Raw genomic sequence first — 134,164 nt, forward strand, 5'->3', positions numbered from 1 at the left:
ATTATACAATATTGACAATAAAGTTGTAATATATTCTAATTGACCCATGTCAAATTTCAGGGGAGCAAAGATAACATGAGCATTGTGCTGGTTGTGTTTCCTGCTGCACCAAAGCCAGATCCCGAAGCTCAGCGTGCTGACCGTGAACTTGATGAAACACTTCGACAAAGGCTCACAGGTTGTTATCACTCACTATTGCATGCGTGCCAAGCACCAAAAAAACGTACAGATGGACAAACTGACGAACATAACAATGCTAGTAATCCTAATGCATGATAAAACTACAGTCTTTCATTAGTGCAAATATGGTGTGCCATAAACAAGTAGGGATATATTATATTGAAGTTGTAGATTTTGTGATATTATTTCATTCTAGATGGCAGGCTGTGGTCTATGCTATCTCAATTAAAACAATTTTTCAAAATAGAAAAGGATTTCAGAGTTTTTAAATCAACTTTTTCCTAAAAAGTCACCTGAAAGTGAAACCTTAAAAGTATGTTCTCGAAATAAAGCGTCTGATGTTGGTGGGTTTGTTCAGCAGCCATTGTAAGTGGCAGCAACATCTCTTTTGTTGCTTATAGATGCCTCTTTATAACTATTAAAAAAAAATCAAACATGTAGTTAGTAGTAAGTATATGAAGGTGTAATGTAAACTTTTTTTAAAGATGTTATATTAGGTAGACAATTTCTACCTTATACTTTTTTTTGCCTTAACATAGCAGCTAAATTAGCCTATTATTAGAATAGAGAGACCACAGCCTTAATCTGAACAGATTGGTATTATATTAAGCAGGGATTAGTCTAGAAAAATAGCTAATATTAGTCTTATAACATAAAACTCCCTTTACTGTGAGTTATGACCAAGAGTTATGTATTCAGTTCTTACATACTTCCTTACCAGTGTAAACCAGTAAGACCCAATTTGATATTTACAAAAAGCATTACTAAAACTGTAAAATTTAAAAAGAATACAAATGAACTTCTTTTAGACATTTCCTTAGTATATATTAGATTAGATTTATAAAAAGGAAAAGTTAATCTTAATTTTTCATATCTTATACTTTCATCTTTTCTCCCTATTCTGAAACTATTGCAATAAGAGAATTATTATGTTATGGTAGGGAAAATCTTAGTACAAAATATAAGAACCATCGATTGCATTTTAGGCAATATTTTTCATAAATATTGTAGGACTATTTATTTTACATAATCAGTGGAACTAAATAGTACATAGAGAACTGTTTACAGTACACATAGGTATAGGATACATTTTAGAACATAAATAAGTCAATATAAGTATCAAAGAATTTTACATAATACATATCCTAGAAACACCATTTTACCATCTATTTATCTCGTCTTAAACTAATTGTTTCTGGCAAATAAGTGCTGTGTGTCAAAAATGCCTTAATATTTAGGTAAGCGTATATAAGGGTAATTTCCTTATACTTAAAATAGCATGGTTAAAAAAATATCAATACTAAATGTTACACTTGTGCATACAATAATTCAAGGATATAATAATAATGTGTTCACTTTATTAAAGACCATTTTTGTCTAAGAAATTTCGATAACGCTAATGTGATTTTGGAGATAAATCTATAATTATAAATTTTATTTGTGTAAGGATTATGCAATTTTACAGTCCTTATTTGGTACTCTTGTTATCTACGGTTAACAAGAGTTTATATAAGGTGGTGCAATTAAAAATTTCTTGTAGTTTAAGTAGGCGTAATATATAGCTACGTGTTCCGTAAATACGTAGCGTAGTCTTGTCAATTATTTAATCTCGAGTAGCTTTTTCTCTGTCATTGTTAACATTAGTTAATCCAACTCATATAATATATAGTGGAAGCTCGAAAAATACTAGGCATATAGATTCATACCAGCGATTCAATCTTATTTGCATCCACATCCGATTAGAAAATACTATGTTGTTTGTAGCTGTATGCTTTATAACCTACTTAGTTACGCGTCAGAGCCGATTTACCATTATCTCATACTTAAATAAGATTATTCTGAGGTTTCATCCATGCCGTAATAAAAGTGCCAAATCATTTGATAGCATCAATGTATGCTGATTTTCATTGACATGGTCATGATATATGGCCACGACATACACACATCCCTACCGCTTTTCTGTAGCTTAACTAACATTTCGTAGAGGATTATTCGTAAATTAAGATTCGGTTTAATCAGAATTCGCTGATTATAAAATGATACGAAAATATTGCCGGGCTTTTTCTAACGGTTATAGCTAGTTATTAATTACGCAGTTATATATATCATTTTCTTTTGTTTTTCCTATTGTGTTAGCGTTAATAAATGATCGCATGTCTTGGCTTATTGTGGAAACCTTGCATGATTCTCAAGCGTTTGATAAGTTTCCATTCGATATTTATTCAGAATATTTAGGGACGCACTTATTAATTGAAACACTTTATAATGATTCAATTACGCTCGAGCGTGTTATTGCACCTTTTTTTTTCTAGTACGCTCTAATAAAGACGAATGATTAAGTAAATAAATATATTAAGTGTTGTGTTTGTCATATTCGGTTTATGTTTGTTCATTTAGCATATATATATACCAGCTATTAAATAATTACTACCTAGCAAAAATCATTATAATAAATATGTAGTATACAGTCACTTTAAATACATGCATTAGAATTAACATATTTACAGATAATTAATTGAATAAAGTATATATTTTTGATGTTTATTAAAAGCTTATGTTTATGTTTTGTTGTTTTGATATTAATGATATTTTTCTATAATATCTACAATATTCACGTAATGTTACCACATACATATAAGAAATACCAACGAAATATATTTTTGTTATCTGTTATGTTTATACATAGATCTATTTTATTGATTAGAATCTATTGTATTTTTAAAATGAGTTATATTTTGTTTAGATTTTGACGAATAGATAATATATATATATATTGCTATATTCCCGTATAGCAGTATATTAAAAACATATTTTTAGTGTTTATATCACTTAAATTCGATACAATTTTTAACTATTTCTATATTAGAAATTTCTCATTTTATTCATCTAATTAAATCAGTATATCGAGATCTCTCAGGTACATTTAGAGATAAGTACAAACTAATGTATTCATAAAAAATGTGATTCGTATTGTCTTCACGTATACTTTAATACTCTATTGAAAATTTTATGTAATTTTAATCCAATTAAATATTTGAAAATGAACGGAGCGTTTCATTGCTTTGGTCCTTGCCCCCTTTTATAAATTTATTGAAATTGGCGGGGAATTAACATCGGAGGGTTAAAGCAATGAACGTGTGGTACTTCTCACGTACACCGATGTTCTGTAGTCAAAACACGATGCAACCTAACTAGTTGATTTGTGACGTATGTCATTTATTACCTAACGGCTTATCGATTGCACGTTTAACGATATATTGCAGATTATGTGCGCACGAATGTTATGCATGATGCTTTTTTAAGATAACAAGTGTTCAAGAAATGTACTGAAGTAAAGAAAACAAATAAATTATTTAAAGAACCACACAATACCGGCTTCAAAGTTGTAATGACTCGTGAAAACGTGAGTTGCGAATACACGTTTTTCTTCACCTTGAAACAATGTTTAGCCACAGACTTAGATTTGACCTTCACTCTGTACGGTTTAAGTTATGTTTAATCTTACTCGTAATTCTGCTGAAATGAACACGTAAATATAACAGACCTGAAGTCGGATAAAGGGATAGTCCGGTGTGTACAATACATTATATTCGAAATAGTTTATTATTAATAGGAAAACCATAGACATATAACAAAATTTAATTATATACAGCACGACATTAAAAACCTAATATGTCGTTATATCCGATAATATAATATATTCCTATGTACTGTGTGATACTGATGAACAATGATTGAACACTGACAAACGGCGGCGTATTTTATTTTTATGCTCGTTCGTGTGCCGTGTCGCACCTTGGGAGTGCAAATGAATATTACTAAAGAAAGACTATTATTACCACTCTGAACTTTTAAAAAGAGTAAATTTAAAATATTACATTTTTTTTCTTTTTACTAATTAGCAGCCTTAGTACGTCAGCTTTAAGGATATCGCCTTATTTTATTTATAAAAATATACCCAGAATGTTATAGACAAAACGTAATGAACGTATAACCCGCGGCACGAAACTCTAGCGCTGACCGTTATTGCGCAGAAGTAAAAAATAAGGTACCTGAGGGGGGCTAGCGGAATGAAGAGCGTCGATTGGCTCTCCAGTCGCATTTTGTCCCCCGCGCGACAGTACACATGCGCAGCAATCCCCTCCACGTATCGGCCAGCGCTAGACTTACGTGCCGGGGGTTATATGTGTGGGTAAGAACCAGTATTACTCGTAGCGTGTCTGGGGTAGTTCGTTTTTCCTTTTTTAGACGGTACTAACTCTGAGCGACAAACCATTTCTTGGTGTATATTATTACGTATCTAAACCTTTTAATGTTATGTTATTTCACATATTATAGTGATGTTAGTGTTGTTTTTAATTGATCCGATAAATGATTAATACAAAATAACTCTTTATATTGTATTTTCTTAGTGCAATTCAATGATAAATAACACACCACATAAAACAAAATTTAAGCATGTTTTTATAATATTACAGCGTTTATTCAAGCCAACGCCGGTGCAGATGATGAAGACGCCTCCTCGCGTTTCTCGCGAGTTCTGAAACAGTTGGTGGAGGAAAACATCCCAGGCCTACCCCCAGGAGGCGGCCTAGCTGCCAAGTATGTTGAATTGTGAATACTAAAACCGTTGGCTTAGTTGTTGTTTGCTTTATTTTCCTTCATTAAATCTATTTTAATGTCTAATATATCTATTTAATTCATTAACTTTCTTGACCCTCTCATTTTTTGAAATTTACGAAATTTAAATTTATATAATACTAGCAGACCGGCCAAGCGTTGCTGTGGCTTAGGTTTTTGTTATATCACATAGTGGTAAACTATTTAAGGGAAACGGTAGGAGAACACCAGTCATGGGGACCACCATGCTTTTTTGGCGGTTATGGCCGTTGTAGCTTATGTGAAACGTTGGTACTTTCAACACAGCGCCATCTGTTAGAATTGTGACTGTCAAATAATAAACAAATATTTTGCAATAAAATAATATTGCGGGTATAAATTGAGATGTAAACTATCTTTTAAGTTAGATCAAACCGCACACGGTGTGCAAATTTGATTGAAATCGGTTAGGAGTACATAGCGGAAAAACAACGTGACACGTAATTTATAAATATTAAGATTGTTTTAATTCAGGTCCAAGTTAATATTATATTTCATTTAATAATAATTTTTATTTTTAGGCAAGGATTACTGGACAAAATCTACAGGGAGTTCTACCCGGAGCACACTGACAGCTCGGAGACATTCGACTGTCAGACTGAGATCGCCGAGTCTCTGGGTTCAAACTAGGCACCAAATTAGCAACCATTTATTTACATAGCCCGATCTATAACAATATACATTTGCTGGTCAAATTCTATAGTCTTTTCAAATATAAATTTTATACAATTAATTATTTACACTATAACTACTATATTATAAATGTTCTTATCCTTTTAATTAGTTAAAACCTAAAAAATAAATTTATGTTTTGAGATGTAGGTATGTGGTTGCTCTTAGGGTCTAGTGTCTTCTTTACCCGCCAAGATTATAGTTTATGGCATTTGAAATTTGTGTGTTAATTATTGGTTAACTATGCCTATGCCATTTTATGCGTTCCAAATTTGAATATTGGCAACATTTCTTACTGTACATAGAGTTAGACTCCTTTTATGAATGCGGGATTGCTTCTGGTAACCTCAGCTCACCGATCGTTACTTTGGAAATGCTAATTGGTAAGTCGATAGAATTTGTTTTTGTAACTTTAACGATCGCGCTGTCTATGGTACGCTAATATGTATGTTGTCTTAATACTCTTATCAATTATTATCTATGCCGTGGTCGGCCATAGACAATTTTGTGTGCGCTCTTAATCACGACCCCTCCACGGCAATATAAGGAAGAAATTACTTGACTAATTTGTGCTGCACAAAGTTGAAATCCCCCAAAATAATATTCAATATGACAGCACACGAGTTTTTTTTCCGATTTGGTGTTTTTTTGTTTTCGTTTCGTAGGTAGTTTTTTGTTAGTAATTTGACTTTCATAATTGTCATAATATTAGATGTAAAATAGAAGCATGAATTATAAATCAATAAAACGGTTTACATATATAAAAGTTGTGAAATTCTTTTATGTTACCTATCAATATACTTATGTCACTTGTATTTTTCAATTAAATGGACTTTAATTTATGTATGTTTAAGGCGATTTACTTAGTTCTTTAAACATCTAAATCATTACTTCAGTCTTTGTGTATTTCTACATTACAATGTCTAAACCACCATAATATAACATAAACTTAACTAAATTACTGTTTTACTTAGAAACATACTTTTCGGCATGGTATTTTAAAAGGCAGGCGAATTGATGATACATGTATCTTTTTATCTGTAAATAAACTAACTACATAGTCAAATCCAAATGTTTCGTATAGTTGTAATTTAGCTTAGTAAAACTCAGAATTGGAACACAATTATAGTATTTTTTTTTTAATCTTTGCTTAAATATCTCTGGTCATGTTGTCTTATTTTGGTGTAAATTGCTTTTGTACTTAGAGGTAACACTTAATACAACCATATCGAATGTGACTAAATTTTTCAATTAAAAATTTCACTAAAGCAAAATATTGTTGATTTTAAACCTTTACAAACCTGTAGATTACTCCCATAGTTATATTTCCTCTTGCGTGTAAATAAAAAATATACTTTTGTACCTGCTCGAGCGGAATATTAGATTCTAAAATGTGAATTAGTGAAAAATGTATATTGTATAATGTACAGCTATCTATTCTTATTTCGCAAATTTTATTAGAATATTTAAAGAAATTGGAATTTAATACTTCTTTCCGATTGGCATCTTTACAATGGATGTTCGTTCACATTTGAAGTAAGAATTGTTTAGGCTGTACAACGTCATGGGATTGTTATACATTTTAAATAATAAATGGTTTTTGTCCCGAGATATGATAAATATCAGTAGCGTTAGGTTCACTGTCCATGCAATGCGCATGCGCATGAATGCTACCCGGGGGCCAGTGAGCTTTGATACTGAGAATTTTGAGGTTTATTTGTTTAATTATAAAACATGTTCATGTCAGGTAGATTTTTTCTTTTATTTTATCTATGCGAAAGTCTGTAGTGTGTCTGGTTGTTTTCTATTTTAATTTCGCTTTCGATCGCAAGTCGATGCGTGTGTCTCGTTATATATTGTAGACGCTTGAACAATAAATAAATACCTGTACGTACCTTTGCGTGGCTTTTTATTTACATAGATGAAATGCTTATATAGTATATGGGAGAAAACAGCCTTTTTAGTGAGTGCGTTGTGGGCGCAGTAGGTATACTCTTTCTTTAAACGACTAGAAGTGGTATCTCCCAAGGAAGACCACAGCTCGCTAGTTCGCAAAAGAAAGAGGCTTGTGATGCGGACCGTAGAAGACTTCTAGCCAGTAAGATGATGCTGATGAAACTTTGAATTCATACGTCTCGTACGATGTTGAAACGAGGCAGGAGATCAACCCAAAGAACTCTTCAGAACAATCTCCATAGTACACTTTGTAGAATAAGCATAGACGCAATGTTTGATTGTTTAACGCAGAGGAGAGAAAATGGAGCTGTTCAGTAATACGTTGGAGATGGAGAATTCGGCAGGGCCTTAGCTGAATTTGGTCAAAGGAAGAAGTTGGTATTTGGGAGCACCGGCCCAGAGATGTGAGCAGTGTTAGGTATATATGAGGTCGTACTTAATCATTTATGAAATATGTTTCTCGCGGTTTTACTGATCCGTTCTCATACAGTGGTACTTGGCCATAGTTTAGTTTTTCAAACCGATATCTCTTATACACTATAATCAAATTATGTAAATATGTGAAGGGGAATCTTGTTGAAAATATAATAATGATACCTGTCATGAAAAACGTGTTGATTTTGATACGAATAAAGGCGGAAACATACTACCAAAACGCGACGCCACACCACGCCATCCGACGCATGTCAGTACTTATCAATCCCATATATTTAATATGGTCAGATGCACATAGACAACACGCCATGTGATCACACGCGGTAACATCCAATCGATTTGGATCGGCGTGTTGTGGATGTTGTGATTATGACGTCATGCGTAAATGCTTTCGAGTTTTTGACACGAATGTCAATTTATATACTTAGATATTTTTGGATTTATTTGGCGAAATGAACAACGAACAATTAATTGAGTTGAGACATGAGATTACCTCAATACAAGGACAAAAACAGGGAGATAGGATGTTGTTAGTTTAATACAAATAACCTACTAATCAATTCAGTTTATTAGAAAAATACAGGGTGGGCCAGAAAGATTTGCGAATTTGAAAAAAATATAATAAAAAAACTAAATACAATACACATACAATTTTTTATTTCAATTAAAATAGACACCTGGGAAATTTATTTCTTAAAAATAAAATCATCCCGGTGTGCACCATTGCGCTGCAAACATTCCTCGAATCTGAACCTCAAATTGGTAAAAACTTGCTGGCACATTGCGCGGGGAATAAAAAAATAAATAAATCAGCTAAATGACTTCTGAATTTGCAAGCGTTTCGTGGTGTCGCGTGTTGGTAATGTGCACGATGGACATCGGGTGTCGACACGACACGTCGCGTCGCGTTTTAGTAGTATGTTTCCGCCTTTAATATTTGTTTATAAATCAGTTTCGGGAATAATGTATTATTTAAATTTAATTAGAATAGAAGCAACGGGAACTTTAAAAAAGTAATGTTTTTTTTTATTTATCTTTTACTTCGCCCTATATCGAGCGTGAGACAATAGTTGCGTGATGTTATATAGCTATCTAACCCAGTAACTGGCTGGTCTCAGCATCAACCAGGAAAATACCGAGTAACTCCAAATGACGACAGCCGTAATTAGCCAAATGATCTTGAGATGAACCAATATAGGAACTGCTCAATTGTGGTATTTGGGTTGCACCGTAAACGTTTACAACAGTAGAGAAGACGAAGAGAATGGACCTGCTGTAGTTAAAAGCCAGCAATCGCCGGGAGGTGGCAGAGGACAGGAAGTGTTGGAAATTTCTAATTTCTTGGAGGCAATGACACTTGGGGTCGCAGAGCCAGCGGAGTGTGTGTGTGAGTGAACACAGACAAAGAATACTTGATATTAGGGCGTTCAATCAAACAAATACATTTTTCGTAGTAAAGATATGCCATAAACGCGTTATTTTTCGTTAACTCTGATATTGTAGTATGAACGACAAAGAAAAAAATTTAATCATTGACACAATAACATTTATTTGCTATAATTTTCTAATGATTTAATAAACTCCTGTCTAGCGACGTAAGTATCATAGGCAAACCATTCTTCAGAAGCATCTGACGCCTCGGGTTTGGAAGGTTTCACTTGCTTATCTCTCCAGTTCTTTGCAAGCTCTCTTGCTTTCTGAAATGCGATATTTTTTAATTAACACTGGAATTTATAAGATCACGGCAAGTCAAATGAGATGCCTGAAAGTTATCGTAGAAGAAAAAATGATAAAATAGTATCCAAATATAAAATAAAACGTGCGTTCTTTACACGCGTTAGAAGTTATACTTCTTTGGCGTAACAAGATAAAAATCTTTTCAAAAATTTTATTCTACGTTTGTAGAAAAATTACACTAACAATAGAAAATACTAAAATGTTGACTATAGCTAATTTCAGGGTGTCGGGTTTTTCGTGACGGTGTGCGCGCGCATCGTAAAAATATAGTCTCATAATTTTTCCCTAACGCGCCAAAAGAAGTATAACTTCAAAAATATTACACTGTCTCCTAAAGCACTGATCTATTTAATCACACAATTTAAAAAAAAAATGAATGAGCAAGTATTAAGATAAATAAATCGCGTCACCTCTTTACGTTTTCTGAATATCAGCTCACGATACTCATGAGCTTTTTGTTTCTCCTTTTCAATCTCAGTAATAGTGCGTCTATACCTGTTTCACAAAAAAATATTTATTAAAAAAAAACTAACTGACACTTCAGCAGCACCCATCGGGGTGATGGATATTATAAAATTTTTTGGTATGTTTAGTTTTTTCTTACACAAATTCTCTAAAACCCGAGGCCCTGCCACGATTTCCAGCGTAAAAATGTTGTTTCTGTTCGGAATGCTAAATAGGGCTGACAAACCAGAAGAAATATGTTACAGGATAATGTATAGTAATTGGTAATTAAAACTCACTTGTGGTAAAGCAGTTTATGGGCCAAGAAGTGAATAGGATTCTTTGGCTGTGCTTTTGCAACATCATGTAATGCGTCGGGCAAAATGTGACCAAAATTGTTCCATAGGTAATTAACAGTTTCTGTATCAAGTTTCTCTGCAGACATCCGAGTAAATTAGTCTAGCCAACAGTTTTATAAATGTTTATGTGAAATAATCATAAAACTAATGTCACCTTTTTTATCAACCGCATTAGATTTCGGCAGTATTTCAAAGTCAAACGGATCTTTTACTTCCATTTTACACTCCTTGTTAGGTCGGTCAGAGTGACCGCAGTCCTTTGTAACTTTAACTCTAACATCGTTCTCTAACTTGTAGAGACTACTACATGGTGCAACTTGGTATAGATTTTCGCCATTTTTTATCGTGTAACGGCCATAAGAGTCGTAAAAATAAAGATCGTTTTCATTTGTTTGTAGCTAAAATTATCAAATGTTTAATTGCGTTCGTAATTATAAAAATTAAATTGTTTTTTATTACGAAATATACATCCTTACGTCAACAAACTCCCCTTTACAGTCAACATGAAACATGTTCAGCCCGTAATCATAGAAGTAAACTTTATGTCCATAGTCGTCCACGTAATATGTACCGATTTGGTCACTATAGAATTTTCGGTCCGGTCCTACAATGATAGTAAACAACAATGTATTTTGGGAGAGCATGTGATTTGATATTTCAAACACGGACCTTTTACGCTGAAGAATGTGAAAAGCGATTTGGCAGCATTGAGCCTCAATTTGTGAAGTCGCTCCAAGCGCTGCCGCACACACAGCTCTAAATTCTCTGAAGATTCATATGTTTTCTCTGGATTCTCTAAAACCCTGTATTTATTATAAACTTTGAGTCATTTATATCATGTACCTATTACATTATAAAACATTTAAAAAGGTAAAAAGTATAGAGTTTGGATATTAGACTACAAATACTTATTTTAAGTTTTTTCGTACTCTATGTAGGTAATTTCAGCAGCTGTCAAATTATCTCTTTCTGCATTTAACTTTTTTATTGTGTCGTAGATAATATTAAATTCTTTAACTTTTTCCCGCCAGTAGGCCACTTCCTCTTTTAGCCGCTCTGTTGGAACATGCTTAGAGTCCTCTATTTTGTCCTTTATAATTGTTATACTCCGTTGAACCTTGAGAAGATTTACAAATATATTCCTGGTGTTAAAAATGAGTTGAGTTTATTTTAGTTATAATATTCCTAAAATAATTAAATTTACACCGACGTACCGTAGCGGTCGGGCCGTTTTAAGCGTTCTATTGCCTGCAGCGGGTTGTTTATGCGTAAAATGTATAATGCTTTTATTTACGTACATTATTTTAAATTCGTAATACTCGCACAGAACAGAGCGGTGTTGGCTTAGTGGTATCAGTGTACGATTGCCTGAGGTCGTGGGAGGAGGTTTAAGCCCCGACTGTGGACCAAAGGACTTTCTGTCTACATAGACAGTGTTATAGGCGCCTATAACACTCGCTCGTAAAGTGAAGGCAAACATCGTGAAGAAACTGCCATGCCTTAGACCCAAAAAGTCGACAGGGTGTCAGACACAGAAGGCTGATAACGTTCTTGCTTATTAAAAACAGATACAGAAATCTGAGGCCCAGGCATAAAAATGTGTAGCGCAATTGTTTTATTAATACCCGCGTTAATGATTTAGAACGTTATTAAAGTTACCTCGGCGATTTCCACCGATGAACGTATATCTTGCCTAAATATAGTCATGTGTTCTTTATTCTTGTCATAAAGTTGATCAAGAAGACTGGTAAGGCTGGCATTGCATTCTTCTTGAATATTGCATAGGTTTGAGCTGACACGTTTGTTAATTTCTTCAAGGCTGACTCGAATTCGTTCAATCTATTACAAGTATAGATTTATAACCATAAGTGTTAATTATCTCGTGAATTTTTATAATTTGATCGTTAACAGTTTTACCTACTATATAATATACCTTAACGTATACAATACATTGTGTGTGTAACTAGCGAGTAGGTACCTAAGCGTTACATTACGCGCCTATTGAAAATACAAGCAATTTTAATTTATACCAGTGACTTTGCCAGGCAACGTGGAAATGACTAGGTAGTTAAGGGTAAGATTCAGAAACGACTCCCGTATTAGATTTGACACACGGGAGTCAAACTTAGTTGTCTTGACTGTGAATCGTATGCTTAGATGCTCTGTTATCAATACAGATTATAAATCAAGAATAATATATTATTGTTCAGAAGTAGGTGGTTAAGGACTCGTTAGCTTAACACCTTTTAGTAACTTAACTCTAACTCTAACTTAGAAGGGTAGGTACGATAATTAAGAAGTAAATACCTACATATTTACCGTGACTAAATTATTCTAAATCACAGTACTAACGTTTCTAGCCAGTGCTAATGCAATATATTCATATGTAAAGGCAAAAATGCTATTTTTATTTTTTAGCGATAGTGAGAAGTGCTCCTTGACAAATTTTTCAACTCTTTCTTGCGTATCGAAGGATTGCAGCTGTTCTCTTAACTGAAATAATTTATCCATAGCAATATTATACATGCGTTCTATTTCTTCATATGTTTGTTTTTCTATAGCTGATTCGATTGGTAGAAAGTTTCTACCGAAATCGACTTGCTTCACTTGGTGTAAGTGAATTGTAAGTTCCATTATATGCAAAAGCTTTTCTTTGTCAATATTATAACAGAGTTTATCTGCTACTCTGATAGACTCGTCCATAACATCGATCCAATGGAAAGAATAACTATTAACAATTTTTTTCAAATCTCCGTAATATGTATGGTAAGACCCATCTTTAAATTCAGTACTGAAAATAAGTTTTATATAATGCTTTAGTTTTGGTACTATGTCTTCATGTAATATAAGATAAACGCTTTCGAGAGTCCATCTTCTTATTTTTTGTAAATAATCCTTGTAAAAATTCATAACTCCAAAAGCCTATAGTGATCCCACAACTGACTGAAAAATTCAAAAAGTCAATTTACATTGTAGTCTTTGATAGGATATGACTCATCAAAATTTATAACATAAACTTTTTGGAGACGATTTAAGAATTAAAATACTCTACGCTACCTTTAACAAGTTTTTCGGGCTGGTTCTCGGGAAGTGTACGAAACTATTACATCACGAGAATATAGACCAAACAAAAAAAAGTGTCTATTACCAGTAGACATTGAATAAATACATTGTACTTGCTGTTAAAATATTATTATGTACTTGAGAAATGTGGTATTGTGTGTGTGTGCACCAGTATGGACAGTATATAGCATCACTTTTAACTTTAAAACATAGAAGGAAAGATCAGAATACATCACCATTGATATTGAATTTTTTTCTCTAAGACAGAGAGGGAAATTGATAAAATGGGAAGAATACATGTGTCTCATAATATATAATAGCTATATCTATGGTTACTGGCAATACAAACTTCTTGATCTCGAGGGCTATGACGAGTCTCGATAAGAAGGAATTAAAATAGGCCATAGGACTATAAATCCGATGTTTTTGAAGATTGAGCCTTAGACAAAACAAAACTTTGTGAGAGACCTCCGACCGAATTGTGAGAAACTTTTGTATCTCGGTTTTTTCAACTTAAAAAATCCCTTGTTATAAAACGGGAACCATACCAACTATTATTTGGTCCTGCGTTGATCCTATATTTTTTTCTTTTATACCTAATGACATAACACACATTTTTATAATTTATATTCATGCTTATGGATTGATATGGCAGATGGAGACTTTGTCACTAGTAAAAGTCTGTTGCATCGCACGCCGCACGGTGAAATCAACACAATTTGGAAAATACGCAGGACCGCTGTTCCCGGTTGCTACAAAAATAAATGCAATACAAGCATTGTAATTATTTTTGTGGATCCCAAACAAAATTAAGTGTAAATTGATTTTATAGTAACAATGAATTAATTAATATTAAATATATGGCCATTTTAGTATAGGGTCTGAACTGAAGTGGGACTCCCGAACTTGGGAGTGAAAGGCAAGCGAGGGATATTTTAGTTTTACACAAATTTAGTGAAGGGTAGCTTCTTGTATTAAAAAAAATGGTGCGTGTACTTATGTACGCGCGTAAGAAGTTATACTTCTTTGGCTTTCTTTATTTTTTTAAAATATTAAATAATTAATAATAAATATTTAGCGTTAATAATTTAACAATATTTAATATTTAGTATATTATTCAATTATTAAATAATATTAATAATTATTATTATTTATTATTTTATTATATTATTAATTCAATTTAATAACTAGGTATGTTTCATAACCTTTTAACTCAGTAACAATAGGTCTTTGTGAAAAAGCATTGCTAACTTTCTTTGAAAAAATAATTAAAACTCCTTTATTTGTTTAAAAGGTACTACAATTAATGTCATTATAGTCATTCAAAATTCTTGGCATAGCTGCTAACGTCACGCATATTCTATTTCTATTTACTTGTAGATTGTCTTATTCTCATCTCGCTCGCGCACGCTCGGCGCCCATACTGATAATTTTGTGTCACGGTGCGCGCGCATCGTAAAATTTCACTCTCATAAATTTTTCATAACGCGCCTAAAGAAGTATAACTTCAAAAATAACAAATGTAAAAGTATTACAATAATTTAATAATATAGATTAATTGACTTTATTGATTAGTAAATTCTGTTGGCAGTAGTGCCAACTTGGGAGTTTTCCCCCCAAATTTAGGGGGGAAGAAAGCACATCGAGGGGGTTTAAAGATTTTTTTTTTCAAGAAAAATGCACGTTTCTATAATTTTTACTGAGCCTCGATCCGAAGCAACAACCTAAACATAAAAAAATAATATTAAAAAAACTATAACACTCCAAGATAGAAATAGCAGCTATTTCATACTACTATATGATTTTAATGCATATTTGAAATCGATACTACAACAAAAACTTAGGGTGTTTTAATCGATATTTGTTGTTGGTTCTAGCGAAAAATTCTGTAGGGGTTGACAACACTGTTGTAGACTTGTAGTCTTTGACATTAGTGTATTATCTTTGATATCAACTTTCAAACTAAAAAAAATTATCGATAATATTCAATATTGATTACTAAATAATATTTTTATCTGATTAGAATATCAGAAATTTGAGACACAATAACTATGGTTTAATATTACAAGTACATTGTTATTCTAATCAAATACGTCTTACTAGAAATTATCATCCACAGGCATTAAACTAGAAAAAAAGTCCTTGTATTTTTCCGGATAAGAAATATAAGTCCAGGTAATTCTTACTTATTTTTCATACATGTGTTTGTTACAATTAAGTTTAACTATATTGTTTATTACATAACAATGTTTCGTTATATGTATTTAAATCTAATAAACATGTTGTATAACCAATGCAGACAACATGCCTGTTTAAAGGTTTCTAGTTTACATTTATGATTCAAAGTTACTTTATTTTTGTAGTAAGATTCTGGAAATGAGCCCATCTATAAATTTGTATTTCGTAATCATTATTGGCATTGTTCCTTTTATATGTAATAGTAAATGATACATTCAGAAATATTTGATATCTGTTAACAGGTTCTTTGTTAATCATGATGCAGTGAGGTCATTCATTTGTTTTAATTCTCCATTTTGGTAAGTTTTATAATGGCAAGATATTTTGAAAACACAACTGTTTTCAACTTTAGTTGGGATCAAGTTGCACTAGGATATTGGAGGAGATATCCTAATCCACAAAGGTATTTTAATATTTATGGTTTCAAACTGTAATATGTTTAATGATTAATCAAAATAATGGTTACTATGAATATATGTATTTTTCAGCTCACATGTTCTATCTGAAGATACTTGGAGTAGATATGTTAAGGATGGATGTCTGTACACTAAAAGATTGTTAACCAAAACTAATAGAGTGCCAAAATGGGGAGAAAGGTAAGATAGATAATTTATGTGATAAAAAAATTTTCTTATAGTAATTATTGGATTGAGTAACTCATTCAAATTCTTACATGTAAGTTTATTGTATCATAAGTCATGTAATGTTATTCTCAGATTTTTATACTAAGTGATAAGCTGGCATTACAAATATAAAGTAACAAATTTAATATACTCATTTTTCAATATATGAATTAGAATATTTCATTTTAAGTAAACTGTCCTTAAAGTTAAGAGTAGTTAGTAATAATACAAAGTTCAATCTGCATATTACACTAACTTCAGTTAACACTTTTTTATTCTAGAAGTTTATTATTTGAAATATTGACTTAGTAAACAAAACTGTAAATTTACATCATTAATATCTCAGCTTTATATTTGATTTTTCACTTTTTGAAAGGTGACTAATAAAAATATTTACTTCTCAGATTTTTTAATGCAAAATCTGTGAAAATTATTGAGGAGAGTATTGTAGATCCTGAAAAGAAAGTTCTCATCACATACACCAGAAATCTAGGCTATACCAAAGTTATGGTCAGTATAATATGTAATACAAAACTCTTAAGTTAACTTACATGTTAATTTTTTAATTACTTTAAAATTAAATTGGATACAGACACTATATGTTCTTTCTCTAGAGTGTGGTTGAAAGGGTGGAATACAGGCCATCAGGTGCTTCTCAAACAGTGGCACTTAGGTCTGCATGGGTTGACTCACAAGTATTTGGGTTCTCTCGTGCAATACGAGCATTTGGAGTTGACCGTTTCCGCAAGAATGCGTCACACATGGTAAGTTGTTGATGCATGTTGATAGAATTTTAATGGGCAAAATATTTGTTTTGCTAAATATTTATTAACTACTTTTGTTGGTCAAAAGTGTTGCACCGGTTCAAAATAATGTTGTGTAAAGTAAAATCAGACTAATTGTACTCATTTAACTATTGTTTTATCTCTTTCTGTCAAATTATATTTACACTGTGAATGATCAAAACTACCTCAATACGTGAGGATGAATTATATCAATGATATTACAATATGACAATGGTGTAGTTAACTGATTGAATTGCACCTTGACACCTTCATTAAAATGGTACAATGTAACTTATTTATGTATCAATAAGGCGGTAGCATTTGTATAGCAAAAATAAGATACCCTTAGTTTAGAAAACTTAGAAGAACTTATCTATTGTATTCAATAAAACATGCAGGTCAATTCCTATGCTCCAGGTATTTATAGAAAATAAGTTAGGTTTAAAGGTCCAAGTCAGTATCTCTTAGTTGTATCTTTTAGTGAGTTGGTATGTGGATGTCACAAGAGTGTTGAATGCAGTATATTCTTTTTATTATTCCAGGTGAATGGTTTCAACTATGTACTAAGCAATATGTTTCCGCGTCAAGTACCACAACACACAGTGACCCATACACTTAAAGAAATGCGTGAAGCAGCTGCAGCAGCAACTGACCGAGCTAAAGCAAACGTTTTGTCCTCTGTTAATAGAACATAACAGGATTAGTGCCGTGAGGCTATATTGGAGTACAAATGACTTGATAGAAATGAATTTGAAGTTATGATTTACTTAGTGTTATAAATCTACATGTCATACAATTATATATATAGAATATACTAAAATATTGAATATAACATTGAAAAAATATTTAAAACTTAACTATGTATATCATACTAATGCAGCCTAATCTTATCTATTTAAAGAAACGGTAATATTCTCAAAATAAAACATACATTGCTCATATGTTTAATTCAGAGAAAAATTATTAGATAAGTAGGTAATAAAAGTGAATGCATGTGAAGATTTTTTGAAAATCATAAAGTTTATTATTTTTTACAAACTAAGGTGCCATCTGGAGGATTAACCTCACATAAACATTATAGTAGGCACTCTTATGTTCCTCCAAAACATGGGCCTTTGGTTTTTTAATAATATAATTTAGTATAAATTTGTAAAGTGAAGATAGATAACATTATATAGTTATGGATTTAACAATGTTTAATACATCTGTCAATCAAGATATGACAATTTATCCTAAATCCTATAATATAAAAGATTATGATTAGTAATAGTTGTAGTTGCCTTATCATTCTATTTGTGTAAATATGTGTAAAAATGGAGTTTATTATTTAGCATAGGAGTAACAAAATGCTTGAAAATCGATGCTTTTATTGAAAGATAATAATTGATACTAAGTATTTACGTTTTCTTATAAATTGATTTTTTCCATTAGGTTGGAAAAATAATTTGTTTGTAAATACATAGCTGAAATTCTCACTGCCTCAAGCAATTGATATTTGTAAGTGTTGAATATATTTTAACAACATTCCATCAGATAAGTAGTAAACAAATTTTTTTCAAAAATTTGTAAGTGTTATGTTAAAAAAACCAGGTCTAATTTATTTTTGAATTATATTCAATGCATTTAAATTGTTTATATTTGTCATTAATTTAAATGATATCATGTTCACAATTAAACAAATTTTATATTGAATACAAAAGCATTGAATATTAATAAATAATAAGCAAGCATTTTCCTGTTTTGTAGTATGTAGTTATATAAATATCAAAAACCAAACTGCTGCATCCTTAGTGGTAACAGGTAATTTTTTAAATTACTTGTAAGAATTAAATCAACAAAATATTATAATCAAATATATGAGCTAAAAGTCACAATTGTATTCTTATTTATTTTGTCATTGCCATGAATCAACTCTTTGTTATGCTAATAATTACAATTAATGCAAAAGCACAGATTTTAATGTGCTATGTGCATTGTCCAAGCATTTTCTGATTGATTCTAATAGGTTATTATTATAATATTATGTATTTAGGTAAATTATTATGTTATGTATTTTTTTATAGGTGAATAGCAACATGCCACATGCATTTTTACACTGACACAGTTGGGATTATGCTTCTACAGGATTACTAACAATGTTGCAACCATCATTATAAATATCAAAACAAACAAATTGAATACATCTTTACTACAACTAACCAGAAATACAATTAATTTTTTACTTGATTTTTATTGCAGCTCGCAACCTAGCACTTCTACTTCTAGCATTTCGTAAGACTTCTTCTTCTGTTGGGATATCAACATGCTTATTTAATTGTTTCCAAGGGGTATCCAAAAAATGATTGATAGTGTCTTGATCTTGTACTAACAAAGGGTTTAGGTATCTCAAAGGAATAGGGTTAGCTGTTTCATTAACAATATTGCCTGCTATATGACGTTTGACAATTGTATCTTCAAGAGAATGAAAACATATTGTAATTAATCTACCATTGAGTTTTAAATAGTATTTAGCTAAGACCATGCCATAATTCAATTCATTAAGTTCATTGTTTACAAATATTCGAAGAGCTTGAAAAACTTTTGTGGCATTTGATTGTGGCCGTTGAAGCTTATCTAAACGATATTCATTAGGGCAACAAGAATCAACTACATCTACTAACTCTTGAGTGGTATCAATGTTTTTAATCATATATCTTGCTTGAATAATTGTTTGTGCAATTTTGGCTGCATTTTTTTCCTCACCATAAACCTTAAAAATTTTGTATAGTTCATTTTCATTGGCCGTGGCTAAAACTTCTCTTGCTGTGATTTGATTAGGATCTCTACCAGCATCCATTCTCATATCTAAAAGGCCATTTTTACTTATGGAAAATCCTCTTTCTCCATTATCTAATTGCATAGATGAACAACCAAAATCAAATAGTATTCCATCTACTGTTGACTGTTTAATTCCTTTTTTTTCTAACAAACTTGGTAATTCACTGAATCTCCCTAAAAGGGGTGTCACTCTATTTGGGAACTTTTCAGCTAATTTAACAGCCTTTTCATAAGCGTTAGGATCTCTGTCTAATGTAATTAATTTACAATTCGATGATTTCAGAATTTTTTTTGAATGACCACCAGCCCCAAATGTCATGTCAATAAAAATTTCATTATTACCAGGTTGAAGGTAATTTAGAACTTCATCTAGCATAACAGGAGTGTGGTCTTTAAATTTCTTGACTTCTGTTGCGAACCGACGATTGTGGATACCCCACTGTTGAAATATAAGTTTGAAAATCATTTTGAATCCTTTTTAAAGATCTTATGAAAGAAACTTTTATTTTCCTCTTTTAAATAATCTAACACTTCATTAGAAAGAATTATATTGCACTCTTCAGTATTTAGACCTGTTGCAGAACTTTGTCTTATTCTCTTGTATTTCTTTTTGTAGTAGTTGTCAGCTAATTTATTTAATGAATTGTACTGCTGATTGCAAAACTCTGAGTTAAGATCCTGTGAATTGGACAATTCAAAGGCTCTCTTAACTGTATCCCGAATCAATTTACCAAGGTCCCTAAACAATAAAGAAATAATGTAATCTTAACTAAGTAGTACCAGTTAGGGAAATACTAGATTTCAATATGTATAGTAATTTCTAAAAATGACAACACACAAAACTTTAATTTCAAAATAGTTACTGATGGAGTAGTCTATTTTTCAGTAGGGATAATATTGTCAACAACAATAGTTAAGTACCAAATAATCGAAACATATTTCACATTAGTTGCTCTAAACACAGAAATAAATAAAAAACAAATTAAATTTTGCTTATCAGATAGTTATTGCAATATTTTTTTAAGACATAATTTGTATCAAACTAATTTTTTACTCCATCGTACTAGAATGTCTCTTTTCCACTCTCTACAAAAAACAGAACAGATCATATTACAGTTATTATAGTAGTTAGTTTTATAATGAAATCTCTTAAAGGAAAACAATACTAACCTATCACCTTTATTGCTGTCCACTGGCCACTTGGCTATTAACCTCGTAAATCTTTTATACTGCGTTGTCATTGCTATACGCCTAGCATCTTTTCCCTTTTATAAATAAATAATTAGTCTTAAACAAATAAAGTTTTCTTTTCTATATTATATATATATTTTTTAATTTATGTAATACAATCAATAATGATAGTATATAAATAGCCTATTTTTCTTAGTTGGTATATACTAACTTGACGGTTGACTGGTTATATGGGAACTGTCAACTGACAACTGTCAGTACTCTGTTGTCATTCATGTGTAAGTTTACATTTCTAATTTCTATTTCTTTTAAAATTGTTTTCATTTATAATTCTAATTGCCTAGGAATATGACAATATACATGAAGCAGAGAATAGTGACTACTAGTAACAAGGCCAGCACCTAAATAATGGGGCAGGTACGCGTAGGATTACGCCGTACGCGTGGAGTAAGGAAGGTAAGAGGCGGGTAACTGAAAATGAACGATGGGAATATTGTCGTCTAACGACAGGAAGGACAGAGGGTTCGCTTGTTGACAGAACAACAAACAACAACCTAGACAATGTCTCGAAAGCACGACCTGAATTTTAACATAAACAGAACCTGCAGATAAATTTTTGAAGATAGTGGCGGCAATGCTGACGTCATAAATTAGCGGGGCATATGCCCCCTTCAGGTGGTGTATCTATTATCGCGCCCTGATGATACAGGGCGATACGGGGGCGGTCCTATACGGCGGCCCATGGACTGCAGCGCGCGAGGAGACATGGGCTCTACTCGCTGCACGCAGCCGAGGTTGGGATCCTGTCAATGTCTAATCTTCACTTGGCCCTGGTGTTGGCCTGTTGTGCGTGGTGGCGGCGAGTCTCCACCTGTTCAACCACTCTGGCAGGAGGTCCAAAGCTTCGCCGCAGAGTGATCCGTCTCAAACGATGTCGCCACGTACGCCGTGTCATCGGCGTAGAGGGCCAGGTTTGATGGGTCGCAGTCTTGACGCTGCCTTTTCCGTCGCGACGAAAAACGTGCGATCGGTGAGAAAGGCGCGGAGCACGGCGACTATACGGCGGGGCAGTGGAGATTCGAGGAGCTTTAGCGCGACTTCAGCCGTCGTGCCAGACACGGTCAAAGGCCTTCGCCGTGTCCAGCATAACGGCGGCGGCCCCCTCTTTTTGTTGAGGGCCAAGGCTGCAGTTAAGAGCACTTTCGTTAGCTGCAGCGTGGTGCTGTGCTTGCCGCGGAAACCAAACTGTACGGGCCTCGGCTACAGGTATAATTGGATTCTCTACAGCCACAGCCTCTACAGCAACAGCCACTCGAACAGTTTCCACTCGCAGATTCGCATATATCGGGAAGGACTCACGATAATAAGATCACCTTGCCCTTTTTTCAGGTCTTTTTCCTCGCGCTTGCTCACTTTGTTCTCACTACTGGGCTGTAAGTAACATTAAAAACAGAAGTTAAAAAGTCAAGAAACATCATTAATTAACTTTTGCCAACTAACTTTTAGAGGACACCTTAGCAAGAAAAATTATGCTTATACCGGCGTGATAGGATATTTTTTGTATTTGTGATATAAACTCAAGGTATTATAATATATTATAATTTATATGTCGCAGCCAACTAGCTTAATCAGCCGTTCAATTAACTGCCTAGCAGTTTAACTAACCGGCGCCGTTCAACTAACGGCCTGAAAGATGTTCAGCTGTACCGTTTGTTACAACTATTAATAAACTGGCTGGCTAATGCTTAGGCCATTCGTACGATAGAGTCATTATTTGGCAGAAATAAAAAAGACATAAAAAATATCTATTTTAAAATTAAATTCCTTAAGTCAAATTCAGGGTTCGATTTAGATAGTTTGTTGTAGTTGATTTATATAGTAGGTGTCTCGTGGGACCTTGATTGGCAGTTATTTCAATCACGACGGACATCTTGTCGTAGATGTAGCGAGCAACTAAATAAAAAGAGAGTGTGGAAGGCTACCATGATTCGTAAATAGTGTTGCTAAATACAGTAGAACCTCGTTAAGTCGAACCTCGATAAGTCAAAAACCTCCAAATCTCGAAAAAATGTTTTGTTCCCTTCCCTTAAAACACCAAAACCTCCATTACTTGAAATCTTGACCCTCTGTTAATCGAAATAATCACCGAGTCCCTCCAAGCCATTTTGGTACATATTTTCACTCTATAACTCGAAAAATTAAATTTGACCTCTGTATCTCGAACATAGGAACGTTTTATTTTACAACCTTTACAACTTGATCATTTGGAATTTATTATCTCTATTGTTCGAACAAAAATAAGTTACCGACTTTAAGAACTTGCCGACAATGTGAGTACACTATTGTTTCTTAGAAAACATTTTAGGAGTATACAATAATAAATTTATGACTCATGGAAACACGTGTCTGCTTGCTTTGTGTCAGGTGTTCAATTTTGATTCCCTTTAAATTTATAAGAATAAACCTCAAACTCTTTATGTCGAATCAAAATCCGCCTAAGTCGAAATCCTCCATAAGTTGAAAACTCTATAACTCGAATTTTTTGCCGTCTCCCTTGATGTTCGACTTATAGAGGTTCTACTGTATGTTTTAAAACTACATATTTTTTAAATAAATATTATTGTTTGTTTTACTACGGTTACGGATCAGGTCTTGACCTGTTCGGTAGTAAAGAATTGTTTGCTTGTATGTTTATTATGTCTAAAAAATATTAAGTAGTGGTGAACAAAAAAGGACTAGTGAGTCAATTTTAATGTAACAAATGCCAACTCTATTCACAATGTATTCATTTCGTAATTTTACCTTGCGGGCTAAACTAATAAAAACTAACGGCTTTATAAGTCGCGGATAACAAACGTCCTGGAGAATAATGTTTGGGATTAGCTTAGCTTTGTGACCGCGGTCAGGGATTTTGAGATTCGTTTAATTGTATTGCACCACCATTATTAGATACCTAATGAAATGCTCGTATTCTATTGTAATCACTCATCACTAGTTTTCATGCTTAATCTTACGATACTAACTTTTTCTTATATATAATGGGGCCAAAAAGGCAGGAGGCTCACATGGTGTTAAGCTATACCGCCGCCCATGGACACATTGCCAGAAGGCTCGCCAGTGCGTTGCCAACCTATTAAGAATTGGTACGCTCTTTTCTTGTAGGGTCATAAGTGGAATTGTATCGTTGAAGATGCAGAGAGACCCCACACCTCTATGCTATCAAGGTCGTCGGCGATTCGAATCGCTCTTCGTTGAATACGGTCTATTGGAAGGAGCAGGTACCAGAGAGCCCACCACGCCCAGAGGTGAGAACAGTACTCCACGTGGAGAAGTAAGAGTGACGCGAATCTGAACGTCATTCGATATCTCAACGCTCATTATTTCGCTTGCTAAGAAGAGTGCCTTTGATGAAAGGTGTAGCGACAAAGGGACATCCCTTTGTGTGTCCTTTAAGTGGACAACGTGCAAACTTCTGTCTGGGTTATATTGGAAAAGATGTAGTCGACCCCAGTACGAGACTCCATGTAAGAGAGTTTCGAGTTTAGACTCCGGACATCTTATTCACCGCACAAAACTCGAATACAATGGTGAATCTATTGCATCGAACGCCGGTTTTCTGTGAGACTGTGTACCATTTGGCTGAAACCAAAGGGGGGGACAAGGTGAGGGTTGACGAATTGCGCAGGTGACGTCACGAAGGTCGTCACGTTCCGACACAATTACGGAAATACTAAACTGACGTAGCTTTTACGTGATTCTAATATTTACCCGAGAGTTCTTGCTTGTTGCTATAATTTATTTATTGTTTTACTCAGTTAGTTACTGACTAGTAGAGTTTCACACTTTCTTATTACTACTATCTGGAGTACGTAGCACATACAAGTCATTTTAGATTCCTTTCCGCTTTTGCCTTAGTTCTGTTTGTATCCGGAACGAATTTTACAATAAGGTAACTAATATATTTCGCGGCCGTGGCTATATTTTAATTCATATTCATAAAGGAGCAACAAATCCGTCAAATCCATGGTATATATGGCTTGATCATATTAAATTCTTTGTTATGTGTCACTTTTATAGCAATTTTGCGCACATATGATATTGGAAACAAAAACAGAGGGAATAAGTAATGCCCTCTATCGCAACAACGCTACATGCCTTGTTACAATAGCATGCGTTATTGCAATTCGCATGTCTTTAGTTTTGTGTCTAGACAACGCGCTTTAAAAGGAAATAGATTACGGAAATGCAAACAGTGACTTATTCTTTGATCTTTAAATTTAATGATATTTTTGCTGATTTTAATATTATTAAGCTATTCTATTGCATTGTAATAAGCTTTATTACCTTATGTTTTAGTATCATCTCCGTAACTTAGGAGATCCGCGATATCTGTTAACGCTTGGCAGGTAAAAATAGTTAATTAATTCTATATTAAATAAAAAAGTGTGTGCGTACTGCGTACAAAGATACTGTATGTCAAAAGTGAAACTTCTTTGGCAAACTAATTTTTAACTCTTGTTCCTATTTATTCAAATCTAAAACTTTAGATTTCCGAGACTTAGAGGGAGGGAAAAAGGAAGATTATTAGGAATTTAATGAATTTAATTGTCACTAAAATGTTAAAACTGTCGAAAATTAACACAAATAATAAAAAAAAAATTATTTATATCTTTGGTAGTGGTACTAAAAATACGTGGCATTTTAATTTACAATTAGTCATTAGAGATTTCAATAAATTATTTGTATAAAATTTAAAGTACTAATATTTCTATAAATAAATAATTATATAAAATGACCCGCCCATCTTCACTTTAGTTGTCGGTATGCTGTTATTTCCATATTATATAAAATGTATACATTTCCTCTAACTATATATAAACTATATATATATATATACAGTCAAACCTGGATAAGCGAGATTTCAAGGGACCACAATCTCATTCTCGCTTATAGAGGTTTCTCACTAACCCGAGTTTCTCGCTAATACAGGTACATGGATAGCGTTTCTCTCTTATAGAGGTATGCAGCAATAACAAGTCACAGTAAGTACGAAGTCCGTCAATTTCGTTTGGGTTTCTGTTTTTGTATTTGAATGTGTTTCTCTAACTCAAAAATTTTGTCGAATATTGCTTGATCAACAACCGCCGTGTATTCAAAGTACTGATGGACTGTCTCCAACGCATTTAAAGCTAGCTTCGTTGGAATGATCTTTATTTTTGTTTCCGGAATCTGTGCCTCGTCTTCACTGTCATTTCCAGCAATACAGGTGTTCACACAATTCTTAACGATATCGTCGTCGGTTTGTTCTCCAGCGGTAGTTACGTCGTCGTCAATTTGAACGAAATCTTCGAAGCTCGCATTAAAATATTGGATTCGTGAGACACAAGCTTAGTCCATTCCTCGTTGCTAGGTCCAACTTCAACATCATTTTCCTCTGGCAGGTCTTGCTCATCTGTACTTTTCTAAAACCCAGCTTTCTTGAAGCAGTTTTTGACTGTAACGTCACTGTCTAAGTACCATGCTTTTCTAGCAAATTTCATGACAAACAGGACGGTACACAGGCACACGTGTCCATTCGAAAAGAATGCGATAAAATAACAACGTTATTTTGTTCCAGGAAATGGAATAGGTAGGTAATATTGACGAGAAAACACTACAAAAACAATGGTAGGAAGTTCCACGAAAGTTAAGAATGAGTCATAAAATAGCAGATGTTAAATTTGTAATTTGTTTTGTCATTTGATGTGTACAATAATATAAATAAATAAAGCCCGACTGTCGCTTATAGAGGTAAAGATAAGTAGCAGTCTCACTTACGGAGGTGCATGAGGGAAAAACGACTCTCTCTTACAGAGGTTTCTGTTTCTCGCTAATAGAGGTTTTGGTAGCTTAAAATGATGGGTCCCGGCTATTACTCTCACTTATAGAGTTTTCTCACTTATCCAGTTCTCACTTACCTAGTTTTGACTGTATATATATAAGTAACTATATATATATAAGTTTTATAGCTATAGCTTCAGGAATTTAATTGGGAAGTAACATAAGTAACCCTCCCTCATGTTAACATTTCCAGTTGCTTCCAAATTAATGACAGGTGTGAATAAAAAAACATTCCCTATGCACTTTCAAAGGGCATGGTTCGCAAGAATCAACGTTTTCTTTCCTTTTTATTATACTTTTATTTTTCTTACCTTATCGCTTACTTTATTTCCATTGCAGAACTTTAGATAACATATCGGAGCATGTCACAACGAAGAAAGCAATGGATCGAGAAGTTGGGGAAATGTTGCCATTAGCAAGATAACGCTAAGGTTCACAAAATGTGAGCCTTTTGTCTGAATTAAGGTACGTTTAAGGTGACTGTTTCTATATGTAAAATACCTTTCCTAGTGGTTAGAAGTTAAGTTATTCAAATATTATTTTAGCTATATTGGATTGGATTCTTTGACAAATTTCAAGTAATTATGTTTACTTCTATTTTGTGTGAAGAATCCATGCTCTACAATTAAGTGCAATTAGAATCTTATCGTGGGCGAGATATTTTGAGTGTGATGAATTAGGACTCATTTTTCTATGTTTCCCCTCTTCAGGGCAGTTATACTAAAATTCATCAAAGCAAATAGCAAACATTGCATTGTCAAAATGTGTGTCTTAACAAGCAATATAACGTTGATAATGATGACGTGCATTCTATAAAACATCGGTAATTGTACCATAGAAAAAACCTTCACAGAAAATAATTATATAAATAAATGTATAATATGATTTTTTCAATCAACATCAGGTATGTAATAGTGAAAATGTCTATGAAAACAGCACCTTACCCCTAGGGCGAGTGGCGCGCGCATTACGCCGCCATTTCTGCCTGCAGTCCGTAACTGTGCGTCGGTCTCGCGCCATGCTTCCGACAACATAACAAAAATTACATAATTTGAATCCCTATATTCGTTTAATTTCAGAAATACCAGTGATTAGTGACTTGAGTGAAGTGTTTCGTTCGTTTTGCGCGGTATATGACGACAGTCGATGGAAAACGTAAGTATAATCTATCTATACCTATCCCGTAGCGTAGTGTATCGTATACCGTAGTCCTGTTTCACAGTGCTACGCTCTCTGTCATTCTAAAAATTTAAAATGACGTTCCTATTTGGTAAGCTTTCATTGACGCCGTGTCAGGGACATGCGTTTTATTGATTTTGTCTTTAATTGCTCTGCTATTACTTAATTAGTTTGGCGTAGAATGTTATTTTATATAGTAATAGATAGCCGCCATTATTTACACTGAAAACTTGTAATATAGATACACGGCAATACCCTTGTGTGACCCTCTTATAACATTTCTATTAAATACGTAACGATCGAATTTTTTAAATATTGTAAAATCCGGAAAATGATCGTTTAACCTTTAAAGTATAAATGTCTTTGTTTCGCAGAATTTGTATCCGTGCATATAAATAAATAGAATATTAAGTTAAGCTGCCTATTTGGAAAATGGCATTTTGACCAGTTCACAATGTAGTTCTTTAATCAATAGATTTACGATTTTAAATACTCGCAACATGTTATATCGAATTAATATTTCAGATCTATATAGTATTGCAGTAAGAACAAGAATTTAGACAAACCTTGTTCTGCTATTTTGTGTAAATTGTAATAGAATTTGGTTTATAGTTGAGTAGTTAGAAATATTAATATAGTTTCAATAATATTATCTTCACTAATAATTTTACATGTAAATAAAACAAAGGATATTTTAGTAACTAGATATATTCAATTACAAGGTTACATATAAGCTTAAATTACGTATTTTTTTTGTATTCGATTATTGATCGAAAAACTTGGTTAATTAAACTAAGGATATATTCAAACTCTACTAGCTATTAGGCGTAGTAATTACCAAAAATAACTTAACCATGTTTACAGCATGTATGTTAAGCAGTGTGCATTAATTTATTTAAATAAGTAGGCAAGCACAGAATAAGTGTCTGTCAAATGTCGAATGTTGGGTACAAGATATGCCGGTTTCCTTCGTCGTACAGACAAAAGCCAGCTATAGCCTACAAATAATGCTCTCGACTTAAGAGTTGAGAATGAAAGTTTAGACACTGATAGAGTCTGGCTACTGAAAGAAGATAACGAAAAAGCGCGGCAAATTCAAAAAAAAATTAGTAAGGTATCCCTAAAAGTTTGCTATATTTTGTGGTTTAAACTTACTTGATACTTGATTTTATTTTATAATTTTTTACATTGATAGTAACGTACATTGATTGTAAAGTAGTAGACATTTCTATGAAATTAAATACTATTACATTATACGTATTTAGTCTTTTACTATTGATACTAAAAATGAACTAGCATTGCATGGAACTAAAACTATATTTATTATAAAACACAACTTTATTCGGAATAATCAAATCCTACGAAAGAAGCTAAATATCCTATCAAATAAAACAAAGTTTAGGCTATTATACCTGTTAAACATTGCCATCCGAAAGTTTTGAAATAATTCAATTATCTTCTTTCATTAGCCAGACTCTAATGTAAAAACAATACTTTACTGCTCTGGTTTGCCACCGTCGTGTAAACTATTTGACGTAGCCAAAGTCGTCAAACGGTTAAAACAATTTGACCGAAAGAAACGAATGAAAAGAGAACCTATATGAATTCTTATAAATTGTGTTTAACATACAATATTAATGGTAAAATACTTATAGTTTTCTAAAGAAATGCTATTTATTGCACTGTATAGCTTAGCATACTTGTGAAGCGCTTGCAATTGAAACAATTCCGCAATTCCTTATAGGAATGGGCGGGCGGTTAGGTTAAATGCTACAATTGAACATTCCTCCTAAAATTTCTCGCTGAAATACATTTCATGCTATTGGAGCATTTCAAACAAATTAAATATGATTATGTCAACTTCGTTCTAGTTGTATCCTTTTCATGAATAAAAATACATTTTATAAGGTAGAAAAATAATTATAAAATAGAACTTTGTATATGTAAATGAATTTATATACATATATTTTTTCCATTATCGTTATTAGTAAGTTTCTTTTAGTTTGCCCTATTAGTGTGAAATATAATCTTCTTTAAGTTAATTTCTTTAGATCTGTTTTTCTTTACATTTAATGAAATGAACTCTATTATATTAAATTGTTCAGGCGTAATTTGGTTCTGTAAAGTTTAGAACGCAGTATTTTACAGTCTATGAGTTGCAGTCTGCACGATAGGAATTTGCGCAATTTTCTGCTTTGACATTAAATGCTTTTCGAAGGTTTTATCTAAAGCATTACCGTTTAATTTATTTTATTTGAAATTAACATATTTTATCACATTCTTAATATCATCCGATGTGTCGATTGCTTCACAGAACTGTTTCGCTGACCAGTATTGCTGTCCATCAAGTCATTGACTTTGACTTTGAAAAAGTCGCGTGATTTTCGAAAATTGGAATTTTACTATTTAAACATTTTTCTTTTGAATCCCACTCATCACTTTCCAGATTCCACCCCATCGCTGCTGGATCACATATTTGTTTCTAGCCCTAGCCTTGTGCATCTACAAATTCCACCGTCCACCAAAAGTGAAACCACAAATTCTAATGCTACGTAATTTTACGGCATATATACAGAAAGTTTATCTGCTGATGCTTCTGGGTTGGATTGGAACTTGGTGTATAATTAGAGAGATGTTCCCATGAAAGTTATCCTTTTTAATTAATTGCTAACGCAGTTGTACGACGTTCATGCCCCCATCGGGGCCGGTAAAAGTAAAACATTTACCTTCTCCGTGGTTAACTGATGACATCAAATTAATCATAGAAGCTAAAAATCATGCTAAAGCAAAGCTGAGGTTGTGTTTCTCCAATGAATGAGAAATACAAAAAAGTTCGTTATCGATGTAATAATTTGTGACGTCATGCTCAGCGACTTCAAATACATAAGTCAGTAGAAAGTGGCGACCCTTCCGATTTATGGAAATTCCTTAAATCGCTTGAAATCGGAAAACAACAACAGCCACTTCCTACTACTTGGAACTTGACCTCCTGAATCAACATTTTACCCGACATCCCACTTTTGATCAAAACAATAAAACTCAAACCCTTGCATCTCTAAACATTTGTCCTTCTACGAATATTCCTTCTATTTCGTTCCAGTCGATTACTGAAAACGAAGTAGGGAGGAGCATCATGTATGTTCTTAAACCATATGCAGTCAGCATTAGTCGGGACATGATCCTTTCAACATAAATTTTCAACACCTTCGTTTCCTCTTGTATATTTCCTAATATCTGGAAAAATGTTATTCCTTTACCTAAAATCACAAACCCAGTATCCTTTTCTGATTTTCGTCCTATTTTCATCCTACCTTTCCTTTACGATAAATAATATGTTCAAGAACGTTTTACTTATCAGCAATTATGTATGTTCCTCAACAAACACACCTAATCCTGTTCAATCCGGTTTTTACGCCCTGGGTACAGTACGGCTGCTGCGATCACTTAAACTATAGATGACATTAGACATGAAAAATTTACAATACTTACCCTATTGACTTTAGTAATGCCTTTAATTCGGTAGACATTGATGTTTTTCTTGCCTTGCTCCGTTTTATAAACATGTATCAGTGGTTAAACTGGTTGAAATGTCCTTTCGCCAGCAACGGATCAAATAATTAACCGAAAGCTTTTATCATGTTTCTGCTGGCCTACCACAGGGTGGTATCCGTTCTCCTCGCCTCTTTTCTCTATTTATAAATTATAATCTCAATTTTCTTCCAACTCTCATCTGTATGCTGATGACCTTCAAATTTACAATACACGGCAAACTTGATTTGGACAAAGTTATCGAATGGAGTAAATAATATAAGTAAATTTATAATAAATAGGTCCATTATCATTGGAAGTGCATCGTATATCATGAGAATAAACTGATCAACTTTACCCCAAATAACTATAGATAATACCATTATGCTCCACTGTTAGGAACCTAGGCATTACTTTCTGGCGGTAGTTTTGATTTCCGTTCCCTTGACAATTTAATTCTTGAAACTTCTACTCATAAAACTGAATTCTATCACTCCTCCTTTACTGTGCAAAGTATCCTGCTATGGAATTCCTTACCTATTGTATCAGACGAGCTCAGTCTTTAAATTTATTTAAAAATCTTCGTTTTGATCATTTTTCTTCTGCCTCGTAATTAGCTACTACTGGTATTATATTAATTGTGACTCAACTCACCCTTGGATTAGCTTTTATTTTTTTTTATACATATTATTATTTTTGATTTTTTGTTTTTTCGTTAGATTTTACTTTATTTTAGTTATAGGTAGTGTTATATGTTATGTTCTTTTTTGTTAATTATTTATGCACTTCTTGTACTTTACCTTCTGTATGTGTTTATTTTTTTATTTTTCCATACTAGGGTTGCCTGGAAGAAATCGCTTGTTAGTGATAAGGCCTTCCGTTGCCTAATAACTTATGTACCTTGCTCTTTAATATGTATGAGAACGACAAACTATACCCAAACGCTGTTAAATTCTCAGTAAACGTTGGTTAATAGTTTATTTTAAAAACTTTGCCTACTCAATATTTAAAGCACGTTTACAATAAATTCCATTTCCCGAATATAACGGGTTTATAATAGTTTGTAAACAAGTCTGGATTACATTCCACAGTGGAATGCGAAGCCGCGAGTTCCAATCGCCCCGACGCTTCAGTTTGTGAACTCCGCTGGAAAATTGCTGAAATAAAACCAGCTTAACTAGGCTTATTCATGGTTCCCTCTTCACGATATTGTTTTTCTAATCCAAACGCATGTTTATGAAACCAATCACTAAATAATATATATTAATAATTTGGTACTCTGCTTCTTTAGCAAACTCTAAAAATCATGTAAACCGAATTTTAAAATGAAATATACGTGATACGCATAATATATATTACTATTTGCATTATTCAGTAGCCATTCGGGGAATTTCAACCCGTGTCAAACCCTATTGTTAATGACGATGGCTATAAATAAATACATTTACGGTTAGTGGTAATTTGCTACTTCTCTTCGGTGTATGGAATGTATTACTTTGACATTTTGTGTTATAAACACACAATGTTTGATTTGTAATAATACGGTTTTATGATTCCAAGCTCTTTCTTAGAGTTTCTTGACTGGCACCAATATAATTGGCTTTGGTTTAGTCGAGTATTTCATAATCTTAATATATATATAAATTACGCGTCACGTTGTTTGTCCGCTATGGACTCCTAAACTACTTAACCGATTTCAATCAAATTTGCACACCGTGTGCAGTTTGATCTAACTTAAAATATAGGATGGCTTACATCTTTATTTAAACCAGCAATATTATTTTATTGCAAATTATATGTTTATTATTTGACAGTCACAATTCTAACAGATGGCGCTGTGTTGAAAGTACCAACGTTTCACATAAGCTTCAATTTAATAGCATAACCACCAAAAAAGCATGGTGGTCCCCATGACTGGTGTTCTCCTACCGTTTCCCTTTAATAGTTTACTACTATGTCACATAACAAAAACCTTAGCCACAGCAACGCCTGGCCGGGTCTGCTAGTTTAGTATATTTTTTAGATAACTTAACGTGCTTTGTGATTGCAAGCCACCATTGGTGAGAAGTACTCGTAACTTTAAGTATTGTTATACGTAAAATATTCCTAAATCAAATAATATAAAAAGTATGAAGTCGAACGCCTCGGATATTTTTTTGTTCCAATCTTGAAAAAAATGTAGATAGTTGTCTAAATTGTAAGCAAGCTCTTCAACGTTTTCACAATTTCAATATTGTATTTTTCACTAAGTTTTTTGATACGAAGCCAAAGAGGTTGCCTAAGGTGTGACTAGGGCCTACTTCCGACGAAGGCACGTTTCTACGGGGTAAAGTAGACACTTCATAGGACTTTGTACTCTCATCATCGCCAAGTACGAGGTTTTTTAAAGGATCACTATTAGGCTTGAATTCCTCAGTATTTTACCCTGAAATTTTAATATAATCTATATTTAGGTATTGCATGAAAATGATAGATGACATTTGGCTCATATTTTTATTTTTATCATCATTTAATTCTATATAACATGCTTAGCGGTATTTTATCATTGCTACTAGACAAACAGAACAGACAGTTTAGCTATTTTTGTATAAGCTTTATAATATTTATCAGAGATTTCATGAAATTGTCTTTGCAACACAACTTAAAGGTAAATTTAACTTGTTAAACATTATATAAATATAAACTAAGTGCGATTATATATAATCACTTTAGTTTATAGTTTAATTAAAACGAGCGAGGGTGCAGTATCTGGAAAATTCAAAAACTTTCTAAATATGTCACAGGGAGCTCTCAAAGTTCCTCCAAGTTTGAGGGTATTTCAAAAAAATATAAAAGAAATTTCTACGTTTGATGTTATAATTTTTGTTTGAATAGAGTCTGATTTTATAATAAAGCCCTTTTTACAACGTTGACTTTCATAATAACGAATGACCCCATAATGAACGGCTCATTGATCTAGTGGCTAGTACCCCTGACTGCGAATCCATGGGTCCTACCCCCGGCTGAGACAAACATCGATGTGATGAGCATTTGGTGTTGTGCTTAGGTCTTGGGTGTTTAAATATGTATTTATATGTCTATCTATCTATAATATGCATATGTATATCCGTTGCCTAGTACCCATAACACAAGCTTCACCAGCTTAGCATGGGACTAGGTCAATTGGTGTGAATTGTCAAATAAAATTTATTTTTACATTTAATATGGCAAAATCAAATATGAAAGAAGCATCTTGAATGATTTCTCTATCTGATAGAAAAATACACAGACGGAGGGTTATAGTATAAGTGTGTTCTTTTAATAAAATCGAGATGTAGTATTAGAATATTACCTTATAATACGATGTTCTAGTATGTAAGATGTTGAGCAGCTATGAGATTACATTACGTATGCAAGAGCGTTGTTTAGCCGATTTGCAGTGAATAATGGTCTGACGTGCCGCATCGCTAGATTAATGGTAGCTATGTAAGTCCGTCATTCTATTACTATACTGAATTTATCAGTTTGACTAGTTAAGTTATGATAAAGCTTCAGTATAAAAAGTATTTATAACGTCCATAAACAACAACTTATGTAAGTCTAGAAAATCCGATCAATGAGTAATTGTTTGTTTCTCCAAGGTTCTTTCTGTAAGAAATGTTTTCTTATTTAACTAAAATGTCTGACGTTTTATAGTTAATAGTTGGGTTGTTAATGTGTACTCGGGTAGGTACAGTCACCAAATTATCAAATATTCCAAGGCTCAAGTTGCCATTGTAGAAACTAGACACCGATTTAAGAATAGTAGAGTCTCAGTCTCAGAATTTATTTGAATCTCGAACATGCAGATTAATTAAAAACTTGTCAAATCTGGCGCGAGAGAGTTGGCGCGAACGACTACTTGAAAAATGGACAAAAAGCATGAATCGGCGGGAGGTTGCCAAGTTGTGGAGCTTTGGAGAAACTACCTTCGTTAGTCTAAGTGATTAACTATGAATGAGCTCCGCAAGTGCAGCCTATTTCTGCATACCTTGCGTTAGCCAAATAATGACTTCTTTTTAGGTTAAATTTCGTGAAAAAATGAGAGATAAAATGAGTCTAAAAATAATTAGTCAATTTTAATACTTGGGACTTGGCAGGGTACGGGATTTTCACTGAAAATTTAGAAATAATAACTAAAATATTTGTTTTTATTTACATACAAATTTTAGGAGTCTGTTAAATTTTTAGAAATTTAATTTTTTTAAATTAATATAGGCGTAAAAACGTAAAAAGTAACAGAGTCAGGTATTTGAACACATTCTAAATGAAAATTACGCATGATTAAAGATACCCATTAGATGTTTTCTTAGAGTTAAAGACCCAATATCTTGATAGTAAATGTATTGGTTAATCAACATGGTTGGATAGTGTGTCTGACTTTGTTCACGACTGTATTTTATCATAGGTGAAATATTTTGAGAGGCTAGATTCCAGTAAAACACTACAGTAAGAAGCGTTATCTCGGCCTAGTTTAAAACTTTTGTTGCTTCGAGTGCCTTTTCTCTGAACGTTTACTCCTTACAAATTTTCAGATGGACTTCTTTCCATTCTTTGGATGAGTTCTACCACCGAATGTGTATTGTTCACGTTCGGATATTATAACTGTTACATCAGTACTTTCAAAAATACTTATATATCTATTTTAATAGTTTTGTTTGTCAGTTTATAAACCTCTACATCAATACAATACATATTAGTAGTTATAAACATCAAATCGGCAGAGTTTATTGATCTAAATAACTTGTGACTTCAAAGTGAAGTTAACTTACTAATTATAATAATAAGGTATTTATTTGGGTTTTTAAACACAATGTATACTTATGAACGTCAATAAAGAAATATATATTAAATGCTTCAAATTTTACATTTACTGCCAGTTCTCAAATCAATGGACGAGAAGAACTGGCAATAAACTCTCCGCCACTCTTTTTAATCGCCAAGTTTTTTGATTTACAAAATATTTGTAAGGCTGCAACCATTACACCATGTTCCACATGACATCTTTAAGTAAGAAACTACTAATAAAAAAACAAAGATTTGTCCTCTATCAGCAGTAGGCTTGGTGAAATAGGAGCATGCACATACATTATCGTGGGAACAACACGCAATATTCAATTCCTAGTTACACTTGCATTAATTCTTCCCGATAATCGATATCTTGCTTTAACGTTCCTTTTATTAAAAGTTTAGATCGAATAACACAGCTACAAGAGATCAATAACCTTTTATATCGTCGCTTCGAAGTTGGATATTGGATAAATGGTTTTATTTTTACTCGGTTCTAAAAGTGTGAATTTGAACCCTGTGAAGAACAGTTGAATTTCAGTGACTGTTTATTATGGGGTACAGCCTTGCGATTCTGTAACTCGCTTTTCGAACTCTCACAGCGGTTTTCGCAGCGGCAGTCATTTTACGATTTGGCAGTCTGATAAAAAATAAACTACAAGCTCCCACCTTATCAGAATGCCAAATCGTAAAATGACTGATATACGGCTGATTTGAGCGCGACCGCCGCTGTGAAGACCGCTGTGTGAGTTCGAAAAGTGAGTTACAGAATCGCAAGGCTGATACTGGATCAGAGACTAGTTTTTATCAACAGTTTTAAAACAATCTATTGCATGATGACATTGAATACTTGCTGTAAGAAATTATTTTTTTTAAAGTTATTTTCCATCTATTTCAGGTAATTAAGAAATGAAACGCAAACGGGCGCACTCATCGGGCGTCGCATGATAGCTGCCGCACACACATGTACCTCGCAATCAGAAAGATGCGTTATTTCCTCTTTTGTCTCCTTTCTCTATCCCTTCACATAAACTTCGCGTTCGTTCTCGACAAACAGAATCCATATTCGCAGTTCAGAAAATGGAATGCCGCTCTTAATGGCACATTGGAGCTTGAATTTAAAACGGATCAACCCAACGGTCTACTATTGTATACAGATGACGGCGGCACGTATGACTTTTTCGAATTGAAATTAGTGAATGGTGCGTTAAGGTTGCGATACAATTTGGGTGGTGGTGCGCAAATTATAACTGTTGGAAGCAATTTGAACGATGGACATTGGCATAAAGTTCAGGTTAGTTTAATTGTTTGTCATTAATTTACTTATTCGATACTAAAAATAGTAATAGTCTTCTTAATGCTTACAAAATTACGCCGTAATTAATAATGTATTGAAAAAGAAATTGCGCTAGGTAATGTTTGAGTCTTGCAGTAATGTTTTTATTGCGTTCAAGTTTTCAATGAAGGAAGGATTTCAGTATTATGAATTTCTAACAACTGAGGCTGATAGTATTATTTAGGCTAACTGGTAGTAAACTAAGTTTCTTAATAGATGTATAGCTATTTTTTTTAGTACTTATTAGTCATTTTCATACATGATACAAATTTTCTTAGTAATAATTTTTTTCTGACAGGTCTACTTGTGTTTATTATCTAGCTATTTTTAACTCCCAGGTTGCTAGACGTGACGAACACACCTCTCTAACAGTGGATGGAAGCACGCAGAGCAAAACGTCGAGAGGCAAAGAGTTTAACTTTGGAAAATTCAATAGTAACTCCGATGTCTTCGTTGGCGGTATACCTGCTTCGTAAGTATTTGATTTATTTTTAAGGATTTTTATCGTGAGTTTAAGTATTTTTACAGGATTTTTAAGGACAGCTTTCGCTCCGAATTAAGTTCCTAAGTGAATTCTTGGTATTAATCACGTCTCTTTGTTAATAATTACACTTGACTTTATAACATATTTTTTTTAACTGACTGACGAAATTGTTTTATGACTTAATTGGCCAATTTTACACTTAATTTTATTTTTTATTACCACAAATTATATTTAAGAGAAGAGAAGAAAGATATTAGAGTTACTCAGGGCCATGTGTAAAACCATTTCAGAATCCCTATTAATTGTTTCAAAACGTGAAATTCCGGATCACTTTTCGGATTTTTTTACAGTAGGGTCCGTTAAGTTAAGTTATGATTTGAGAAATTCTTATATCGTATAACTTAATACTATCTTCAATACAGTCAATAAACAACTATAAATAGTATGTCTAACGCAAGGACTCATCAGTACCAATATAGTGGATATTATGAAAACGATACAGGATGTAGATTTTTTCGAATTTTAATAAGAATTAGTAAAAAAAGTCAATTTTCATATAAAAACGCAAAATAAATTATAACTCTGCAGGGGTTGAGCTTAGAGACCTACCGTAGAACAATTTTTTGCAGCTGATGACCTCATCTATCCCCTAGTTGCGTTTGATCCACGACTTTTTGACCACCCTTTATATGATCATATCCTACTCGAATTTAATTATATAAAAGACACTCTATGTTACAAACAAATCAGTCAATTTACAATCATGCTAAAGATCGGTTAGAATATTCTTAAACTGAGTGAACCTGCTACGTCGAGCGTGGTATGTAGACGATATTATCGATTAGGTCATTAGTAATCGTCTGCACCGTTAGATCTCCTTTATATAGTTTGTAAGACTTCGCAAAGGAATCCTATCCGGTACTGGCAATCTTTCCACTATGGCTATAGAAAGTATACGAAATTAGTTTAATAACAATATTATTCAAGTACAAAACGCTTTAACAGACATTTTTTAAGGTTAGGTATATGTAGGTTACGCCATTACACAATCTTCTTTATCGTAGAAGCCTACGCTTTTTCCTGTTCCCGGATGTAGCGGGTAGCTTTAAAAGCTAATCCCTTAATATAGTGATCAAATAAGAATCCAGGTGAGAATGTGCATAATATAACCCTGTAAATTATAATCAATAAAAACTATTTGTGTTACATAAAATACTTTTTGGATGGTAAAATTACTATTGTCTTTGATTAACATAACCTTTACACATTTAAAGGAAAAACTTAATCCGGTAAAAAGTTTTTTCTTTAAATGGTAAAATTACTGTTTTCAATTTTAATATTAAGTCTTTCTTGTTTTTTCTTGTTGCCTTCTCTTTACCTATAGAAAAATAGGCTAGAACAAAAGGCCAGGCAAGAAAACAGTCCCTTCTAATAAAAAAATATGTTGTACTATTCAATACCCCAGCGAAAGTGTAAAAAGTAGTTTGGAAGGCTCGATTTCAAGAAAACAAAAATTATTACGGTTGGATCAGCATTTTGGATCTGCTAACTTTTCCCATCAAAATAACATTATTAATATCAATGCATAATCCTTGATAGTGTTCGCATATTGTGTGGTTTGCTTATCAATTTAAAGTAAGGTAAGTTTTCATTTAAGCTGAAAATAAAATAACTTATAGGCATATGAATATAATATTAAAGTGATTGTGAGATATCAATAGGTGAGCTATCCCATTTCAAGCTAAGTTGTAGAAAAAAAATCTAAAAGATATTTAATAAATACCTGTTTTCTTTGAATGAGCAATGCAACTATATGAAACTGTATTTTGAAATCCACGTATTTTTCCTAAACATACAACTTGAATGAAAACAATTTTTGGTGAAAAAGAAAATGTCTGTAATTTAACATAGTGAAGAGAGAGTATGTAATATTCTTTGATATGTGGTTCACACACATGTACAGTGACACTTTAGTAGATTTATTATGATTTTATTGATAAAAATATAACTTATTAATATAGCATAACTTTACATCAGTAGAGGTGGACCAGTTTGGACTACGCATGCGATTCTTTTTGCTAGATGGACTTTGATACAGTAATATCATACGAAGGCGGTGTAATACATATTTTACTTTTCATTTTTTTTTCTGCTTAAGTTCTCTAACTCACTTCGAATCCGATTTACTCAAGCTAAGACAATATACTGAGCTAACTACAGCGTCCCTGGGGGGAGGGGGGGTAATACACCCCGCTGTCCCGGAATATCAATGACAACGTGCTTGGCATCACCAAACATATCGTTCGAACTGTCGCTATACTCGACAATTGGTAAAAGTTTTGATACTTGATACTTTGTTTGTTAGGTTATGAAAAAAAAAACATGTATTTTTAGAATCCCAAAATTGTTTAACTAGTGTTAATTGAGTACATAGTGTATAATATACCAATATAATTAAGTCTGGTGAGTAAAATATTCATCGGTCAAAACTATGGCTCGGTCAATAATCTCTGGGATCAAATCTAGTTTAAAATACATTTCAAAACTACTTTTTTGGTACTACAAAACATGTGATTCATTTATTAATAGAAATTTTACTATTTGATTATTTGGATTTCATTGATGTTTCCTTTGGATTCTATGAAATTGTATTCATGTGGCCACTATTCATACCAGAAGCATAACGTAGCTTTGAGTAGCAAACAGCCAGTTTTCAGTTTAAAGAATATAATTTATGAATGATCGAAAAATTTATACCAGGTTAAGACTCTTCTGCTTTTCTGACAGAGGGAACGTTTGATTGTTATTCGTAAACAGCATCTCTAGCTCAATCACAAACATGCGACATGATCACTCGTTTCTTTTGACAAATCACACACAAGCAAAGCGCGCCGTCATTTTGTTTTACATTCGGTATGAAATAATTCATGTGGATAAATTTAAAATGATGATTTATTATTGTTAACGCTAAATGTTTATTGGATTATAAACATTTCTACAGCTAGTTAAAATAATATATATAATTACATAATAGCCAAAAACGGAATATATTTTTTTTTGTCAGAATTTAAAGGCTGATCACTAACGTCCCTTTTAGGAAATAAAATATCATGACCTAGATACAGAAATATTAGGTCAAAGGTAGTAGTAGCACCGCTATTTTAGGTTTATTTATTATTATTAACATTATAGTACATTTAAAATAAAATTTACCGAATATAAAATTAATTTAACAAATCAACTATTTCAATGCAACGTAAATAAAGATCTCTTCCAGGCAATTTAAATAATAATTATTATGTGTTTAAAACAGTCACCCAAACATAAATATGCGTTTTATTTAATGAAATAAACTCAAGTTTAATATTTCAAGAGACAAGTTGTACTACTTACAAAAAGTTTCTGAGACAATTTGAGAAATTTATATATCGTAACGACCTCAACATATGTTCGACCCACATTCAGTATACGGGCAATAATCTTGGCTTAGGGAAAAAGTTCTATCAACTATTTATAAAGATAGAATTATAGAAATAATTGTTAAAAATAAAATAATAAATCATCGCAGTTGGAAAATGTTAATGATATTGCATACTAATTAAATATTCATTACGATGGAATATAAAAATCTTGCTACTTAATACCTTAACCATAATACTGTGAGCGACTCTTGGTCCTTACTAGATGCCATCACGGGTGACGCTCTCTCGATCACCAAGATGCCGACATTCACCAGAACCAGGAAGAGCTATGAAAATGGTATTAAAATCGAACTCTTTTATGTGAACGCTCACGTTGCACCGGGATACGAGAGGGCGGATGCCATCGGGAAGACAGGGACGCGAATAGGGTACGACGCGTATCCGCTTCCCTACTTGCAACGATTGACCAGATTCAAGACGTTAGACACCTGGACCTAGTGCTATGTGGGGAGCGAAACAGCCTCACAAAAAGACAAGGCGCCACGCACCTCACATGGCACAGATCCTGACTGGCCACGGGGCTTTTGGACACTCAGATTCAAACTGAAGACAAGCCCGCGTGAGACTGTGACGAAAGAACCGACCAAGGACGAACCGAAGACCGACCGGTGGTTTATTTATTGTCAACTGTCCGACTGTCGTAAGAGCCAGGTGAGATCTGGAGCTCCAGACTGGCATATCCAACATGTTGCTTCACCACGGATTGCAGCTGGAAAAATTCTGCCCTAAAATTGTAAAATATCGGAAAGATAAAGCACAAGAGGTAACGTGGGTCCCGCTGCGGGCTCCAACTTGCACATAAATATCTAAAGGATATTTCCGGATTACATGCCACCCGGTTTCAGCGGGAGACATAAATAAAGCAAGTAAAGTCCCTTTTTTGGAAAGGGGAGATTTGACACTCCCATGCTGTCTAGCTTCTCGGCTATAGATCTGATCTGACCCGCTGATCGCGTGCAAACTTTGTAAGGGTCCTATAAATAAAAAAAACACCATAATACTGCATAAAACTTGTTTACCAACGGAAACTTATTGTTTTTAAGATAATTCAACACGTATTTGGCGTAACCTAAATAAACGGGAAATAAAGAATAAAGCTAACGCTGCCTTGAGCTGTTTCAAATGTTGAATAGTCTCTAATGATGCCTACTGCTGCAGAGAAACCTATATAATGCTTTGCGGTTCTACTTCTACTGATAGAACTAAGTAAATATAAAATAGGTATGATTTATTAGTGTCGGTAAACAAAAGCCAAATTATCTTGGGAATACTCGTTATACACAAGATATTATTATTTAATAGACGTTGTACTATTTACATCTGTAAGAAGTGGTAATGCAACTTGTTAATCGGTAATTCGGTGTGATAATTTAATCCGCGTTTGTCATGTTATTTAGCTTTTGCAAAAATAAGTCGAACATTTATTAAATAAATTTAATAAATCAAATTTTTTGGGATTTTGAACATTCTGACTAACGAAAGGGTTATGCAGTCACATTTATCAGCCGCTGCACTCCACTCAACCTACAGCAGAGAGAAGCACTATTGTCCTCGGCTATCAGCACTTAGTCCTTGATATTGAGATTGGCAGCATTGTCTCTATATTTATTGCGCTTCTGTAATCCCCCCACATACTTTCTTTGTGATATCCTCAAAAGCTGCGGCCTTAATTTCTCAATTCTCTGGTATCTTCGTAAGTGATTGAATTCATCAAGTCTCTCTGAAGGCTTCGATTAATTGTCGTCTAGTAAGAAAGTATCTTTGGGAAAGGGTAAAAAGTCATTTAGAGAAGATCATAAGGGGCATGATGGACGGCTTTTCAGGCTTGTTTCAAACCAAGTATATAATACAAGATATTTCATCGAAAGGAAGATGACAATTCCCCATAATATGCCTTAAATGGTGCTTGGCAGATTTTAATCCCAAATACCACCGAAATGAGAACCGGAGTTAGATGAAATTTAATAAATTGACGCGAAAGCTAATATTTCTCTATACAAATAAAATTTTTGGCCTATGTCAAAAGACATAAAACTGACAGAGGCTGTAATTCTTCATATGAATGAATTCGGAATAGTCTGTTTTTAATTGATGATCACGCTCTGCATTATAAAATCGTTTTCTAGCTAATTCCTAAACAAATTATAGCCAAGTTTGTTTTGCCCAATTTTTTTTGGTGCCCAGCAGCATATGCAGCGTTTTTCAAAGTAGTTATTGCAGTAGCATGTTGCACTGGCCCGAAGATTAAATTGGTAAAGGAAATGTGCAAAGGGGCTGTGACCTATCATCATTTGGACGATTCGTGCAGTAGGTCTTCTAGTTTTAATTATGTATTTTATGTCCAGTATAAAAAAAATTTAACCTTGTCTGTTACAGCTTGTTTGTATCTCCCCCCCACTCTTCTATTAATTTACTCCTTATGTAAGAAATGGGGTATTTGTCATATAAAAAGAGGCGCTTTTAAGCTTTGTCCCCGCTAACAATGCCAATTCGTCTGCTCGCTCATTTCCTGCCATACCTACGTGTGCCTTTATCCAACAAAGACATATGGTTCTCTAGTGTTGTGAAAGTGCCCTTATATTTTTTCTGATTTCTACTACTAAAGGATTAGTAGCGATTTTGGTTATTGCTTCTACAGTCGCCATTAAGTCTGTATATATGTTCAATACCGCTTCTTTATTGCAAATTTAGTATTAGGTATTAGGTTCTTGTCGCGTACGCCAGCGCTAGAAGTTATGCTTGATACATGAACGCCACTACTTCCTTTCAAAATCATCACAATATTATCATTCACGTCATTGTAAAAACTTACAATGACGTAACAACTAAAAACTTCTTTCAAATAAATAAATTATCACAAAGAAAGAAGGTGAAAATTTGTATGCATATAGGGGTTAAAATAATAGCAAATAGTCACCCCTATCATCTCTTAACGGGAAAACGTCGAATTATAAATAATCCTGTATAGGTACACAGTAACAAGTGCAGGTAGAAAAAGAAGAAAGTTTAATAATACGCACTGATATAGTACTTACACTATTATTTCCTGATTTTTTTACCATGCTCGTGTACTGAAGAATGCTTCAAAGAGAAGAGGAGACTCATAAACCCGACAATGCAAAACTAATAAAAACTTCGGCTTGTATAGAACGCCCACGAGACAGCTGGCCAACATCACAAAGAGCTATTGTATTATTTTGCATGTGAGTTTACGAAACTATATTTTGATACACCATCATTGTTTCATTGTCCAATGGCCAAATTTCCTAAATTATTTCCTTCCGTAAAGACGACATTTTTTTTTAATAGCGTGGAACACTCTTTATTAAGCGTTGTTCAATAATTGCAACTGTTTTATATATCTATTCGATTATAAAATAATATTGAGATTATTGATAGATAGAAGATAAAAAGAAGTACAAATTATTTTACAAAAGGTAAATAATAACGGTATTATTAAGGTCCACATTAAAAGGTAAAATACATTTCAATTTTAGATTTAGATTAGAAATTATATTTTAAGAAAATATTTTGCTTAAAGAATTTTACTTTGCTTTCAACGACATTCATTTGTCTGCTCAAGAGAAGAAAATACATATTTTATGAGCACAAATTAAAATAAAGACATATGATGCTTATTTGAATTTCGATTAAATGAAACAACTTGATGATAGGACATGACTATAATCGAATCAGTCCCGAGCCGCATTGTTATCTCAAACTAATTTACCACGCGCTTGCATCTGTTATTGCTATTAAAATCTCTCCATATTTCCCGACGTGTTTTAAAACTTGCATAATTCTGTTTAATTGTAAAAGCTTTGTTTCACAGTTTTTGATCGTTGTACTGGAATAATAGCGAATGTTGTAAAATTTTGATGTATTTTCCGTCTAACTTAGCTTTTGATTTTCGTACAATGTTAAATATTTGTTACAACAGGTATTTAAATAAGATATCATCTGCAATCATAATAATATATTGTATATAATTGAAAATATTTAGTACTAATTTCTTGTTAAATATCAAAACAAAAGCAATACCGTATTATTTGATATGTGCGCGTTTTTAGCTCAGTAATTATTTGGACTCGTTCACTGATTATATTCAACCAGAGGAGAATAAAAAAGCTTAGAGTGCAAGAAATGAGGTCATTAAAAGTTAACGTATGAAAGAAGTATCTGGACTACACCGGTTTTTATTTAAAAATATTATTTCATGTGGTATAAATTATATCATTCACATACGTAACCAAATAAATGTCTTTTTTTAAATAATAATAACGAACATTAGACCTACTCACAAACCATGGCCAACTTCGTACTGTTGCTTTTTCTTATCACGACCCCCACTATTTGTCTCTCAACCTTAAACCTTCTAAACAAAATATACCCACCGTGTTCACATCGTATCAGTAACTTTCGTAGTATTACTGTTTTTTATTATTGTCCCTTTCACTGTATATAAGAGCTATTACGCACTGTCGACTTGTCGCCGGCGAGTCGGTCGATCAAAACATAGGCAACTAGGCAGGAGACCAAGCCGAGCGACAGTATTCCAAGTACATTCATATATATACGACAGTTGCTCGCAGTGTGAATGCTTCCAATTGAAGCCGTGCTCCTATTGGTCGCCAGCGACCGGCAGTCGCTTGTGTGTCGCCACGTCGCGGCGAGTCGCCCAGTCGCTTGGGCGACCGACGACCAAGTGTGTAGACATCTATTTAAACTGTAGAAACTCACAGTCGCCAACAAGTCGACAGTGCGTAGTAGCTCTTAATGTTTTAATTGCTTAGTTTTGTCTAAGCAATTTTATGTCTCGTGTAGTTTTGCACTACTTGCGCTCACCTTATCTCATTTAATTTTCTTCTCACAGTGGTTGCCTGGTAGAGATCGTTACGCTCCGCTCTAGCGATAAGCCTACCAATTGTCGTCCTTTTTATTTAATTATTTAAAATTGTACTATATTTCTGTATTACTTTAAGAAAGTGTAAAGAAATAAATAAATACAATATCAATAAACGTAGAAAATAAAATGCAAGGTAACTAATTTATTTGTGCCAAATCTATCGTGGAATGTTTTGTGCACAAAGTAAAATTTTAACAACACTTCTCTAAATATGAAGGGTGAACGACGTCCTTTATAACATTTATTATTTGAAAAATCAGTTATCCACCTTCGCATTTGAATACAATGGTATTCAAAGCAAAAGGTAAAACGTTGATTTTAAGAACAAAAAATGTGTCGGTTTCTTAGAAGGTTTCTGCTTGAACGTCTCTCAAGAGCTTGTTATCCAATCTAAGTGTTTTCTACTTTGAATTCTTAAAGCTTTCGTTTTAAATCGTATCTAGGTGCAAATACACATATTATATAAAATGAATAAAGTAGCAGTACATATGATTTATATTAAATTGATTTCGTTAGTTAGTCTAGACTATTATATTTACCTGTACATGCTTCAACTTTTATTTTGTTTAATATAGATTCATGAAAGTCGGCACCTCGGCAGTCAGTTAGTTTATAGCGTTTGACGAAGTTCTAATTCCAGATGTAGGTGCATACAATAATAAAAAAAAATACGTGTGGCACTCGGGGACTGCCGCGGTAAAGCTATTGCATAGAATTTTTTATAAACTTATGCAATATAATTATTTATTTATTTTTTGCAGTATTTATTTTTCTTTGATATCAATTCAATCTACCACTCTACCAGACTCAGACTAACACGCCTATCCGATCACGCTAAACGAGTATGTATGCGTTGTCCCGCTCTAACGCGTATTGGCCGTACCTTTATTACGTCATCGTGTGTTAGGTTTATTTCGTTACGGAATTTCTTGATTCGGTCGCCGCGCTCAAAGCCCGCGATAAAATCTATGCAATAGCTTAATAGAGAAAAAGCGCATTCTTCAATTTATACACTTAAATACTATACAAATTAAAGTATTTGGAATTATAATATTCAATATTATATTATAAAGTAATCTGAGTTAAGAGGTCAAGTTAGCACTCCCAATGGATGAGTAACCAAGTTTTGACCTAAATCACAAGGATTATTATAACCTTTAGGCAAGTTTTATTAGTGAAACAGTATAGAAATTAGCTTTTACTATTTTTTTTTATATTTTATGTTATACTTTGTCATTTTCAAAGTTAAAAACTTCCAAATAAATTTTCTACATACTTTATAATATATTTTCCTATACAAACTCTTGTCTATATTGTACTTTATATAAACTCTTTTGTAATGTTGTCTTTGCCGTCTGATCGACGATGTTTAATTTATGTCACTTGACATAATATATGTAAGATATTTTAAATTTTTCATTATATTATTTTAATTTATAAAACCTAGAATATAGGCTTTAAATGTTGTTTCTTTTGTATTCACAGAAAAACGCAGTTGCGCCTTATTTATTCCCAGTATAAGCGATTGATACTATTATATATACTAATATAAATATTTCAGCGTTTTGATAATCATTTAGGTTATTCATATTACAAACATTTATCCTTTGGCATTACTGATACCACGGAAAACCGTTATACATTTATTTTAGTATTTCAATATATAGTTTCCGAACCATTGTTAATTTTAACAAATGTTATGTATACTGTCTTGCGATTCTGTAACTCACTTTTCGAACTCACACAGCGGTTCTCGCAGCGGCGGTCGCGCTCAAATCAGTCGTGAAGCAGTCATTTTATGATTTGGCATTCTGAAGAGGAGGGAGCTTGTAGTTTATTGTTTATTAGAATGCCAAATCGTAAAATTACTGATTTGAGCGCGACCGCCGCTGTGTGAGTTCGAAAAGTGAGTTACAGAATCGCAAGGCTGGTTGTAATAACGTGGGTGTATTTTAAAATAGTAATTCGTCTACATACATAGCAAAGAACGATTTTGCTGTTCGATGCCACTTTTAATTTCAAACCTGTACAAACTGTTATTGGCTGTCTCATAAATAGCGGAAAACTGGAATTTCCAATTGAAAATGTTAAGCGTAGTGGAGGTAAACAGCGTGAAGCGGCTCAATGTTAGCTGTGCGCTTTAAAAACAAACCGCTTATGTAGTAGTAGAAAAATAAGTAATAGTGTTAATAAAGTTCGTTTGTTATTTCACAATATAGAAGCGACCAATCTCTATATATATTAAATTCTCGTGTCACAATGTTCGTTCCCATACTCCTCGGAAACGGCTCGACCGATTCTTATGAATTTTTTTATGCATATTCAGTTAGAGAATCGGCTACTATCTATATTTCAAACCCCTAAGTGATAAGATCAAAATCGGAAAATAAAACATGACCGTGTAAATAACACGTTTCTTGTAGGTTTTCCACCAACTGGGTCGCGGATAGGGGTGTAGCTTTTTTTTAGAAAAAATTAAATGTTGTTTATGATATATTATAAATCACCATTTTGTTTCACGGTCATGCGTGCATGTAGTAATATATTGTTGTGGTTAAATATATGAAACGCTTATGTAAAGAATGAAAAACTTTACAGTTGCGTTTTTTGTGTTAATATATCTTTATAACAAGTAAGTAATTTATATCAAAATGAACTACTAACTAAACTAAAAAATACTATCAAACACTTCAACAAAATATACAGAATCGATGTTGACATCCCTGTTGGTGGTCGCGGTTTATATATATTTATATATATAATACAACCCGTTATTGCATCCCAACCGACAGAAACTTAGATTATCATTTGTTGTATTTGAAGAGAGTATTTATTATGTGATTATTTTGCAATTATCACGAGACCTTATTTTTCCTACTGAAAAATTATTACTATTTTTTCTTACGTATAAGTATGTTTTTGTCGAAACTCAAACAGTTATATTTTAAGAATATAGAACTATGTTAACACGTGCAAATTATTAACATATTTTAAATAATAACATATGAGATTGTAAGAAAAATAAATTAGTTTAAGAGGAGTATCGTTGGTCATAAATATATAGGCCTCATTATTATTTATAGTATGTGCTCAGACGGAGAAAAATTACCAGTGACAGAACTTAAAGGCTACTGCTTGCGATACAGAAAAAGATTCTTTGAATTAACAACTGGGAACGTATAGCAAGCAGCAATATAGCAGTATTGTCGTTTCTAGTAGTAGACATCATCGATATGGCCTTCAGAGACTGATTAAGAGTTCTGACCGCCCTAGGCTATTTTATCAGGATGCGCCCCCGCCAGGTGACAGGTGTATTATGGCCGGTCTAAAAAGTAGTACTTATATTAGTTTTGACTTTGTTTACTAGTGTGAAAATTTTAGCATGGTTCATACTATCTATAAAATTTACAGATCTGCAAGCGAAACAAACGCTGTCCTTTCATTTGCACGACTTGTAAACATTTTTAGCTGACCGTACATAAAGGCCTCACAAATTATACGACCAAAATCATGATAGGCTTCCAAGTTGGAAACCAAATCTATGTCGTACGTATTTGGCCACATTACTCCTATTGGCTTAGTTTCTATGGACAACTTAGTTGTTGTGGCTATTAACCATAGACGTGGTCATCTAGTGTGTGATGTTGCTTCGACTTTAAGTTATTTTTAAAATATTTACACTTCTGTTGTTGTCTTTAAAACAGACGAGAGGTATCAAATAAGTGAAACATTTTGTCAACTGTTAAAAAAATTAAGTACTAAATTATTATTTGCTTATACAAAAGGCATTTTTCTTGCTTTGGCGTTATCAAAATTTTCTACAATTTTTCCAAATTTAATAAGTAGCTTGTAAAAAGTTACTTTTCCGATGGCGGAGTGTGGAGCGCAAGTAACTTTTTACTCTTTTAAGTGCTGAAAAAGACCTTTCGCCGCTGCAGTTGGTCACTCATTGTCAAAAAAATCTTAATATGATCTCCACATTCGGGAGCATATCTGAAATATTAAAACTTTTTATTAACTGCAACAGACCCTTTCGGGTTCTGGCAGAAATATAGGCCTTGGTGTCAGATTTTAAAAGCTGTGCCAAATGGACGCATTCTTCTGCAAAGGGTTCTCCTAAATCATTTAGTTAGTTGTTTTAAGTCCTTTGCTTGTTTTAAGTCCTTTGCTTTACTTCTAATAAATCCACTGTTGTCTAGTTCATACAGTTACCATAAGAAACCAAACGTTGTGTTTACTGTATTATGATTTTTGTATGTGGTCACTTCGCATCTCTTGATTGCCTCTGATTCAAAATTTTTAAACTCTTTTTCGTCACGCAACGTATTAAGATAAGCAATGTCTCATAAAGAGTAACAACGTCTGATAAATCATCAGAACTTGCTTGTAGCTGTGTACTAACGATTTGAAACTTTACGAGCACAGAGTTCCAAAGGTACAACATATTTTGATCTCTTTACTTTGATTTTTTTTCGAGTTTTTGACAAATTTTTAGTACCATCGATACTAAAATTTGCCATCTGTTTGTAGATCCAGTTCACAGTTTATTTAGTGTTTTGTCTCGGTCTAGTTGAAATATGCAGGAGGTGATCCTAGCGAAAACACGATTTCAGTGCGCCCGCACCCCCCTAGATCGTCGCGCCCTAGGCTGCAGCCTAATTAGCCTAAGGGTTAATCAGGCCCTGATGGCCTTTATGAAATGGTTCTATTACATGAAATGCCACGATGTTAAGGGAACAAAAAAAATTGTCCACGATTGTTTAGGCTTCGGTACATTTCGGTTATCAAACTTTGGCCTGTACCTAAACTGTGCGTGTTGGAAATTAAAAGTATATAGAGTTTCCTTACAGGCTACAATCTTTTTATTGTATAATTTGATCAATAATTGATAGCTATATAACGAAGTGAGCCTGAACGTAAAAATGTTATTTTGTTAACTGAAAACTTTGTCTTGTAATCGCCTATCCAAAGTTCTTATTACTAATCTAGATTGGACATTACATAAATTTAAAATGGTTAATGTTTTATTAATCTATTGTGAGAGAACTGAAATGCTATCGTAGCCCGAAAACATATTCAAGAAGCTCCTAAGAGAGTTACCGGTTCTGTTAAATTACAGTAATAAAAATGGAATAGCAGCGTCTCAGGAATCTTAATTGAGTCTTTTTAAATTATTCTCGACGCAAATAAGCCACTTATAGCGATGCGATCAATGAAAATATACAATTCAAAAGGAAATTTTATTTAATTTACATACAATATTTTTGTACATATCAATAGTTTCCGCGATATAGGGATTTATATTGAAAGATTTTTTTTGGATAAAAGTTTTCATACGGATAACTAACTTTTTGAAAGTATTCTTTCTATAGCCAAGGCCCATCGTATAATGAACAATTCTAGTGAAAGAATTTTTCAAATCGGTCCAGTAGTTTTGGAGCCTATTCAATGCAAGCTTACAATCAAATCTTTATAAGTGTAGGCAATAAAGACCGAATAATGCTTGAAGTTTCTTTTAGAACGTAATAAACTTTACTAGGACGCAAATAACCTACTAGGTAGACCGTCTAGACAGGGCCGGTCACTGTATTCCAAAATTGAGGGCGACAAAGTCTTGACTTCAAAGTTATTATAGTAACAATAAAGCCAGTTTTATTTCCAATCATGACAAAAACAAATTACAATATACAGCTTAGATTATTTTACATGTTTACACATTTTTTTTTCTTTTGCTTGTTATCCTATATCCTAGCTACCGTCGATCGGAACCCCTTCACGGGTAAAGGCCTCCTCCAGCTTTTTCCAACTTACTCTGTCTATGGCTCTCTTTCTCCATTCGTTTCGTGCTACCGCTTCTATTTCTTCTATCCACCTTTTTTTTGGGCGACCTCTAATCCATCTTCCTCTTGGTCCTTTCCATACTGTTGTCTTTAGTCAAACATATTATTATGGTATAAGTTATTATTTAACGATTCCATCGACATCAGCGCTACGGAAATTGGGAGAAATGCAACAAAATTACGTAAATAAGTCAATATTTAGTTCGGTATATGAAGTTTCAAAGATTTCTAGAACTATGTTACAAATTAAATAATATGTTATGTTTATGACACAGTTTATTTGGTAAAGTTATTTTTAGGGTCTATTTTAGTCTTAGCCGGCATAATATTAAGTAGATATATTTTCACGTTTATAAAAGTCTGGTACTAAAAGAAAACAAACAATAAACAAAAAGTTTATTCAGAAACGCATTTTCTTATAACTTGAATTACTTTGTTTCAAAAAAAGATGGAGCAATGAATTATAGTGTCATTAATACAATCACCTAAATTTCCTCGACGCGACGGTCTAATCTTCGCGAACTTTTAATATAAATGGAGTAGATAATACTTGGTTGGTTTTAGTATTTATGCATCTGTAATATTTCGTACAAGTCCTTTTTTTGTTTTCGTATCCTTTTAAATGCCTCTTTTTAATGAAAAACTTTTGTTTAATTATGGATTAATTAAAAAGCCTTTATGCTATTCAATTAAAGAGTAGCTGTCCCTACAAACGAGCTTATTTACTTAACGCAGGCTTATTTATTAATCTTGTTATAAGCAACGAAACCTTATTTTAAATTATGGGAAGAAAAAAAACGATAAATATTTCACCATTTCGGCTTAGTGATTGATGGGACAGTAACCCACCCACCTTCCCATGGTCCTTCCGACCTCGCGGTCATCCAGACCAGGTCTCGACCGAATCAATGGGAAATGCGCCGGTGAGTCTATTCGCACTCTGTGCATCGTCACCGTCTCTCTTGACTCCCTGCAAATTTTACGGTATTCTATTATGGTTCTGAAACCTGACAACTTGGAAAAAACGAGATTGCTCTCCTTAATTTCGAGCGGAAGGATTTTCGAAAAATATTTGGCTCTGTTTGCGATGACGGTGTTTGGCGTATTCGCTACAATGATGAACTTTATAGCATCCTTGACGACGCCAACATTGTCCAATTGATAAAATACAACAGGCTCAAGTGGTTGGGACATGCCCACCGAATGGCGGACGACATAACCCCAAGGTCCTTATGGAACTCACGACCCGGTGACGAGAGAACCCGGTAGAATGAGGCTGCGTTGGTGGGATGAAGTTGTCAAGGACCTCGAAACAATAGGGGTTCGAATATATTGCGTACAGTATACCATCGATAGATTGCGTAGTCGAAGTGTACTTGACAAGGCTAGTACTAGGCAAGGTACAAGGCAAAAAAAAAGGCTAAGGCCCCCAAGGGCATTGATGATGATGATGATGATGATTGACGGTCACATGTAAAAAAAAACGGTCACTTACTGTCGCCGCACACGGGCCACATGCCACAGCCACAAACGCCGCCACGAGAAGCTAGAAGCGGCTACAAAGGTAGCTGAAGCGCGCGACAGCTACTTGTGGCCGGTGGTCGACACTTGCGGTCAGTGGCTGCTACTTTTTTTAACCCTTGCCTGCAGTATCATAATGGACTCTGACGAAGAAGGTTTAATTGCGCTACTTTTGATAAAAAGACGTCGTCGTAGAAGACGAAACCGTAGTTATTGGATACACAGAAAGACATTAAATATCCCCTCACCATGACAGGTCGGTAATCGACAACCATTGAACTATACATGATGAAGCATTTGGCCTCAGTGAAAATATGATGAGGCCATATTCTGGAAATTATTTGGAAAATTAAAAATAAAACTATCACTTTTTGAATCCCACATCGCAGGACGGGATTGTATCTCTGATATAAATAATTCTATATCCATATTTATCTACCTATATGAAACACAGACTACGTGCGTGCGTTACCGTCGACTTCAGGTTAACTGAGGTAAGGGAGAGAGGGGCGCGGAATCGCGCGAGTGGCGTGTGGCGGCTTTTTGTGTCGGCGTTTATGGTAGGGGAGCCCACGATGCTAAATGGGGATTTACTCGAGCGTCGTAGAGACCTATTGGGATGCAAAGCTTAGATAAAAAGAAGAAAAAAATGTTATATGATAAATTCCTTTTCATCGGTGGGGGAAGCGGCTATAGATAGTTAAATATGTAAAAAAAAACTGTTGCATGGACATCCTCGAGCGCGTCAGATATTGATAGCATCAATGCCCTACGTATTTTTAATAATGTACGTATGTTAATCTGATCGTTTGCATGACGCGGGTGGTTGTATTTAAGGGTTGAAAATTAAAAAAAAAAAAAATTTATCGAGCGCGTCAGATTTTCTAAGGGAGTGTTAAGTGCACCAAAAAAAGCTCTCATTCACTAATCTGACGATTTCGATGGGACGCAAACCCACAGCCTTTTTCTTAATTTGCAAAAAAAAATCGCAATTTTGAAATACTCAAGCGCGTCAGATTAAGATATATGTGGTTCATCTTTATGTTCTAAACGTACTGTCTCATAATCTGACGATTATCTAGAGGGATTCGCCTGATGTGCCAAAAAAAAAATAGAAAAACGGTTCACCTAAAGGGCCATCCCTGCAACTTCCCGCTAATTCCATTCCTGGGCGCTTAAAATTGATATTTTGAGCTCGCTGAGTTCAAAGAAATAACATTTCTATGCATTTGAGCTCTCCCAGCTCGAAAGTCTGATAGAAGTTTCATAGAACACTATTTTTGGAATTTTCAAACCGCAATAACTTTTGAATGGATCAAGCAATTTTCACGCGGTTGGCGGCATTCGACGCAGTTTTATCATCCTCATAAATAATTTTGCAATTTTAATTGATCGAACCACAAATTTCGGAGTAATCCCGAAAAAACACTTTTTCGGGTTTCTTTCGTGTACGATATCTCTCGAACGAATCAACCGCTTTTGACCAGCTTGGTGGCGATCGACGTGGTTTTTCAAGCTCAAAGGCGGATTAGTTTTTGAAGTTGATCGATAAAGAAACCACTTTAAAAAAAAATATTTCTTATTTTTTTAAGATTTTTCAAAATTTCTCAAAATCTATCGGTCCGAATCGGTTCAAATTCACAAGAAATGTAATTTTGAGGGAAATATTTAGAACGCCGTTTAGTAGATTCCGATCGGTTTAAGGAAATGTAGGCATCACGCAGCTGCACGCATTTAACTTTATCGACGAATTTTTGTTATTTCGGCTTGCGGAAATCGTCAGATTATATATTTTTCATTATTCTTGAATTATTTCCTTCAAAATAAAAAAAAAACTAGCTACGCTCGAGAATGTCGAGATGACGTTTTTTTTTTACAACTTTGTTGCCCTCCCCTTTTTTTCCGTCACTCTCAAATTGTCAGATTAGTGGAATATACACTTTTTAGGATGTAATTAACTCACCCTACCTTAATCTGACGCGCTCGGGAATTTCTGATGGTCAATTTTTTTTTACTAAACTGATCCTGTCTCCTTCACGTGCGGCTTTATATATGGGCCTCATATTTTGTGGAGGTACTTAACCGGGTACAAGGTATCCCCCTATATATTAATCTGCCGCGCTTTAGTAAATCCCGAAATCCCCTCTTGGGCTCCCCTACCATTAGTGGCCGGTGCGAGCCACAAGAAGCAAGCTGCGACGATTTGTAGCGTGTGGCCGCCAACGGCGCCACCGTGTGCGGCGAGTCCATATAAAATGTATGAAAATTACAGGAAAAATGCCAGTGGCGGCGTTTTGTGGTTGTGGCCGGTGGCCCATGTGCGGGGACCCTTAGGTAAAGAACTTGTCTATGCCCTCTGACTCATAGAATGGTCGCGGAACTTGGTATTTTAAAATGATTCCGTAGCTTCACATGCCGTGGTAAATTACTAAATAATATATAGATACAACTTGAAGTCCCTAATAGTCAAAAAGGGATTGTAATTGTCAAATTAATGTCCCATTTCGGAGTGACCTAAATGTCTCGCTGTGTTGTCACGTTGTTGCCTCATTATGCACAAACATTGCCCCGCAATCATTGTCTGACTACATTAAAAGATTTTGTGTCAACACTGCATATTGTTAACAAATAGGTTGAGAGTTTTTTTTTTCATTTTTATTCTACCCTTGGTTAGTAAGCTTTGCTCGATTCACTATTAGAACTATAATAAACAGCTCGAGACTGGCATGGCGGTATCCCGGGATTTGCTATCCGACATGTTGCTCGAGCACAGAACGCAGCTGGATATATTCTGCCGTAAGCTTGTCAAATATGTCACTAAGATAAATATCACGAGAGGTAACGTGGGTCCCAACGGGCAGCCGGCTTCGACTCGCCCATAAATGTTATGAGGATATTTCCGGAATAGTTGTCTAGGTAGAGATAACATAGACCTCCTGTATCAGTTAATAACTAGGCAGTTGCACCGTTGTATTGCCTTTTATATTCCTTATAACCTCATACAGCATCAGTATATTAAGAAAAGATCAATTCGACAGCCATCTTCATGAAAAATCTAAACACAATACAAATAAATAAATAAATAAACGACTTTCAGAAAAGTTTTGGTGTTTTGGGCTGCTAATACTGGTGTATTTCACTGAGGTATGTATCTCTACAAGTCTCAAGTGCGTCCTCACTTGGAGGACTGTTCGTTCCCCCCCTAACTTATTAAAAATACAAAATTTAAGCAAATTCAGAGAGCTAAAAGTAATGAACTAAATTATATCCTACGTACATAGCTAGTCAGTAGCGAAATACCCCTGTAGTATATCCATTTCAATAATGTTAAGATTGTATTTATTTAAGAAAAAAAGGAGAAAGTTAAGAAGAGATAGAGAAGCTGCAAAGGTAGAAAACGCAATATTACTTACTTACAATTAGCTGTACACATCGTAGAGTGCTACGTTTTAAAAAGTTTTTCATAAAAAAAACAATTACATAATATCCTTTTGTAAAAGTATTTTTTTTACTAAATTCTACAATAAAAAAATTCGCCATGATCACGCCACGCCTTTGAACAACCATAAAATGTATGTAACACATCAATATATTCAGAATTAAAAAAAAAAATATTCATAAAAACTATCACAATCAGTCTAAATTTAGTACTTTCATCATTATTTTGAGTATCATTTTGTCTCATCTGTTAAATGTTGACGCTGTTATGGAAAGAGACCAATTAGTACTTTATTGAAAGCGGTGAAATATTTTTTATTAATCAGAGTAAATCTTTACAATGATGGCAATATTGCGGTGTTTGTAATTAGGTATAGAAAAGATAAATATGTCATACCAGTGTTAATTATTTAGAATTAAAAAAATATTGGCCTGTCTCTTTTTTTAAGGTTTAAATGACAAAAAGCCTTTAACATATTAATATAACTATAACTAAATGTTTAAAGAAAACACTTTTTAACCGGATTAAAGTTATGTATTATTATAAGGTTACAATTATTTTACATAATTATAAACTAACCGACGTTTCGCGTGCTTTACAGCGTGCGTGGTCACGGTGACTGAAGACAAAAGGTGTTGAATGTCAAAAGGTATCACAGCTGTAGAAAAAGTTATATTATCTGTATTTATTTCCCCGGACCACCAACGTATCGACTATAATATGGAGGGTTTTGGCAGAAATGGCTCACGGTGTCCTCTATTTTCGCGGATTGTTTATCTTGAGATTTTAATGTGTAAAGGTTATGTCAATAAAAGACAATACTATATAACTAAACGTATTATATTACGCCAGAATTTGCTCAAATATTGAGACTTATTTATAATACCATTTATATTGTTTCTATCAATTTTAATAATTATCATTATTTCCATCTAAGTTATGACTATAAGTTAAATGTATAATATTTACTATACTATAATAAATATTTTTATTTAGTTTGTAGTAGACATAAAATTGTAAAAATACGACATAGAAACTGCGTTTTGTATTGCTTTTTGTGTCGATAGTAATGAAAATACAAGAAAGCTAAGCAATTTATTTAAATTCAATACTAAGTAAATATATGTATATTTAATTAGAGGAATTAGATGCTCATCAAATTCCACAATCTAGGCTTTAGGCTGAGTGATGCCGGTCGGCAAAGATGATCGCTCGCAGTCAAGCCAGGAGCCTACCTAAAGCGGGAACCAGGTCACGCGATCGCTACGGTTGGGGGAGATTGTATGATATATATCGTCTATTGTATACCTCTGATATTGATACTGCGCCGCAGTCGGCCGGCTAAAGCGATTTAGTCGACTCACTGCCGATCTACTGGCTTTATTGCGGATATTTTTCAAAAGTATACTATCATCCTTTCATGTGAAACTGAATTTTGGATATTAAATAAAACTTTATTTATAGGTAAAATATGAACGATAATATTTAAAAAAAAAAGTTCTAAACATACATTTACTAAATCATGTAGAGATATTCAATGATGCTTAATGTACATATTTTTTAAATAATAAAAGTAGTACATTGCCTTGCCATATAATTTCTTTTAATTATAAGTCTATTGTCAGTATACTATTATCTTTTCTTTATGTAATTATACATTTTGATAAAAACTTTTTATTGATAATTTTATTAATTACATACATTTTTACATACCAGTGCTTTACATCAGTCTTTATTAACTACGAAGGGCTACCAAATCAACTAAAAATACTCTTATTTTGATTAAATCTCTGCTTTATTTTAATTTCTAGTACCTAAATAATTTGATTTGATGATTACCAGGTATATTAGAATTTAATAAATTGTATTTGGTATTAGTTATACAAACTTATTTTATATAAAAAATGAAACCACAATGTATTTTTATTGTTTGAAACCTCATTCATACAATATAATCGCCCACAAAGACTGCACTTAGCTTATTGAATCTTTCGCTGTTCAGATAACATGACTTATTTCCGAGGAACATGCCCAAGTTAATTATAATGACGTTTATTCAATTAGGATGAATATCAAATAAAGAAATAGTACCATGTTCGCTATTCTCACATATTTAAGTATTGTAGTTGTGTAAAACGTCCAAGTAATAATATTATCATATAACTTATATCGATGGCAAGTTGGCAAGTTCTCAAGAAATTATCTTGAGATGCCCCAAGCACTCAGAGGGGTCAAAATTAAATTAGAGCAAGCAATACAACTCAAGTTGTTCTTTATCTGGATTTTTGTTTAACAGTATAAAAAATAAGTGATATGTTTAATTATTTCGTTATTTTTTTATTGTTTATGGAGATAGAGATCAGTCTTATTCATGCTTAGTATGTCGTGAAACTCACTTCATAAGTCAGATTTAAAAAGCTTAATTTTTTGGGAGTACTAATTACTTTAAGCCTGATTTAATGAGTATGTAAAAGATAATTGAATAATTACATTTTTTAATCGTATTGGTTTTTTGTATTACATCTCGTAAGTATAAACATAACGAATGTTAATATGGGGAAAATTCTCTAAAAGTAATTATTCGAACAGAAACAGCCTGATCTACGTAAACGTCTAGGGTTTTTTAAATCTTCTAAATTTCGGACTCTCTACCTCTACAAGCATTATTTTTTAGTTACGTATGGTACCATACCTACATATAGACCATTTTCGTGAAAAACAGGCTGTAAATGTCATAAAAGCATCTAATCCGTGTTGGAAAGCAATTTCAAATTACATTGGTGAGTGTGTCAAGTCCAAGATATATTGCCTCTCCTGTTAGAAGAAGACGGCTGATAAATTGTCCGTCCCGCTTGTGTATTTGGCGTGCGGTTGTCTAGTTCTTGTGGATGTTTCTTTGAGAAATGAATTGTGTATGTTTAGTTAATAGTTATACTGTATATTAGTGTGCTGGAATTAAATAGTTGCTGGAAAGCTGAATAGTTGGAAATAAAGAGTTAATCGTTGTAACATCTTTTTACTTGTACCCCGTTTTAGTATTAGTTAGGTTACATATATTTATATTTTAGTTACTAATTAGAATCGCATATCAAATGTTAATAATCACACTTTACACTTGCAGCATTATTTAGTAATTGTATAATATTATATATTGTACAAATGTACAATTAATACAATTATATATATATTGTATAATATTAAACACATATATTGTGTATTTCTCCTAGGGGATGCCGTAGATAAAATGATGGTCGTATTCTCAATAGTAATAATGAATTAACATACTTTTGTATACTTACAATATTATAACAAAAAACAAAACTGAACCGAAAAATTGATTGTCAGAATTTTCAAAAACTTTAATTTGACATGAATTTTCCAGATATAATGCAAAGCTGACAGCCCTGGCTCTTCCATCCGTAATCTTCGAGCCCAAGTTCCGCGGCGCCGTAAGAAACCTGGTCTACTCGGATATTCCTGGTCAGCCACCTAGAAGACAGGAACTTCGACATTCCAGAGACCTAAAAGTAATTACTTAATTTTTTATTTAGATTCACGATTCATTGATATAAATTTGTAACAACATCTCTCTTGCTCCCTTTGACGCGTCTATTCCCTTTATGGTATTTTCGTCATCAGTTGTATGTTGTATGCAGAGCCTATAGAAGAAAGACTTATAAAACAAAAAAAAACTTCAGCGGGTAGCTTCAAAAATGTACTTTATTTTAAGAACTTTGAGTTACTGATGATTTTATTCCTTTTAGCTGGAAATCAATTTAAAACCTCTTTCATGATTTAATTTAGTGTTAGATTTCAATGTAAGTATGAATCTGCTCGATATTTTGGTGCGACCCCTCAAACTCAATTTAGCTGACCTATTTCAATTCGAAGATTTCATGCCCCATTATTGTTCAAGGTTCTAGAATCTTTCGTCTTTCATTTCGAAATAATTGAACTTCACTTCTAGAGAGACAGACATTAACAAATGTAAAAAAATAGCATTTTTTGGTGCTATGTTCTCCCATGTTCATGAAACATAAATTTTCTAACTAAACTATTCTTCTCTTGGATTAATTTTCATCAAAGCTTAAATAATTTAATAACAATTCAAATGTGTATTTATTCAAAACACTTTTAACCCACTTTGAGAGACAAAGAGGGGACGACTGACGTCTAGGACGTCCTTATAATCCGTCACTCCCACTTATTATTGGGAGCAACAATTTTTGCCACGAGTCACGCTACATCCGTAATGTAAGGATATGGCTCAGCCATTACTTGTTCCCGTCCATGGGCGCGCTGAAGGCATCCGTCAGGCTTTAGTGGGTAGGACATTCGCGAGAATAGAAATTTCTGTCGCCTCTCACATTTGAGAGTCCGATCTTTCTACCTTGTGAATACGCGAAGAATGTGCTGACTATCGCATCAACTGCCACTGCACTACTGCCTATACAGACTGCCTACAGATACAGCGGCAACACCGACGTCGACCGACATATAGATCATATCCAATGTGGTTGACTACTACATACTCTTTGCTATGACAGCACTTTTTGGACGTCCTGTAGGCTCGTTTCCTCCCATCCTATAAAAAGAGCAATTGTGTCTGGATGCCACATAATCTCTGGAAGAGCAAAACCTACCTGATATATACGTATACTTACTTTTCCTTGTTTCCGACATACGTCTTTGATATAACAGTAAAATTTTACACACACAGGACAGAGACACATTAAAATTCTATTCTGAACCTTTTACGATACTTTTTAGGCTCAACGCTCCCAAAACACAAATTGGAACTTAATTCTTATCTGTAATAATTATTTGTAGCTGAAAGTGCATATCGCATAGGTCCTTAAATTTGTTTAAGAGAAAATACAAATATTTTTTTTAAAGGATATGATTTTTATTTTTATTTGAATGGCTCAATAAATATTATTTGGTCCCTAAATAATGGTGAAACGTGATACCATTTTTGTAAGTCAGCCGAGTTTCAATTTTGCACGAAAGTAGTCTGTGAATATTGCGTAAAATTAGCCTTTGAGAATTACACGATTCTAAACTCACGATAAATTATGATAATTGTAATGAAACTTATTCTAAAAAATTCTATTAACGTTCATAATGCAGTCGTTACCACTTGAATGTTTCACAAAGTGGCTCAGAAAAAGAAGTTGAAGTCTCAGTATCTATCTGATTTATTCGTGGGACGTGTCACAATTACAGGGACAATTTAATCTGAATATTTTGTACTCTACTTCATATTACGAAATTAATTGTGATATACCTTGCTTGAATTATGGATGTGTTTGTTCATATTAATTGGATGCAAAGCAACATAGCGTGAATTTGAATAGCACTATATATTTTTTTTTTATATATGCATAATAATTTAGCGTCATGTAAAATTGCTAAAACAGTGAGATATGCGATGTGACATATATTTTTAACATAATAACTCGGTAGTTTCTAGCTTCCGCTTAGCTTAATAATAAAACACTGTAATATCAATTTAGAGAATTATTTTCGGATCACCATTTATTTCAATTTAAATCAAATGTACCAAAATAGGGGATATGAAACAGGTCAATATAGTTCTATAATCGGGTACATTTAAAGACTTTCGACTTTCGAATTTCTATTTATTCGATTTTCGAACACCTTTTGCTTATTATATTTATTGTTTACTTATAATATATTCAAATAACATTACAAATATGTACTAATGTCTATATTTTTGATCGTTTAACTTTAAGACATCCAACTTCTACTCGACTTATTACTATACTATAGGTATGTTAGTAACACCATAATTTTAATTAAATTATATCAATTCAAACAAGAAGGTTCACTTGCTTGGGTTAATTTTCAATCGACCTTGTTTAAATAATCGACACAGGGTAGAAGCGTTACGGCACATCGCGTCGGTGCAAGTAATTTTCATACAGCGTAAATTAATTTACAAATTGTATCTTATTAAAATCGTATTATAGTTTTTGGTCACATAAATTTAGTATATTGCGTATAATATGATTAATATAGTTTAAATGTTACTATTTATTAAATTAGTAACATTTAAACGGAAATAAGTCTAGGGGGGCGTCCATAAATTACGTGAGGTGTTTAAGGGGGGGAGGGGGTCGAGTCAAATCTCATTTAATCTTACGTTGGAGAGAGGGGGGGTCTCGGCAAATATCACGCAATTTTTTTTCTAATTAAAAAAAATTAGGAAAACGGTTGACCCTAAAGGCCATCTCTGCAACTTCCCGCTAACTACATACCTAAACGCTCAACATTTCACTTATTTTGTTTTAGTTGTAAATAAAAGCACGAAGCAATTTTTTTTTCTTTTTACAATAACAATCCAACGCGTTTACGTAAGAAACCTACATTGTGAAAAATCTCACGTGAGATTGGGGGATGGGGGAGGGGGTTGAATAAAATCTCACGACATCTCACCAGGGGGGGAGGGAGGTACAGAAAATTTAAAAAAACACCTCACGTAATTTATGGACGCCCCCTAGTCAAATTTTGATAGCAAGCTGTCAAAAAAGGCAGTGAGACATAATCGATTAATGGACATGTTTTTCCCATCGGGGAACTCCAGTGATATTAAATTTTCAACGAGTTCTGAGTGACAAGCCTATAACATAAAGCGTCTGTACAAAAGCTTTTACATGTCGCAACCTCAAGACATTGGAAGAGCTTTAATAAGGTTTAAGCCTTTTAAAAAAATTCTCCGGTATCAAATGTGTGTAGAATAGAAGAAAAAAAGAGGCTATTCCTTAGTTGATTAGATAATAGGTTTGTTGCTATTTCAATCATAGCTCTCATGGTTTGGTTAGGGTAATGATAAAAAATATTTTTTTATTAATATTTTATAACCGTTATATAATCAATTTACTTGACCCCCGCTCCGGGGCAACGTTAAAAGTGACGCGGGGAGTGTGGCGGTCGGTCCGTGTGGTGCAATGTACCCACTAAAACCCAACAGCCCCATCTGTTCGCTATGGACGGGAGGCACGGTAACAGATTTTTTTTAATGTAATAGGAGGCAAACGGGCAGGAGGCTCATCTGATGTTAAGTGATACCGCCGCCCATGGACACTCACACTGCCAGAAGGCTCGCAAGTGCGTTGCCGGCCTTTCAAAAATGGGTACGCTCTTTTCTTGAAGGACGCTAAGTCGAATTGGTTCGGAAATTCGGTGGGCAGCTGGTTCCACATAATGGTGGTGCGCGGCAAAAACTATCTAAAGCGGGCCATAGACGGAACGCATGTTACCCTAGCCTTACCTTTATTCTTCCTACGAGCTTATCATTCCATTATTATTTTATATCAGATTTAGCTTAGCTTAAAGTGACATTTAGGTTAAGTTTTAGCTTTCATTGAAGTTAAATGTCAAGGAAACAGCTATCAGCGTTTCTAGATAATTTATATTTAACTGTAGAGACTTTTTTAAAATGCACGGGACCAGCTCAGTTGACATATTTTTTTCGAGAATGTCATATAGTTTTGCTTTCATATGACGGATATAATGCAAAAAGTCAATGAAGAAATAAAGTAAAAAGGATTTCATTGTTCATGTTACAGTTAAAGACAGACTCGATGTAAACGTTGAACAGCTGACGTTTCGCACCATTTATGTTCAGAACAGATGGAGTGTTGTTATTTCATACGTCCATATAATAAAAGAATATCTAAAATATAAAATCCATATTATAAAAAGGCTAATTTAGGTTTTACACTATTATACATTAAACACTCTTTGCCATTCTTAAAATTCTGTATACGCAGTCAGTTAAATTTGTATAATTGGTCTGTTGCTACAAATAAGCAAGGTTTTACGACGGTATTATGGTATTTATTACGTAATCTCGGTAATCAACTAAATTTATAATTTCTTTCAAATTGTTTGACGCACATAAATAGACCTCTATTAAACTATAACTAAAGTTTGAAAACAAACGTTTTTAAACCATACTATTACGTTCTGTTAAGATTATCTAGTGTATACTAACCAACTTGCCAAATGGGTCGAAAGGCTTCACGAATATAAACATTTTAGGACACGTACTATTTCACAAGTGTGTCACTGGAATGTGTCATTGTATTGAAGACTGTTTATTTTGATTATAGTGTCTAGTCAGACTGTCTGAGATTGACTCATCATTCGTATTATCTATGAAAATATTTCCTACGAATAATAATTTATAGTCATTAAAAACTACTATAAACATATACTACTATAATAAATTTATAAACCAATTTAAAGTAAACTTATCTGTTTTAAGTAATATAAGTTATATAGTTAATAAACTAAAATATAGGAGCACGCACACGATCCTAAGGAATTTCCTAAATAGATAAACTTAATATTGATTTTATTAAGGTATCGATTTGGATAAATTTTATTTGTACTTCTTACTTATAGTTCATTCTTACGACGTTTTTTGAGACCAAATACGTCACACTTGAGATTTTAACAAGCTCCAAAATGGGGAAATTGTCAAATGAAATGTCTAAATAGTTTTTGTATATAAAATAATACTGTAGCAATGTAGTATCGTCAATAAAGCGTAACACCAGCCTACACAACGCCTACGAAATTGTAGCAAAATGACGTGTAGGCTTTCTACGAAGGGTATTCAAAGCGTGGGCGAATGTAAATGGTATTACGAAATTTATTTGTGGAGCGTAATTGGGTTTTCAAATATTCCAATTGAAATGTTAAAACATTACGTAGAAAAAGCAGGTACAAAAATATGGCAATGTGGTCTATATAACTTAATTATTAGTAAGTTTCAATAAGCTTAAGATTTAGTGAAACTTAACGTACTTTAGTTCGGAATAATCGTCACAGGATTGTGATTGGGCGTCAAATAGTTAAATGGATCACGCTATGAAGTAAATTTCGTGCCCTAACATTATTAAGATCTAGTGAACGTGTTATTCAGGCCTTGTGCTATTGGATTATATTAAAATTCAATGACTTTTGTGTAACAAATGTTTAACTTTGTTAATTTATTTATATATATTTACCTCACTTGCGTCTACATACGTTGCAAAAAGGATTTTGTACAATCTATTTTGATAACATATTTGTTACAGTCTTCAAGAATAAATGCTAGCGGTGATGCCTGTGAACGTAGAGATCCATGTCAACATGGAGGGGTTTGCATTAGCACTGACGATGGACCAATTTGCGAGTGTCGTGATGGGGACTACGAAGGGGCCTTTTGTGAGCGAGGTAATTGTAAAGACATACTTTAGCTTTAGACTGGTATTTATTGTATATAAAAAAAAACCATACACACAAACATACATCCATTTAAAACCTTTCGAAATCATTTTAATGAATACTGACCGCATTATATTGTATTGTAAAAACAGTATATTATTTTTATCCAGTATTGCAATATATGAGTATAAAACGAGTAATTAAATAATTAAAATGTTCACTTAAGTATATAATTTTTAAAACTTAATAATATTGTGTATACTGTACGAAATTTCTTATATTAAATAAAGCACTATTCCAAGCATTCGAAAACGATTTAAGTTAATAATAAAAATATAGTCATTATCTGTTAAAGAGTTTCATTTAAATATTAAAACAAATTATTATCATTATTAATATTGTAAATATATATTGCGGTTTTAATGAAAGATGTCATTTGAGCTAAATTTATTTAAAAAGCCGAATCCCTCTAAAAAAGAAAAGCCTCTCAGCATTATTGATAATATAAAAAGTATTTGATTTAAATGTGTATATACTCAATACTATTTAAGAAATTATATAACAAGAAACCTTAGTGAGATAATAATATTTTTTATTGAAATTCAGATTCAGATACTAAAGCAGTAATTAAAGTCGCCCATTAAACATTTCTTCACAGATTACTTTAATAAAGTCTGAAATAAGTCTAGGAAACTTATTTAGGCAATAATAATAGTAAATAACCTTTTACAACAGTCTTTAACAGGACTACTGTTAAGATTATTCCGAATTTTCACTACTGTTTTAGAAAAATGCTAAAAAATAATGAAAAGAGCTCTTTACAACTACGTATAAGGATAAGAACAAAACAATAAAAGCTTTTCTTTTGAAAAAACATGTGTACAATGTTTTCTTTTTATTTCTTAGTTTTTCTTGTTACTTCGCAACTTTAGCTGCGGATTTACATTTCATGTAAGTAGCAAGTTGAAATGGCGCTTGCTTAAAGCCAAGAAAAAGCCCATTCCCCAAACCCAACCCAACAGTCGAAACAATAGAATAACACTGCAAAGTAAAGTAAAAAATCATTTGATCATATAGGTAACACAATGTACACTTATGACTCGTCAATAAAGAAACACATATTAATTCTTCTAATTTTACATTTACAATGAATGTTTTAGATTAAAGTAACAAAGAAAGATAAATCTTTGATTTTATGTTTTCGCATCTTGAGCCTGCCACACAATTCAATCCTTATATTCTGGTTGCCATGATTTATTTCATTTCACAAAGTTAATTCTACGGCAGGTAATTTTGCCTACTCATTACCTGCAGGTGCAGCTCACAGAGTTTCACATGAACATTTTACAAAGTAATTGCGACTTCGTAATGTTGGCACTAATCTTTAATAGATATTTTAAAATGTGCATTTGTTATTTCGCTTAAATTACACATCTGAACTCTCCTACTGTTAAGTTACAGAAGTGTATGAAAATTGTACTATGAGAAAAAATTTAAAATTATATTGTTATATTTTAAAAAGTTATTTTATTAAACAGACTTCAAACAGCGTCTAAAAATAAAAAATAAAGGCAATATTTATGCCCCCATATTATTTATACATTATACATATACAATATACGTACCATATCCCTGCAGGAACGCATGGATATTCATATCCTTCCGTTAAAATAAAGACAAAGGTCACTTAAAGAAAGATTCACTTGCATTGTTGGAACTAAAGATGTGATGGCATAAAACCACGCTACAATTTAGTATCACGTATACTTAAAAGGAAACCTTTTACCTACATTTTCATCTTGAGTTTTAAGATGAAGTTTGATTGTGTAACTAACTTGCAGGAAGGTTTCTATTTGTGTACACAAAATTGATTGAATTAAACCAATACAATAATACTATTTATTTTTCATTAATTCTAACGCATTTATTGAATAATTAAACACGTTTCTGTATGTTCTTTTAAACTAATCGTACAACCAAAGTTGATGCGTAAATATTGTAATTATTGATTTCGGCTTCACTCGCGCAAAAATCTATTCCATCAACTATAACGTTTACTGTAGTTTTAAATCAAACAATACCTTCTCTGTAGTACGTATTCAAAAGAAATGTAATAATCGTTGGAAAAAAATATTAACCCCTAAAGGTCGAGGTCACGAATAGGGTTGTTATAAATGTTGCTTGTCGAGCCCATTCGAATGGAAATAACTGATGGCTGACATTAGTATAGAAAAGCCCTCTAAATAGGTACAATCACCTTTCCAAGGCAAATAATAAGAAAATCTTTGTAAATTTTATAATTTATGTACATACATTGTAGATATATTAGATAGATATTGTAGTGTGGATGGAGACAAAATAAAAAATGAAAAAATATTTTTCCTTTTGTTTTGACTAAAATACTTGCTTCAAATTTCAGTTTGTTTGGAATGAACAGAATTTTGTAGTTGGATTATGTTACGTTGAATTTTAAAAACAAAATTTAAAAATAATGAAAAATACCACAAAAACAGTGAATAGCTTAAATTTTCCAAGTATTCCTCATTCTACCCTTGGCATTTTGCATTCTGCGAAATAGTCATTACTTTCCGAGTTCTACGTACATTCAATATTTGCTTGAACGTATAAAACTTTATATTGGCACTAATAGACGATACGAGGTTATTGTAAGCTAAGTTAATAAATTAATATCTGAGTATAGAACTTCAAATTGAAATTTTATTTAGTCATAGAATTAGGAATACCATTTTTTTACCATGGCGCTTGGAATTGATTGATTTATACACCCAGTAACAACAGATCTGATTAACTTCAGCTCCTGCTAAAGATATTTTCTCATTCTACACAAAATTCAAAAATCATTTAATCATATGGGTAATACATTGTACACTTATGACTTGTCAGTAAAGAAATACATATTAATGCTTCTAATTTTACATTTAGTGCCAGTTCTCAAATCAAGGGCGTAGAACGGAAGAGAAGAACTGGCAATAAACTCTCCGCCACTCTTTTTAATCGCCATGGTTGTTTTTTTTACACAACGTTTACACGTGTACACTATTGTATCAACTACTTGTTTTCGTGTCGTTCTCACAATAATGTAAGTGCTCTTACGCCATGTGAAATGCTGATCCAGGACAATTGTTTTTGAAGTGAAACTTCTATATCGGGGTTGGAAAAAAAATTTGTGTAACATTTTTTCGTTACGCGTCACATTTTTCGGTTACGCGTCACATGTTTCGGTTACGCGTCACATTTGACCGTTACGCGCGTCTTTTTCTTGTCCCTACCAGGGTTGATTCAAAGAGATTCTAAACCATTAATAACAAAAATGTATAATAACGATAACAATGATACTAAAAATTCTATTACAATTTATGAAATTCTGTAATAATCTTAGTGGTAATAAGGTAAAATGAAATAATTGTATTATTTGTATTCAAGTCTGTGATATTAAAAGCCTTTTGTTAAACTTTATCTTATTTAACTTTATTTAACCAATTTCTGTAAAGTTAGTTGCATATAGATAATTTTTCGAAAAATAAGGTCATAAAGAAGTTTCACTTCTAACGTGTGTACACTAGTACACGCACATTTTTTTATATATTTTATTATTATGATCAATATAATGTTTGATGTTGTATAAATAAATGATAGTTTGTCGTTGAAAAATTATTCTAAACTTTTTATACCATTTATTAAATTAAATTTCATGAAATAGCAGCATTGTAACCATTACGTATATAAGGCTCGAATACTGCTCGCCATTTCGATCGGAATCGATTCAGTTTTATTTGAAGGCAATCTAGGCTTCGCCGTGCTTTGCATACTACGAATAGTTAGGATTATCGAGCTTTTTCCACCAAAATGACGATTTTTACTGCATTGGCATACGTGTGTATTCAATTGTTACTTTACTGAGATCAAATACAAATAAAAACAGTTACATTTTACTCGATATCTATATAGCGAGAATGTTACTATTTTGTTGTGTGTAATAAGGAATGAAAAACAATGAAGACTAAGAAACTTAATTAAATATACCACTACTTAAATTTTTAGTTCAAAATGCAAGTTTCTAGTTAATAGTAGTAGTGTAAATAAATATTTTTTAGAACAAATAAAACTTAACATGTTGCGTGTTTCCCCTTTTATAGGAATTATTTTCTCGGTATTTTTTTCATTTACAGGCACTGTTATTTTATCATCAGAGTGATGAGATCGAAATCTTTAAACCATCTGGTAACCAAAGGGCACTTGGATTCCATAAAATATCTTCCGTAATCTATTACACGATCCTTCACAATTTTCTTTTTATGAAGGAAATGGCTAACAGATGTAAATTCTTAACAAATTTGAAACTTATAACTTAAATATAAAAAATGGGCCAAACTTAAATATAAATAAGGTTATAATTATGTATTTTCTAATAAAATTTAGCTATTTTGTTAGAGAAAAAAGCTTTTAAAATCAAACTTGACATTAATCGAAGCGACTGCAGGACAAGTATCCGGGCGTCATGTTCGCGCTATTTCCTGCGACGCCATTACGCGGCCTCGCGGAAACTGCCGGAGTCGAATGATTGGAAGCAAGCGGAAATTTGAATTTCACTCGATGCCTGCATGTTATACGTTTTTTGTGGGAACTAGAATTGGTTACAACAAATCGTCTTAAAAAACTTATACTATAACATCTAGAAAATTCCGGTATCAAATTCACACAATCAAGCTTATTTCATGTGTCTGTCACCGTAAAATTGTAAAAACCGTTAGATTGTAATCTATCTCGCGAGATTGTAAACTGTCGAAAGATTGTCATCTCAACATACTGCTTGCAATTTAACGTATTATTATTCGGTAGTTATATGAAATTGTTGGGAAGTAAAATTAATCTGTAATTGACCAAAGAAGTTTGAATGATAACTAAGTTAGTGTAGTACAATCTACCGAATACCGATAACCGATAACCGATAGATTACAATCTAACGGTTTTTACAATTTTACGTTAACATGTCCAAAATGAACAATTTATAAAACATGTTTTATTCTAAAAACAATGCGTCAAATGACATGCGATTTTTCTGCTAATTGAACTCAAGTTTGTGAAACCGTGGGGAATAATCTAACCAACTATAAATAGTTCTGAGGAGTACATTAACTAATGAGCTAGCGATGACCTATCTCGATATTACCTAAAATATATTCACTTGAATTGTTGCAACCATAGACGTTCTGTACAACGTTCAAGATCCAAACATCTATGTATCTATCTTCTATTTGTTGACACTATAACAATCAAGGTCACCGTATACATTAACTTTAACACATACTAAATGTTTGTAGATACATTAAACATGAATAAAATAAGAGGGCTATGTTTGTGCACGTCAAAGGAAAATTCAATTCGAGTTGCAATATGCATGTTGAAACTGCAAATGATATTAAGTTAGATATTATTAAGGTTTGTTGCAATAGTTGGTCATATTTTAAGTAGCAAAATGTATATTAGTTAACTCAGTTTTCCGTAAATAAATGTCAAATAATTTTCGTTTACATTTTAATGTATTACAAAACGAAAATAACGATAGCAGCATAGTGTTTACCTATTATAATAGTACCATCACGTAAATCACACACCTGCTGTATTAATACTATATTATTCTTAAAATATAGTCTTGATAGACAACTATTTTGTTTTGTATACTTTGTGTAGTCTAATCGTAGTTGTGGGTGAAGATTTATAGTGCGTCCAAAGACTCAATACAATATTACCCTAATTTAAAAATTATAATATATTCATTTATTTATTGACACTTCATTGCAAATACTCCAATTTGATTTAGGATCCTTCAAGAAAAGAGCGTAGCAATTCTTAAAAGGCCGGCAACGCACTCGCGAGCCCTCTGGCATTGAGAGTGTCCATAGGCGGCGGTATCACTTAAAATCAGATGAGCCTCCTGCCCGTTTGTCCCCTGTTCAATAAAACAAAATATACAGAAATATAGTAAAATTAAAATAATTAACTAAAATTAACCAAAACCAATGTAACAAAGCAAAGCAATTACAACATTGAGAAACAAACAGTGAAACCATAATAAAAAAATAACACATGAATGAGAACAAGTGCCCATGAATCACGATATTTTAAGATCAGTTAGTACGAAATTGGGGTTACGATGTGGACAGGTAAGGCTTGTACAGTAAAGATTTAAAGAAAGATAGAGAAGGAGCTAAGTGGTTAGGGACGGGAAGTGAATTCCATAGGCTCACTGTCTTACCATAAAGCATTCGCCAAGAAAGGAAGAGTTATTAGATGAGATTTCAAGGATAAAGTTTTCGGATGGGCGTAGGCTATAGCTCTATGGGCTCCCCTGTGGTCTATGCCTTCGTGAATGTCATCGGCAACTCTGACCAGAGGAGTAGTCATGCTATGTCGGGGTCGAAACCTAGACTGAAGTGGATTAAGTATGCAATTTTTTTTTGGAAATAATTTAATTGCTCGTGTTAAAGGCTTTTAAGTACCTACCTTGGATAGAAAAGACAGAATCGAGATGGGTCGAAAATCAGCAAAATTTGTTGAATTAGCCTTTTTAGGAACGGGGTTGATAAATTCATCCTTCCAGCAAGTAGGAAATTCACCTGATGAAATTGAAAAATTACAAATATGTGTGATTACAGGAAGTATAAGAGTGACGATTGGTAAGACAATCAGGTCATAAGCAATTATAGAAATAAATAGACGAAATACCGAAAGACCCTTCTTAACGTTCTGGCTAGAGAATTCATCGAAAGAGAAAGATGGGAAAGTTGATTGTAGATCCAGATTGATATTATCTGGAGAAGAATATTCTCCGAGAAGTAAAATATACGTTTAGGCTGTTAACATCGATATCGAAAGTACGTGGTGGCTTACTGACACGCAGAGGTTTTAGAAATTTTCATATTTATAATATAATGATAATGAATAATGTAATGTAATGAATCTTTAAAAATAACAAAATTACTATTTAATGCTAAAGGCATTAATGATCATTCGGAAGTTTATTAAATTGAATAAAATTTAGTGACTATTGTTTGATAAATATAATTTATATTAAATTATAAGTAGACTTATATAATTCATATAAATCGGAAATTTAAATAAATTATGAAAATGGTTGAATGTTCTCAGGCTGTATAATCAGAAGTATATTCTACTTACAGTACATATATGATTTTTAAATTGAATGATGAAAAAATTATGAAGTGTATTATTTTTAATCTTGTTTAAATTGAAATTACATTCACGCTCATAATATCGTAAATCCAAATTAGTTACTTTAGCTTAATGCAACTTTACTTCGGAAAGTTCTAACTTAGCTCATTCATGAATTTTGTAAGCTTCAGGTGTTAAATTTCAGTTGTTAGATTTTCAAGAATACAACACGATATTATTTAGGGTACAAAATAATCTTTATTTTGCCTTTAAAACTTATACATATATTAAAAATATAATATAAGTAGTGTCATCCGCACCTATTGAAGCTAAGAAGTTTAGTTTCTGCTTTTTTAAAAGTTTTGTCTGTAAGCGGCTGTAAATAATAAAAAAACAGTTTATTTGTAGTACAAATATTTAATAAATATTAAAGAAGTTTTTTGTCTGTTTACTAGTTCTATTTTTTTTTAAGACAATTCACACCAATTATGGGTACTAGGCAACGGATATACATACATATTATAGATAGATAGACATATAAATACATATTTAAACACCCAAGACCTAAGCACAATACCAAATGCTCAATACATCGATGGATCGAACCCGGGACCCATGGATTCGCAGTCAGGGGTACTAACCACTAGACCAATGAGTCGTCAAATTGTTATTGTTAATGAGTTGTTATTGATCATTTGTTTCAGATAAGGCACCATCAGAGGCGACATTCAGGGGAGCCGAGTTTCTCTCATACGATCTCACGCAGACTGGAGGTGAACCCATAGTCAGCACTCAGGATGCCATATCATTGTATTTCAAGACACGACAACCAAACGGACTCCTATTTTATACTGGTAAGATAAAAAATATTTACAAAATTACTCCTTTTCCAGTCTTTGTTCAGTTCAGTCTGGCTTGCACTGATCGCTTATTGAGTAGTTAGTGACTGACTTTAGTTTAAGATGTTGCTAACAAAACATCTTATTGTGGACGTAGAACGAAAGCAAGCTTTAGACCTTGGCTTTAAGATATACCCGCTGTGCTTTGAGGTTTACCTAAAAATACTAAAATTCAAAGCACCTCACTATCTATGGTGAATATATATTACTAATGAAAATAAAAATTAACAAAAAGTTTGCCACCATAATAGATGGAGCCTAAAAATATATATATATATATAAAATAGCCATACCCCACATACACACCTTCACATACTTACCCTCATTTTTACACCATCACAACAACACAGCCAACTTATGTACCACTTATTTAAATGAATTGAAAATTTTTTTATTTTTTTGTTTCATTTTGTAAATTTTTGAACCTTTTGTAGTTAAATGTATTATGTATTTCATCTCTGGATATATTTTCAGTGTAACTGTTTGTTATTATATATCATTTAGCTGTAGAATTACGAAATAAATAAATAACAAAAGATTAAATAATGTTAAAAATTATAACCGAACACATTATCAATTCAAATTAAACAATTGCGTTTACGACAATTTTAATTAATTGAGTCGTTAACTGTATCTCTAGAATGTACTTGAAGAATTGACACTGTCATAACAATAATATAAAAATGGTTTCCATAGGACATGAAGCAGATTACCTGAACTTAGCTGTACGAGATGGAGGCCTGTCTCTCACAATGGGACTTGGTAATGGCAAGCAGGAGATGCATATCAAGCCCTCCAAAACGAGATTCGATGACCACCAGTGGCACAAACTTACAGTCAGAAGAAAAATACAGGAAGTAAGTGTTCAATCATAAAGCATTAAAATTACACAGAGGTTAAGTTACTTTTATTTTTTAGAACGCTCTGATAAAGTTCTTTCGACAATGGACTGCCAATTTTGATTAAATTTAATTAAATTTTATAAAGCTCTTTTTTTTTTTTATTATTCTTAATCCATCTGCAATCAGCCTCTTGTCTTTTATCTGATTTTATGGGAAATTATGGCAATTAGGGAACGCAAATCCAACAATTTTTATTCCCTCCGTGATTTTTATAAAGCTCTACGTAAAAATAAAGAAACATATAACAAAGCCCTTTCTACGTAAATCCACCTATTTGTTACATACAATATTATTACTAAGTTCAATAAGTTCGAGGGCTTTGGTTATTTATAGCAACTCGTGCGTGACGAATCGATGGCTTCAATATTTGATTGAAACTATCGATTCTGTGTTGAGTTGTTTATCACTTCTATGTTATGTGATGTTTTCCTTTGATATTTCATAAGCTTTAATAAATTTTCCTATAAGAAAAATATTTTTAATAAACTTAGCATTCGGCGCTATTCATTTCAAATATATATGTAATAAGGACGACCAGGTAACTGATACAGAATTGTGTTAAATAATTTCTGTAATTGAAGAACTTGATCGATGTTTATACTATGTTATGTGTCTAATTGGCTATATTTTAGTTATTCAGTACGCGTTAGTTCTGAAGGTATAGGTATATCAATTATTTCTACATTAAGTCTGTTTAATATAACACTACCTCAAAAATCAGATGCAAAAATATTGCTTCAGTGTTTCAGAATATTATAAATGTGAGTTTCTTCTTACAGATAACGCCTTTCACCAGTTTTTGTCGGGTAAGTATACGAAATAATAATAAATTACAGTTTGTTTTTCTTTATTATATATTAGTTTGCTTTTTTTTAAATTAAGTAAAAAAAATTTGCTATTACATACATTGTACCGTTTTGTGTAAATTTTTCATAAGTTCACGGTGTTTATTTTATTCTTTATCAGTAGTTTTCTATTTTTATTTTTCTATGTGCGTTAATTACACTTGCTCGTACGCAGAAAGAAAACTACATAATGAAACCGGTACGTCACAACCACCAAGCATATGATACGTACTTGTCCCAGAAATAAAAAGTTTAATAAGATAGGCGCAGATTTATGTTGTCCCACGTTCCATTCTCGTTGTAAAGTGACCTTGCACATTAGTCTTTATTCGTTACCAATCTGTATGTCACTTGTATATCTTCAAAAATTACTTCCCTAAAGCAATAAAGGCAGTTTTCAAACAGCTTTTTGGTTGCCCGCATTCGTAGTTATTTATTCGGGATGAAAGTCTGCGGTTGGCTAATTCACTTTTCTCATTTACAAACATGAAGGCAAAATAATACAATTTTTTTTTATTTATGTATTGCTTAATACACAAAAATACACATAGATGTGACAAAAAAACACTGACATTTTATTGGTGGAACTAGTGGCCTTATCGCTATTGAGCGAGCTTTTCCAGTTATAGGAAACAATTGAATTTCTAAAAATCCATTCATATCTTAATTATATCAAAAAAAATTATATAAAATTTAACAATACAAAAACATAAATTATAAAAAAAAATATAATGTATAATATACAAATTCACAATTATGTGATAGGATGGTTGCCAAGTACTTATTTTGTAAAAGTCGTTACGGTAGGGCGCTAATCAAATTAAGGTGGGGCCGAGTTCCACACTCTGAAAGAGTTGCCGAAAAGGGATCAGTTGTGGGAAGCAATTTCAGAGGAGCGTAATCCCCAACAACTAAGTGCAGGAACCCATAACTTCTAAGAATTTTTTTTATATATATTAAGTAGTCATGAGCTAATCTACTAACTAAACTAAACTAAAGCCTTTAGCATACCTTATTTGAATTAGATAATGACTTAATTTGAAATTTAAGTCAAAATACTGTACGTAAGCAAATTATATTATACTACCAGCCCTGCGATTCTGTAACTCACTTTTCGAACTCACACAGCGGTTTTCGCATCGGCGGTCGCTCTCAAATCAGTCGTGAAGCAGTCATTTTATGATTTGGCATTCTGATAAACAATAAACTACAAGCTCCCACATTTTCACCGATTTCCGATTCCGACACCGATTTCGCCGATGCGAAAACCGCTGTGTGAGTTCAAAAAGTGAGTTACAGAATCGCAAGGCTGTTCCCTGCCACGCTTCGCTGTGGCTCATTGTGATTGAATGGTTGAGAAATGAGAAACAAAACAAAGCAAACATTTCATATAAGTTTAATTTTGCAATACTTGTGGAAAAAAATTGAATAAAATACAAAAAAAAACAATGATAAAAACAATATTGATGCGGATTATTTTTTTATTACTATGCTAAAATTTCAGCTCGATTTGTGCAGAACTTTTTGAGTTTTTGAAGCGTACACAAACCAACATAACATTTTTAAATATATATATATATATATTCAAACATCAATATAAAGGGTTATTTCATTTATCTTAACAAATAATGGTATTAACGTATAAACATGAACGATATTTGTATTTGCACCGATGCATTGCTATCAACTTCGTTCAGGGCTACAGTAATAACGTAACAAATGAGCTCGGTACCACACAATACTCTATCAAAAGAGATTGTAGTTGGATATTTAATAAACACGATATTCAACAAAAGTGGGTCATGGGCAATTTGACGGGTAACCGACCCGTTTTACACAAATTTGGAGCTGTGAGTGATTGATCTATTTCCCTAAATAAGATAATACAAAAAATGTATGCGAGCATAACATATAACATAAGACAAATAAGTTTATCTTTTGTTGTGTTAACTTTTCTACTGTTTATTGGTACACACCAGAGCTTTAGTATATCTGTCGTTTACTTGTCGAGTATATTGTAGTAGTTAGTCGTTGCTGCAGAAGAGTTAATTTTCCATATGTCAAATTCCAATAGGTACACTTTTGACGTACTTAGCGCTGTCTCGCTTCAACATTATACCCTTACAATTTAATAGAAAGGCATTTGAAAGGCTGCTACGGCTAAAAGCTATAGAGAATATTAATGCGCAAGTTACAAAAAACTTGCCGGGAACTGCTTCGATGACATAACGATTGCAAAACCAGCAAACTCTTTAGAAGTTAATTAGACGAAGAAGGCACTAAGTCACAAGGAGGTTTTTAGTCTTACGTCTGCAATCATAATTTTATATACATAACATTAGATTCAAACTATCCTTCAAGTTATAAATCTTAATATACAAAATATAATATACACTTTGAAACATATATTATTAATTCAGAAATGACGAACATCTCTTGACATCAAGGTTCTAATAACTTTGTTGTAAACCAATGTTTACCGACAAACAGCGCAAGTGAATTAATATCATACATCTCAAATACAGTACATAAAGCTATTGTGTTGCAATTCTAACGTTAGTTCTAGGTTGATAATTAGTTACGGATTTACGGACAGAACATTATAATATAATTAAACTTAGAATTTGCAAAACAATTATTAAATTAAAAGTTAAATAAAATTCTCTTCTTGTTTCTCGTATGCGTTAAAGAACCACCTCTTATGAGAAGTACGAAGTTTCAGTAACGATTGTAGGCTTTCTTATGGCTAAACAATTTATTATATGCACAGACAAAACTCATAATTTCATAAATTAAAGAGGAAGGTGATGAACTATTTATCCTTTTTATTAAGAGATTTACAGTTTGTAAATAAATGTTTTATTCCTAAATCAAAACTGTCTTCCCAGGTATCAGCAGTCGTAGATGACGTGTACTCTGAGCACGCGCATGTTGCTGGTTCATTCACGATGCTGGCCAGCTCTCGAGCGCACGTCGGTGGATCTCTCAACACTAGAGCTTTGCCTGGTGCAAGAGTCCATACCAACTTCATTGGATGCCTAAAGAAGGTAAGGTTTTGTGGTAGTCCTTTTTCGGTATAATCGGTTCTTAATTAATACACATTGATTATAAACCGTTTTTAATGTAAATTTATATATATTTTAAAAAATGTGATCTATCTGTCTAAGAAGTATTATTAAAAGGTACTCACCAAAATACAGTATTATACAAGCTTTGAAAATCAGAGATTTAATTAGTTTGTTTATTAATATGAAATTTTCATAAGTAGTTTCCTTCTAAATTGGTTATTTATTTGCTTAATACATATTCGCTGATATAATATGCATAATTATTTAATTAATACTCTCTTGTACGGTGAACGAAAACATCGTGAGGAATCCAGCATTCCTAAGACCTAATAATCGTTGGTGTGTATCAGTCATAAATGTCTGCCCTGCGATTCTGTAACTCACTTCACGAACTCACACAGCGGTTTTCGCATCGGCGGTCGCTCTCAAATCAGTCGTGAAGCAGTCATTTTATGATTTGGCATTCTGAAAAGGTGGGAGCTTGTAGTTTATTGTTTATCAGAATGCCAAATCATAAAATGACTGCTTCACGACTGATTTGAGAGCGACCGCCGATGCGAAAACCGCTGTGTGAGTTCGTGAAGTGAGTTACAGAATCGCAGGGCAGGTCATCTATTTAAAAAAAATCTCACATAGACAAATATCAGACCTATGGTTGTAGCGCTACTGGTTTTTCTGATATCTATAAAATACACTCATAAACGTGTATTTTATTTTTTTAATCCCATATTATCATAAAAAGTTCAATATACAAAAATAAACGAAGAAAAACTAGATGGTTTAGACCTATGTATCTAGGAATATAAAAGCCCCCTATTATCACAAGAATTATATGATAAATTAAGAATATTTTATATAATGAATTTATATCAACGTATTGCTTGGTGGGATTAATTTCAATTTGGATGTCACGGAATTAACAACGGAATTGAGCTTATGCTGCGTGTTTATTGGTATGATATCTAAGTATGATAAGACAATTATGAACAATCCACCCGTGAGTGAAACTAAAGTGATTATTGTCTTAAATTCATTAAATACAAACATTTTCCTAACTTTTGACAGTATTTTATTTGACAGTATTTGTCTAACATAAATTGTCAAAAGTTAGTCAAACTTTTGACAACAATAATTAAATTAACTATATGTAACATTAAAGTACAAACAGTAAATTAATAATAACAAGCTAGCTTTGAATATCTGTAATTCTATTTCATTGCACTTAATTTTATTAACTTTGCTAGTCTGTTTCATGATATTTCGTAGAATCCTGGAAACGAGACTGTAATTGTACAGGGAATATTGTATCTCTAGAGAGCTATTTTGGTCAGATACCTAACCATTTACTATCCTTCTGATTTCGGGACATGGAATACTTATTTCATTAATCTGTAACCTTCGTAAACAAGTAAAAACAATGTATATATGTTTGATTTATTAATAATTAAATGTATTTAGAGTTTTTCTATAAACCACAAATAGGTAAAGAATATTATGATTTAATATCAGGAATGCTTAATGATCGAATCCTGACTGCGTTAATGTTATTTTCTAGGTTTTAAAAACTTACGATATGTGTCACTTATTAATCACTTAACTAATTAAAACTAATATCAAAATCTTATGCAATTTGAGGTTCAAATTAAGGGTTATTTTGAAGCTGTAATTTTCTCTGTCCTTAGTACTATTTTATATTGAACTAGCTGTTCCCTGCCACGCTTCGCTGTGGCACATTGTGATTGAATGGTTATATGTATAAATAAATAGATGTAGAGTAAGCTTTCACTTTTATTAATCCAAAGGTTGAGTTCTCCGCGGACACTCTTCGCTTGAACCTCATAGATCTTGCGCGAACAGGCAGTAAGCTCATCACGGTGACCGGTCGTCTGGAGTACGCTTGCACCGCAACCGACTCCGCAGATCCTGTTACCTTCTCCACCAAAGAAGCTCATTTGGTAAGTAAACACTGAAAATAGTTTGCAATAATGTCTGACTTTATCAGTGTAGACTTATATCTTCAGTATTGATTTCAACAATAATGTTATTTGAACTTTAGCTAATGCTTTTTATATTTTTGAAGTGAAACTTCTTTAGAATCGTGATTTCAAACAGGATGCAACGGAAAAAGCAAAAGTAAAAAGAAACAGACGCATAAATTCGTAGGATTTGGCGTGGGAGAGAATGAAATGGGTAGCATTGTGCAGTATATAAACTTTAAATTATAGTCGCTTTTTCGTTTCATCAAATTTCAAACTATCATTATTATAGTTTTTTACCAAATTAAAGATTGATATTAAACTTATAATTTAACATTAAAATATATTTTATTTTAAAAGAAAAATTTAATCCATTTAGATAGTGAAAAAGTCTAATGTACATATTATTAAGTATGAAAACTTTGTTTTTAATGGTGGCTGTACACACTCGGCGAGAGCTTCTCGCCGGGAGTCTCGACCGAGAGGACCGAGAGAAGAGCGCAGCCTGTACACACTCGTTACGTGAATTGTATTTAAAACACCGTTGATAATGGACGTGGCAACCGCTGCTGCTGTTTGTCTTTGTGCAATCAGTTATTATAATTTTCTTCACGTTAACCATTAAAAAAAATACGAAGCCATGGCGAAGAAGAAGATGGTCACTATACACCGCAACAGAAATTGGTAATTAGGATCATAAAGTTTTAATATTATCCAAAATTTAATGATTGAACGAGTGTGTACAGGTCGCTCTCGTTTTACTCGCGAGACCCTTTGACTCGTGCGCAAAAAACCGACAGGCGACCGAGAGAGGCGAGACCAACTGCGAGGAAGCGAGGCGAGACGAGAGCTCTACTGTACACTCTCGCACTCGGCCTGTCTCGGGGTGTCTCGACGAGTGTGTACAGCCACCATAAAAGTTTCGCTTCTACTACGTATGAATTGCACACATGTGTTTATTTTTTTGATAAATACTGAAATTAATAGGTTATGGGATTTAAAAAAAACCTTATAACAAAAAATATTCCTAAAACATTATTCGCAATCGCAGGCATTAAGAGGAGGCTGGATCTAGGCCTAGATCTGTGTCTAAAACTCTAGAATTTCAGTACCTTAAGTGAAGTAAATCCATAATTACAGTTCAATTTGATAAACAACGGCAAATGATTCCCATTTGACATCATATTGGGCATGTAAACGTTTATTGTGGTCGTACAATGTAATTATTGTTAACATATTGACCACAGACGATTGATTACACTGACAGTTGTACATTATTTGCAAAAATATGTTTTTTGATTGCTGTAGACGTAACAACGTTGCAAGACGTACGTTTGCAGACGTAACAAGGTTGTATGTGTAAGTAATTATCGTGATTTCCTTACTAACTTATATAAAGATAGGTGTATTACGAATGTGTGGCAAATTCGTCTAGTCCCCATATTGGCTCACACCTAAATTAAAAATACAGATTGTTAGAGAAAACGGTTGGAACATAGAATCTTTAAAAGCCGCTTTGTGCCGAATGAATTTAGCTGAGTGCTTTCAGTGTTTGATTCGATCGGAAGTAAATTCGGTTTATGTGGACGATTGAACGTTGCTCGAAACGGTACGTATTAATATAATCAATGTACTGTGTATAGCAGTGATTGACTTTAACACAAACTGCGAAGTCATCTATTGTACAATTGATTAATTTACAGAATACTAAAATAAAGAATGACGTTTTAATATATTTAGTAAAAAGATATGACAATCATAAAAAAAAGGGTGCGTGTACTTATGTACGCGCGTAAGAAGTTATACTTCTTTGGCATTATTAAAAATAGTTTGGCTTTGTTCCACCTCCAGTTTTTGATGTTTCACAGCAACAAGATGACAACTCTTTTTTTGTATTCAATTTAGTGCACTTACACTGATTCATCAATTGTTTTTTGTCTCTTGTCCTTATATTTGCTAGATTAAATCAGAAAAATTACATGTTTTGATTAAACAATGTGATCATTTTTTTAATCAAAACATTACTCGATAATAATAATACATACGTATAGTTAACCTCAATTGTATTGAAGCACTTAGGAAGGTTGATGAGCACAGTTTTCTCACAAATATTAATTAGTCTTGGTTTAAATATTCAATTTAAATCACTTCTGATTATAATTCAAAAAGCATTGCTAAATTTCTTTGAAAAAATAGTTAAAACTCCTTTATTTGTTTAAAAGGTAAATGACAAATGTCATTATGGTCATTCAAAATTCTTGGCATACGAACTTCACGCATATTCTATTTCTTTTTACTTGTAGATTGTCTTATTCCTATCTCGCTCGCGCACGCTATAATCACACTCCTAATTTTGTGTCACAGGTGCGCGCGCATTGTAAAATTTCACTCTCATAAATTTTTCATAACGCGCCTAAAGAAGTATAACTTCAATAATATTGGATGGCATTCAGATGGCGGCAGATGAATATTTTAGGCGTAACTCTACTTATAGCAAAATTAGGAATCTGCACAAAGATTTGGGCTGAATTCTTTTAACAACGCTACAGTAGCCGGTCGCTCCAATGCGTTGTGTTAACTTTCACTTTAATTGCATATTTAAATACTTTATAAACTACCTGTTCTTGAATTTATTGGTAATAATTATTGATAATAAATACGTTTATTCTATTTAGTATTTAAACTATTTCACAAAAGTTTCGTTACTATCTATTAGCTGCTTTTAATTACACAAGAAGAAGTGTTTAATTTATCGTCACGTGACACGTCTAGGAGCGCGAGGTGGAAGTCTAAATGATTTTTGTAACAAGTAATCTAAGTATTTATTCTCTCCAGATCCTGCCGAAGTGGGAAGCGGTGAAAACTGGCACGATTTCATTCAAGTTCCGCACGAACGAACCGAATGGCTTAATTCTATTCAACATGGGCGCGAAGCCTCCAAGGGTAGGTTGCACGGTAAGGGGTGAAGCTTTTGGGGTTGGACCGTCAATAAACGAGTGATCATATCATTGATCATCGTCATTAATATCAATAAATCATCATCATCAATTCATGTTCATCTTAATAATCGGTGATTGCATTACATATATGTACTATGAAGGGTTGATCATTCTAATAAAAAAATGCAATTGCCTAATCTCAGTGGATAACTAAAGTAGGTAGGGTTTAAGATTACAATCAACGATTCGCTAATGAAATTATGGCCGTAAACTTAATTAAAACGCGAGTAAATTTGATGAGACGGTATTTGAAAACAAATACTGTTTCATCTTTATGTTTATCCACCGAGCGAAGCTGCATGGTAGGTGATGAGATAACAAAATTGAATCACGACAACGTAGGGGAATTTGTGTATGGTACCTTATAAAGTTTCACCCACTTTAAAATAAAGTGTTATGTTATTGTAATCAATGTGCACGTAGAACCCTGAGCACAAAACCTGAGCTACCTCGCACCCAGCCTAAGCTATTGCAGCAAGGTACAAAATTGTGTTATTTCAGCTTATATTAAAGGCTTTATTAATACCTACACAAATTCACATCAAACTTTCACATACACTTTATTCCTATCCCTCAAATTTAACAAACAATCGTTTGCTTTGTAGATTATAGATTTTTTTTTGTAATTTAGGCATAACAAAAAGTTACGTTCTTTGTTATATTAACAAGCTTTTTGCATGCAAACTTTTCAAAGGCATTATGTGGGCCTATTATAAATTGCATGCATCTCGTGCAACGCTAAATATTTTTTAGTCATATACAACAATAAGTGTACTTATTATGCAATTTATTCTGAAGGCTAAAACATTATAACAGCATTTGTTTTTCGTTTATAACTTTAATAAAGTTCTGTTTAGTTAGCGAGTGCAGAACTGACTTATATACTCCATTTTCTTTTCAATATAACGAAACGTAATCACTTCCTCTTACAAACTGTTGAATTGAAAATATAGAATTTGCCGTAGTGAATGTAAAACCTATTGGATACAAGCGAAAATAACAGAAGACACTTTTGTGTAGATAAATGTTTATATAGATTTTTAATTCTTCACAATTGACACACAATTTATTTATAAGAATAACAGCTATTTATGAGTTTTTCATAGTAAATATAGCTGCAACTTCTCTATGTCTCTCTTCATATATTAGTGAAAACCTTAATTTCAGGCCGACCTTTTCGCTGTAGAGATGTTGAATGGTTATATCTACGTACATGTAGACTTGGGTTCGGGTGGAGTCAGAGTGCGGGCATCTCGAAGACGAGTAGATGACTCTCATTGGCATGAATTTTTACTTAGAAGAACGGGTCGAGACGGAAGAGTCACTGTCGATGGCGCAAATGCCGAGTTTAAAACTCCGGGTAAGTTAGTGAGCAATAGTTTATTATTCAACTACACTTAAATGTGCAAAATTAGCAAGATTAATATACGTATATAGTTCGTGAAGTCGATGAAATTTCGTATACAGGGTAGCCAAAAAGTCATGGATTAAACGCAAATAGGGGATAGATGAGGTCATCAGCTGCAAAAAATTGTTCTACGGGAGGTCTCTAAGCTCAACCCCTGCAGAGTTATAATTTATTTTGCGTTTTTATAAGAAAGTTCACTTTTTTTACTAATTCTTATTAAAATTCGAAAATATCTACATCCTGTATCTTTTTATTACAAACGACGATTGTGAAATAATTATATTAAAACAATTATGTCTAAATGGTTGTTTGTAAGAAACAAAACATTTTACAATAAATGCTCAAAATTTCTGACCCTTGCCTTCTCCCGTAGAACAATTTTTGCAGCTCATGACCTCATCTATCCCCTATTTGCGTTTGATCCACGACTTTATGACCACCTTGTATAATATATTCATGATTTGAAAATAGACCATATCGTCAATAGCCACTTCAAACATACTTAATATTAAATTTAATAAAAGATTCATTTTAAGATACTTAAATCAATAAAATTTGATATTTGGAGGACTTTCACTTGTTAGCGATTTAACTGTGTGTTGTCGTACTCTGTATTACAATGAAAATGTTTTAAGGAGAATCAAATCAGTTGGAGTTAGATGGGCCGTTATTTGTGGGCGGATTAGGCTCTGAGTACTCAGCCGCTAGAACCCCACCGGCTTTGTGGACTGCCGCGCTTAGACAAGGCTTTGTGGGATGCATACGGGATTTGGTTCTCAATGGAAAACCGCAGGACTTAACCGCCTATGCACGGCAGCAGGACTCTGGTTAGTAAATGCCTTTGTGATTTGTGTAACGTACAAAACACTTTCAGATGCGTGGTTTGGATTACTGAACATGCTGTGTTGTTGTCTTTCTTTATAATATAAAAATATTTAATTAAAGTATTAATTAAGTTTTTGGTTTAGATTTTTAGAAAAATATGATATAAAATTTTGAATTATATCGAAATATATATTTCAAATAAATAATTAATCAAAACCATATACTCGTAACTTTGACGTTTTTAATATAAGTATTTATACTAAAGTATAGACCTTAAAAAGTTACGTTTGATTTCAGCATCAGTCCGACCTGCGTGTCATGTGTTGATGAAGCAATGTGTATCATCACCATGCCAACACGGTGGCATCTGCTCTGAAGGTTGGAATCGTCCGCTCTGTGACTGCTCTTCCACCAATTACGGTGGACCAACGTGTGGACGAGGTAATTGTTTAAAAATTCCAAAGAAGAATTGTTATAAATGTTTATGATCACACACTATCATTTGTTATGTATTTTAAGATATTTAATTTTGGTATAAAAATTAAATAACACTTTCTTTCAGAATCTCCAACAATATTTCTCAATGGTAGCCAGCACTTGACTGCGTCACTGGGTCTAGAACACGTAACTCAAACTGAAGAACTGTTACTGAGATTCAAGACTAGTAAGGCTGGTTTGTTGCTGCGGACAGCATCAGAAAATTCCGCGGATCGGATAGAGCTCGCCGTTGCTGCTGGGCGAGTCAGAGCAAGTGTTAGATTAGGAGATAGAGAAAAGGTATATAGAGAAAAGGCAATCTCATAGGTATATATATAAAAAGGTATATATAAGGTATATGTAAGTTATTCCAGCTGCTAAGGATAGCTATATGTACTATATGACTGGTCGCGGATCCTCCTTTTATATTGGAACTGTTCATCATTCTTTCTCCACAGCATTAATATACTTACGAGTCCTCTGGAGCATTGGGAGTGTCCATAGACGATGGTATCACTTAACATCAGATGAGATGGCTTCGTGCGTCTATATAAATATAAACTATCTTCCATAGTGCAACTATTCTTAATTTAAAACTCGAGGAATAGCCGAGGAAGTTCCTAGGTTCCTTCTTAGTAGTATACATTTTAAGAAGAGTTTAATTTGTATATATCTGATGTACTAAGATTTTGTTTAACAGAACCTCCTCGCTGGTACAAATGTGGCGGACTCTTTATGGCATACGGTCCGCTTTTCTCGACGGGCATCGAACTTAAAGCTTCAGGTAGACGGCGGACAGCCAGTGCGCGGTACGTTATGTACGTATGCACGGGACACCACCCGCACTTTTGATTTTACCCTTATGTACACATAAAAAGGTTGGTTCCTCCCCCCCCCCCCTTTTGTCATGGATTGTTGAGATATAACCTCGCCGTCGTCCATAATAAAAAAAAGCAGTTGAGAGAAAAAAAATCACTGTAAGAAATCAATTACGAAAAAGGTGTTTTGATTTTATTAATAGATCATGTTCAATTAGTAATATTTTACTAAAATTTAGATTAGTAAGCAAAAAGGCTTAATGTAAATTAAATTCATATTTATTAAAGTGAACATTTCACCATCAAGAAGAAAGTTTGATATTTCTTATATGGACTTGAAACTAAAAGTTAATTAACAACTAGTTAGTTAGTTAATGTGTGTAATCTAAGTAAATATTCTACTCAAAAGTAATTATAAGCGACCTTCGTTGTTTGATGTTCCTATTAGATGTAGCTTAGAAGCTTTTTTCTTTAATTTCTAGCTGGCACTGTATCTCACTGTTTTGTTCTATTTACGCTATTCATTTCTTCATTTCTGTAGTTTTCCCCAGTAGTATCTTGTAGATAATAGTTAAGTATCTCTTTGACTCGATCGAACACATCTTCTACAAATAATCTCTACTGAAGGTACACTTTTAATGCGTTTATCAAACATTTAAAACAAGAGTAGTATTTGTATAAAACATACAATTATACATTATTTTATCACTTCAATAGTTGATTGCGACATTTTGAATGCCTTGCGGTCATGTGGTTATAGAAAACATTACATTATGGAAAATACGTGTATATTGTATTTTCGATTTATTAACATTATTTGGGATTGAAGTATCATTAAATAAATAGTACATCAGTATTTGATATTGTTCGCTAATGCATTTTGATGTCATAGTAGAACAGATTCCACAGATTCATTCACGCAATCAACTTGCAAACTATGTAATATCTGTTATTTGGTTGTTATCGTTTATTAATTTTGTTATAATATAACAAAAATTGTTACTACATTATAGTCAGACGAAATACTGTGTCTATATTTTATTTTGGCAACTCTACTTAGCTTGCTCTATCAATACTCTATGTGCTAATTAGTTTTGTAAATAGGTGACAGAAAGGCTAAAGATCGATGGAGTTTACTTTCGCTATATTCTTTTTATTTAAAAGTCAATGTTGTATTTTCACTTGGCTACGCAAACAAAGATTCTCATTTGAATGATTTAATTTCCAGCCGAGACTATTCTAGGGAAAGCTTCAACCTTAGAAATATCATCGTTGCACCTCGGAGGACTTTTTCATCCCGAAGAGGAAATACAAATGACATCTACTCTACCGAATTTCGTAGGATACCTTCAAAAATTTGTCTTCAATGGAATAAAGTATATCGATCTTGCTAAAACCTTGGGTATCGGAACACATGAAGACAACAATAACATTTACGATACATCAAATATTATATTCAATGGAAAATTTACAAAACCAGACTCACTCAATGTCTATAAGGCTGTGACATTTAAATCTAAACATACGTACGCAGGACTGCCATTATTAAAGGCGTATGGAAACACGTATTTGGACTTTTACTTCCGGACGACGGAAATGGATGGTCTTTTATTCTACAATGGTGGTAAAAAGCAAGATTTTATCGCCGTAGAGTTAGTAAATGGACACATCCATTGTGTATTTAATCTGGGCGATGGAGTAGTTACTATGAAGGATAAATTAAAGAATTTTTTGAACGATAATAGATGGCATGCGGTGTCGATTAGACGGCCGACGCCTAAAGTTCACACGTTGCAAGTTGATGATGATTTAGAGTTGCACACGACAAGTAAGTTTCATGATTACAGTTTGAAACATATTTTTATAAAATTTCCAAAACTAGTATATTTAATCTGACAAAATCGGATTTGTGTACCTACAGAAAATAATTCATTGTAAAAAATATATAATAGCTTGTTAATAGTCTTTACAATATTTGATTTAAAAACATGGAGATTAAAAAAGAGTGGCGGAGAGTTTATTGCCAGTTCTTCTCTTCCGTTCTACGCTCTTGATTTTATAGCTGGCACTAAATGTGAAGTTAGAAGCATTTCAAATGCATTTCTTTTTTTTTGACGTTCATAAGTGTACATTGTGTTACCTATATGATTTTATGATTTTGACTTTTTTTTATTGTAGTCACCGAAAGTACAAGTACCTACGGGACAAGTTTCGTAACTAATTTGACATTTACATACTTTAGGATATAGATAAAAAATCCATTACTGATTTTTGTTCGCTATCACTGAACAAGAGTTACTATTATTTTTAGGTTCTAATCTAATGCTGGAATTAGATAGTGTTCTATATGTGGGCGGCGTACCAAAAGATATGTACACATTACTTCCTGTTGGCGTATTATCAAGACAAGGGTTTGAAGGCTGCATGTCCAGTTTGGACTTACCGGGAGAGTCACCATCTTTAATGGATGATGTGGTTGTCCCGAGTTCGTCATTGGTATCTGGATGTGAAGGTATATAAAGTAGTTTAATTTTAATTATATTTTATTAAATGCCTACAACATACTGTTATGAGCTAGGGGGTAGGATATAATAGCCGTAGATCTCGATCTATATTAAAATAATGCACTCAAAATACACGAATTATTCACAAAACACCATTAATAAATCGAAACATAATATAATAACGGGTTTGTAAAATTGTACCAGATAACAAGGCTTACTCTGAAAGGGCCTGAACAAAATTTCAGTCTCCTGAAAGTCTAAGTAAATTTCAATTTTCATATAGTATGTGCTAGAGCCTCTCTTGAAACGATCATAAACCAAATGAGCGTGCTGGAAACGTCTCTAAAAATCGAGAAATCATTTCATGCATCCTGTCTTTGTAAAAGTACGGAATGGCAGAGCTTTTAGCAAGTATTTTTTTTATGCTTTAAGGGAAGTACATAAGATATTTTTTTAGTACAAGTACTACATTTACATAAAGTATCATATGAAATATTAGCAAAATAGCTGTAAGTGCAAATCTTATTAATATGAATTGATTTCAGGCCCTACTAAGTGCACTCACAACGCTTGCGCGAACAAGGGTGTATGTGTGCAGCAGTGGAACACATATGTATGTGATTGTGACCTCACTTCCTTCACTGGTCCTACCTGTTATGACGGTATGTCATTTGTTCTACTTTCAACTTTTTCGATAATATCTAAAAACTATATCAGAGGATATTGTACAAATTTATTTATTTACAAAAAACATTGTGCATTAATTACTAACACATTAATTATATTAATTGTTATTTTGTTAGTGGTTTTTAAATCGACATATATACTGTATATTCAATTTATAAAATTTCCATAAGCAACGTTGACAGAAATCACACATAAACTTCACATAACTTTCAACTGAATAGGAGAACCCATATCTCAAAAACTAGAGAACCAATTTTGACTAAACTTAAACTGTTCCCATAACTCCTTAATTTGAAATATAGCTGATTTAGATCAAAACGGATTATCTAGTTCTGGCTGAGAAATTTGTAATCAAACAAACTTATGTATATTACAATAAAAAAAAGTAAAGCCTTAGTAAATCGTGTTGATTAATAAAAGAAGAGGAAAAGTCGGAAATAATTAATATGTTTAACTGTTAACAAATATTTCAGAATCAATAGCGTATGAATTTGGTCCCGGTCGTGGAATCATCACATACGCATTTCCGCCGAGTGCAGTAACAGACACGGAGACGGACAAAGTGGCCGTTGGTTTTGTGACCAGCAAAGCTGATGCAGTTATACTGAGAATTGAATCATCTAATACACAGGACTATATGCAAATGGAGATTGTTAGTAACACTTACTTACGTTACTTACGCACCTTATTTTTATACACCTTAACAGGATAACAATAAGGAACGCAAAACGACATGACAATTTAAAATTGCAATAATTATTGAACTTAATCGCGTATGTGTTAAAATTACTTTATTCAGTATTCATTTACGACGTGTGAAATGAATGTTGGCCTTGTGCGTTCAGGGCCTCATCCCTGAAGTTTTGCGTTCAAATGACGGATGGATTTTCTTTAAAGACATCCTCCTATGGTTAAGGTAAACATCGTGAGGAAACCGGCATGTGACAACCCTAAAAAGTACGACGTGTCAGGCACGGAAAGCAACAAAAATTAAAATTATTAATGAATCGGATGCAATCAAATGCCAAGACCCATTTAGCGACGTAGCGCCACTCGATAATTATTATTATTCGTTTACGTATGTTTGTCTCTGAAAAACAAAAAGGGTGCGTTTTGAATAAACCTAATATCTTCTTTCATGTACTTTATGGGTGTGTATTGCATTAATGCATAAATTATATTTTGATTTCAATTAATAATAAATGTAAGAAATTGCGCAACTTATCTATTATTGGCTACTGTCGTTAATTTGAAGACATTATTTAGGATTAAAAACAGTTTGTATCACTTACAGTTTACTACACCTTTCACATATATTTTATAGATTCGTGGAAACTTGTTTTTCGTATACAATGTGGGTGATGGCGAACATCCGGTAGGAGATGAAGCAGCTAGAGTAGACGACGGAGCCTATCACGTCGCCAGTTTTACAAGAAATGGGAGCCGCGCTGCCCTTCAACTTGATAATTATGCCGTCAATTTGAGACACCCACAAGGTTTGATATTTAATTATCTACTATATAAAAATAAGTCGGGTTTTCCTTCCTGACGCTATAACTCCAGAACGCACGAAACGATTTCCACGGTTTTGCATTCGTTGGAAAGGTCTTGGGCTCCGTGAGGTTTATAGCAAAGAAATTCAGGAAAAGTTTCAACAGAAAAGCGGGATCACCAAACGAAATGTTACATAAAACGAAGCCATCTGGTGGCGAAACGGAGTTCGCCGAGTTTGCTAGTTTATATATATATATTAACTCTTATTTATTCTTGATCATGACAGGGCAAGTACTTGATTTGCCTTTTGCCCGTACGAAACCATAGTTAGAACCAACAAGTGTCGCTTAGTTTTAAAGCTTAACGGAGTGTGATGAGAGGTGTGTGGTGAAATTAAAAAAAAAAAAACCATCATGTGTCCAATTCACACGTGGTAGAAGTGAAACCTTCAAAAACAAAGTTTTTATATTTAAAATATGTAAATTAGACTTTTTCTCTATCTAAATGTAGGGTCTTTTCCTTAAAAAAACATTTTGTAATGATAAATTTTAATTTATAACTTTAATATCAATCTTTATTTGGTAAAAACTAATATAATAAAAGTTTGAAATAAATTCACAAGTCCAACGTGGGAGAAAATGAGATAGGAAGCATTATACAGTGTATAAACTTTAAATTAAGGTAGTAAGAAGTTTTCACTTCAAAAAGTTTCTATAATTAATGATATTATGTAAATAAAATTGATAAATTTCATCTAATTTTATAATTGAACTACTTACTTGACTAACTTATTTAATTTTTTGCACATCTGTTTTTTTTATTTCAGAAAATGATCAAATACACACTAATTTAAAGTTTATACATTGTATAATGCCTCCTATCTCACTCTCTCCCACGCCAAATCCTATTAATTTATGTGTCTGTCTCTTTTTACTGTCGCTTTTTCCGTTGCATCCGGTTTGAAATCACAACGATTCTAAAGAAGTTTCACTTCAATATGTTATTCGATTTTTAATTTGAATAAATTGTTTTTCAGGTGGGCAACAATCGACAGTCTTCAACAGTATGTCCAAAATAATAGTTGGTGGAGGCTCAGGTGGTGCCAGGTCATTTAGTGGTGTTCTTGCTGGTTTAGTGGCTGGAAAGGTCCGGGTTCTTGATCTGGCTGCCGCTGGCGATCCAGCTGTTACAGTACGGGGTGATGCTCGAAGAGCTCAGACTCCACTCGATAGAGATATCAATAGAATGCAACAGGTAAATTAGCTGTAATCGAAATTTACTAAAAAAATCAAATTTCTATAAAAACTTTGAAATATATAATGGATAACAGCCTTAACAGGTATTTTGGTTTTGTCCTGGTTACTTACTTTGAAACTAATATTTGAAAATAAGTGTTAGTGAAATGTTAGGGATGCAATCATTGATATACAAAAAACCCAAGATGCACAGTCTCGAATAAAAGTAACGCTCGAAAGTGTCCCGAAACACTATTTCTGTTCCTTTCTATAACAGTATGTCTATAACAGTATATGTTACAAGCATATATTATTGCAAAATCAACCTTACGCGAATTGCTTAAAGTTGTTATTACAACGCAGTTTATACGTACATAAAGCAATAAAATTTTACGACCGACCGTGGTCGGTAGGACAAGGTATTGAGTGGAGTCGAACATGACTTTTTTATTTACAACTATTTAACATAATTTTAAATTTATCCGACTTTTCGGGTGCTTTACAGCGTGCGTGGTCACGGTGACTGAAGACAAAAGGTGTTGGATGTTAAATAGTTGTAAATTTATAATAATACATAACTTTAATCCGGTTAAAAAGTTTTTTCTTTAAATTAAAAAAAAATGTTAAATTGGCTACCTCCTGACCTACACTTTATATAGCGTAAATATATTTGTCAAAAACTACACACAAAAAAGTTCACAAGTACATAAATTTATTTATAAAAAAAAACACAAATAAATAACATCGACTCCACTTATTACACGCGAGACTATTTGAAATGAGCGCACAATTTAGAATGTTGCGTTAATTTTTTGAGGACGTTTTTTAGACGTTGATTGTGCATCTTGGGTTTTTGTATATCAATGGATGCAATTAGTTGATTCAATTAATAAGGCAGTGTTCTATTTAGTGGTTGGTAAGGTGAGGTTAGTTTTTACTGTCGTCCCAGCGTCACAAGTTGCCAGGTTGTGTAATGATCTAGGAAATCCTAGGTCTTGGACAATTATATCTAAACAGCCAACTAGTGAGTAAACAGGAATGGCCAACTTCTTACGAGATCGTTTATCTTCTCAGAGATCATAAATATTTTGGAAGATATCTTTATAGTGTCACTGTGAGCTGTACCCCATCTGCCACTAGTATAGTTGGGCAGTCACAGCCCAACACACTTATTCAAGATTTTCCATAGAGAATTAACAATTTAAAAAATTCCAGTGCCAATACAACCGTTTATGTCTGGGCCTCAAATTTCTGTATCTGTTTCGGGATCATTTGTGTTTTTTCTAATAGGCAAAGAGGTGATCGCCTTCTGTACCTGAACCGACTTTTTGGATCTAAGGCATGCCGGTTTTCTTCAACGCACGAGCAAGTCAATTGGTGCACAGCAAACTGGCCACTAACACTGGCTAACACTGCTCTCCTCTTTAAATCTCCTCTCAATGCCAATTATAAATATTCACCCACCTATTTCAGACACCTCCATCAGGATATGCGGGCCCTGGAGTACTCGATGAACTTGTGTATTCAGGCGCCGGGTCAGGGTGTCGTGATGATGATGAAGACGCTTGTGTGCTGCCAGACGCTGGCTCGGGTGATGACCTTATCACACCCGTTTACGTACCGTCTACGAGGCGACCACCTGCCATGCGGAAGGTATGATTATACCTAAAACTTTGTTAAACTTGAATTTGCGTGTTTAGCTTTTAAAAAGTTGTCGTTAAACTTAAACCGTTTTATTTCTTTATAAAAAGCTTGCCAACGCTCCGCACACTGATACATTGATAAAAGAAAAATAAAATACAAATTGTAATGTGTCAAGCACTTACATGCAAACATAGCATATAAGAAATAATAAAAAGAAATTAAGCAAAACAATAATATAATTTAAATAAACATTAAACGAAAATCGCTCTTAAAGTTTTATATAACCATTTTATAAAATTCTCGTGACGTTTCAGATATTAGCGTTTATGAAAGGAACTATGAAAAGAACCAACCTAGATGAATTTTCGCAATTTTTTTTTTTTAATTAATTGTACTAATGAGTTTATTAAACTTTTCAGGGTAACCTGAGCGGTAAATTAATGAAGCCTTGTGACGATGAAGATTGCATCGAAGGTTCCGGATCTAATGGAGAAGAGATAACGGAACCGGAACACCCAATTACCACGTAAGTTGGATTTTTAATTTTGTGAGAAGTCTTCCAATAATTTATATAAAAATCGCCCATGGGGTCAATGACCTGTGGCAGACAGCTGCGTCTATTCTGTTGAACATTTTGTCATGAAAATTTAGTGCTATCAATCTGAAACAATTGTTGTCTCGCCGGGAATCGACAGAGCTACAGCTAAGTCACGAACACATATTTAGATTAAATATGTTTTTACCATTGGATTTTATTTTCTTATTAGAAATACTAAGTTTATCTCTCATTTTATTCATATGTTTTTACATTTTCACATCACAGGTTCAATCTATAAAGCAAATTCTGATTTTCTGATGGAAGTTTCCTTTTCAGTGCTGGTGTAAGTAGCACTGCCAGTATGACTTCACCTACCACATCTATTGCCACGGATCACGTGGAGAAGGCTATCTCAGGGTTCACAGAGGGAGGGACAGAAAGTGCCGGAACTACTAAGAGCGACCGCACCACATTACCAGACCACGATAATATGCACGCGGGCACCGTGGATACAGCTACCACTCCAGAGAAGGGCACTACTCCTACAGAAGGTAGAATTGTGCATCATATAAAGTTTATATACCTGCAACATATAACTATCTACATGTTATTGGACTTATAAAATGTTTGTTGAACTAAATACCTCCTGTCTTTTAAAAATAAATCTATATAATATAAATAATATTTTGTTTTTGGTTATGAAGCTATTTTATTTAATTGCTTTTAGTGTAGTAACGCCGGTGCCTATTTAACCATTAGCTACCGGGTTTATTACTGCCAGTACTGATATGACTTATTAGTACTCTTTGGCATACTTAAATTAATTATAATATATAACGATATTTCTTCAGAGGACACGCATACGCACACAAGCAATCAGTTTACACCAACAGTAACGCGACACACAGAGGCAGCGCACACAACGGAGGAAGAGATACCAGACTATGAAGATCACACGCACACCAAGATGGCAACTCGCTCACCTTATGGCATAGATGAAGTGGTACCTGGAAGCTACCCTGGATATAATGGCCACGAGCCTGAAATTACAACCAAATGGTACCATCCTAAATCGACTGATAACAGAGTGGTACCACCAGAGTCTGAATTCTTCGCAACTATTGTTGGTAAGTGGCACATTAGAGGAGTTTTTAGAAATATTTCCCTACAAGTTCACTATGTCATATTACTTATGTCGTTTTGTATTTACCTCCGCAAAGTAGGATATATCAACGCGGGGAAAAGAGAAAATGTGTGCGTGTGAATTTTCTAAAGAACATGGTCTTGTTCTTTTACATTTTTATTAAATACAATTCAAGGGATAATAAATTTTTGTTTTAATCTATATGGCAGATAATTACTTTGTTTTTTTAGTAATTACATAGATTTTGATAAAATAATCAATAATCATAATCTCAAATGGGAACAAATATGCCCTTATAATAGTTGTAACTTGATGTGCGTCGGAAATTTTGTTTATATTTTTCAGGTATCGTTGCGTCGGTGCTTATAGCAATAATCATTATAGTTATAATAGTGCTGAAGCTGATGTTTAAGTTGGACCCTTCGTATAAGGTGACGGAAGACAAGAGTTACCAGCAGAGTGCTAGCGCGGCACTGCTTGCGAATCAGGTATATGGGTTATAATAGAAAAAAAATGAAATTTCTGCCGTGGGTATAAAAAAACATTTAGAGAGATTAGGACAGTAGTACACATTTAAATATAACTTTTTAAAGAGATTCTAGAATCTCTTTAAAAAGTTATAATTAAATGTTATCTCTTTAAATAGTTTGCTAGGCCAGCGATATTAAGTTGACTATTTAGTATTGTAATGAGTGTATTAAAATGTTGCCGCCATGTTGGTTTTTGCAATATTTCACTCCTTCCAGGAGATAAATAATGTAAAAATTGATATATATGTATCGCATACTTTAAATAAGTTTATTTATTTTTTTTATTTGCTCAACAGTATTCCTACAGTTACTCACTTAACAATATCCAAACAATTACATTGTACACAATAGCCAACAAAGCACAGTTTCACCTATACATATTATATATAAAAATATAACAAAGTATATATGTATTTATAATAAATTCTAAGTTCTAAGATTCATTGATCATTATAATATATATTTCATATCAAGGAAGAATAACAAAGCCATTATTAATAAAAGATACCAGAGTTTTCTAAATTATTAAAAAAAAATTAGTTACATTAAATAAATCTATTTGCTGGTACTTTGTGTTATAATCAAAAAAATAAATTACAAATATTATCTTTATTTATTGTAACTTTTTCAGGCTCATTCAAGTTATCAAACCGGTTCAAATGTACAGACAGGTGGCGCTGTTCGAAACTTGCAGCCATTGCCTCTCAATAGGAACGGAGCAACGCCCCTCGCACCGATGCCTCAGCCAGTTAAGCGCGATGGTATCAAAGAGTGGTACGTGTAATTACGCTGCACAGTACATTAGTTAATGTGACGATTACATTTATAAGCAGCAGTCAGTCTTTTACGTAATACAGATTTGATGAAACTTTATGAGATTACTAGCTGAACGTCGTTTTGCCATGTATATCATTTATAATAAAAAATAGGGGTTGATCGTAGAGGGGTGAAAATTAGGGGTTGTATGTATTTTTTAATGCTGTATCATAAAAAAAAAAAAAAAATAGGGGTGGATTACCCTTAACATTTAGGGGGATGAAAAATAAATGTTGTCCGATTCTCAGACCTACCCAATATGCACACAAAATTTCATGAGAATCGGGTAAGACGTATCGGAGGAGTTTAACCACAAACACCGCGACACGAGATTTTTATATATTAGATTCATTTTAAAATCAATTTGAAGTATGATGTTTCTTTAGGAATTTTACAGTGATAGCACCAAATGCTTCTCACGAACTTGAGTCTTTCAAGGCCCCTAACAAACCTTAAAAATATATCGTTAACATCTCATCATTTAATAACAGCTCCAACAATTTATTTTAAATTTTAATAATTCAAGAGCTAAATCAATAACTGCTGCTTATAAATGAACTAAACGTGTACTCTGCAGTGCTAATGACATTCAAGACATACGTAGATCATTTTCTCAGATACCGTGGTTTAAAAAAAAGAATAAGTAGAACATTTAAACGTCATTTCACTCTTGGTATCTGAAAATATGATCGCCCGACTGCGCTCGTTAGATTCGCGTGTCCATACAATCCTTATCGGACATATCAGATAGTTAATTTTATATACCATAGTCAATATACCTGTAGTCGCTTTTTAGCTGGTTGTATTTTGTCTCTATTTGTGAAATAAATTTTGGTTCGTAGTAAAATATCCGCAAATAGAGACATCTTGTAAAGTATGAATGGCATATACAGTTTGCGTTGCATAAGTTAACTGTGAAGTATCGACTGATTCGCAAATGTTAGTGTAAATAATGTTAATGTTAGTCATTCGTGCGATTGAACTTGAGCCAGATTGATAGAATATGGAATTGCTTTTTACTAAATGGAGTCTTGGCTTGTAGGACATCTTTGCAAATTGGTTATCTAATTTAATTATAGACTCCAATTCTGTACAGTCTTTCTACTAAATAAATCACTATCCTTTTTACTTTAGCTTTGAAAAATCCCGGTTTTCGTTACTGAGTTTACCTTTACCATATAAAAATAAGACAATATCGTTAATATTAGAGCTGCCAACACTGAAAATAAAGCATATCGTTTAACTGAAGACTACGGTAATATTACGATTTTCTCTTTCCTATATTTAATAAATCTTTTACAAATATTTTAAGACGACACACTTAAAGATGTGTAAGATAATAAGATGTAAGGGTGGATAATGGAAATTTGGCGAAGGTAACTATAACGCTAAAGGTTGTACTTCTGATAGAAAAAATACGGTGATCCTTTTTAATAAGATATCGCAATAACATTAATTTATATTTGATCATATAAGCGACCATAATCAGAATTGTTGATTAAATTGTAGCTAATGGCGGATTGAAACCTATTATTATATCTAATGGAATTCAAAGCTCAATTTACAACTACTAATGACTCTTTTTCAATAATTAAAATGCATATGCCATATTTCTATGACATTTGTCAAATAAATCAGTTTTTAGAAAAATTACATGCTTTAGAAAAGTGATGTGTCTTAGTAAATCAATATTAATATTTTTAATTGAAATTCTATCGGAGGCCTAATTTAAATTACACAAGCCACAAAAAGTTACAAAAGGTAATACAAATAAAGTGTTGAATTTTACATACCTTTAAATATTTTAACATCCTTATATAATTATTATAATGTGTTACAGCAATAATACTTGTGACGTAATAGAATGTGACACTATTTCGGTTTAAAAAATTAAAATCAAATATATTTCAGTATATAGAGCGGGCGTTAGTATTCTGGTTTAATTATAATAATTACGAAAAATTGGTTGTTTGTTAAGTCGGTTTACGGATAAGTTTACGTGATAACGTCATAAGTAAACATTTATGAAAAATTGCATACTTTTGTAAATTGAATTGAATTATTATCATTAAATTGTCATTATTTGGTAAAATACAAATTAGTTAAATGAAAATTTATTTTTATTCGAAAAAATAACATATATTTTCACTCGATATTTTTATTTATACTTGAATTATACAGATTAATTACAAGTAACAATGTGCTATTAATAACTTAAGATAAATGCGTCACAAACCGAACGCTTAGGCCGATCGTGCCTCTCTATCGCTAGCACGCTTGGCTCCGGCGGAACGTGACAATGAGTTATGTTACGCTCGGCTCAGGCGGAACGTGACAATGAGTCATGTTACACTCGGCTCAGGCGCAACGTGACAATGAGTCATGTTACGCTCGGCTCAGGCGGAACGTGACAACGAGTCATGTTATTAAGTGCGTGCGGCCGGCGTTTATCGATGTAAAAGACGTTATCACGTCACTAATATTTATTTTCCAATATGACAGTGAATGATTTTTTTTACTTTTAGGATTTTCGATTGTATGTTTAATGTCCGCTCTATTACTTATATTTATATTTGTCTGAATTGCATCCTATTTAAATAGGTTAAGCTTAAATTTCAATGGCGATGGATTGGTGACTACTAACTAGGTGAGAATATAAAATTAGATGCAAGACCAAACGGAACGCATTTGTTTTATATTCTAACGCTCCAGTAAACATACATATAGGTAATGTTTAGGATTGAATGATGAACATATTTATAATTATGATTAGTTTGTGGTTTTGAAATGGTCAAAATTAAACATGTTTCGATACCTTTTCCTCTAGCTTCTGTGTGCAATTCTTAAACTTTTAAAATTATATTAATGCTTAAATGTTAATATTCCATCCACCGTCCCGTTTCCTCTTTCCAAAACTCAATTAGCTTTAAACGAATGTCATATTTATATAGAATGTTATAAAGCACAGGTTCTAGGTTCTATTGTATATAGTTAATGTAAGAAATAATTACTGTAATGCCACACTCGTTTTACGGCACAAACTTAGAAAAATTTATTTCCCTGTCAATTTTAGTGTTTAATGTGTTAGAAATTTGTATCGAATTTAATTGTTTAAATGTAGATTATGATTTGTTGAAGGAAATTTAATTGACGTTTATCAAATAAGTCTGCTTCTAATATAAATAAAATATGTGTTCCAAGTTATTGTACAGTTTATAGACGACTTCGGTCGGACCAAGTTTTGTTCTACATAAATGCGATCAATACAATGTAATTTACATCTGTTGTTGTTTTATTTCTGAACTTTATTTGGTTTAACTTTGCAAGAACCTATAATTTTATAAAGAAATTTTAATGAAGTCAAATTGAGTTACCTACATTATTTATTTATTTATTTATACATTCTAAAACAACGTGTATACTGTATGCCTAAAAAATACAAGAAAATATGACATCACAAATTTAACACACATACACATCAATTACATTAGAACATAAGCAATCTATCAAAGGAAAAAATTAAACAAAAAACCACAAAATAAATAATAAATAATAATAATAAAAATATAATTTGCAATGTTTTCAATATTATCATGATAAGATATTTTAAAGAGTTATCGTTGTAGACAAAATCAACCTTGATATTTTCTGTCCGTAAAAACAGTCGCGTAAAGTTCACTAAAGCTATTATATAATTTAGTAAGCAAATTGCCTGTATTTGTTGAAATTATTTCAAAATGCCAAATGGAAATGTTTCATACAAATAGAAAATATTTTTACTAATCTTTTAGGGTTACCGCATAAATTTATTTCCTATTATTATTTTACAAGAGTTAATGTTATTATAAAGTAAGTATAGCAACAACGTTTTAATGCTTTTAAATTTTTTCGATCAATTATAAAATATAACATAAAACCTTTATAGAAATTATGATTTCTCTTTTTGGAAGTACCTATTTGTTATTTACCCTGCCCATTTAGATACAATTTAGTAATAATTTAACTGAAATTGCAAGCTAAACGATTAGATTTTTAGTACATATTACTGACAGTAGGTACCATTGACAGTAGTATCGTTGTAAAACCAACCGGTCCGTTTGTAATAATGTACTAAATAACCTCAAAATCTAGATAATGGTCTAAGCAGTATATGAATATCTTGATTTGATGGAATTATGATGAAATTACTATTCTCAATAAAGAAAAAAAGTTGCACAGCCCTGATATCGTTACACGAATAAATAGTTGTTCAAACCGTTAACTCTTCAAACAAATTAAAATCTTCATAGAACTTATTCGTTCCAAACATGGTTTCTATTGTATTTCGGTGTATTATTTTAGCCAGCACTATGTATACAGTTTTAAATGTGAATCCATTACTGATGCCGATTGGTCTGGACGAAAGTGTTAAAGCATCTCAATGCGTCTTAAAACTATCTGCAAAATATTTTGTTGAAAAAAAAGCTCTGAGCGGTAGCATCGTGATTGTGGGAATTAATCCTCAAGCGTTCACCAAAAAGTTTCTCTTGCAAACCGTACACAACGGAATAAAATATTCTATAATGGTTAAAACCCCGTATTACCCACACGCAAACGCTTCACACTTTCGTGAAAAAGCCAAAAATTATATGATGGTCTTAGAAAACCAATTAGATCTGAAAAATTATCTTAAACTATTGAGTAAACTACCTACTTGGAATCCATTTGCAAAGACTATTGTTCTATATGAGAAACAAAAAAATGAGTCGAGCGAAAACCTGGCTAAGTTGTTTATTAACCAACTCCATGCGATGAAGTTGCTGAGAGTAATTGTGCTCCTATATTCAGCGTTAGATGACGAAATTATTTCTTACTCTTGGAATCCATACAGCGAAACAAATTGCGGTGGCAAATGTGAAACAGTATATATTTTAGACAGATGTAAAGATAATCTAATAAGTCAGATAGAAGTTCAAAAGGAAATGTTTCCATTAGACTTGAGAGGATGCCCTTTATTAACATACGTCGTTATCTCAGAGCCATACGTGATGCCTCCAGTGCGGAAACTAACAAGTGAATTATGGAACGACGCCTACGAATTTCAAAAAGGCGTTGAGATAAATTTGGTGAAAATCATAAGCCAATTTACAAATATGACACTGATTACGCGTATGTCAGAGAATGAAGAAAATTAGGGTGCCATTTACTCGAACGGAACGGCGACGGGTGCCTTTGGTTTACTTAGAAACGATTCAGTTGATCTCGTTATTGGTAATATTGAAGTCACGACAACAATTCGTAAATGGTTTGATCCTACAGTAAGTTATACTCAAGATGAAATGACTTGGTGTGTTCCTCGCGCCCGCCGAGCTGCTACGTGGGATAACGTAGTTACAATATTTCAGTGGTCCACTTGGCTCGCTACATTAATATGCCTAATGATCATGAGTTTGCTGTTTCATTTTCTGAACTACAAAGAAAATGAGGGTAAAGTATCTAAGTGGCCAACTAATTTAATTTTAAAAACATTTGGCATGCTGCTCGGTTGGAGCGTTGTGTTGGATCCACGGTCGGCTACGTTTAGAATTTTGATGATTGGCTGGCTTTGTTTCAGCTTGAACATGGGGATATCTTACGAAGCTTTTTTGAGGAGTTTCCTAATGCATCCACGATTTGAGAAGCAAATTAGTAGCGAGGCGGATCTCATTCAATCTGGCATTCCTCTGGGGGGCAGAGAGATTTACCGTTCCTATTTTGAGACTAATAACGCGAGCTCGTTTTATTTGTATCACAAATATAACTCGACATCGTTCTCGGAGGGGGTACGGCAAGCAGCTTACGAAAGGAATTTTGCGGTGGTTTCTTCGCGAAGACAAGCTATGTATAAGGATCACATTTTAGGGCGAGGAGAGTCATTGATTTACTGTTTTGCTGAAAGCGATAACCTTTATAAGTACGGTGTTGCACTTTTAGCTCGGAATTGGTATCCTTTGTTGGACCGATTCAATAATATAATACGAAGTGTTTCTGAGAATGGCTTGATAGAAAAATGGAGCGAAGAGTTGTTTAACCGTCCGAAAGGCGCTGAAAGGAGCAGTACTATTGTACCGCTGGGTATGCAACATTTACTTGGAGCTTTCTTGCTACTAGGAGTGCTAGATCTAATTTGCATCATTGTGTTTATTGGAGAATTAGTATGTTCTTGTATGCAGAAGAGAACGTTTTCATTGTACGCTGATAACAAAAAATGGTAATTATTTAAACAATATTTATTTATTCACTTACAGTATTAATAGAAGAAACACTAATAAAAATACAGTGCCGCTACTAATAGCTACATTAACTTAAATCATCTTTCTTTCTGCTCCTATTCCTCACAAATATGTGTCGATCCGATGCGGAAATTATGAAATGAAAGATTTTTTTTTTAATTAGAAGAACCTTTTTAGTAAATACATACTAATAGGTAGTGGCTTGAGTTACAACAACAATTGAAAATTCTCGAAAACTCTGTTTCAAAGCGAATACTTATTTTGTATTATATAATATACAATGATATATCACTATGTAATATATGTGCGTCGCACAATAATTCAGCACGCTTAATTACATCCCAGCATCAATATTGCATTATCTACAGATTATACTAACCTCGAGTTATATCTTGATTACCTATAATTAGAACATATAACATACATAAATTTGCCTATGGACAAATTAGGCTACTAATAAGAAAATGCAAATGTTAATTGCAAGTCCCGATAAAGTTATATTATTTTCTTTTTAAAGAAGCTATTGTTAAAATTATACCATATGTGTATTTAAGAAGTGTGAACTATCAGAAGTTCGCTCGCCATCGCAAAGTACGCGCTTTTGACAACAATTAGTGAAATGAAAAAGAGCTGTCGGTCGTTGAACCACTCAATTAGTATATGAAGTTAAAACCGTCAGTGTCGCTGTAACTTTGCATAACAAATGGTGGCCTTTGTTATATGCGTCAAACTCAAGCGTACGCGAAAGATAAATTGTTACGGAGGACGGTTGGCACGGAGAGCGGTTAGGTATTAATCGTAGTTTAATCACTGCATAGTAAGCTTGAGACATAATCGATTACAAGGAGCTTCAGATAGTTGAAGTGCTTTATTAGAAGTGTGAAGTGAGGAGTTAGCTAACCGTAACTAATAAATCGATTAAGTTAATTTATATTTGGTTGAACTGGAAGGATAGGTATTCTGAAAAGTACTAAATTTTACAGGAAAGATATAGAAATGTAAGGTGATATGTCTTTTTTTACAATGGTGTAATTTGGTTTGTGTTCGTAATTTTATATTTTCTTACCGTACCTGTTGTCTATTACAATAATGTGAAAAATAAAAAGATATTAAAGTAAATCTCGTATAAAATTTGTAACTAATCACAAACAAAATGCGTTAGGACAATAATAACCCTAATTAAAAAATATTATATTATATCCTCAATAAAATACAAAATACTTATTAAACGTAACAATAAACTACTTTTAATGGTATAAAAAAGAGTTATTACTATCATCTAAACACATAACACATATTTTCATAAATTTACATTATAAATAGCAACTGTTTAAATTTTATGAGTGCAACCGAGCTCTGTAATATAGTTGTCAAGAGACGCGGTGTGAGGCCCATTTGACTTCCTCGTCGTACACATAAATGCTAAACATAATTATCCATAACTTGAATTTGTTCCGACCTTGTTAGGACTTTATGCTATGTGAGGTGCTAAAATTTTAACGGTTATGTGGGGATGAGGTTATGGTGCTACAAAGTTGTAATATACTGTGGACTTTGAACCTACATGTAAACAAGAGGTCCGATTAATAAAGATATATTTTTAAATAAAATAAGAATAATGATTGATATCTCTTCATGCGTTTGAAGCTATGAATAAATTAATAAGGCCAAATAATGTAGGCACTATTCCATACTATGGACAAAGACTTTTCGTGTACGTATAACGGTTTCTAACGCGAATGTAAGTAAGTAGTCACTGCTATAGGTATTCAGTTATTAATTTTCAGAAATATAACTAAATTTAGACGACAGTGGTATTATATTATATGAATATTTAGGCTTGTTGCCCACTTTTAACACGTGATTGACACACGCATTAAAAATAAAATAAAATATGATTGTTATACTTTTGTTTAAGTACTGTTTTTATCAATACCATTTCCGCAGTTTCAGTAGCTAACATCAGAGATATACGTATTACCTGGTTTGATTTTCGGCTAAAATTAAAGCTTCAGGTCTTGTCTTTTAAAAACATACTTAAACAGACATAGTAGCTGTCTTATATCCTGATAACAGATCAGGATTCTAATATCAAGCATCTGTTTACATCTTTATATTTTTATATTCAAGAAGCCAGAGTTTTGATTTCAGTGTTTTTTAAGTCACATAACGATAAAATCGTGTGATTTCCATTTTTAGCGATGACGTCGCCAATTAGTCATCATGTGGTATAATAATTCATACCATATGAACGAAACTACGTGGTATCCTTTTGGCTTCAAAGCAGACTCGTTGATAAAGCACCGATCATCAACGAAAGGGAAGAATTTGCCCCAATTTATAAACATTGATGTAAAGATCGCCATTAAGATTAACATCATACAGACAATATATCTACAGTGTATGGCTTTCATTTCATCAAGGCCCCTCTTAACCATGAAATACTTCACTGATGCTGCGACACTACCCCTTATAATATTTTTTTAAAATTTATTAAAAAATATATTTTCATCGAGGTATATTGACAAGTAATAATTTAATGCTGTTAACTAACGTTATTTTGAATTAATGGTTTAAGAAGTCTGTTTCCTGAATTGTATAAGTTACCCAATTGTTTTGTATTGTTAAACGTAAGTGTTAAATAATTACTCCAAGCATCTAACTATCCTTCAAAGGTTAGCTGTACAGGCACTATTTGTTCTAAGAAACCAAAAACAAAATACATTTTCTGAGAATGGAGAGAAGACCAACGTACTTACGACTTACCTGTAAAGGATAAACCGAACTAGATGTATATATCTAATATAGTTATATTATACGTGACTGTTTCTTTGTTCTATAATGATACACATTATCATAGATTCAAACGGCAGGTTATGTGTAGACAAATTTACTTGTTTGTAATTTCTTTCAATTGTTGAAAATCTAAAAAGCAAATACGCAAACCGTGATGTATGGTTTAAAGGAGCATCTGTCTGTCAGGGACCACCTAGAGCGAAAGATCATTCATCTTTATACATGTCACAACATTTTGTTTACATATACAATGATCCTTATTCCTTCCACATAAAGATCAAAATGGAACATCACACAACCTAATTACTTAGCTGAAAGAACGTTATTTTCTAATTTCAAAGATCTTATTTCCAACTAATACGGGCGATTTTCGTGCAACTTGTGAATAAATGATGTGACGCGGTTTTTCACGAACTTGTTAGTTGAATGACACTTAATACACTTTTTCCATATTTTCGTTGTGATGCTATCATTACGACTCCCCTTTGTGACTGTTTTTGAAATCACGTTGTACCACAAAGGACGGTTCGGTGGTTGATACACAATTTTATATTAAAACTAGCAGACCGGCCAAGCGTTGCTGTGGCTATGGTTTTTGTTACATTACATAGTGGCAAACTATTCAAGGGAAACGGTAGGAGAACACCAGTCATGGGGACCACCATGCGTTTTTTGGTGGTTATGCCATTAAATTGTAGCTTATGTGAAACGTTGGTACTTTCAACACAGCCCCATCTGTTAGAATTGTGAGTATCAAATAATAAACAAATATTTTGCAATAAAATAATATTGCGGGTATAAATTGAGATGTCAGCTATCCTATCTTTTAAGTTGGATCAAACTACACACGGTGTGCAAATTTGATTGATATCGGTTAAGTAGTTTAGGAGTCCATAGCGGACAAACAACGTGACACGTAATTTATATATATTAAGATAATAAGCCCTGAGCACATATATAGCATATATTCTTAACATGAAAGGCACACGATTGTCAGTCGTAAGGATATAGAGAAAATTAGTTTGGGAACAATAAGAGAGTTTAGACTGATAATATATTACCTAATACTTTGCTTTTGCAATAGTTTCCAATACGCACAAAACACTCACTACGTAATTATAACATTGAGGACGTAACATTGCCAAAAGGCAATCATAAATAAAAAGCTATCATATATCATACCAATCTAGCATAACCCGAGCGAAATAAAGAAGCAAGTGATTCAAAATGTGACGTTCAAATATTTTAGATAACCCTCATAAAATGTATAAGGAACACACGTTACACGATTTTTCTATTTTCAATAACATTTAGTCATTTTGTATGGATATGTAAGCATTGTACTAACATCGTTATAACATCGAAGCAACCAGACAAAAACAAGTACCGGTAGATAACGTAGACCACTATATCTATCTTGGGATTTAGACGTATTTTGCCGGCATGGGTATCTTTTGGAGCGAATGAAGAGATAATGCGGGGACCCCCTTCTATAGCGCTCAAAAGAACTCAAAAGATCAATGCATCCTGCTGTCTTTACATTTGAAGCCACAACGCTCACACAACATTCGGCGGAAAGTCTGAGAGTCGCAGTGGGCGATGGAGTGTGCAATGCTCGCTTTTCAATCCCGTACTATATGAAACCATTCCTGAGAGACCGGCATGAGCGACGTAATAAGTACGGGCTGTCTCATCACAATTGGCGGTCGGTAGACCACGTAGCGCGCATGGACCCGCTGGATCCTTGCATGGCGACCTCGCTAGAATAAAGGACCGCGCGGTTGCTAACCGACTGTACTGCGAAATCGTCAAGGAGATTGGCTCCCAGTGGATGCTGAGGCGTAGTGGTGGGCGTACTGGAATAAAATGGAGGAGACTTATGTCTAGAAATGGACCGAAAAATGACGCAGTAGGGTTTTTGATTAGGCTTAAGGGACACTTATTAATATAAACATGATTTAATATAAGGAGACGTTTATTTGAATACAGAATAAGCTTATATGATAAAGCTTCATCTCTTGAACTGAGCAGCAGTGTCATCGCGTTTAATCCTAGGAATTAGATTTTGTCTCGCGGTCTAAAGGGTAAGTTGTTGTTCTGTAAACTAATTCTCTACTAACATTTAAAAAAAAAAATTCAGATAGTAGGAAAGTAACATAATTTAACAAAAATGATATTATTATGTGTATTATACTTATACTTAAATATAATATATTCATAATTTTCGTAAACATAAAGGCATTTCTAAATATAAAATATTAACGGTTCTCGATCAGTCTCAATTAAGGACAATCTGTCGTCAAATTTACTTATTTGTAAACTCAAACTCTAAATATCTTTATTCATATAGGTAAACAAGTACACTTAGACAGACTAAAACAAGTGAACGTCAATAAATAAGTTAAATTAATTGTAAATTTACATTTACTACCAGTTCGCAAGTCAAGGGCGTAAAGCGGGCTAGAAGAACTGGCAAGAAGCTTTCCGCCACTCTTTAAAGTCTCTGTAAACCGATACAAGTGATATAAAAATACAAATATTTAGAATCAAATAAAGACTTGTTTAATATTATTCTGTATTATTGATTTAAAATCAAAAATATATTTTTTTGTAACTTAGACTGTACACTAAAGAATTTTCACATAAATAGAAACCCATACAAGTTCTCCTTACTCTCGTTTTTGCAATGCCTTTGTGTGTGTTTGCCTTTGTTCGCCTTTCCATAATACTTTAAAAACAAATGGACTTATAAATATCATTTGATTTTGAAATAGTCAAATTTTAATAATACTTTTAATGAAATGCCTATAAAACATATTTCTTAAAACAAAATTAAAAACAATTTGTAGAGTGGTAGAAGAAAGAAACAGAAATGTTATCGATCTAATTCTTGTAGAAAAGCAAATGTCACACCATAAATTAGGTTAATTTGCATTACAAATTATTTTTGCGAAGTGTAGTTTTTTTTACTATTATTGCCCTTGGGCACTATTCTTTTGATATAAGGTATGCTAAGAAAGGTAGCCTTCAGGAGGAGGAATTTGTATGGCGCACTAACACGACCTTCAGAAACGAAGAGTGCGACTGAAGAAGAACGGTTGCCAAAATCATTATTTCCTAGCGGAAAACCTTTCTTACGTATTTGCACCGTGTCTTTTGCACACAACCGAAATTGGTGTACCTATATTTTATTTATTCAGTGAAAAGTGTTTTGTGGGTTAAGCTGAAATATTTAGTATATCGGCTTCTAAATTTCCAAATAATACTTTTTTTCTCGAAGGTATACATGGTGGACTTGATACGTAATGTTATTAAAGCTAATACAAATCATAATCTTTTTCTTATTAATTTTTCTTTTTATTTCTATTAGACCAGTGCCGATAATTTTTGAAACCTAAAAAAATTACAGTAGGATGAAACCCATTAGAAAAGCAGGGGAATATGATCAAAATGAAAGGAAAAATAAATTACGGTCGATCTGAGGTCGGGAAGGGGAAGGGGGGGAGTTTTAGGGGTAAAAAACGGTTTATCTCGATTTCCGGCAAAACTAAAAGTCCTATCGAAGAAAGTTAAATGGCAAAGTTGTAGGTAATAAAAAGATCTAAAACTTTTGTATTCACACATTTTTCACATAACCTCAAAATTTATGTGAAAAATTCAAAAAACCAAGTTTTTGGTTTTTAATTTTTATCTTTTACAAAAATATTTTTTTTTTAACGAAATTTGGTGAAAACTTACCTTTCTATGTCCCAAATACGCTGTAATTTATTTGATTAAAAATATTTATTTGTTCACCTTATTTTATATTAATATCGAAAAAACACCCTAATTTTCAATCGAAAATTCTGACGTCAAAATTTCAGCTTTTTTCAAAAAGTTGGTGTGCTTTCAGTTCGTTGAAATCTCTACTTTCCTATGGTAAAAAAATATATATATATTACCATAGTAAATCTTCTCAGAAAACGCAAAAAATCGTATGCAGTAACGCCCAGACCTGTCATCCCCTTCCTTACTTCTCTATGAAATACGAAAATTTTAGCCCATCTAAAGGCTAAATTTTTTTTTTAGGTCACTTAGGTATATATAAGTTATCTTAAAATAGTAATAAATAGGCATCTGATTATAATTTAAAGAAGATTCATAGAGAAGTAAGGAAGGGGATGACAGGTCTGGGCGTTACTGCATACGATTTTTTGCGTTTTCTGAGAAGATTTACTATGGTAATATATATATATATTTTTTTACCATAGGAAAGTAGAGATTTCAACGAACTGAAAGCACACCAACTTTTTGAAAAAAGCTGAAATTTTGACGTCAGAATTTTCGATTGAAAATTAGGGTGTTTTTTCGATATTAATTCAAAATAAGGTGAACAAATAAATATTTTTAATCAAATAAATTACAGCGTATTTGGGACATAGAAAAGTAAGTTTTCACCAAATTTCGTTAAAAAAAAAATATTTTTGTAAAAGATAAAAATTAAAAACCAAAAACTTGGTTTTTTGAATTTTTCACATAAATTTGGAGGTTATGTGAAAAATGTGTGAATACAAAAGTTTTAGATCTTTTTATTACCTACAACTTTGCCATTAAACTTTCTTCGATAGGACTTTTAGTTTTGCCGGAAATCGAGATAAACCGTTTTTTACCCTTAAAACTCCCCCCCTACCCCTTCCCGACCTCAGATCGACCGTAATTTATTTTTCCTTTCATTTTGATCATATTCCCCTGCTTTTCTAATGGGTTTCATCCTACTGTAATTTTTTTCACTTTTTATTTATTTTAAAGGCTATCTGCACTGGTCTATATGTCTAACCTACGCCGTCGACTTTTAGGTCCAAGAAATACTGTTATCTCAGTTACTATATATATACGAGCAAGTCTCATACTTTCAATCACTTTTTGCTCCCATACAGCTTGCAAAATATATGGCTTATTCGAAACAACTAATTTTATATAGCTAATAAATTTAGGGACCGAATAACTAATAGAACATATACCGCACAGAAAAGATTTCAAATATTCTAAGCACCCACACATTTATAATTGTCGAGACAAGTTAATGTGTACGTCCATGAAATGCATCAATATAAAATTGTATTTATATATAAGCAAAACTTTTATTTTTCACCAACTCCTGTGGACCAATTTAGATCATCGAGGTGTCGAATGATTAGAATTTGCAACAAATGGTTATGGTTTTGTAATCAACTTGCCTTATAGGATCTTAATACCTTTAATGTATGTAAAAAAATATCACGTAATACATTTAATTCTCTCTAGTCCACGGTTTAATACAAGAAATACTACTTAATCTCCTATGACCCCTGGATGGGGCAGAAGGTGGACGGCTTCTGCAGGCCTTCAACGCGTCCGGTCTTGAGCTCTAAATTTCACCTCGCTCCAAGTTTTTCCAACTCTTTTTGCCTCATCTACAACTATACGTCGTCAGGTTTGCTAGGGATATGAATCTCTTCGGAGAGTATGGCCTGCTTGTAAGTCTGATCGTCTGTGAGAAATGTTGTAATTTAATACTTTAGAGCTTTTAAAACACTTTATACCTATAACTACACTTCAATCTTCTAGATAATTTACTATAATTATAGGCATTATGCATCAAAGCCGAATTATTGACAATTATGTAGACACAAAGTTATCGTTTATTACAGAATATATATTCGCGGCATAGTGTAGTAATTGAATTTTATTGTATTATGTAATGGGCGCCACGTGCTGCTCAGTAATACAGCATTGTCAGATGTCTTTAATGGCATAGTAATTAACAATGGGCTGGATTCTGTTTACGTCTTAAACTCTGAACAAAAATAAAATATTCACAAATAAAAAATATGTTTTTTTAGTTTAGCAAATATTGTATATTTCTATTGTTATTTGATTTTATTTAAAGAAAGAGAAAACGAACATAAAATGTTATAATAAGTAGCGCAAGGATGACGGAATGGAGAAAAAAAATTGGATTGATTTGTTCAAGTCTGTCATTATATAAATTTACAAAACATTATACATTTAAAACAAACCAATGTTTATTTGAAAACCTCATGATACGTATCTAAATGATATGAGTTATTTTTTTCTCTATACCGTGCCTGTTTTTTTACAATTTTCTGATATCATATATAAATAAAACAGTAACGCTTCGAGTGAAACCTTTTTGGGGTTTCTCAGAATTTTGTATGATTTGTTTTCTGTTGGCAGAGATAAGAGTCATGCTGAAGCCACTAGACCAGAGTTCCCCAGACTTTGTTGTGTCGTAGACCCCTTGCCATGTTTTTCCGTGTTGGGTAGACCCCCTACTTACCTGATATTGATTTCCTGTAAATTTCTAACTGTAGTGAAGTTTAGTGTTAAAAACTTAAAGTAAAAACACATGTTAATTTAAACATTTATTATTATTATTTGAATTTAAATTAAAACTACTCAACATAAAATTTTGTATCTGTTATGTAAAATATACGTAGCATTAAATAAACATAAAATAAACTATAAATAAAATAACATAAGCAATAAGTCAATATTTTTAGTGAGAAGGATGAACCTGATGCTTTAATAATAAATTATCAACATTTGGCGTCAATTTTGTAAAGATCTTAAATCTCCTCGGCTAATGATATCCAGTCTGTTTTTTTTTCTCGTTTGGAGATTGGTAACAGCGCTGAACCCCCTTTCCACTAGGTATGACGATGGAAAGGAAATTAAAAATTTCCTCGTTTTTACAAGTTCAAATGTATTGCGACCACAAAGCGAATACCAACATCCTACAACTTACACAATTTTATAAACGTATATAATATTTTTTTTTTACTTCATAGGTACTTTTATAAATAATGTATATGTTTTGATATTATAAGATAGTATGATGTAAGTAAATAGGTACTATTAGTGTATGTGTTGAGATCCACTATCGTGGACCCCATTTTCATTTCATGGACCCCCAAATTTTTTTTTCGCTGACGTAGACCCCTTGCAGGTTGTCATAGACCTCTAGAGGTCGATATAGACCACTTTGGTAATCACTGCACTAGACCAATACTGTTCTTATTTTGTGATATATCGGCAGTAATTTTAATCATTGATTCAATTATGAATAGTGCGACTTGTTTGACAGTTTTAAAATGTTGCCTGAGCGATTTGTAATTTTACATGATTTTATTTTTTAATTTTTAACAATCTTATTTAATTAAATGTGTTTTCTAGATAATGTTACGATACACATATTTAATGAAGGATTGAAAATTGTGTATAAAATTTTATTGCAATAAAAGCATATACTAAAATGCAAGCGGATGTTGCGAGAGTTACCAACTTTGCGAGATAAAAAGAAAAGGTTGGCCAACGTAAAATTCGCCTGTGGTCAGTCAGTGGGCAAAGATTATTTTATGTTTTCAGATATATTAATAACAGTCACTATATTAAATTGCTTTTGGGCACCGCACCGCGAGTTACACATTTCTATAGGCATTCTCTAACGGATGTAACCACGAATTTATTGTATATTTCTATTATCTACTGATACATTTCAATCACTAAACGTTGATGTCCATTATTTATGGTTAAACATTTACTAAAATGATAAATTTTACGTTTGGGCTATGATATATGGACCATAATTTATAATGATAAATATTTATAAAAAAACGTGTGTGTACTTATGTATACGTGTTAGATGTTATACTTCTTTGCCGACCCAAGATAAAAATATTTTGAAATTTTTTATCTTTCGCCTTATTCTACGTTTGTAGAAAGAACGACACTATCAATAGAAAAAAAAGTCATCATTTTTCCCAAACGCACCAAGAAGTATAACTTCAAATAAATGTTGACTATAGCTAACTTCAGGGTGTCGGTTTTTTGTTTTTTTTGTTGACGGTGTGCGCGCGCATCGTAAAAATTTACTCACATCATTTTTCCCTAACGCGCCAAAAGAAGTCTTCCATAATATTTTCGTAAACATATAATCATTTATGTACATTAGGTTCGCACAACCGAGTGGTTTTTATATCAAATGTTATCATTACTGTTGAGCATTTTAAAGAAAGAACTATTTGGTTATTAACATTTTAACGCACCAAATAATTTACTAATTATGCTATGAACAATTACGTTTCTAATATATTTTTCCTATCTATACGGATAAAACATTGAAAGAGTATCTGATTATATAATCTTTGAATCACCACTCAGCTTATGCGGAGCTGTAAAATTTAACGGTTTACAATAAACTTGTGGAACTTAGTCCTTTGCCCACATGTGTTCCGATCCGGTTATACAGCCTGATGTTTTTATTATCAAAGCCTACTTCGCGATTTTCAGTGAGCCACTCAAAACAACTCATCTTAAACTTTACGATCGTGTAAAATAGGCGTAGGAAATAAGGCAAATATTCTTTCTTCTATAGGTCAGCCATGTTGTTAGCCGTAATAGGTCTCTTGGTGGAATGTTGCAGGAACCAAAACGATGGACAGAATTATTGATTGAGAATCTAGTTGTTTTTGTATTTTATGGTGGCTGTACACACTCGGCGAGAGCCTCTCGCCGAGAGTCTCGACCGAGAGGACCGAGAGAAGAGCGCAGCCTGTACACACTCGTTACGTTATTTGTATTTAAAACACCGTTAATAATGGACGTGAAAACCGCTGCTGCTGTTTGTCTTTGTGCAATAAGCAACGCCTGATTGTATAGATGCATTAATCTTTCTTTTATGTCCACGGTACGTAGCCATGAGTGAATCTCGCTTTTTCTTTAGTTCCCCTAGATTCCCTTTGGTAACACTCCAAAAACTCTAATTCGCGTTCGTTAGACCACATTGTGCGATACGTCCTGTCACAACCACAGTCATCGAGCAAGTGATTGAACGAGTGTGTACAGGTCGCTCTCGTTTTACTCGCGAGACCCTTTGACTCGTGCGCAAAAAACCAACAGGCGACCGAGAGAGGCGAGACCGACTGCGAGGAAGCGAGGCGAGACGAGAGCTCTACTGTACACTCTCGCCCTCGGCCTGTCTCGGGGTGTCTCGCCGAGTGTGTACAGCTACCATTAGACCAAATAGGATAATATAAGAAAACTAGCTGACCCGGCAAACGTTGTTTTGCCATGTATGAACGTTGTTTCTAGGAAACTAGGATAAAAAATATAATAAAAAATTAGGTTTGATTGTAGAGGGGTGAAAATTAGGGGTTGAATGTATTTGTATGTTGTATCATAAAATTGTTTGGGGTATACACACTTAGGGGTTTGAAATATAGATAGTAGACGATTCTCAGACTCACTCAGACAGAACATGCATAAAAAATTTCATAAGAATCGGTCGAGCCGTTTCGGAGGAATATGGGAACGAACATTGTGACATGAGAATTTATAGAGATAAACATATACATATAATTCTGTACTTTTCATGCCTCTGAAGTTAATATTTAACAATCATAAATCCGCTTTTTCACGGTATTCAATTTTTTTCCCGGAATAACATGGGTTGTTCTGTAATTATGATCCGACATCAGAACTGTTATATATGTTTCAGTCGAGTAAAACATGGAAAAAGAGTAGATGGATGTGGTAGAAAAGCCTCCTATCCTACTGCCTAGAATAGTCTATGGCGACATCCGGCGCTTCTCAGGGCGAATCGCAGATACAATACGGTTTATTCAGGGCACGATAGCTGGTCCAGTTTCGCCGCATAAATATTCAGTTGGCTCACCCTTTGCAGGCGGCCTTCTCAATTGAATTCCATGATAATCGCGAAGTTTACAGATTTGTTCAATAGCGTCATTATATTATGTCTATTACTAGACAATTTGTTTGTTATGAGTGTTAAACACAACAGTTACTTCTTGCATTGAATTGAAGAGGCCAATTACTGAAGGCCAGTAGCCAATCTCCAAAATCTTACCTTGATCATCTTTATATATATAATTCTTCTGTGAGTGTGTATGTCACTGAACTTCTCTCAAACGACTGGACCGATTTTGATGAAATTTTTTGTGTGTGTTCAAGGGGATCTGGGAATGGTTTAGATTCACAAATCAGCCCGCCAGATGGCGCTGCAGTCGGTACTTTCATACTTTGCTTTACTAATTGCTCGAAATATCATGCGGGACAACGTCTGTCGGGTCCACTAGTTGTCTTATAAAAGAACGCTGACTAATAACCATAATAATATTATGTATAAATATTATTAACACATTTTTTATATGGCAAATCGTTAGAATTTATTCCAGTTGGGCAAATACGGAACTGTTCTTCCGACTGATTAGAAACATTCAGAAATCATTTTGCAAAAATATGTTTGTTATTTGAAATACGCAATTTAAGACAATTCAACGATTCAACGATATGGTCTCAAGTTATGATCAATTATATATTACAACTTATTAAAATAAGAAAATATGTAAATTATATAATTTACATACTTGTGTAGGAGGGATATGTAAAAAAGCAGATGGTAGATATTTAATGTAAGGATAATTGAAGAATTTTATGATAAAATATGGTCTGAATGGTTGTCTAGGAACTCCTTTCTTAGTTAAAATATAAAATTGCACTTGAACAGTCTAGTCAATGACTAGTATACTAGGGATCCTTTACTATATTTAAAGAAGCCAAAATCGTATACTTTATTTTGTACTCACAGAAAAGGTCGTAATCAGTAAAGTATTCTTATTTTTCAGTAAATTCATATTAAATGGCAACATAAAGATATAATAAAAACTCCGTCTTTGTAACAGCAAAAGGGCGGGACAGATATATTTCGGAACAAAATTTCTTTTTCTCTATTATCTCGACCCCGTATACGTCTCGCAAGATATTATAATAAGTCGCTGGTAATGAGTTTATTTTTAGTAGAATAATACAGATATATTTTTGTTATTTCTGACACTTTTTGATTCAAGACAAATATTACAAGGCTTACATGTGTTTAAAGATTAATTGTTTTTTAATATTCTAGCAGATTCTTACTTAGTGTAATCCGAAAAACGATCCTCATACCTAAGCTAGTATTTTGTTTTTTTTTATAGCACAGGGGGAAAATGGGAAGGAGGCTCACCTGATGTTAAGTGATACCGCCGCCCATGGACACTCTCAATGCCAGAGGGCTCGCGAGTGCGTTTCCGGCCTTTTCAGTATTGGTACGCTCTTTTCTTGAAGGACCCTAAGTCGAATTGGTTCAAAAGTACGTCAGTAGGCAGCTGGTTCCACAAAGTGGTGGTGCGCGGCAAAAACTGCCTTGAAAAACGCTCAGTTGTAAACAACGCTAGTATGGCTGCCTAGCGTTTGTTAATCGATCAATTCTTAATCCGTTAATAATTAAATTTAAGAATTATTCTCCGACTCCAGCTGGATGTGAGAACCCAACAGATTGGTAATTTCTAACACAAGGTACCGTTTGCAATTGTACCGCCATAAAAGAAACATGAAGGTACACCAATAGACCCATGACGTAGACCAAAGCAGGTAATTGCAACACTTTTCTGAACGGTCGTGTGCCGACGTGTCGGAGTGCTTAGACTTGTTTGGGTTATATAAGGTTTGTTTTTTTTAAAGAAATTGGCTTAATATTAACGACAGTTTCCTGTTTATAAAATATAACTTGACTTTATATTATATTAAATAAACTAAAAATGTATACATCGGTACCGTGCACAAAAAAATGATAAAAAAAAAATTAACTGACGGTCAATAACTTTCAATGTTAAATTTTATAAAGTGGGGTGTTTCTAATGAATTACATTATAAGAAAGGACTGAACGGATTATATCCATATAAAATATATAAATTACGAGTGATTGATATCATCATAATACTACTTCCTTTTCTTAGAATAATACAATTTCGTAATGGTTATATGGATAGATTTTCTTTGATTGTATCCTGTATCTAATCAAACAATATTGGAAATCAGGTACACAGTGAAACTTCTCAGTCCAATAACAGCAATGCGATTGCAAATTGCTCACCCAAGTAGGCGGTAGGTGCGGTGCAGCTTCTTCTCAAAAGTGTGATTCTATCTACAATAAAAATACACAATTTTAAAATTGTTTAAATAATGAATTCGTTATAGATTTCCTAGCTAATGGATTAATTCAGTTGTAAGTTCTTCCATTTATCAATGCGACGTACACTTTAAAAAGGAGATTTATATCTCCTAAATAGTTCTACATTAATAAAAATCGTATTTTTACACAAATTAGAGACGTTCTCAGACTGTTTCAAGAGAGGGTCTATCACATTCCAGAAAATTCTGACTTGCATAAAGATACTCTCGTTTTTTGTTTTTCGGCTGAAGAATTTTTTTTAGGCAAATCAATTCAAGACAGTTTTCAGGCGTTTTCAAGACTGGTTATACCCCTTTTATGAAGGAATATTGAACTTTCTTGGTGTGAGACAAGGATGGAAAGATTGGAAAGAGAGGAAAGATCGAAACCTTCTCAGAGCCAGACTGAACATTCTAGAAAGCCTAGCAACAAGGACGGAGAGATGTACGAAAGAGATAAAGAGTACGTACGTGATAGATTTGAACGATAAGCATAGAACACCAGCTACTCGGTACCACTCCAGCTTAAAAAGTTCTCGAACATCGTTCAAAATTATTCCCAGGGATATATAAGCGGGCCGAAACGCGACCCGTTAATTCAGTTTCGATTGTGACGCTGCGATTCTACGAGATTAATCTTCTCTTATAATAAAATTAAATTCCTCGATGATTTAATTCCAAATAAACCCTCGAAAAGATCTACGGCGTTTTCTAACCGATCCCCTAGCTCGTAACCATATTATGACATCCACTCAAAAACATCTGTTAGGCTGCCGCCGGAGAGCTTCAATTGTCACAGAATAAAAATACACGATAAAACAAAGACAGTTTAAAAATGAGAGCAAAACTTGTGAGAAAGTTGTGTGGTTTAATGAGTGCGTAATAATTTTTATTATGCCGTTTCCTAGTACGAATGATTTATACACAAATGTGAACATGCTGTGGCCAGATGCCGTTTGTAAATAAAATTCCGAGAACTGAGTTATTGACGTTTTCGTATTGGGATTACAGTGATCTTGACCAGACTCTGATAACAGGAGATTTTGAAATGTTCTACATGTTTGTGATCAATGTTTGTTGTTGTCTCTAGTGACGAGGTGATTGAATGTAAAACAAAAGGTCGTGTTAGGTATCCGTAATTGGACTAGACACGGCGTTGTCTCGTCACCATCACATTGTATCATTAAACGATGAAGATCATGGCTAAGCAGTTGTCGTGTATTGGCCTTGGACCTTCCTTGGTTGGAGTTTGGGAGACTTGAGCGGGCTAAACGGTTTCTTTAGATAAAACTGGGTCTAATGCAGTGGCGTTACAATAGGGTGGCAGTACTGGCAAAATGCCACGGGCCCCCGACCCAAGACCCTGTCCAAGCGATATTATGTTCTATGGATGAATGTGAGGTCAATACGCATTGGGCTAGCGTGGGGACTACAGACCATCTCTCACGCCTAAGAGAGGAGGCCTATAGCCATTAGTGGGACATATACGACGTCTGAAAATCTCAAAGTTTATTAAAATTAAACTGAGTACAACGTGACGATTTTTACTGATAGGGCCAGGAATTTGCCACGGGCCCCAGATGGTATAGTTACGCCACTGGTCTAATGATAAATTAATGTATGTCGCATATAGCACGATTAATTTCATAATTTGAATTAAAAAGAGTCAAGAGTACATTTTCATTGATTCAAATAATTCCACTTATTCTCAGCTACCATTGGGTAGTAAGTAAAGTAAAACATAATTAAAGTAAGCAATACATTTCATACCACAGGCATACTATTACGTTAAACACTTACCACCTCTTTTTAAACTAATAGTGACCCAAAAAATAAACCGACAAATGTATAAGGGAGAGGTACTAATTGGAATATTAATTAAAGTAAAACATGAATCTATCAGCCCCATACTGGCGGTTCGTTGAATCACCCTTTGATCTCGTTAGATAATAATCAGTATGAGCCACTATTGATATTAAAATAGAATGGAGTTTTAATCATATGATTATTAGCTTTTATTACACTTTGATATATGTGTATAATTATTAAAACTCAAATGCGACTTCCAATACGGGTTACAGCAATACTTTAAGGTGGATTGTTCGTCGACGCAAATTCTACTATTTTTGTACAGCTTGTTATGGTCGTTGTTTAATTACTTTTGGCTTGCAGCACTGCCAACTGAAATAGTTACAGCAATGTCAAATTTTAATTAAGTATGAAAGCGTTAATTCGAATGTAAGGGGTTGGTTTTGTACAGCAAAGATATCTGTGAAGAGTAAAGCTATGTTGTAATGATTAAATATGTAAAAGTGAAGTTTATCTATAACTGTCGATCAAGTGATAATATTAATGATAAATTATGTGTTAATATATTTAAAAACTTATGGATTATTGTTTTTCTATCGTTACTATTTTTGTAGTAGATACATAATATTTCGACTTTATATAAAACGTAGTAGAAATAAAGTACTTTAAATTATTTTTTTATATTTATCTCCATTAATATAATCGTGGAAATTTATAAACAAACGACCCTCGATGCTAAATTAATCCCTCTGATGGGGGTTTAGTGAGGATTCCATTAAGTTGGGGCTTAATACTTATAATGGTATATGACATTGTTTCATCAAAATATGATACATTTCTTACGTCACAATTTAATTTAGATTAGAATTTTGTGTTTAAATTAATCTCATTTAAGGGACACTCACAAAAATAACATAAATTGAAGTTTCGAGGGCTTTTTTTATATGTAACTTTGAGATAATGTATTAATTATCTTTATAGTCGTTTAAGCGTGTATCGAATCACTCTAGGTACTAAGTATCTATATTAGGTATATAGGTAGGTATACCTTTTCCCTTTAATATTATTCTTCTTCTTATAGTGCCATCTCCTTGCGAAGGTTGGCGATCATCGTGGCTAGTTTAATTTTGAATGCCGCGCTTCTAAACAATGACTTGGTGCAGTCAAGTCAAAATCATTTATTCATATAGGTTACAATGTACACAGCATATGTACGTCAAAAAAGAAATATACATTAAATTCTTCTAATTTTGTCCATAATATTTTAAGCATACGCCGATAAACCCAGATCTCAAACGCTTCCAGTTTTTTGTACATAATCTCTGTCAGCGTCCAAAATTCTACGCCGTAGAGCAGCACAAAGAAGACGTAACATCGCGCAATGCGAGTTCTAAGCTGTAAATTTAGGCGCTTGTCACAAAGTACTCTTTTTAGTTTTGAAAAGGCGTTCCGCGCTTGTACAATTCTGCAGCGGATTTCGATGCTATGCTCACTATTTTCATCAATCACTATACCTAGATATTACTAAGATCAAACTTCGCATAACAGCGTACTTACGAGTTCCGGGTTGGAAAATTGAGCTGTATTACTAATTAATCTTACCAATTGTTATAATCCTTCTAACGGTAGTGATCAAGTTGGATAATACCTGCATAAATCAGGTCTAAAACGTCTAAAGTTTCAATGACGAAGTTCCCCTGGAGTGATGCCAACGACATTATATGAAGTTTCTGAAGTGCAGTAAATCCTGCTATCAAATTCAATTTATGTATTTAAACGTTATTTTTTAAAGCATTACCTATATTTTTAATAAACGTATTCCTTAAAATATACCTATGTGCCTTTTGTACTTATTTATGTCAAACAGATGTTTTTTTTTTTAAGTAAGTTAAACATTAGCACTTTTCTTTTCAAGTTCTGAAAATAAGTTTAAAATCAATTGTGCCAGCTTTCGTTGGATGAATCGTAGCCGTGGGAATGGATATTTGAAGGTGAAAATGTGATTGTGCAGCTAAGCTATACTACTATCAAGAAACAAAAAGTAAAGTTGTCTACAAAATTAAGTATAGGTAAATAGTATATTAGTATAGTTATATACCCCGTAATTAGCTGAAATAGTTTTATTAATTATTATCAGCGATGGCATTGTGTGATTCCCAATAGCTTTTAACAAATACAAGCTTTACTTTAGTGTTGAGGATTTGTACTGTGCAATCCCAAGAGTGCGGATGCGAACATCTGAGTCCTGCCCTGCGATTCTGTAACTCACTTTTCGAACTCACACAGCGGCAAATGACTGCTTCACGACTGATTTGAGAGCAACCGCCGATGCGAAAACCGCTGTGTGAGTTCGAAAAGTGAGTTACAGAATCGCAGGGCAGGTGCCGTACGAAGCCCCAGATCACTAGATTTGAAAAACAATTCAAATTAAAACTCACCTTTGTTTCATTCGCTTGCCAATGATCTACAATAATACAACGACCTACAAACCACAAGAATAATAGCGAACAATGTAAAAATGGCTTCTATGAAAACATTTCAATAACTTCGTACAAAATAACTTCTCCAACTAACATATCATGGAAATGAACATACGTGCCGCATGAATATAACTGGGACACAACTTATGAGAATATTGTCATAAGCAAATAAACAGAGTACAAACAACCCTTATGAGTCAACGTAACAATATTCTTTATTCACACAATTTTAAATCATAGATATTACACATTAAAAATGAATTTTCCTTCTATTCACGTACATTTTAGGTCAGTGATGTCAATAGATGAATGTGTTCAAAGAAATTTTGATGGAATTTTTATAGTATTAGAGGTGAATATTTTATGAGTTTGGGTTTTGCGAAAATCAGGTAGAACTTTATGCGTTAAGCACGGTAATATTGTAGGACTAGTTTACAATGTTTAGCGTAATGAATTACTTATACAAATTTTTGGATAGTTAGGTTGTATAATTAGAACTAATTGTGCACAAAACCAAAGACCAATTAATAATAATTACTCTGCTACAATAATAATACTAAATATACATTTGAAAACAATTTTCAAGAAAATCTCGCGTTTAAGATTCCTTTAAACTCCGATTTCAATCATTAAAAGTTATAAGATTTAGGTATTAAATGTACACTACCAAGGCAACCGAATGTTTTAAACTTTGTTTTATTTTCTATTAAACTTATCACTAGAAACTATTTGGGTTAAGAATATTGATTATTAATCTTGTTATGTCTGAACTTTAAAAGAGACTGTGACCTCTAAGTTTGTTTCGGCGTTTCTTCTCAGAGTAGTCAGATAGGAAAAGTCGAACGAACTCATCTAGTTTTAAAAAAAATATGCTTGACGTGTAAAAATGTTTGTACAAACCTACTTAACAGAAAATAAATCATTTATCATTTTAAATGTGTATAATTCAACATTAAAAAAAAGTAAATATTTGAAATCTTGTATTATAATTAATAAGATGATTAAACATAAATTAACATTCAATATTATTTTACTTAGTCAGGATTCGATAAAGGCCGATACTAAGCATGGCCGGATTTAGGGGAGGGCAACCGGGGCCTACATAAAATAGAGGCCCCACAGGGGGCCACAATAGAAACTTTGGAAAAAAAATAGGTTTTAAATTCCGACTAGTAAACACTAGTAAACAGCTTTTCTTTTGATATATTTTATATGTTGTTAAATACTAAAATAATCTACTTGGGTTCAAAATAAATTATTGATTGAAAAATAATTTCATGCCAGGGGTCCTCCATTCCTTTGATACCCCGAGGCCTCCAGACCTCTAAATCCGGCCCTGTTAGTATGAGCTACAAAATAAATTGAACTTTAGTATTTAAAATTAAGCCACGTTACCACGGTACAATTATCATAACAATTCAGTCAACATCTATTTAAGTCTTCTTTTATTCAAGCTTATTGTGAAAATGTCGATAATGGATGTGTTGTGTCCTCAAGGCCGGGCAGAGCACGCGACGCGACGCGGTTTGAACTAATAATAATCCTACGCCTTACTGCATTCCTCCTATAAATATACGACTTGAGACAAAGAATAAAAAAAATAGATGTGGTATATGCTTGTTATTGAAATTCGAAGAGTTATTTGGGAAAGATCGAAGCTGGAAAGGTATACAAGTCTTTCTATATTTAAGATTGTAAGTGATATAAATTTTATTACATTTAAATTTTATCTTTATGACTTAAAGAGTAAAAAAGTTTAGATATTAGAGCACTGTATCTAGAATTGTTTTTAATCTTTGAACAATCCCTTCACAAATCAGTTGTTGAAACAATCGGTACAAAGAAATACCTTTTAAAGTTATTTATTTAAGTATTTCCGTGGCGAGACGTAAATTGTTTTTGCTTAGTACAAATACATCGAATTAAGACGTATTGTTTCTCTTCCTTTTGACGTTATGAGCTAAAGACACGATGTGTTCAGAATTTATGTATGACATAAAGACAACATTTCTTTCGTAATTGGAAAATGTCGTGTTGAATACGGATTTTATTTTGGTTTATTAACAATAAATTTATTTTTCACCTTTGTGTCTTATATTTTCGAGTGTTTACTATTTTACTTATCACCTAAAGAGTATTTAGTACTGTAATGTGTTTTGATAACTCTTATCTTAAGTAAGAGCAAGTAGCTATACTAGTACTACTCTACTATATGGTAAAAACATAGGTACGTTGCAAAAACGTGCTATGGGAATTCCGCCCTATTTTTATAGAAAAAATCGGTTGTCTGTAAAGTCGGTTTACTGACGATAGTTTAACGTGACAACGTCATAAGAAAATGGTTGCATGTTTCAAAAGAAATTTTTAATTTTATTTTTTTGATAGATATTTTGTATGAATATAGAGAAGGAGGTAAATGGAAATCACAATTGAATTGAGCCGAACGCGGATGCCGATTGTGCCTCTTTGTCACTGGTTCCGAGCTCTCGCTTGCACTTATAGCCTTAGATGGAACGCCTCAGAGAGAGGTAACGCCGCATGAGTCATGTTTTTTCGCACGTGCAGCCGGCTCCATCGAATTATAAGACGTTGTCACGTCAAAATACTCTTATTGATTTAGTCTTGTTGAGTATTGAACAGTGGTCCTACAATCTTTTAGGAGTGGGCCACTGATTTGTGTATCTGTTCCATGATTATTTGCTTTTTTTTAAAAGCAAGTAGGTTATCAGCCTACTGTGCCCGACACACGCCGTCAACTTTGTTGGTGTTTTCCTTTTTTCAGCAGGTGTTCCATGTACATGACAGTAAGTCCATTGGCGCACAGCCGGGGATCGAAGCAACCACCTCAGGGATGAGAGTCGCACGCTAAAAGCACTAGGCCAACAAGCACAGTGTAGTTTAGGAGGGTTTAGCAATAATGTTTGTTTAAAAATAATAAGTAAACATTACCATAGTATTTTTATAATTTAATTAATTTCTGTAAATGATAGCGGTAGCAGTTAAATACATAACAAATATTAGGATTCTACAGAATGGGCCAAAATCACAAGAAACATGCGATACGGTCATTAGGGTCTACCGTTATTTTTCTATTTATTCCATAGTTTAGGATTGATCACTAGGTTATATATTTATTTCGTAATCCTACAGTTAACAAAAATTAAATAAAAAATCAAACAATTACACTAAAAATATACCCAAAGATGGAATACATAATATTTACAAAAAGGTTTGAACATTAACAAGTGGGAAAAACAAAAATAAATATTCAATACATTGAACTAAGTAATACCTATATATTCACAGCTTTGTGTGACGAAATTGTATTTGGTCAAATATAGAATGTGATTTTAATATTAATTACAGGGGAAGAACAGGGAAAAACATAAACTAATAAATTTACATTTAAATTTTGAAAAGCAATTTTAACTATTTTAAAAGTGGTATGAGGTAAGTGAAGCTTTTTAATTGATGCTATTAATAAACATCTTACCCAAATTATGTTCCGGAAATTCATACTATATTATTACTTCCGATTCGAGGAACACTCATAGAAAAGATAAACAAATTTAAGGCTTTCTAATGGCGTGACATTTTTGTTTGTGAAATACTCACCTTGTTAGGTAGAGGTTAGTACCAGGATTGACACCGTCTCAATACCACGAATATAATTCAAACTCTTTTGTGATTATGTACTTTTATGATATAAGCAAAAGTGTCTATGAACATTCATATAGTGCTAATGTTAAAAGACACACGCCGGTAAATAGATACAAAATGAAGCAATTGATCTATATTTGAATAGATTATTTTTTTGAGAAATAACCGAAAGAAGGTTTCAATTTGACGGGTATGCTATTGTACATATTCACGCAAAGTTCCAAGACCGATTTTAATCAATAAATCTCGTTTCATATGCACATTGATTTTTGGTACCGATTCTTTATTAAATGTTTTAGGTTCATATGCATTGTTTTCAAATATACTAATTACCATTTAATTCTTTTCTATATATACAGGGAAAAAACAATGATATACAAAAAATATTATTAAATATATTTTAGTGCATTTCAGAGTTGGTTAAACTTTAAATAAAAATATATAACTTCTTAAGTAATATCCGACTATAAAAACTTTATTTCGTTCGTTCCTTCATTTCGCCTTTCTGTTAAAGCTGTTAAGTGTGCAAACTTTAAGCATTTGCAATTTGTTACGGCGATACTCAAGTGTTCTTCCATAGCAACAATATTGATTACAATCAAATAGCACATGGCCACTATAAAACGAATATAAACTGGCGATAAAGGAACATGTTTAAGCGTAAAGAACAAACGCAATTTTAGAATTACAAGGATCGTTTACCGATGAAGAAATGATGATTAAAATACCTACTTATGGTTGTCTGATTGACTATGAGAAGTCCTTTATAGTAAATATGTCTTCATCACAAATGAAATTTGTTATCAGAAATTCCAATTAGGTGAGGAAAAAGTAGAAATGTATTTTGATTGAACCAATCATCATATCTCGTAAATTGAAGTCTTTTAAAGGCATAGTAATTAGTATCAGTTCTAAGAATTCGCTTTGACAAAACATTCACAGAGCTTATGAGCAGATTTTTGACCTTTTAGATTGGCTTTTTTAATGTTATTTCAGCCTTTTATATGTACCAGCGTTTTTTCTTGCCGTTTTGGTAGCCTTGCGTGAAATTGGGAATTTTTACATCGAGATGAAACGTCAGAGTTTTGATTTTTAAAGTTTGTGGTTTGCCAATCTGGGAACTATGAGGTTTTATAATTTTTTTGTTGCCTGTGGCACAACGAATATTTAGCGCGTTCGTGCCGTAATTTTTTTTTAATGGACATTAAAAATTTAAAAGAAAGTGTGTTTTAGGAATTATTTATGATTAAAATTTCATTTCAATTTAAGAGCATTACTGAAACATGGCGATACAGTCGATTGTATTATTTGAATACGTAGTTATTTAATTAAATGTTGGGCAAAGCGCGGTGCCACAGATAAGCAGAACTCTAATATTCCATAGACAACACTTGCGCGCCTCCTAGTCAAAAATAGTAATAGAAACTGCTTGGTAATACAAACTTTGACTTGGTTTGACGCATTTTAAACCGACTTCAAAAATACCAAAGGTGAGGTTAAAACATTTACACAAAGACTATCCGACGATACATATATATATATATTTTTAATATACATGACACATATTTTCAATACCTGTCGCAGGTAATGAAATTGCTAGAATTTAATTGTAAATTACTCCAGGTAAAAATTTTTCGGCAACAAAAAGTAAATTGTATCGAAAACTTGCAGCTTAAATATACAAAAAACTATTATCATGTTCTAATTTTTTTTTGTTATAGGTAGATAAATGACTATCGGAAAAGTTGATAATAACGTAGAAGTTCACCTACATGAGAAAATATACAATAGAAAATAATGTAAGATAAATTTGAAACACAAATGCTTTTGGCATATTGGTTTCTTTTAATTAAAAAAATAATAAGACCGACTTCTGTACATCTGACCCTGGGCGACTTATTTGCTGGGAATAAAATTTTAAAGGATATTGAAATCTATATGATGAAGCACTATGGAATCTGTGACATCTAGATTAAACTTTTATGACCGTCCTGATATCTTAAGGAATTTAAATTAAAACGTATGTATATACTAGTCTACTGTAATTAAATTTGAACACATTAATTGCAAGTTTTAACTCACAACTGGTTAACACAGAAAGGCAAAATATAAACAAGGTAGTGTTTATAGAGAGTATTATTAAAAATGTAACTTTAATAAATAATTAATCTAAGAAAGAAATTTAAACTTTCCCAAACGTTTATGACCTATAAATAGTACGCCTATTATATAAGGAAAGAAAAAGCAAAAATTAAAACAATAGGAACAAAAGAGCAAGGACAAAGGCGAAATATACATTAATGCAAATGCCTAACTTAAATGAGGTTAAATATAGGGAACGATTCGATTGTTTTTATAAACTCATAAAAGTGACCTAATAATAAGAAAAAGCTTAGTATATATTTATATATAAAAACAATCCTGTCCTATCAAGTGACCCTAATTTGACTAGAACACACAACAAATGAATAAAATTTACACACGAAACAAAAAAACAAACATTTATTCGGAAAAAAAAGTTATATATACATAATACAAAAAATCAACGAACTACTCTAGGCACTAACAAATAATAGAAGTTTTGTTAGTACATTCAACCGATCATAAAAAAGGTCCGTTAACCTATGTAATTCGTTAACTAAAGCTATACAGCGAATCATATGTGCCCCTTGCAGAAGGTTAGTCCTAGCTGTGGGCACATAAAGTAACGGCGGTCAATGTCACCTTCTGACGTACGCATCAGGTACATTGAAGCATTTAGTACTGCCGAATTACGAATTCTCGGCGTACTCTAAGCTCGTTGTAGCTCACAGAACCAAGAGTAAATAAAGTCGGATACATGACCTATTGAGAGTCTAATAGCGGAAACTGTGTCCACAAACTATAACCATAAGTCGGATATATGAGTGGGTAACAAAAGGGTACACACCGTACATGCTAACATGTGCCTCGAAAATTTGTTTTGTACTCGCTCCCACATCACCTTATACCATACGACTTCTCACCAGCGCACAATGTAACACTCTCACAGTAGTGATATTCGGGAAATCCTTTAATTGTCTCAATATAAACCCTAGTTTTTTATAAGATTTTCGACAAATCTAACACTTTACCGCAATAAAAATTGTTTATTTAAAGTCCTCCATTAAGAGACCTCGAAATATCTCTCTGAAGATGCTCAAAATCAGACATTTTCAAAATGTTTTGTAGAATAATGTTCTGATCACTTACAATAAACAGTGGCGCTACAGCATCTAAATTCATTAGTGCTCTTTGCATCATTCTTCTTCTGAATAGGTAGGTAAATAGGTGATCAGTCTTCTGTGCCTGACGTACATCATCGATTTGTAGGCCTAAGGCATGCCAGTTTCTTCAAGCTGTTTTTCTTTACCGTACCAGTCCGTATTTATTGCGCATATAAAAAATAAAGTTTATTGGTGAATAGCCACGATTCGAACGCACGACCTCAAAGTCAGAGCGCCCGATCAAGCTATTAGGCCAACATTACTCGACTTTTACTTTATAAAAATTATTAATTAAACAAACACGGTAATTTGTAAATTACCACATTATTAGGGGTTGTTACGGAGTTTCCGACCTCAAATTTAAACATTATATAGAGATTTATGTGCATATAGGAAGCCTCTGTAGTCACGCGTTGATTTATTTAGTGCGAAACTTAAGAGGATTTTGTTTTAAACTGCTAACAATAAAGAACAGATTATTTTTTCTAATATTGTAATAATTTTGTTTCTCCATATAAAAAAAATCTCACCGAAAACTTTATATAACATTTTCTAACCAAGCTCCGAAAAATCCCTGAATAAATCCAAGATATTATTACAGAGAACGCTTGTTGAGACAAAGTGCGGGCTAATTATTACGAGTATACCTTACACTAGCACGTAATTAATTCAAAGAAAATTTCCTAATATTTCTGAGGTTTCTTCGTTTACGATAGGCACAATTTATGTAAAATGTGTTAAATATGTATAAATTTCGATGGATATTTTTGTTATATACTTTCGAAATATTGGAATACTTTATCAACCAAATAATTGACACACGCACACAATTTTAAATGCACAGATATTTAATTTGTTTTTGATTCTAAAAAGAATCCGGGGTGACATGTTTTAAGAGTGTTGGTGATACTCACGTATAATGAAATAGTATTCGTATTGTGAACTTATTAAATAGGGCAAATTTTTATGAGTTAAAACAAAAATTATGTATTTTTATTAAGTAAATTAAGTATACACGATGTTGTGTGCAGCTATGCAGGACAGGCTTTTACTGACTTTTCAATGCCATTATATTGAATATACAATTGATACAAAACAGAAGTACAGAGCGAGTACATAATTTATTTTTACTGTACTACTCGTAAGATTGTTTACTTTACTCTATTTTAATTTAATTTCATCAAATAAGAAGTTTCTATTCAATATTTTATTTTAAGCAAACATAGAAATTTGATTATCTTGATGCACAATTTATTTAAATAATTTATGTTATCATCAATTCAAAAACATACATATTGCAATTAAATCGTTAGACGTCGTTCATAACAAGATTAATTTGATAAATAAATGTAGTTTTTTAATCTTATCTATATATCACGAATGAAAACGTAATAGTGTATGGTTTTTGCAAGACCGTGTCTATGTACCTCCTATATAACATTATACACATATTTTACGGTATTCATCTTCATGGCGTAGTAGAATTCTAGATTTTTAATAAAAGTAATTTTGTTCGCACTACAATCGAATTCCTGTACCCTCAGTTACACTCTTTATTTGACGGAATAGTAAAAATAGTTCGAAAACAAACCAAATAATAGTTTATTTACTCACATAGTTCCATTTCAACAGATGCATTAGCCAAACATTTGAGTCAAACAAAACAGAACTCCCTCGAGGCACATTAGCGGTGTATTCGACCGTGACTTGCCCTTATCTTTCTGTTTCTCTATTATTTTTACTAAAAGAAGCTCTATTTTGTATCTTTTCTCTGCTATTTATGTGTTTCACCGTGATATATTGTTACTTTAGGTAGGTAGGTACTTTAGGGATAGTTATAATTTGGCTTACTTAATACCATATGCTGATATGATGTAGGTTTACATTTTTGTTGTTAAAAAAATAAGTTAATCACGTATTAGGTAAAAAAATATTATTATCTAATTTATACAATTCTCGTGTCACAATGTTCGTTCCCATACTCCTCCGACACGGCTCGACTGATTCTTATGAAATTTTTTATGCATGTTCAGTAAATTTGAGAATCGGCTACTATCCATCTTTCAAACCCCTAAATGATAAGGGTGGTCCACCCCTAAATTTAATTTTTTTAGATAAAATTGTTTGTTTCTATTTTTTATGATACAACATACAAAAATACGTACAACCCTTAATTTTCACCCCTCTACGATCAACCCCTATTTTTTATTTGTTAATTAAAAAATTATGACATGAACCCTAAGGTTTATATATAGACAAAAATTCACAGAAAAACCTAGAAAGTTTTCATTTCAGAAAACCGAACAGTCACTGGGGTAGCATAGCAAAATGTTCCATGTTGGTATGAACTAAAAGGTAGGCTAAGTAAAATCACATTAGTGTAGTAGAAATGAAGTTCGCGGGGACAGCTAGTAATGGCGCGTCTAAACGGGCCATGATTTGCTGCAATTGATAGCTGCACTGTTGGCCACTAATTGCCCGGCCATTACAAAAATATTTTAATGCAGCTGATGGCCGAACAATCTATGGCTGGGCAATGTGTTGCAATATGTCTGCAATAGTATGGCCCATGATGCAGACTCCTAAACGGGCCACACAAACCGGCAACAATGGCTGACAAAATCACACTTGTCGCAGCAGCTTATATTGTTTTAAAAAAGAAACAGAAAAAGAAGAGATTGTGGATTCGACCTTACTTAAATAGGCGTGAAACTGTAGACAATTTGAGTCTAGAAATAAGTCTTGATAATAAATTATTCAAGAACTAGAATGTCAAAAGTAGTCATTTTTACGTATTAATCTAACGTCAAAAACAGCTGATCGCAAAACACAGAATAAAGCACAAAACACTTCACTCAAAGCAAACGTCATGTCGCGTAGAAAAGGATACACTATGCCATAACAAAGGGAGTGACTGAAACAACAAGAGAACTGGCTGTGCAATATTGCAGTTGAATTCGATAGCCTAGCGATCGTCCGGCCACCCCTCGGGGCAACATCGGCCATATGTGGCTATACAAAACATGTTTGGCTATATGGCCGGGACATTACTGCAATATTGCATAGTGTGG

The 134,164-nt window shown here is 33.1% G+C and overlaps 6 protein-coding genes across 13 annotated transcripts in view; 4 read left to right on the forward strand and 2 right to left on the reverse strand.

The window, feature by feature from the left end:
* The window catches only part of LOC125057838 (protein phosphatase 1B-like), an 8,171-nt gene extending 2,055 nt beyond the window's left edge, over positions 1–6,116 (forward strand). For both annotated transcript variants that reach the window (XM_047661789.1, XM_047661874.1), the window contains 3 exons: positions 61–178; positions 4,659–4,782; positions 5,361–6,116. In XM_047661789.1, the coding sequence (XP_047517745.1) occupies positions 61–178; positions 4,659–4,782; positions 5,361–5,469 (351 nt within the window). In that variant the 3' untranslated portion in view covers positions 5,470–6,116. The remainder of the gene's footprint in view (positions 1–60; positions 179–4,658; positions 4,783–5,360) is intronic.
* A 3,317-nt stretch (positions 6,117–9,433) lies between these two features.
* On the reverse strand, positions 9,434–14,195 carry LOC125054363. Of its 3 annotated transcripts, XM_047656210.1 has the most exons (10): positions 13,500–14,195; positions 12,795–13,385; positions 12,102–12,281; positions 11,372–11,559; positions 11,112–11,245; positions 10,919–11,046; positions 10,597–10,840; positions 10,383–10,518; positions 10,050–10,134; positions 9,434–9,599 (listed from the first exon to the last, which is right to left on the reverse strand). In XM_047656210.1, the coding sequence occupies exons 2-10, from the start codon at positions 13,350–13,352 to the stop codon at positions 9,450–9,452; spliced, it is 1,803 nt and encodes a 600-aa protein (XP_047512166.1). In that variant the 5' UTR covers positions 13,353–13,385; positions 13,500–14,195; the 3' UTR covers positions 9,434–9,449. The 3 variants fall into 3 exon arrangements, with proteins under 3 accessions (XP_047512166.1, XP_047512183.1, XP_047512175.1); XM_047656227.1 differs by lacking the exons at positions 12,795–13,385; positions 13,500–14,195 and adding an exon at positions 12,376–12,732; XM_047656219.1 differs by lacking the exons at positions 12,795–13,385; positions 13,500–14,195 and having other exon boundaries at positions 12,102–12,732.
* Positions 14,196–15,420: 1,225 nt separating this feature from the next.
* LOC125049206 (protein preli-like) lies at positions 15,421–19,022 on the forward strand. Its single transcript, XM_047648358.1, has 6 exons — positions 15,421–15,680; positions 15,986–16,146; positions 16,232–16,339; positions 16,771–16,876; positions 16,981–17,130; positions 17,694–19,022. Exons 2-6 carry the CDS (start codon positions 16,055–16,057, stop codon positions 17,844–17,846), a joined length of 609 nt encoding a protein of 202 aa, XP_047504314.1. The 5' UTR covers positions 15,421–15,680; positions 15,986–16,054; the 3' UTR covers positions 17,847–19,022.
* A 302-nt stretch (positions 19,023–19,324) lies between these two features.
* LOC125049215 (probable methyltransferase-like protein 15 homolog) lies at positions 19,325–21,366 on the reverse strand. Its single transcript, XM_047648369.1, has 3 exons — positions 21,139–21,366; positions 20,469–20,707; positions 19,325–20,376 (listed from the first exon to the last, which is right to left on the reverse strand). Exons 1-3 carry the CDS (start codon positions 21,207–21,209, stop codon positions 19,370–19,372), a joined length of 1,317 nt encoding a protein of 438 aa, XP_047504325.1. The 5' UTR covers positions 21,210–21,366; the 3' UTR covers positions 19,325–19,369.
* A 6,043-nt stretch (positions 21,367–27,409) lies between these two features.
* Positions 27,410–98,949, forward strand: LOC125052471 (neurexin-1). 5 transcript variants are annotated; one of them, XM_047653357.1, is made up of 29 exons: positions 27,410–27,504; positions 28,119–28,194; positions 37,451–37,846; positions 38,227–38,360; positions 60,943–61,087; positions 66,671–66,809; positions 74,699–74,848; positions 75,590–75,750; positions 76,575–76,601; positions 79,529–79,687; positions 81,511–81,663; positions 84,520–84,639; positions 85,851–86,043; positions 86,727–86,918; positions 87,214–87,357; positions 87,479–87,693; positions 88,094–88,211; positions 89,440–90,039; positions 90,523–90,723; positions 91,261–91,377; positions 91,876–92,054; positions 92,727–92,898; positions 93,933–94,150; positions 95,605–95,784; positions 96,195–96,301; positions 96,650–96,864; positions 97,165–97,440; positions 97,803–97,945; positions 98,619–98,949. In XM_047653357.1, exons 3-29 carry the CDS (start codon positions 37,517–37,519, stop codon positions 98,769–98,771), a joined length of 4,941 nt encoding a protein of 1,646 aa, XP_047509313.1. In that variant the 5' UTR covers positions 27,410–27,504; positions 28,119–28,194; positions 37,451–37,516; the 3' UTR covers positions 98,772–98,949. The 5 variants fall into 5 exon arrangements, with proteins under 5 accessions (XP_047509313.1, XP_047509305.1, XP_047509321.1 ...); XM_047653349.1 differs by lacking the exon at positions 27,410–27,504 and having other exon boundaries at positions 28,034–28,194; XM_047653365.1 differs by lacking the exon at positions 27,410–27,504 and having other exon boundaries at positions 28,034–28,194; positions 88,094–88,202.
* A 4,485-nt stretch (positions 98,950–103,434) lies between these two features.
* Positions 103,435–105,843, forward strand: LOC125054016. Its single transcript, XM_047655707.1, has 3 exons — positions 103,435–103,908; positions 104,602–104,980; positions 105,803–105,843. The coding sequence occupies exons 1-3, from the start codon at positions 103,435–103,437 to the stop codon at positions 105,841–105,843; spliced, it is 894 nt and encodes a 297-aa protein (XP_047511663.1).
* Positions 105,844–134,164: the final 28,321 nt, after the last annotated feature.

Source organism: Pieris napi, chromosome 1 (genome assembly GCF_905475465.1).
Source record: "Pieris napi chromosome 1, ilPieNapi1.2, whole genome shotgun sequence".
Classification (NCBI taxonomy): Eukaryota; Metazoa; Arthropoda; class Insecta; order Lepidoptera; family Pieridae; genus Pieris; species Pieris napi.

Excerpts from the sequence above, each read along its gene's own strand:
- LOC125054363 (XM_047656210.1), bottom strand. The coding sequence starts at position 13,352 with ATGAATTTTTACAAGGATTATTTACAAAAAATAAGAAGATGGACTCTC. Across the intron at positions 11,560-12,101 it reads CATCGGTGGAAATCGCCGAG|GTTCAACGGAGTATAACAAT; the intron begins GTAACTTTAATA and ends AATCTTCTCAAG. Across the intron at positions 10,519-10,596 it reads TAATGCGGTTGATAAAAAAG|AGAAACTTGATACAGAAACT; the intron begins GTGACATTAGTT and ends GGATGTCTGCAG.
- LOC125049206 (XM_047648358.1), top strand. The coding sequence starts at position 16,055 with ATGGCAAGATATTTTGAAAACACAACTGTTTTCAACTTTAGTTGGGAT. Across the intron at positions 16,147-16,231 it reads AGATATCCTAATCCACAAAG|CTCACATGTTCTATCTGAAG; the intron begins GTATTTTAATAT and ends TGTATTTTTCAG. Across the intron at positions 16,877-16,980 it reads TAGGCTATACCAAAGTTATG|AGTGTGGTTGAAAGGGTGGA; the intron begins GTCAGTATAATA and ends TTCTTTCTCTAG.
- LOC125049215 (XM_047648369.1), bottom strand. The coding sequence starts at position 21,209 with ATGACAACGCAGTATAAAAGATTTACGAGGTTAATAGCCAAGTGGCCA. Across the intron at positions 20,708-21,138 it reads GACAGCAATAAAGGTGATAG|GGACCTTGGTAAATTGATTC; the intron begins GTTAGTATTGTT and ends TTTATTGTTTAG. Across the intron at positions 20,377-20,468 it reads TTTAAAAGAGGAAAATAAAA|AAGTCAAGAAATTTAAAGAC; the intron begins GTTTCTTTCATA and ends GGTTCGCAACAG.
- LOC125052471 (XM_047653357.1), top strand. The coding sequence starts at position 37,517 with ATGTACCTCGCAATCAGAAAGATGCGTTATTTCCTCTTTTGTCTCCTT. Across the intron at positions 88,212-89,439 it reads GCCAGTGCGCGGTACGTTAT|CCGAGACTATTCTAGGGAAA; the intron begins GTACGTATGCAC and ends TTTAATTTCCAG. Across the intron at positions 90,724-91,260 it reads ATTGGTATCTGGATGTGAAG|GCCCTACTAAGTGCACTCAC; the intron begins GTATATAAAGTA and ends AATTGATTTCAG.
- LOC125054016 (XM_047655707.1), top strand. The coding sequence starts at position 103,435 with ATGGTCTTAGAAAACCAATTAGATCTGAAAAATTATCTTAAACTATTG. Across the intron at positions 103,909-104,601 it reads AAGGCGTTGAGATAAATTTG|GGGGTACGGCAAGCAGCTTA; the intron begins GTGAAAATCATA and ends TCGTTCTCGGAG. Across the intron at positions 104,981-105,802 it reads GTTTATTGGAGAATTAGTAT|ATAAATTGTTACGGAGGACG; the intron begins GTTCTTGTATGC and ends CGTACGCGAAAG.